A 111039-nucleotide genomic window follows, 5' to 3' on the forward strand; every position below is an offset into this window, starting at 1 on the left:
CGAAATTAAATAGAATAGAAGATTTAAAATCATCCGTTTGTGAACTACGTGAAAATATTGTGACACTGTGAAAAATGAATCGGAAATGGATAAAGTCGAAGATGAACTGTTGGATATCGACTCCAGAATTGAGCAATTAGAGGTAAGAATTAAACATCTCATTAAAAATTGTAAAATAAATAGTGATATGAATAATACTAAAGATAATAAACGATATTCTATTCAAATTGTATAAATTATCGTATACCTGAAGTGCCTATTCCTACATTTTCAGGCAATTATTTAGAATTTGCAACATTTAAAAGTCAATTTAATAGTATTATTGGATGCAACAATAATTTGTCAGATACTGAAAAATTACATTATCTTCGTGCTTCGCTTAAAAATGAAGCAAAACTTCTGGAAACAGAAGATGATACATTTTTGTCTTTATTCCAGGCATTGGAAGAAGGATATGAAAACAAACGAATTATTTTTGATATCCATATTCAATCAATTCTAGAAATCGAAAAATTGTTACAGTCACAAGATCATATACAAAATTATCGTCCAAGTTGCATTTATGAATCATTGCGTTTACATGTGTAAGAAAATACAGACGGTCAACCCTTAAATGGATTTGATTCAACTTTTGATATGGATATACAGGTGTCCCTAAATTCCTGGATCAAACTTTAAGGGTATGTGAAATACGTATAAAGAAGCCTTTTTTCTTCTGTTTTTTTTTTGGATAGAAATATGGGATCGAAAATGAAAAGTTTCGACGGAAGAAACAAGAAATGCTGATGAAATAAAGAAAGAGCTCTTTACTTACATAATATTTCAGTAAATGCACAAATGTGCCACCGCCAGCATCGATACAGACCTAGCAAGTAATTAGCGTATACTCTTTTGAAGATGTCAGGTGTTCCGTGAACAATTACAGCGGCGACTGAATGTTTTGCAATGAAGTTTTTATCAGCGTCATTGGCAACCTGGTAGACACAACATTTTCCCGCCTTGCTTGCACTTATACTTACTTGTTTCACTTACACTTTTCATTTCCAACACCATATTTCTATACAGTTTTTTTTTCTTTATATGTATTTTACTTACCCTTAAACTGACCCCCGGGGGATCACCTCGAAATGAGGATGAGATGCTTCCGATATGGTGATTGAATCTCTCCAACCTGGAGGGTTTGAAATGTCGGGAATCTAGCTCCTCCTATCGATGACGGGACTTATTTCCTTAGGGAAGGGTTGTACCGTGATGGCCCTTAGGACTTCACTACAGTTCCCGCCAGTGTTGCTGTTGCAGCGGTCTGGTCATTCAGTATTTATTATCCGTGTGCCTTTGGGCGGATCGGAGAGTCAGTGATATAACTTACCTATCCTTAAAGTTTGGCCCATGAATTCAGGAACACCCTGTATATTTTAGATATTAAACCGGTATACAAAATTTTATTTATCTCTTTATATTTTGTGTTATCGAATTCCTTTATATTCAAACAGCATTATTTCCTTTGAATGAATTTCATACAAAATTTCACGAAAATCTATAAATTTAGTTAAAATTCCATGTAACAAATTACTGTCTAGCTTAAAACGTGTTTGAATTATTGTGTCCACCGACAAATATAATTCCACAAATGTGTCTTTTGAACTCAGGGCAGACTTAAACGTGGAGATTCATCAAAATTTTGAGTTCGTTACAATGTTTTCTTTATACTAAAACACAACATACTAAATTAATGTATTTTATAATTACATTCAAGTTTACTTGTTAATTTTCAGATACACTCGATCAATGGAATTATTAACACCTGAGCTGCCACCTCCCTCTTCAGACTACACCATACCAGCCCAAGGACGTTTGGCCTTGATGGATTTAAGTGCAACAGACCCCCTTATACGACGGTTCTTCGGTGGAATCGGGTCTCGAACCTGAAACCCTACGGATCAAGAGCCGAGACCTTGCCTCCATGCCACCGCGGCCATATATTGTTTCTGGGTTCTCTTTATTATTTTTAACATACAGATTATTTTATACGTTAATGCGTATGATTCTCAATAACTTGTTCCTCATATTCAGAAACAGAGTTATTTAGGTTATTTATATGCCAGTTTTCAGCGAACGCGCGAGTGAATGCACTCTCACCACTTTCTTATCGGGCGGGGAAATAAAGCGATAGCAGGTCGTTCTTTATCACTCGCCATTATTAACAAAGAGATTTTGACGCTTCAACAAGTGCTTTTTTTATTTGCCATCAACTCGATAACGCCCTCCCCGCAAATGGAAATATTTTGTTCGGGGAAAATGCTTCCCTCCTCGGAGAATACGAGGTGTCGAATTTATCGCGCTTTTTAAGTGGGGGTGGTATCCGGATAAGATTAAAAATAAAAGGAAACGTTAAGACAGGGGGTGCAATAAAAATTACGGAGGAATTTTAATACGTTTATTCTGATTAATTTTCTGATGTTAACAAAGAAAACCCTGCTGAATTGATTCATCTCTCGCTCTGTTGATACACAGCAGGAATCCTAGTTATTTGAAATCTAAATGTTGTTGTGTGCATGGAATACAAGAAGTGAGGAAAGAAAGTCTCAGATATTGTCAAAGGTTTGGGTCCTGAAGCACCGCCAGCTTTGGTGCTTCAGGACTGTAAAGGATCTCCAGAAGTGGATCCATCAGCGGTAACCAGCCGAGCTTTAATGTATCTGCGGTAATAGATGGGCACTCGAAGATGTGTTGCGGTGTGAGCTGAGTTTCCGGGCAGTCCTTGCAGTAAATATAGATTCTTGAAAGGATCTTCATTCCCTTATAGTGATTTGTTCTTAATCTTGCCAGTGTAATTGTTACATTTCTAGGGAAATTAAAGTCAGTGATTAAAGGCTTCCTAGATGGCTGATATATAAGTCTGGCCACAGCGTTCGCATTTGCAAGTGTGATGATGGAGCTAGGATAGACAAGATTTCGTGCCTCTTTGGCCAAAGCATCCGTACACTCATGACCCTCGATATTTGAAATCTAATAAACAATTACGCATAACCGATTATACGAATCAAATTTTAGAAGTAAAATACTTTAAAATGTAAGAATTGAAAAATCTTAGTAAGAGCACGGTTCGCGATCTTGACTCATCTTTTCTCAATTATAAGCGGGTATTTTTAACAACTAAAATAGGATACAGGCATATTGTAGAGCCTGGTAAACAATTTCAGTGGAAGATCAGAACTTCAAGAATCCAAATTTTAGTAATCCGGATAGCAAGGAAGGAGAGGAAAAAAATCCAGAACAAAATCTTTTCAACCTCGGATTCTGACTAGGTAGGCAAAGCAGTTGCCTAGGACATTGTACCTAAAAGGGGGCAGATCTGTCGATTTAAAAATTATACCCTAGCTATCAAATAAAAAAAATTGTAACGCTAAGAATCATAAAATATTTGGATAATGTTGACACTTTAATTATAGTTGGTCAGACTGTTTTATTACAATATAAAAGTTCTTTGTTATATAAAGTACTTTGTATTGTCCCAATGAAACTAAAACTGCACTATGAATCGACTTTGTTATAAGGAAACTAAAATTATTATAGTTTTGTTATAACAAAACTAAAACTAAATAACTTTGTTATAACAGTATTTATAAACATTATAATGACTGATCTGTTTAAATAGTAATGCATATAAACATGGATGCCACACAATCATCAGTAGCAGATTGATGATCAATAATTAATTTATCTCAACATTTTTCATAAAGTTGCTAAAAAATTAAGCATTAGCACTTGGATTAAGTAAAAAATATGCTGAAATATGAAACTGAATTGACCAGTTTATTAAAAGAGGGGCCGCATAATGTACTCTACCTAGAGCTGTAAAAGTCCTAAATTCGTCATGAATATCCCCTCAGTCAAAACAAATGAAACCATCAGAACAACTTACTTTGACATATTTTCCGCAAGTATTACTTTGACTGATATTTTCAAGTATTAGTATTTAAATTCATTATATAAGTATATAAAATGTAAAGAATATTGCTTTAATAGCTTTCAGATTGATACGTTATAAGGACATTTAATTGCTCTTTTCCTCTAAAAAAAATACTTTTTCTTGTTCGTCTGTAATCCAACTATTTAGATTAGGTTTGGTCCGAAGTAGTCCGGAGAATTTAAGTTCTGCGAACCTTCATATATAATTTTATTTAGAGTATATATAATTTTATTTATTTATAATTCTGGCTGTCTGGAGCAGTAAAAGTTAAATAAAAATAAATACATTTTATCAAATTTAATAAAATAAAAAATTATCTGAAATAAAGCTTGAAGCGGCATTGACTCAAAATGCAGTGAAATGCATTGCGAAACTATGCTGGCCACTTTATTAGAAGTAGGCCTTCACAATGCACAAAATCTAGAATACTGAATAGACAATTGAACAGAATTCATTCATCTAACCATTAGAGTTTTTGAGTTACCGTACAATCAAATGATTGATGGATTGGGTCTAAAAAAAAGATAGATCTACAATTCTGGTGTTAAAACTATATGCTGAAGTGCATCTAGTTTATTTAAGAGATAACTAGTTTTGTTTAAAAGTTATTTGATTTAAATGCACAACAACTGTCAGACAGACACACTTTCTATTGATGGATATCGTTTAAAATTTGACTAAGATGTACAATTTTGAACTTAAGACAATATGAAAATTTCATTTTAACTGACTTATTCAGTTTTTGAGTTGTCATCTTCAGCGATAGATCAGCAGGCAAACATGTACGATTTTAAAAATAGTTTTTTCGGAGTTCGAGACGCTGGTCCCAACCATAGAAGACGATGGCCCTAACTTAATTCTCAAATTACTCTGGATGCTTAGTCAAGGGGATACTAAATCCTTTTTAATTACTTGCCTTTATAAAGTAATTTGAAAATATTGTTCCATAATTTTAGAATTATCTTGTATGCTATTACAAAATTCAATTTCCAAAATATTCAATTTAATTTAAAAAAAGACCATAGCTGGGTTTATATAATTTGATTTGGAATGCTTGATTTCCAAATGCAAAAATATTGCAAATGTTCTCTGAAAGAAATCATACATTCATCTTTTCTTGTCATTGCATTTGTTATTTTCAATGATAATGTAGCATCATGTTATAATTTATAAGGCTTCACCTATGTGCTACTCTGTTACAATTTCTACCTCATTTCCAGCCTTTTTACTCCTCTCTAAATTGAATTCAATTTTAAGAAGTAAGAGAGAAAGGTAATGCGACGACTGGGAATCATTATTTCCGGATCAAGGTTGAAAAATCTTCCCACGCGCTAAAACAACGCATACAAATTGGTGAATAATTTCGAAATTGAAACAGAAAAACATCATGCTAAAAGTGGAATCGCATATTTTTCTCATGCCTTGTCTTGAATAAAAAAAACTCTTCCTTTTCTTGCGTAAGTTATTTAACCACCTGTCTAGCGACATCATATTAGTAAGCCCTTTTCATTAATCATACATCTAGGGTTGTTGACCGTTAATCGCGATATCAAGTCATTGCGGGAATCTTACTTTTTGTTTGAATACATCCGACACTGTTTTCGCGTGTTTTGCCTAGCTATTTGCAGACGATTTAGAACTGAAATTGGAATCTTAATTGTTTATCTGTGTTTATCAAGCTGAAAAACTGAATGCTTGAGCAACATCGTCTGAAGCACGTAATCTGTTTGTTGATCTTGTAAATTTGAATTACAGTAATTGCGCAGTTCCTTTAAGAATGCTTATTTATCTAGAAATAAAGCATTTTTATTTGATAATGTTTTATAGACTGGCGTATTATCTGCAGATTGCGATGAGTAAAAATCATGTAAAGCGTTTTATAGGGTGAATAGTTAGATATACAATTATCAAATTTTACATGCAATTACTTTTTGAATAACGGGTTCTCACTAAGAAAGGAGATTTTAACATAATATTTGATTTTATAAATAACCCGTTAATAATTTCACACAATATTATTTCTCGAAAACCATTTTTACACAGCTTTTAATTTCAGTATACATACATAAATATGTATTTGTTTATAATAATTTTGTATCCTTATTTTAATAAATTTTATATTTTATAATAATATTTTTGTTTGCCTTAATTACTGCATTTACGCGTTTGGATACATTAAATAACTTTTGGTGCGCTCATTATCGCTGCTTTATAATTTTCATTAACTTTTCTTCTATTTATCTACCATCATTGACATACTGGAATCTGAAGAACTAATAAAAAAGCAGGTAAAAGAAATCTGAAAAGTTCAGATATTTCCATTAAACGAAAATTTTATATTAAAACGAAGATTGTGAAATAAAGACAATAAGGGAAAATTAACAATTAATAAAGACAAGCAATTTCAAAGAGCTTAGGCGCAGACGATTTTTAGTTAAATAATGAATTGTAAAAATTAATCCAGTTGCAAGAGAAAAATAAAGAAATCTATACAAAATTTGTTTTGAAAATAGCTCTAAAATGTCCTTATTATTCAAAACAATGTTATTCAAAAGACATTAGATTCTTTCCTTAATTCAATTTCTAAATTACTGAGTTAATTACTTTTAATTTATCGATTTACTTTTACAATTTTTTAGTTGGTTTTCAATTCTTTTAAAATTTATGTTTCAGGTATATAACTCAACAACAAAAAAATTAGCCGAAGGTTGCTAACAGATCTACTTAACCGCTCCGTTCATCATATTGGCGACAAATTCAAGGAGCACATAAACGTTGATTTCTCTTCCTGTGTTCCTTTCTCGTATACGTAGTATAGAGAAAGTATTGTAATAATAAAAAAAAAAAAAGTCGAATTCGTGATTTTGATTCTTTGATCCCCAGAGTTCGAAAAATATATTTTGGAAAATTATCAGGACCTCGTTCTAAAAGTAATCTACAGTGTCCTTATAAGCTAAAAACCCTGAAAATCCTATAATGCAACATAAATGGACTCTCAACTAAAGTTACTAGAGATATCTTGAACAAATTTTAGATATTTCAGATACCCATGATGTACAAGTTATAGCAATCAAGAAACGAAGTTAAAAATGACTTTAAACTTGAAAATTAAAGGATACAACATTTACCGACTTGACAGATTCACCGAGAGCAGAGGGGGGTCTGGCGTTTCTGCTCAGAGGCATTAACTATAAGGGCATTGATTTCGTAACTCCTAGTTCTGACCTTGAGATACAGGGTATCGTTGTCACCTAAAGAGGCAAACCATTTCATATCTATAATGTATACCACCCCCCTAATCAATCTCGACTACCTGAAAGCCTTTTGTAAAAATCAAATGTGACCATGGCCCCCAGACTGCTCTGGCTATACTAAAAAGTGGCCACCTTAAGTGTCTTTCCTTTGAAAGGGGTAGAAAAATCCATCCCACTTGTAAAAAATGCTGTGACCATTCAGCTTCACCGGATCACATTCTGGGTTGCATCGGACTTTCTGAGGGAGACTTAACATCCGATCCCCTTATTATTATAGATTTCTTTGAGGTCAACAACCTACTGGAGCAGATCTGATCTCTTGAGAATAAGCAACAACAACCGATATGTAGCCAAATTTGGCACCATATTTTGTGACAACAAGTGTATTTTTATGTCAAATTTTTGTTTCAATTGTTTGGGAAAAACAGGCCTAAAATATTAATTCGATTTCTGGATACTTTTAACCGCATGCCAGGGATTTATCGCCAAAACCCTCGCCAAGGATCAGACGGTAGATTCAGAAAATTGTTAAATTCACATCATAAATTAATATTTCATAACTATCATACACCAATGCCATACAAGGCATTCTCTGTGATAATACCTTTATCAGAGAGTTGAGAGACTGATAACGTTTGATCAACAGAAAGAAGATCAGAAGATCTTGGAAAAAGAACTTATAATAAGGGATATATAATATATGTGAACTTAATCAAAAAAAGAAAGAAAGAAACACGAGGGACTTACGCACTCATGATGTCTTTGATATTTATAGTTACAGTTATAGCAAATTTTGTTTGAAAAGAAAATGGATTTTATAATTTATACTCATTTTCAACATACCATGTGTAAACATTGGGGAAAGCATAATTGCTTCGTTCAACTTACGAAGATGCAAGCTCGCGTGTGTCTGAACGGAGCAACTAATTAGCGTTGAGAAAGGAAGTTTCGCTTTCATATCCTTCGGCTTATTTGACACTTAAGTGGTGATTCATCACAATGGTGTGATATTTTATTTTTCTTTCAACTTAAATTTTACACAAAGACTTTGTTTTAAAATAAAACCGAATATGTTACGTCGAAAGTCTACACAAAAACAAACAAACAACAAAAAAAAAACATCCATTTTTGTTTTATCCATTGCGGCAGACTTTGCATTAAATGAGAAAAAAGGGTGTTCACTACAGAAATAGTGGTAATAATGGTGGTAAAAATAGTGATATAATGTGCTTGTGTTGATAAAATGGTTGATAGAATAACACTGGCTTTGCGTTTTCCATTTAAGTTAAATTTTATATAAATTACCTTTTTTAATGTAAATTGAATATATTATTGCAGAAGCCAGTAAAAAATCTTAATAATTGATGTTTTATGCATTAATGAATCAGCTGGAATACAGGAATAATATGCGAATTTTACTACATGAATTATTTACAAAATAAAATAGTTATTTTGGTGAAATCTGTGACATTATTAACATAATTTAATCAGCAATGTTTAAATTTCTTTTAATTTAAATTCTTAACAAATTATCTATTTTAATATAAGCTAAATATATTATCGCAAAAACCGGTAAGGAAAAACCGATTCATTGAATACTTTATTTATTAGCGCAGGTTTTGTATTAGTTGCGGGAAGGGTATAGGAACAATATAAAAAGTTGACTACAGGATTATACAAAATAAAAAAGTTGTGTTGATTAAGGTGCACGTACACACATGAAACTTCGAAAATCATTCAAAGTATCGAATATTTTTTTTTATTGCTTCAAAATGTTTTCTGGTCCTTTAGCTTTCAAACGATACCAAGATGTTGTCAGTATTCGGAATATTTATCGAGTTATAATTATTTTTCTTGAGGTACTTTCACTAAAAACTCTAGTTTCGGTTTTTTTTTAAACTTATAATATGAAGAATGATATTTATCCACTATATTGCTTCATTCAAACAATCATAATTCTACACGAAATGAACCAAATACAAATATTTATATATCAAAATAATCTGTATGAAACAGTGGATGTTTTGTGCCACAATCAAAATTATATTTATAGAAATAAATTTTTATTAACTATTTAAAAGTTAAAATTCCAGAAAAAATCTCGCTTTTTCTATTCATCGTTGATGAAAAAATTGTTAAAAAAAACTATATATTTTTATAACTTGATGGAGGCAGACAACATGAAGATTCATATTAGGCATAATTTCAAAATAGAACTGTGTGTCTGTACAAATTAGAATTTAAGATATCATGTTTCAAAAAATATGCTAATTAGCTCATTTATTTAATCAATTATTTAATTAATTAATAATGAGTGTAACATTTTTTTTCTCTCTGAAACGAGTTTAAACATATATTAATGACCTACTGTGAAAAATCTGGATTTTTTAGTTAAAATTTTAAAAAAATCTTCTAGTGTGTACGTACACCTTAAAACGGTGACATTATTGGCATAATTTAATTCGCAATGTTTAACTTTCTTTCGACTTACATGTATAACAAATTACCATTTAATATAAGCTAAGTATATTATCGCATAATTCGGTAAACAACCCCGATTCATTGAGTACTTTATTTATTAGCGCAGGTTTTGAATCAGTTGAAAAGAAAAGATAATCGCATCAAAATTATTAAATAGGATAATGTGTCTGTGTTACTAAAGTCATTGATATTATTAACATAATTTAATTAGTATTTAATTTACTGAAGTCATTGATATTATTAACATAATTTAATTAGTATTTAATTTACTAAAGTCATTGATATTATTAACATAATTTAATTAGTATTTAATTTACTAAAGTCATTGATATTATTAACATAATTTAATTAGTATTTAATTTACTAAAGTCATTGATATTATTAACATAATTTAATTAGTATTTAATTTACTGAAGTCATTGATATTATTAACATAATTTAATTAGTATTTAATTTACTAAAGTCATTGATATTATTAACATAATTTAATTAGTATTTAATTTACTAAAGTCATTGATATTATTAACATAATTTAATTAGTATTTAATTTACTAAAGTCATTGATATTATTAACATAATTTAATTAGTATTTAATTTACTAAAGTCATTGATATTATTAACATAATTTAATTAGTATTTAATTTACTAAAGTCATTGATATTATTAACATAATTTAATTAGTATTTAATTAACTGAAGTCATTGATATTATTAACATAATTTAATTAGTATTTAATTTACTGAAGTCATTGATATTATTAACATAATTTAATTAGTATTTAATTTACTAAAGTCATTGATATTATTAACATAATTTAATTAGTATTTAATTTACTAAAGTCATTGATATTATTAACATAATTTAATTAGTATTTAATTTACTAAAGTCATTGATATTATTAACATAATTTAATTAGTATTTAATTTACTAAAGTCATTGATATTATTAACATAATTTAATTAGTATTTAATTAACTGAAGTCATTGATATTATTAACATAATTTAATTAGTATTTAATTTACTGAAGTCATTGATATTATTAACATAATTTAATTAGTATTTAATTTACTAAAGTCATTGATATTATTAACATAATTTAATTAGTATTTAATTTACTAAAGTCATTGATATTATTAACATAATTTAATTAGTATTTAATTTTTTTAAATTTAAATTTTAAATAAACTATTTTTTTCTTAAAATTAAACAGAGTATACCATCGCGGATGTCGACAAAAAAATCGTGTCAACTGATACATGATTCATCATTGCAGGTTTTTCATTAATTCAGAAATGTTGACACCAGAAATAACAGGATTCAAAAGATTCCTAGCTTCGCTTTGTGAGTGCGTCCTGCTTTGTTTATTACAAAAACAAAACAAGGGCAAAAAAAAAAAAAAAAAACGATTTACAAGATTTTATCTCGTATCATTCCTACCCTATACTTTAGCGTCTTCGAATTATTGTGATTTGCCTAATCGAATTAAGGTAAGGCAAGGTAATAAGTTCTAAAACAGACACCTAGAAGTTTCCTGCAAGGCACTCCTCAAGACTGCGGTTATTTTGCAATCTGTTTTCTCTGCTAATAATTTTTTAATTATATATAATAATAATTTGTGGCCGACCAACTAGAAATTAATCTTATTACTTCAAGGTAAAACACTTACTGATCAGCTAAAGGAGTATGGGAAGTGTTATGTATGTGTGAAGGTAAGAAAAAAGTGAGCAATAATTATTGTTCGGATATTAATATCAGTTGCGAGCTTCTATTCATTGTTATTTTAATAACTAGCTGCCTTTGGCGACCAGCTTGTTTGCCAGGAATATTTTTGTGAGAATGTATATAACAAAAAAAAAAAAAAAAATCTGTTTATTGTTACATGAGGAAAAAAAAAAAACGCAAATAAACAATTGTAAAGAAAATGCATAGAAATACAAGAAAATACATAAAAAAGAGCAATTTATCATAAAATAAATACATAATCATATTTGTATGTGTTTCATACAATAGTAAGTAAAACAATATACATCAATAAATTAAAAATATGAAAGTTAATTTTACGCTATCACTTCTCTTATGGCTTTTAAAATGTAATTATAACTATATGTTATCTGCTAAAATTTTAATTTTATAAAGTTTTGAAAATCTCTTTTCATAACAAAAAAGAAACGGTCCAGTGTCTGCTGGCATTTTACAGGCTGGATTTTGTTACCTAAAGCTATCAAATTTGACTGAAATATACTTTTGAACGATAGTAGTTTTAAAAAAATCTCATTTAGAATTAATTAAATGAAAAAAGAGATATTTTACAGTTTTTCCATGACAAGTTTTGTTAATAATATTGCATACAAGTGCCTTTTATACTAGTTAAAAAAATTAAAGGACTTATACAACGCGTGAACTTTTTAACATATTTATAAAAAGGCTTTTAAAAACTGTATAAAGAAATATTGTCCATGTAATTAAATTAAATTGACACATTTTGAAATGGTCTTCAGTCTCTCAAAATTCTTGTTGATATGGCGTAGCGAATATGGGTGTAAATTTCAGTTCTATTAACAATGATATCAATAATTTTATACAAAAATAGTATAGTATTATGAATATTTAAACATCATTTCAAACTATGAAAATTGTAAATTTTAGGCAAATTACTAAACTATAATTGAAAAATATGTTTGTTCCTTCAACATATTTACAATAATTGACAAAAGTAAATAAACACTCCTTCAATCCCAACCACCTGGCCTGGGATGGGAACCTGTATTTCGGAAATATTTTGTCATATTAAAACTTATGAGCTATAGATATATCATCAATGGTCCCCCTTCAACCCCATTTTCAAGAGACATCTCATTGTGCACCGTTTTTGGCAAAAAAAAAAAAAAAACCCTCCGCTTTTAATAATTGTACCGATTTTGCCAATTTTTATTTCATTTGAAAACATTTGATGTCTAGATCTGACATCAAAAGTCGCCCGTCATCTATTATCTTTTAAGTGTAATGGATATCGTAGAATGATACTTCGGTAGAACCTCAGCTTCAACAACTAGAGCGCTTTCACCAATTAATTTTGTCACTTAGTTAACATAGATAGCCAATCAGAATACTCTGTTTATGATGCTAATATAATTAAATATAAAACTCCCTAAGTTTTGTAGTGATAAGATATAGCTTCTTAAGGTTGTTTATTATAACCAATTTAATTCTATTAATACAATGGATGAACAGGTCATAACAAAAAGAAGCTCACTAAAAAAAGTAAACACAATAAAAAAAAGTAATACAATAATTTATTTTGCACATGATCAAAAATTTCTCTACTATTTCTATGGTGCAGATGTTAAATAATAGTGCAATACCTGTTTAAAAATTATTAGCCTTATCCATGACAAATCTAAGTTTTTAATACAAATTTTGAAATATTGATTGACTTAATTTCAGTTTTACTGAATTAGCATTTTCACCGAAGCTATCGTGTCATCCTTGTGGAATTATTTGGCGATTCATCTCTGGCATGCGTTAACAGTAGCCAAAAATAGAATTTGTGTTTTAGAGCCGCTTTTCCCAACTGGTTAAAACAAAAATTTGACACAAAACTTCACTTGTAATCACAAAATCCAGTACCAAATTTGAATATTTAAGTTATTGTGATTTTGAATGATCACCTTCACATGTTTCTGAAAGTACAAACCTACAAACGACCACCCCCTGGTTGGATCTGGCTCAAAATGTGACAAGTGTTTACACTGTAAATGTAAAATCTGTGTACCGAATTTTATGTATCTTGCTGTCTTTTTTTATATATGACTAGCCGCCTTTGGCGACCAGCCGGTTCGCCAATCTTAATGTTCGTTAAAATTTTAATAATTAAATATTTTATGCAATTCCAACTTTAATAGATTCTTCAGTAAAATATTTTAAAACTTCAAATTTTGATAGCCATATAATTCACTCATAATATTATAAAGGCCTTCAGTCATAACGTGATATGTATCTCTCTAATTTTCTGTTACCCCTCGTAGAATTTATGCTTTAAATTAAAGTGTAAAGGATTAATCTGCAATTAATATAATAATATTTTTTTACTGAAACAAAGCATTTTTTTTAATAATATGCTTACTGATAATAGAGTCACTGAGCGTTTAAACTTTATGGGCACTAAAGAATATCTTTCTTAATTTATGTAATATCTCAAGAATTTGTCAACAAAATTTTCTCAGATTCATCATGAATGGATCGATTCATTAACAATGTTTCATTTTAAATGCATCAAACACTAAGAAAATAAAATGAATCGTTTAAAATAATCGGTCGAAAACAGGTTTAAAAAAACTACTTAAAAAACGATGTACTTAAAACTATAAGCATATACAAAAAATATATAACTAACATAAATACAATTTACTTACAAAAGCATACAACTAACCTAAAAGTAATTTAAATCGTCCGTTGATAATGGTTGCCATGCCAACAATCAGAACACAGTGCGCATGCGTGAATTTTCTTCGCCTTTTACGGTAACGCAAATGCGTGAATTTTTCTACGCCAGTTGGGGTAACGCTATGCAGATTAGACATTTTTAATTTCCTTTATTCTGTGTTATTTTAATTCAAAAGTACTTCAGAATGAATCTGAAACATGGATTAATTAACAATGTTTAATTTTAAATGCATAAAACATTAGGAAAATAAACAGAATCGTTTGAAATAATCCGCCGAAAAATCTTAACCCTAGCCTCATTACTGTTGGGAGAAAAAAAGAACTAAAGCCTAAATCATTTGGCGTTGGGGAAAATGGAAGATTATTTTGGCGGAAAAGTTGGCGGTGGGGAAAATGGAAGATTTTTTTGGCGGGAAAGTTAGTTTTTAATTAATAATTAAAATTCTAATTAAAATTTCAAAAAAAGGGACCCCAGGTGCACATTCCCGACCTCTAAGGTATACATGTACCAAATTTGGTAGCTTTATGTCAAATGACCTGGCCTGTAGAGCGCCAACACACACACACACACACACACACACACACACACACACACACACACACACACACACACACACACACACACATTGAGCTTTATTATAAGTATAGATTATCGTGTTTATATTCGAAGAGCCGGATAGAGAAACTTTCTATGAATGGACTTTGCTCAAGACATTTTATAGACATATACAAATTTGGTGTAAAGACTGTATACCAAATGTCATCCGTCCGATTGACAACGGTTTTTAGTTATTTTTGTTCACAGGCTGACAGACATTTTCCAAACATGTATTTTCAGAAATCAAGAGAAGTCTAAAACGTGGGGATTCATCAAAATCCCGAGTCATCGGAACATCGATGTGCTACTGTCAGATATATCGATGTCTGATGATATTTTAGCCTTGATTTATCTATAATTTTTAATTTTTAACATTTTTTCTCTTTTTCATAGCAACAATGTTTTCATCTGTACTGAATGTTATCGCAAAGCGTTTGATGTAAATTTAGTAAGTAAAAGAACAATAACCATTATATTGTATAACGTAGTTAAAATATTATTTAAAAATTATTAAAATTTGAAATAAACATTATAGGGAACTTAATTTAATATCATTGAAATTTTAATCGGTGTAAAAATAGATTTTGTTCAATAATATCTTCTAAAATTATCGAGGGAAAATATTGCGATTTCGATTAATTTTTAAATGAATATCTAGAATCTATGTTTTGAAAAATCCCTTTTTAGAGAATATCTACAACCTAAGAAATAACTACATGCCTAATCGGGTGGTTCTGGCTTCAAAAGTCTGTTTTATAATACATTGCGAATGATTTTTTTATTTTTTCAATATGTATGTTGCAACTTGCGGATATTATGCCAGGCTTTTAAAAAAATCTGGTTTATTGTAAAAGAAAGAGAGAGAGAGAGAGATAGAGAGAAAAAAAAAGGCAGTCGAAGCGTCGCAACATCGTGAGTGATTTATAATAATCCAAGATTTTACACCTCTTTCTGTGATCTCACTATCTTTCTGGTCCCCAGAAAGCTCATAACCAGAAAGTTTTACGACGTTAAAACATCCTTTAATAGACATTTAGAGGCTCTTATTTCTAATAAAAAATTAGGGTTGCGGAGCATTACTTCCTGATTTTTGTGGCAATGCCATATATCACTTTCAGAGATCAATTCTAAGGGGGGGGAGAGGAGATAAACAGTGTCGCAAATTACTGAATAAAACATCTGCTTTTTTTTTTTTTTATCTTAATGCAGACGATTTTTTCTGATACAAACGAAATATTTCAGCCGATAACTTATATAGCATTTTTTTTTCTTTGGTTTAATACCAGACGATTTTCCCCCTGATATTTCAAAAGATAATGATTATACTCAAAGTGTTATAAAAATATATATAAAAATTTTTAAAAACTAAATTGTGATCACTAAGATATTTTCTACGTATTAAACTCATAAAGAAATATTTTATGTGTTCTAGAAAATGCTGTGAAGGAGGAAACGATTCCAACGTTTATAAAGTCAAACTACAGAGGTTTTTGAACTTCTTTGGAAATTTGACGGTATAAGGAAAACCACATATAATACAGCTGTTAGATTTCCGAAGTATTGAACAAATAGTGAGTTTATTATGATGGGGAAAAATGGATTAAAAAATTAAAAATAAAGAATTTATTATTTTAATTTTATAAATGAAAAAAAAAAGGCTTAGTAAAATAATTTTACTGAGAGTTCGATATATATTTTTCATGCGCTTTTTCCGGGATCAGTATTAAATCTCATTAATTCGGTTTCTCTGTTATTTACTCGTATACGTAATACAAAGAAAAAATAGTGGTCATCAAATAACTCGAATTTCGGATTTTGACTATAGAAGTTAGCACGATACGAGTTAGATACTTTTGAATTTGGCATATAACTTTATATCAGATTTTAGATAAACCCAATGATGGTTTGACTACCTACGTATTTTCATACACGCGAACGAGAAAAATCAAAAATATAAACTATACAAGATTTTAGAGCTAGATTTCTTTATTAAATTTGTAGATTTATCTAATTTTGAGCGAAATCCATGGTAGAATTTACTGACCATCCAAAAAGCTTAAAAAAAAACAAAATTAGGATATGAAATTTAATATGAAGTCATGAAAACAAGATAGTAGATTTCTTTCAAATTTCGATCCTAACATTTCAATTTTCTGTTGAACATTTTTTTTTTTAAATCATGGAAAATTCATAATTTAATCGCAAATATCTCAGCCAATTTTACAATTTACACTATGAAAGTTTTTTCTGTGTTTTTTTATGGAATAGAGTGTATTTTTCTAATTAGACTGTTTGGTCAATATCCATTATTTTTTTCAGTTATTTTTGTAACCTCTTTATTTTGTCGCTAGGGGCGCTACAATCATTCTCAATAAATTCTCCATTGTCATTTTGCTGTATATACAAGCTATTTCCCTGGTTGTGGCTGAAAGCTGAAATGCATTTTACCGACCACCCTGTATAATCGAATAAGCAAATATTTATACCAAGACGATCAAAGGACAATATCCATAATTATGTTTGAGATAGAAATTAACTATGTTGTGAACTATAAATTAGATAGCTGCACGCTTATCCACAATCATGCACCAAATTTGGTAATTAAATCGCCCTGTAGAGAGCGCTATATTAAAATTGGCTGCAAGTTAGGTACCTTCAATGGCTCACGGGAGCTGAAATTTCAGTTACGACTCTCATGAGGAACCAAATAACAAGGCTCGATTTCTTAAGACAATCGTATCTATATCTAAATATAGAATAAAAGGAACTCTCTTGAAAGCGTCTGTATGTTTGAAAGAGATAAACTCGAGAAATACTTAACTGATATTGGAGATATTTGTACTGTTTTGTATGGCCTTTATTGGGGAAGGTTTTAGTATATTGAAGTCATATCAAAATTAAAAAAAAGTTTTATAATTGCGACTTTAATTATTTTCCTACTACGAATCGAGCATGCCTAAAACAGCAATAGCTGTGATTTGCACTTATCTGCGCATGCGCAAATAGCAAGAGCTGTGGTATGCATATGCGATACATTTCTTTGTTTACGACTGATTTTAAACAGCGATTCAAAACTCCTTATGCCAAATAATAATAATAATAATAAAAATAATAAAGGAAATATAACTTTGGCTGTATCACATTAAATACCAAAACGCTTCATCTGTTGCGCGATAACGAAAATAAATTTGGAGCTAATTTTTCCTCTTGGATGTTATGCCAAGAGCAACGCTGTGCAGGGCACTACTGGTGTGTACATATATGAGCAAATCGAGCGTTATAAGTATAAGATATTGTACGATATCTACAAGATGTTGTTCGTTATTTTGAATACTGAGCATGAGCAAGATTACTCAGATATCGTAGCATTGTTGTTGAACATTTTGTGCTAATAGTAAAAACAGAGCACGTAAATTAAACGAAGAATCTCCGAAAAAGAAGAAAGGAAGAAAACAATTCCTTTTCGGTCATACCTAAAACTTTATGTTCTTATTTTAGATTAAAGTTTAGTCATTGATCTCAGTTGTTTTATCATCTCTTTAGCTATTATGAAGAAGTTATTTCCAATTTTATCTAATTCTGATTTTTTTTTTTAGATAAATATTAAAAGATTTTATTATGTTACGCATTATCCGAAGTTTTTTCTCTGAAAGAAATTCGACAGTAGAAAAATGTTATTTTTTGTTATTAAATCTTTTTATTTGACTGCTCGTTTATTTATTAATATTACTTTAATTTCTTGGTTCAAATTAGAGGGGTAAAAAATTCATGTCGACTAAATGAGAAATATGTAATTCACACTCTTGATTTACAAACTTGTTAATGGAACTAAGTAAACGTTACGAATTGAATCTGTAGAAGCACATATAATAATGCAGAACGGAAAAAATAATTCGAAAATTTAATATTACTTAAATAAATGATAATAACATTGTTTCATATTTTTAGATTTAAAATTAAATATTGCGAAAAAAGTGATAATTAGAAACAAGTTAATCAGTTTAATTAAACAATTACTTTCCTACATAAATTGTAATTATATAACAAACTGTAATATTTTTACATGATATATTATCTAGAAGACCTACTTATTATTCATAATACCGATGACGTTAATTAATGACACTGAAAGAAATCTTTACAGATCAAAGACCTTCTAGATATTGTAAATAAGGTGGCGCCATCTAGTAGCATGAATGGCAATTAGGCCGTTCTTAGACTTGCGATTAATAATTTGTGTTTTTTAAATTTTTTTCGATGCATTAACCAACTGATGCAATTTTTTTAGGTTCGAATTTAAAATTTTCATTAAACATTAAATCAAATCTAATTTTAAAAGATATCTTTATATCAAAGTAGCACAAAAGAAGCAGGATGGAGATAATACAGCAAATTTCGGTAATAATTTGCCTGGAGTGTTATTTTTTTTTTTTGTATGAATTTGGAATCATAATGTGAAATCTTATTTCTTATATAAAAAACTTTTCAAACTTTTTAAAAACTACCAAAATTTAGTTCTTTCAAATTGGTTATTATTTCAAATTTTGTTCTTTTATTGAAATGTAAGAAAGTTTTTAATAAACGTTTTGATACTATAAAATTCCTAATTCCTCAAAGAGTTAATTCTCCTGCTTTGTGGCTAATTCTTCAACAAGAAAACATGAAAATAAAACAAATCAATTGTTTCTTATATAAATTTTTTAATCATCTGCTTTTAAACTTTTCTTTTAGCATCTTCTATAAGTTCCTTTATGTGTTCTGACAATAGCTCTTCATTTGTATTCTTGTCTTTCAACAATAATCATAATTTGCTTTTTAATTATTGCGGGAAAAAAATGGCAAAATTTCGGTTGATGTCTCACTAATTGAAAAGTTGCTAGTATTCTATCTCATCTTTTCAATAATACAGTGGTTCGAAGTTATTTTTTGGATACTTGTATTTTTGAACTTACATAAAAAGAATATCATCTAGATATTAAAGATTTTACTTAAAAATATTTCCATCTAAACTTTCATTTGCTTCTAATAAAACCAATATATTGCATTAAAAACTGAATTCATTCCCTATTTTGAATATATACCGAAAAGGTGTTTAAAAAATCTCTTATGGGCACATGAAAGCTTTACTATCCCACACATAGTGTAGAAACAGATGATGAAGCAGTTCATGATCGAACAGAATTTTTGAATATACTTGATCTGGCCCGAGATACCATCGCACGCATTGCAATTGCAAATAGGCGTGCCAAATATCATGTTGCGAAATATCAACAAACATAGCTTTGCAGCGGTTGTTATTGTGTACACACACACACACACACACACACACACACACACACACACACACACACACACACACATACAACACACACTTGTTGAATTCACGCCAAAACCAATTTCAGCTAAAGGATATCCAAAAAAGTATTGAAATATTTGATTATTTGCACATTTTGTTTCCATTTATTGAATATCTTACATCTATCAGGCATTTATTTCATTTTGTCGTCAAAAATAAATTTGTTTTTCATGAAATACGAATTTGTATTTTGTTGACTTTCTAAAATGGCGAATACAATTTACTAAATAATTTAAAATATGTTTGTTCAAAGTAATTTTTGTGACAAAAGTATTTAGGATGTTGCGACAACAATTAAATTAACAAATGTTAAGAAAACCCCAAAAATGTTTGAATGGAGTAAAAAAGATGGTAAAGAATCTGTAACAGATGAATCATGCTCTGGAAGAATATCCACAATGTCTAATCATCAGCGTGTTGATTAGTTAATAAAAGTAAGCCTAATTATGGCAGCTTAACAATTAGAGGTACTATTGAATATGTGCCAATGTGGATAACGTCGGAAACAATAAAAACTGTGGAAGTATAACTCATGGATTTTGCTTTATCATAAAAGGTTTTCTCACAGTGTCATCATTATTAGGGAATTTTTTACAAACAAACTGTGGTGGTAACTTCATAAGCCAGATAACAACCTCCGGAAAGGGGTGCACGTTTTTGTCTAGTGACTTTGTTACTCGGCTATGAACCCTAACGTTGCGAGTTTGAATCTCAAACTTGCACAAAATCATCAAAAACGACTCCACAACCTCTGTATTCACCTGATATGCACCAAGTGCTTTTCTTTCTATTTTCTTTTTCTTATTTCCACGATTGAGATTATTTTTCATAGTTACAATTTCCATCCATTAATCCGATGAATTCAAGAATCCAGAAATTTTTTTACGAAGATTAAAGAGGTCACACAAAAATGTCTATAAGGCATTGGCGAAAAAAGTTCGCAAAAGTGCAGTATAGCCAGAGAAGATTACTTTAAAACAGTTCACTAAAATTTTATCAATTAAATGGATACCTTTTGGTTTATGCCAGTATTTCGGGTGCATTTTGATCACAACTGTATATTTATTAGAGAACATCGGCGTTAATGTTTTATCTGTGAAAATACCATCAGCTCGCGAGAAGCATTCTTGTTTCTCTGGCAAACATGAAATAATAATGCTTGAAGTGTCATGGTTACCAAAATTGGAAATAATTGAACAATTTCCTTTTGCACTTATTACTTTACTAGGATTTCAAAAAGATTGAAACAGGCATTAACTTTTTACTTTCTAGTATGAGTAGTATAAAAAAATACAATAATCTTCAAAATATTCAAATTCGAGATTTTGACGAATCTCCACATTTTAGACCATCCCTGAGCTCGAAAAACATATTTTTGAAAAATGTCTATCTGTCTATTATAAAGATAATTTTGAAAAGCTTTGAGCTAGATGAATGAAATTTGGTATACGGTCTTAATATCAAATTTGCAGATTTATGTCAAATTTTGAGCAAAATCAACCCAGAAGAAATCTGTCTATCCGGCTGTTCGAATATAATTTAGCAAGATAATACAAAATTCAGAGAGATATATAAATAAAATTCGATGAACACATCTAAAGTGTAGAATCCTTTCAAATTTTAAACCAAATCCATCAAGGGTTGATCGTCTATCGGTCTGTACTTTTAGATACTGCGATAATTCAAAAAAAAAAAAAAAAAAGTAATGACTTAAATATATTAAATTTGGAATGGGATCTTATGACTACAACCTTTGGCGTGAATTCACATTTTATTACTAAATATGTCGTGTGATCTTTGGCAACTTTTTTTGGCGCGATAATTCAAAAACGCAATGACTTAAATATATCAGAATTACTATTGGATTTTGTGACTACAAATGTTTTTAGTGTCAAATTTTTGTGCTTGTCAGCTGGGAAAAACTCGTGTAAAATACAAATTCGATTTTCGGATTCTATTTTCCGCATGCCAAGGATTACACGTTAGATTCAATAAAAAGGCTATATTCACACCAAAGGTCACAAGTTTGTAACTATTATATACCAATGCCATGCAAGGAGTTCCCTAGTGTAATACCTTAATTAGAGAGTATGCGAGGAAATTTTAAGGAGATTCCTCCCACTGGTTAACTAATGGAGATAAGTAGGAGCTTTAAAAGAATCAGAGGAATTTCAAATACTTCAGTTTTATTCAGATTGCTGGAATTTTATTCAGAATATATATATATATATTGTTACAAATCTGTAATTTTGCTTCCCAGCACGAATAGTGTCATCGTAAGAAAAACCGTTGTGCGATCTGTCCTATGCATGCTGAGCGGGTGCCGCGTGAATGACCTCAGAGCGTGGCGACAAATTTGGCGAGCATTTGGCGGCTTGTCGATGAATTTGGTGACTTTGGCGATAAAATGGATCATACTGGAAAGTTCGAGAAGTTTCACGATCCATCCAGTAGGGACCAAGATACACTCAGATACGCCCTGATTGGTCTGGAAGATTCTAGCCCCTCCTCCCGGAACTATAAAAGACAGGCACTCTGAAGCTGCAGGGAAATGGTGTGTGAGAGAGTTGGAGTCGCCAACAAGTAAAGATTTTGGAGGATTAGACAGCAAGCAAGCTGCTGAACTATAGTGATTAAATGTGCTGCGTTATTACTATTGATTGGCGGTATTTGTAGAGGAAAATCTTGTAACAATATATATATTTCCTTCTGAAAACGAAATAGCATATTCAGGAGAGGTTGGTTGTGATCTAGTCTGTAGTTTGCGTACAGAAAAAGGACTAAAACATCTCCTGTTTAATTTGGAACATTCTGCATTTTAGAAGCTGAATTTTCCCCTTTTGTGGTATTTATTATGGTTACTTTGTGTATACCAGCTTGCTGAAACTGGTTTAAATACAAGACACATAAAAAAGCAAGCTACAAAATAAAAAGAATATTTATTGTTGGTTGACATTAAATGCTGTGAACACATGCATACAAAGATATGAATATGTCTGGCTATCTTTTCCACTGAAAAAGAATAAGAAATTAATCACATTTTTGAATAATAAAAAAATGAATAAAATTTTTTAGATAGTTGAATTTGTATTATTATTTCTCATTTTTTTGTGAAATAATCGAAAAACTTATGATCATTTTCAAATCTTCTATAAAGAAACTAGTAGATGTCAATGTAGCGCATTTTATAATTAATAAGATCAGTTCTATTAATTTTGTTTGTCATACTATATTTGATGCCAAATTACATTAAACCAAAACGCAAGCAGAAAATTTCATATATTGCCAGCGAATTCTCAAACATTTTGGCTGGAAAATAATTTTTTCCATATCACTTAGATCTCAAATTCTTATTATTGCTTATTTTTACTTTTTAAAAAATGCTTTTAGAATTTATAGCTTTAAGATGCATTTTATCGTCATTCACAGTGAAAAAGTATTCACAGTAAATCGCCATTCACGGTCAAAATTCGATTTTTTTCTCCATTTTTCGATTTTTTCTCTTCATAATTTACACTTTCCCTCCCTTCTGTTAACAGGATATGTAGCATTTTTTGGTTTCCTGGTGAAGTCAAACACTCGGATATCGTCTGTTGCCCAGAAAAAAATACGATTGAATGTCAAAAAGATTCTTCTGTTGTAACTTCAGATAACCGTATGCTTAGCTTAGACATGCGATGTTTTGCATTTTGTACGACAGAAATTATTTAAACTTGTTTATCCATCTTTAAGACAATTATTTTACATTATGAGCATAGAATCTCTTTACCTACCATTAGTTTTCAATCATTAGTTTTTACTGATTTTTTTTTGTCTTAGTAGGCACTTCTTACTCTTGTTGCAATTCTATAGAAATTTGCCTTCCAGTACTTTGCCATGGATCTGGACATTACCAAGGCATGTAAATCTGCCTGCCAAAGACAAGATACAAAATGGCCCCTAACCTTAGTAGCACATAAATACTGTATAATACTGTAAGACGTTGATAAATATTTGCAATTTTGTATAATATTGCCGAATGTTGAATAATATCGTATAATATTGTACAATATTGTGTAACAGGCTGTGCTACCTAGGAATGTAAGGGAAGAAATAAAAACAAACAAAGAAACAAAACCCAACTTTTTGGGGAGGTGAGGGTTATAGTATTTATGATGACCTTCCCAGTAACCGCAATGGGTGAAACATCTTACCGTGAAGTAAATTTCATACCATATTTCGAAAGGAGAAGACTACATAAGTTGAAAATTTTGGGGAAAAATATTACTTTTATGCTTACGGAATCATTTACATAACATTGGTTATATTTTGAAGTACGCAAAATATATAAGATTCTTTAGTACATCTGACAAAAATACAAAGACAGATCAAAGCAACATAAAAAGCAGTTTTTGTAAATGGTAGGTATGTTTGGAAAGGGCACGTGAATGGATAGATGGCGCTATTTCACTCCTAACTGAAGGCGGTTTGCTCGCTGAATTTTATGTAATACGATGGAGATCAGCTCTGTTGAATGTCAAAAATTATCTTAGGTCCTCAATGGATTGAATGGACGTAGGTCGGTTCCAAAATCACCATTTTCATCGGATTTAACATGCACGTATTTCCCCCCCTTTCTTTTTCTGGAGCGTAGTAAGAGATGCGAAAGTCTCAATAAATCCGATTAAAACCCGGTGATCAGACTGTCAGCTGCATTTAAAAATGTGTGCTGCATGCCTAAAATTCTTCTAATGCCAATTAATTCAAATGAAATGCGAATATTGTATTTTTGGTGGTTCTGATTCTTCCGAACACTGAATGCTGAAAGCTCATTAAAAAGTTTTTTTTGTTCGATTGGAGTAAATCTGTTTTTCTCGCTTAACTGTTCATATCTTCTTTATTTTCTTACATCTACAAACGTCATTTTCGCACCCACTTTCCATAACAAAATATGCTTATTTCACGTCTCTTTCCTAGGTAGCAGAACCTGTTGCACAATATTGTGCGATACGATATTATTCAATATTCCACAATATTATACAATATTGCGAATATTGATAAATGTCTGACAATATTGTACAATAGGGATTTATATTTTTGTCAAATATTTTAGAGGCATTCTATATGTATTGTAATTTCGAAAAGAAACTTTATTCTCACCAAATGCGTATTCGAAGTGAAAGGAAATAATTATTCCGTCATTCAAAAGATAATTGATGTCAAAACTTCATTTCTTCTTCAGTAACAGGAGACCAAATATCAAAGAAAGCAATATGAGTACATAAAACATGATTGAAGTTTGGATAATCTGCCAAAATACTTGTTTATCTGCGGGAAAAAAACCTTTATATAGAAGACATGAAGTACAACAAATTTAATTAAATAATTCTTAAGTGCTTAATTTAAAAATGATGTACAATTTAACTATTGACAATGAACATAATGAGTATCCAATTTAATCATGTCTAAAAGTTAATTTCTAAACTGTTAAAGAGAGCATACAATTCCAATTAAAAAAATCGCGTATTTTTTAAGTGTTTAATTTAAAAACGAAGTATAACTTAACTAGCTACAATGGACATATTGAGTATCGACTCTGATCGTGCCTAAATGTTAATTTCTAACATTTCGTTCATAATCGTTTGGGAAATGTGTACAGTTTCAATTAAAAAAAATAAATTATAAAATGTTTAATTTAAAATGAAGTATAATTTAAATAGTGACAATGAATAGACTGTGTATTCACTATAATCTTGCCTAAAAATTAATTTATAAATTGATGGGGAAATTACAAATCGGAGAGAGCTAGATGTATAAAATTTGATACACAAATATAACATATGAAGTGTAGATATCTGTCAAATTTGAAACCAAACCTGATGAGGCATTGATCCTTGTCGGTACGTACTTTTGGAAGCATGTAAAGACGATAACGCAAAAACGCAATGACTTAAATACATGAAATTTGGTATGGGATTTTGTGATTACAGTTATAGTTCTGTGTCAAATTTTGGTTTCAATCCTTTGTAAATAATGCATGTAAAACCCCAAATTTGATTATCAGGTACCTATTACTAAATGCCAGCGATTAATCGCCAAAAAAAATCACCAGGGATCACACGATAGATTCAGCTAAAATGTTAATTCATGCCAATTTTCAATATTTCATAAATGTTATTTGCTCATGTCATGCAAGGTATTCGTGAGTCCTCAGTTTTATGTATAGGGGAAGGAATAACATATTTATTAAAGAATATGTGAACACATTTTGAAGATATCACTCTTGCTGATTTGCATTCAGATATTGTTAAAAAGGGCGTTCTTGTTTGTTTATGAGAGAATTGCGGCGCCTTATGAAAAGTCGTTCTGTGTATTGCAGTATGCAAAGAGTGAATACGTTGTCGCATTGCGAAACGCATTTCATTGATTTCATTCAACAAAGAACCCACCAAATAGATTTACATCTGGTGTGAGAATTTCCTAGATGGTAGTTGCCTATGCAAAGGAAAAAGAGCTTTATAGAAGATGGTTGCATATGCAAAGGAAAAAGAGATTCATAGAAGATGGTTGCAAACGTAAAGGAAAAAGTACTTGTCATCCTCACCCATTAAATAAAAATATTGGGAGCATCCGAATTGCTTTCGAACGTATCTCATAAGTAACCCAAAAGTAGAGGAAGCAAGGAGATTGGAATTTCAACTACCGAAATGGCATGTTCTTAAAATCTCTCCCTGCTACTTGTCAAGACCTACAAGATCAAACTGTCACAGTAATGAGTTCAATAATCAGGAACCAGTTACATCAGGAGAGTCAAGAAATGAACTTCTGTCTTTATGTCTGCCGCACACCCTATTAGCAAACAAATATTGTACAATATTGTAAGACATTGATCAATATTCGCAATATTGTAAAATATTGTAGAATACTGATTAATATCATATAATATTGCAGAATATTGTACACTATTGTGCAACAGGCTGTGCTACCTGCGCGACAAATTAAAAACTCATGTTCTCTATTTAGTGATATATGGTATGCGTTCCTGTGTATTATTGGTCATCAAATATTTATTGTCATTAGTAATAAATATTTTAAATCTGTTCCTTCGTTTTGAATAATCCTGCATATACGGTTGGATATACAAATCATATTACGAAACGATATACATGTCACTGTCTATTATAGATCAGTCTGAAGACAACAGAGTCACAATGAAGTCAATCGATATGATGGCAGAATCATATGATGATGTCAAATGTGCTTGATATATAATTGCACTTTATATATCAAGCACATTGGCGCTGGATCGTGGTATCATTTTCTATTTTGTTCTAGAAAAGTGCAAAATGGATTAAAAACAAAAGTATGCCGATCCATTTGACAAGTTTCGGAATACGTATTGATACCGTAGTGAGAGAAGGCAGAGAAATAGATTCACCCCAAAATAATTCAGGTTTTTCGTTGTTATATGTAAACCTTATATCATATACAAATGTAGGTGTCCATGCTACTGCTATCAAAAAATGCCGAAACTTAGCTTATTGTCAACAGCTGAAAATAGATAAAAAAAACTTGTTTGATTGGTGATTCATTCGAATTAACTATGTGCAAGTATACATTTTTATTATTCTTCATGCAATTCTTCATCAAAGGAAAACCAGGTATTTTGACACTAGGAAGACCTGTGAAACCGGCATCTCACAATGGCGGAGCACTCAAAATTTTGTCTTACAAATCTCTTTTTACCACACCCTTCAGTCCCGTCGTTATTGCTCTTCTTCAGAACCGGACTGTCGTTATTCCTTAAGTAAATTCTTTATCAGAGGAAAACAAGTAGACTGACAAGTAGTCTGACACGAAGAGGGCCTATGAATCGACATCTTACAATGACTAAGCACTCACGGTTTAGACTTGCAAGAGAATTAAAACCTCTTTTTACCACCCCCTTTCAATTCCTTTTGTTGTTTTTCTTCGGGATCGAGAATTGTTGTTCCATAAGCAAGCTAACTCTTCATCAGTGGAAAACCAAGTATTGTCTGGCAACGGTTTTTAAAACTCTCCGCGCGTTTGCGCATGCGTTAAGATGGTTTAATTCGTCAAAATAGGGGTGAGAGGAAAGATGAAAGAAGGGGATATTTATATTTAACTATAAAATAAACTCGGATTACTTGCAGACTGAATTAAAATAATACGGTCAGAAACGACATGATATTCACATACAAGTGAACAAAAAAAAAGTATCTAATAGGGCAAAAATCAAGGTCAAAGAATGACAAAGATTTCCGGATATATGCTCATTCTTCCTGGTCTCTTCCCTTAATGAGATAGAATCGTCAAAAGTGGTCGTCTCAGAATACTGAAATGAACAGTATATTGATGCCAAGAGGGTCTATGAACCGACATCTTATAGTGATGGACCTTCATAGTTTGGTTTCGAAATTTTGGATGTTTTTAATCATAATGGGTGAACATGCATTGACCCTATTTGAACTAGATGGGTCTTCATTTTTATATGTCAATCCGATGATACTCTTTGACTATATTGTAGTAAATGACATAATTTATTTACATTTGGTAAATACTAATACTTCCTGAACTTGTGATATAATGCAATGTTTTAACATAGCCGTACATCTCTTATACATTATCTGGAAACATTCTCTTTAATATACATTCTGAAGATATCCTTATAAAAAAGAAGTAGGGGAGGGAAATATTTCAAAACAGTTTTATTCTTACCTGATTTGGTTGGAATTCTGTCTTCGCACCGCAATCCAGTAAATCCGGCATCGCATCTGTATTACAAATATGAAAGACCGAATAAATAAGAAATTACAAAAAGTTCGAAATGATTTAAAATTATATTAGGGTAATTTGAAAAGTACGAATCTAAAAAGTACTATATCTCCAAATAACAAAAAGAGTATGTATGCAAATTTGTAAATGTTAATCTGCGAGTCAAATCTTTGACTTAGAACTGCCAACTTTGGCAAAAATGTACTCAGGGTAATAGTAATATATACTTCGATTTTTTTTTGAAATTTAAATGGAAAAATAAGCTAGATTTTGGCATTTTCCCGCTATTACTTTCAAAAATAATACTACTTATTTTTTTACTTCATATGGCATTACAGAAATTGTCTTTTTAAAGATATCAGTTTAACTGTCTTGCATTTCTCCCCTAAATTTTGATAATATTAACACATACACATGCACGCATTAAACTCTATTCATTGTGGCAATGGAATTTATACAATTTACCTTATTTTATCAACTATTTTATCACTTGATTTTCTTCTATTGTTGAAAGATTCTGCTCATTATCTTCACAGTTTGTATGAAGAATACCATATAAATTTAAAGTACCACAACAGACGGAGTACAGTTAAAGAATACATGACCCGGATTTTTACATATTTAATGGTACTATAATGTTGCAGGAATCGCAACTTTAGAAAGTTCATTTACGCTATAAAAAGAAGAGGTAAAAAGCTGCATGGCATTAATAACTATCACAAAAATATTTTGTTTAGGAGATCATAAGTAATCAGTTATCCACAAATGTTTGAACTGAAACATATATTCTCGGAACTAGATGATCGTCAGTGCAGTTAAGTGTGTAAAATATTTTTTAAACTGAAATAAATGGTGAATTTCGTTTAGACTTACAATAAAGTCTCACTTAACGAACACTTCTCAAAACGAGTGATTCGTATAACGAGCAAAAGAAAATGTTTAAAAAAAAATGATTCGCTTAACGAGCAAAAATAAAATGTTTAAGAAATGATTCGCTTAACGAGCAAAAATAAAATGTTTAAGAAATGATTCGCTTAACGAGCAAAAAAAAAAAAAAAAAAAAAAAATGTTTAAGAAATGATTCGCTTCACGAGCAAAACAAAATGTTTAAAAAAAAATGATTCGCTTAATTAGCAAAACAAAAAAACAAAATGTTAAAAAACGAAATGATTTGCTTAACGTGCAAAACAAAATGTTTAAAAAAATGATTCGCTAAACAAGCAAGCAAGCAAAAAAAAAAAAAAAAAAAAAAAAAATCGCTTTACGAGCAAAACAAAATGTTTAAAAAAAATGATTCGCTTAACGAGCAAAACAAAATGTTTAAAAAATGATTCGCTTCACGAGCAAAACAAAATGTGAAAAAAAAAATGATTTGCTTAACGTGCAAAACAAAATGTTTAAAAAAATGATTCGGTAAACGAGCAAAACAAAATGTTTAAAAAAATTATTCGTTTCACGAGCAAAAGAAAATGTTTAAAAAATGATTTGCTTAACGTGCGAAACAAAATGTTAAAAAAAATGATTCGCTAAACGAGCAAAAAAAAAAAAAAGAGTTTAAAAAATGATTCGTTTCACGAGCAAAAAAACAAAATGTTTAAAAAATGATTCGCTTAAACGAGAAAAACAAAATGTTAAAAAAAAAAAAATGATTCGCTTCACGAGCAAAATAAAATGCTTAAAAAAATGATTCGCTTAACTTAAAGTTTCTCAAAACAGGTCGATGACAAGTTTCAACAAGCCGATCCTGTTGTGACGTCACGAGAAGGATAGGCTTGCATCTACTTGTTTTGAGCACTTGCTTGAAGAGAATCCTTTTATCTACACGAAAGAAGTTTTGACCGGATAGCGTTGTCGAACTCTACTCCAATGGAGTCGAGGAAGTGCCCACGGAGCTTTAATCGAGAAGATTATGTCTTTGGCCAAGATTGTGCGGTTAAAGATAGATAAAAAATACATAGATTACCGCAGAACTTCCAGAGATGCATTCTATATCACAGAAAAAACAAACAAACTACGAAGTAAATTTGGCCAGGAGAAAATAGTAGACTCAAAAAAGTAACAAACTTTCAGTGAAATAAAGGAGACGTTGAAAGAACGGGAAATTATTGCATCGTACATTGAGAAGCCTTACCCTGATAAGGCAGTATAATGAATCTCTTTTTCGTTAATTTTAATGCATAGCTAACAACAAATGTCTTGAGACAACGTTCTCTTAAAAAATTAAACTATACATAATAAATAATAAACTGTATAATTATAAATTTGTTTGGGTATTTTTTTCTCAGAATGAAACGTATTTTCCTATTTTACGGGGATTATTATGGAAAAAATTCTTTCGCTTAACGAATATTTCGCATCATTAGTAAGATTCGGAAACGTTAAGTGAAATTTCATTGTATTAACACATCGATTTGAAGAATACAAAGGCTATTTTTGGGTTTGGCTATATAATTTTGAGCCGTGATGAGTCCCCTTTTGTTATCATTCTTGCATATTAAAATGAGGAGAGATATTTCGGAACTAGAATACTTTCTCTAACTTCCACACCACAGCACGGATAGATCATTTGACTTTTAGCATCGTATTTAATGTGAACTACATCATTATGCAATATGAAACTTTGATGAATAAGAAAAGTGGAAGGATCTCAAATCTGGAACTATTGGTGATGTAGACGCGACTTTGCCGCTAGCTTCTTCAGCAAAATATTTTTAAGCTTAAAATTTCGATAGATATTTAGTTCATAATACTTCAGAAGACTTACACACTTCTATTCGTTATATTATGCATTTTCTTATTTTATATAACTTCTCCTAAAATTCATTAAAAAAAATGGGTTCGCTTTGCTATTTCTAATCTTTTAAAAATGTAAAATCTAGCATTTTTTCTTCATATTATTTTGAATAAAAATTTAAACCTTTACAGATTCTTCTCAGAATAAAGTAAATATATCACTTGCTTTCCTAAGATCTGCATTGCTTGTATATAGAGAGATAACTTTTTTAATTTTAAACTTTGCTTTATTCCATCCTAGGAGGCATAAATTATGTACGCGCAAGACTCGACGAGGCACGTCAATCCACAGCAAACACAAGAGAATCCTTTACTCTCTTTTCGACACAAGCGCGAAAAGAGAGTAAAAGGCACGAAGAGAACGAGAAATATTTTCCCCGGTCATTAGATACTGTGATTCCGATAGGGATTTCTTTACAAGTATCGATTTAGGTAGGGGGAATTTAGGTATGTTTTAAAAGAATTCGATTAGATTGACAAATTTTTATCCCTTCATTTGGAGCGTGTGAACCGCTGATTTAAGCATTTTTTCAGAGCTTCTGTTGCATTAATTAAATAAAGAAAAGTTGAATGGAACCAGGAAATAAGAAAATGAAGTTAATATGGGTTAAACTAAGATAAATATTACTAAATTAATTAAATTTAAATTAGATTTTAAAATATCACTACACACACACACACACATATAACTGCTTCACATATTTTAAACATATTTTCACATATTTTAAAATATCACTACACACACACACACACACACACACACACACACACACACACACACACACACACACACACACACACACACACACACATATAACTGCTTCACATATTTTAAACATATTTTCACATATTTTAAAATATCACTACACACACACACACACACACACACACACATATATATATATAACTGCTTCAACGTTTTGCTGAAAAGAAGCTGCTTAATATTATTGAAAATGTTCTGGAGAGGGCTCGATGTGCCACCAAAAACTCCATTCAGTCAGAGGAAAAAATATGTAAAAGAAATTTTTAAAAAGATGTCAAACAGAATGTTTAATCGAGCGTGACAATAGTGTTACGAATCTGTGAGGCGACTTCCCAGCATATTCGGTTCCATAGGAGGTCCCAGAGCTTGGCGACCATTTGGCGACTTGGCGACGAATTTGGCGACTTTGGCACCAAAATAGAATATACCCGAAACATCGAGAATTTTCCCGATCCGTCCAGTAGGAACGGAGATACGCCTCGAACGTTCCTGATTGGTTGAGAGGCTTCTAGCCCCGCCTCCTGATGCCTATAAAAGGAAGCAATCCTGCCGCTGCCGGGCAGTGGTGAGTCGAGTGGTGAACCAGTGGTGAATTGAGAAGTCGGAAGCGACAGAGAAGAGTGGTCGTGGACCAGTGGAGTCGAAGAGTAGTCTGAAGCGACGGTGGAGAACTCGTCTTCCAGGGACTAGCGGAGCAGCGACGGAGTAGAGCTGCTGTGTATACTGTCGTATGCTGCTGCGTATACTGTTGTGTACTATTGTCTGCACGTGTCGGCTGAAGATAATTGTGTGCTGTATATAGTTGTCGTCTTTGTGCTGTCCTGTGTGTCTTCGTGTAAATAGACGTCGTTGTTTTATTTTCTACTGCCGCCTGGTGATTGAGCGTTCTTCACACCATATAACTTCCACTATCCAAACGAACCCCGAAAATTTCGTAACAATAGGTTTTGCCATTGCCAGGTAAGCAATCGCTATGTCTTACAGAAACAGATGACTGTATCTTCGGAATTATTATCTCACAAAAATTATTTTTTATTAACTTAAAATTCAAAAAATTAGAACTTTAATAACATTAGTTTATTTCTGTGCAATTTTTTTTCTTTATTTTTAATAATTTTTTTTTGAAATGCACATTTTATGATAATGTTTTAATGTTATAATGAAATTCAGATTCATTATTAAAATGTTCCATCCAGCGCTTTTTTTACTGTTAAAATTAAGATAAAAAATTGCTTTCTTTCGCACATTAATATCAAAAAAAGGATTTCCATTTTCATTTTTATTTCTTAGTATGTGCACTTTTGCTATATCAAAAAACAAGATGAAATTAAAAAAACGCATTCTCAATTAATTATATAACAGCCTAAAAGTCAATAACTGAGTGAATAAGTTGGTAGCCAAAGGCGGCTAGTAATGATAGTAATTCGGATTGTAAAAAAGAATCATTTTTAATAAGGATTTTTTTCAACAACTTTGGTGTTCTTTCAGAATTTCTATGTTTTTGTATTAATGTTCTTGATACGTTTGATATTCGTTTTGAATTCTAATACATCTTAGTATTCTTGTTGAAACATATGATTAAAATATTTTTTTAAAAACTAATTAAATACAGAAAAAAAATTACTATCCTTTAAAAAAATTAAATGTAGAAAAAAATACGGCAAAAAATTGGTATCATTAAATTTTTTTTTTTTTGAATTTTAAGAGGATATAAAGACCATTTTTTTGTGCTATAGAATTTTTGAAAGCAATCGTGGAAAGATACTAAATTTTGTTTATCTTTAATTATGATTCTAATTAAAATTTCAATAAAATCGCTTCGAGGTGCACATTCCCGCTTTCCAAACTATATGTGAGCCATGCTTGGTAGTTCTTGGTGAAACAGTCTAGTCTGTGAAGCGCTAATACATACACCTACAACCAAGCACACACATACATATTTATTTTTATTATAAATAAAGATTTGATGTCTTTTTTTAAAAAGAAATCTCAATATCCCAAAGAGAATTTCTTTTATAAATGATCTGATTTACAAAAATTCAGTTATAAAATGAATAGTAAACATATATAAGTCTATTAAAATAAGACCGCTTTAATGTTTAAATGTTTGACGGATTTGAAGTTTTATCTAAACGATATAACTAAAATTAAATATAGTCAATATCTTCAGAGAATCTGCTAGTCGCCAAAGGCGACTAGTTTATTATAATCGCATGTGAAGTGATCCATGGTATAAGATAGTTTTTTTTTTTTTTAACTAAGACTATTGTTGTTTATATTTTTCACAATCCTGTTTCATCTCGATTCCAAATACGATGAAGAGGAAATATGGCGTAATCTCAGCTGTAGGGTTTCTTCAAAGAAGGTGGCTGGCTGAAAGCCTTGACATAGCTGAAAACTGTAATCCTTCTCATTTTTTTGTTTTTGTTTTCTGATGAAGGATTTTGCATCTTGCGTTATTATGGATGCCTTCAACCATTCTTTCTTTTCCAGCTTCTTCTTTTGTTTTTTTCTTCGTTCCATTTGATTATATATTGTAACCGCATGTGAAGAATTATATTTCATTTGCTAACTCTTATACCACATTTCGAATTCCCTTCTTCGTTAATCTATATTTTTTCTTTGACATTTTTTTATATTCTTAACTTGTCATTGATCCCCCCGAATGGACACCTCGAAATGGGGATGAGATGCTTCCGATATGGTGGTAGGATCTCGCCTACCTGGAGGGTACACGAAAAGGTGGGGGTCTGGCTCCTTCTATCAATGACGGGACGTACTTCCTTAGGGAAGGGTTGTACCGTGGTCGGTGATGGCCCTTAGGACTCAACCACAGTTCCCACCAGTGTTGCTGTTCCGGTGGTCCTGTCATTCAGTATTTATTTATCCGTGTGCCTTCGGGCGGGTCAGAGAGTCAGTGATATGACTTACTTTGTCTTTGAAAATAATTTTCTAGTATCTTACTGAGCATTGTATGAGAATTTCCTTTTCCAAAACTCCTTAAAATGTCGAATTAATATTGTAAATTTAGCGTTAAACTACACGACTTTCTGATTCATACTAACCCCCTCCTCCCCTTTTTCAACTCTCAATGCTTCAATTCCTTTTTTTTTTTTCTAGCTCCAGGACAATCATTTTACATTTTTCTTTTACTCCAGTTTTTCTCCTTGGCACGGTATTATGAGTTATCTGAAAAAATGGTAATTAACGTCAAATACCCTTGATGGTGCTTACATGGTACAAAACATGGTTCTACATGGTAATTTTCACAGGTTCAGTTCGAGCTCATAAACAATTTATAGTTTCCAAACTAGGATATAGAGGAAAAATCTTTAAGTGATTATTGAAGTTCGTAAATAATAAATTATAGTTCTTCAAATTTTTTTTTTATTTTTTGCATAGAAAGACAATTCCACAACTACATTTTTAAAAAAAGAACTGAATGTTAAACAAAAACCAAATTTCTATTATAATAAATACGAGTGGGATTCGCTACATTATGGCACCAATACTGAAATAGGGAATAGGGATCCAAAGAACATTATGTAAAATCTAAAAAGTTTCCTCTATAAATAAATTATTAAATATATGTTTATGTTCTTAAACTAGAGCTTTTTTTATTTGTGTTATACCAAAAAGAAATGAAATTTTTAAAGCTACATACATTTAAAACACCAATTTCTTACCTGCACCTGTAATATTGTCCAAGTGTCTCGCATTTTCCATTTACACATACATCGTCGTTGCATATAACTAGGGAAAAAAACAACACATTATGATTTAAATAGAAATATCATAATCAATTTTTACTTTCTCGTAAACATAATATAGAAAAAAGGGGTGAATCCTAGCACAGCCCACCTCTTGGCGTCTTTTTAAATTCTCGCCAAATGAGTGCTGATAATATCGCCAATGTGGCAACCTAGACGGATTTTTTAATTTTTTTTAATTATATTTATTTTATTATTTTATTTTAATTATTATTTATTTATTATTTCATTTTATTTTTATTTGTTTATTTATTATATTTATTTTATTTTATTTATTATTATTTCTGGCCTTCAAATATCGTTTTTTAATTGAAAAATAATAATAATAACAAGTATTCAATTTGCAGTCAACTTGGCGAGATTTCAAATAAGTCGCCAAGAGGTGGGCCCACTAGAATTTTACCGAAAAAAGTATTGAAATCGTCAAAAAATTCGAACGCGAGATTTTGACGAATCTCTATATTTTAGACCCCCGGAGTTCAAAAACACATGTTTGGAAAATGTCCGTCCGTTTGTCAGTTTCTGCTAGTTAAGTAGCAAAATAAATTGGCAACGAAATTTTTTCTGTATTTATTTTATGCAATTATTTGATCCCCTGTTTTATTCATAATCTCAAGCATTTAATATGTTATAAAAATTTATGCACAGTATTTTGTTCTGTTCCTAATCATTTATCTCATCTGAGCTGAAGGTGAAAGTTTTCAGAGTCTAAGTGCTTCCAAAGACCTTCACGCATCGATTTTTGATTAATTGATGATGAAAATTTGCGAAATCGGTCCAGTTTATAGAAATTTATGAACATTTTGCTCTGTTACTAATCATTTATCTCAGTTCAGCTGAAGGTGAAATTTCTCAGAATCCAAGCGCTTCCAAAGACCTTCCATACATAGATTTTTGTTTAATTGATGATGGCGTATGTCCGCCATATACCAGATTCTCTTGTCTGGCCCATAAAAGGCAAGGTCGTAAAAAGTTATCTTTCATAGAAGCACTGAGAAGAAAAAGGGAATGAAAGCGAAACAGTGAGGAGAGATTTCGGAAGTTACACACACACACACACACACACACACACACACACACAAATAAATAAATAAATAATAAATAAAATATTTCTCAGTAATTTTTCAAGAATTTTTTATCTAAAAAGTCACTGTCTTTCTCAAAGTTTAAAGATTTTTCTACAGTTGATTAAAAATTTGTCATTATAGTTAATCTGTGTTTGATATATTTGTTGTGAAACTAAATCTGAGGAAGTTTTCACATTTAATGTATTCAAAAATTCCAAATTGCAGAATTTAGTGCAAAAAAATTCGGAATTTCGGATTTACTCGAACCGCAAGCTCTATTAAGTATTAAGGCATACTTCCCATTTAATTCTATGCAACTCTGACGTTTGACGCGGACTTTCCGAATTCCAAATGATTCCGTAAGGAACCATTCCATGAATTTGTTGACGAACGAAATTTTGGATAATAGCATGCAATATTGCAACAAATCCTACTTCATTTTTAACTTATCAAACGTTATACCAATTCAGGATAATCATATGAGTACGGCATTCATATTTGCTGCTGTGCTCGAGATACCGTCCAGTGCTCTCATCTTTGGCTGCAGTTTTCTTAAGCTCTGTCAACAAATGGAACACGTGCAGTATGATGTAACATTCCCCGTTTCCCAGTACTGATAAGACATTTACAGCCATCTGTCTCGTCGCTGTTTAATTACTAAACTCCTCGAAATAGCCAGATGGTGGATCTTTTCACCCGGGTGCTTTCGCATCTGTTCATTAGCGACTACAGTCAAAGACCACATGTGGGAATTCCTCTTCCAAGCGATATTGATAGTACCTTCAAAGAGAAAGGGGTGTCTAAGCATCTGGATGGTAAATGTTTCTCATTCTGAAAGGACTATGATAACTCCGTGTTCCAGAATAGTCAGTTATGAAAGGTGCATCACTAAAAGGACCTTCCTACAACCGACTGGCGCCGCTGAGGGAGCATATTGCTGAACCCCGAAAGAGAGCTCAAATGACCAATGTAAATTAAGAGGCGGAGATTGTCGCCGAAGTAAAGTGCGGAGATTTTTTTTAGGGAGAGGAGAAGAAATGAATTGCAGGCAGACTGTTGGACTACGCCCACGAGTTTGGAGTCCGAGAACTACCCCTGGAGTGGTCGTGTCGACGAACAACCTATTAGTTCTATGTGGTGTTGTTTCTCCGTATTGATGGAGAACTGAGTTTCAAGATAAACCTTCGACTTCGACTGTTGTGTCTCCTACTGCAAGTGTAAATAACTATTTATTTAACCAAAATTAGAACAAGTTGTTCTTTTGTATATATAGGGCTGTAATAAAGAATTGTCTGGAAATTCTGCTTCGTTATTTGATCAGTCTAGATCAAGACATTACAATGCGTTTCTTCACACCGGTACCGTAAAATGATACATCTCACCCCCTGAAACTCTTTTATTACATTAAGAAAACTATATCATTCACTGGAATAATGTCGATAATGATGACGATGCCGTGTCCGCGTTGCCACGGAAAGAGAGTGCAGTAGCTTCTGACGGTAAAGACCCCTGAGCATCCGAGGGCAGAAGTCTGACTTCTAGCTCATATGAAGATGACACTCACTTGCACAACCCCTTTTTACAGTGGGTGTCTTTCACACACCTCACAGATAGAACACGAGGTAAAGAACAACCATGCTCAACCAGGACTCAAACCGGGGATGCCCAGATCACGGGGAAGACGTTCTATCCCTACGCCAGAAGGTCGGCTGTTGCCTTATTATTTATATAATCTACATTAAAACGAATAAAATAATATTTATAAGCTTACTGTTTTCGCACAGCGCTCCAGAATAAGGGATTCTACAATGACAAAGGAAAGATGTCCCATAGAGTGTGCAGATTCCTCCGTTTTGGCAAGGATTTGTAGTGCAAGGATCTGCGAAAATTTTAAACACACATTAATGTCAAAGAGATCACTGATCAGCAGCATCAGCATATGTACTTTTCGTAAAAATATAAAACTTAAAGAGATTGAATCCTGTTGAAATTGAGGATTGAAATATGCAAGTCTTTGCAGGTGTCATAATTAATTTTCAACATTTCTACAAATACAGACTGTTGCAAATATTAAGGGAGAAGGAAAAGAAAATAAATAAATACCCGAAAAGGCCAACCAGATGAGATTCCAGGAAGTTAAATTTCGATAGCAAACAGAGAATATTAAACAGTTTACAAAGGTTGGGTCGACGGATATGTTGAATTTTCCTCAAGCATCTCTGTCGGTTGTGCAAATATCGCATTGATTTTCTAATCTGTGTGCTAATCAATGCGCCTCTGCTCTGTACATGTGGATCTATGAATGGTAAATAAGTGCTTGTTAAGAAATAGGGTTTATTCACAAATTGTTCACGAGTAAAATATTGCTAAAAGAGGATTTTTATTTCATCATTAGCTCGTCACTTCTCCGTCGTCATGTATTTTCTAGCCTATCAGTGGCATTTCTGGTTTTACATTTCTCTATAGAATGTGTGATCAGAACCTTTTGGCTAATTTTTATCTGCTAACCCTTACGATCCGATGATGAATTTTGAATCTCCCTATAGGCAATTTCTTTTTCTTTATACCATGGCTTCAATTCGTTCGTATTTTATACACCTATAAAAATGATGCATAAGCACTACTAATAAAAATAAATGTTTGTGTATGTGCGTATGTGTATTGCTGCTCTACAGGTCAAACTGTTTTACCTAAATCTTCCAAATTTGGCACGTATATACTTTAGAGGATGAGAATGTGGATCTCTGAGCGTTTTTATTTTTTGAGTTTTGATTTAGATATTAAATTAATTAAAAATTAAACTGACGTTTGGAGTTTTTCCAAGATAATTTCCACAACTATTATCACACAAAAAATGAATTTTACAGCTATTAAAATTTTTTTAAAAATGTCTTTCTAATGATACCAATTTAATAATCGTATGAATTTTTTCTGAATTTTTGCAGTTTTTTAAAACTAGGCGTCTTTGGCGACCAACTTGTTCCAGTATATATAGATATATAATATTATTTTATAATGTATATATATTATTTTATGTGAAGCAGGTTGCAGTTTTGAAGACAGTAAAAAGACTTTCGATTTCGTGACGTCGTTTTATTTCATTTTGGAGAAGCAGGCATATGCACAAGCGATGAGCACAACAGAACGGCACAGAAAGGGATGAGGAAAAAGCTTTTGGACATTTTATCCCTGGTCTTATATAACCAGAGAAATTGATAGGGAAAATATTTCTTCATAGTGCTAATATATAATGAGATTTCGATAGGGATTTTCGTTACACGCGCCGACAAGGTAGGGAAAACACAGGGAGGTTTTAAAAAAGTCAGCGGTATTTTGTCCCTTCACACGGAGTGTGGGAAAGTTAGGCTTTTAGCCGATTCAGCAATTTTACATAGCTTCTCTTGAATTAATTAAGTAGAGACAGTGAAATTGGATCACGAAATAAGAGAATATTTTAGAATAAAGTTACTATGGGCTAAATTAAGATAAAATCTTGGAAATTAATTAAATTGAAATGAAAGTTTAAAATATCATTATATATATATATATATATATATATATATATATATATATATATATATATATATATATATATATATATATATATATATATATATATATATATATATATATATATATATATATCTTTCATCGGTAGGAAAAGGACTTAGTAATGTGTCACATAATCCTACAATAAGAAGGAGATTTAAAAATCAATTAAAATTATACTTTACCGTATACTTTACAATATTTAAACCAGCGTCTTTGAAAAAAATAAAACGGCACATAAAACATTTTTGTGTTATAATTATTCTAGAAGATTCATATACAAAATAAACAGAGCATATTAAATAAATATAATATAATACACAATAATATATATACACAATAAACAGAGCATTAATTAAATAGCATTTTTACTTTGTCGGATATGTAGTATAGAAAAAGTATAGTAATTGTTAAAAAATTTGAACCGGAGATATTAATGAATCTCCACCTTTATAGACCCTGCTTAGTTCGAAAAACACATTTTTGGAAAACTTCCATCTATCTGTCTGTGATAACTCAAAAACACTTTGAGCTAGATTGTCGAAATTTGGTATATGGTCTTTACACTAAATTTGCAGATTTCTATTAAATTTGGAGTAAAACCTGTTCAGAGGAAGTTCGTCTGTCCGCCTATTCGAATATAAGTTAACACGATAACTACAAAACGAAGAGAGTTAGATAGATAAGATTCGGTACACAGTTTTAACATCTATAGTGTAGAGAACTGTCAAATTTTGAACTAAATCCGAGAATGAGTGATTTTTTATCAGTCTATACTTTCACAAGTATGTAAACGTGATAAGTTAAAAATGAAATTACTTAAATATATAAAAATAGGTGAGTGATTTTTTGACTACAGTTGTATCTCTGTGCTAAATTTTGGTTTCAACCGGCTGGAAAAAAAGTGTCTAAAATACATTTGATTTTTGAATACTATTTGCAGACTATCTGAGATTAATCGCCAAAAAAACTCGCCACGATTCACGCGATAGATTCAGTAAAAATGCTAAGTTAATGCCAAAAATTAATATTTCATAATTATGGTACGGAAGTGTCATGCAAGGCGCGCTCTGGAGTGACAATTTTATTAAAGAATATGCGAGAAAGTCTTGGTATCTTAAGTCTTGGCGAGAAAGTCTTAATCCAGCTGGTTCAAATATCTGACAAGTTCAGGGAATCATAAATATGAAGTTATATCTACCGATTTCACTGAAATTAAATACAGGGTGGTACAAAAAAAACTTCCCCTATATATGAAACCCTAGCGGCATATCCGCTCAACCAATCGAACCAAAATTTTAGACATGGTTGTTTGAAGGTATGCGCTGGAGATTGTGATGATTCTAAACAACGCAGAACTCACGGTTACGGTTACAGTGAGAGAATTTTGAAATTTTTGAATGGCAACACCCACTTTTTCCTTGCGAAAATTGATCCGCGTATTGAAAAACCACAAATAGCGTTGGAACGATTAGAGTGTGACGAAAATTGCCGCCGTAAAGCATATGCAAAGAAGAGCATTATAAAAGACTAATGACAACACAGAGAGGAAAGAGAAAAAAAGTTTTTATTGGAATGGAAAGGTTTGTTGAAGTTTTTATTGAAATGGTAATTACAGGTTTTCAACGTGTTCACCTTCGCAGGCGACAACGCATTGCATTCGGGAGATTGTGGACAACAATGCTAAACGTAACATGAAAGGAAGAATCTGCATAACTTTATGTGTTATCGCATCTTGCAATTCTGACACAGTTGCAGAATTCCGTTATTCCTGAATTGCAGCAACGAAATGTCATTAGGGACATTGTGTGGATGCAAGATGGGGCTCCTCCACACGTCGCCCAATGTGTTCGACACGTGCTGCAACAACACTTTGGTGATAGAGTCATCTCTAGTAACTTTGCAGTTTCGTGGCCACCACGATCCCCCGACTCCACTCCTATGGATTTCTGGTTCTGGGGTTATCTGAAATCTATGGTGTACACGCCTGGTCCATGAGATGTGTCAGAATTGCAAGATGTCATAACACGAGGAGTTATGCAGATTCCTCCTTTTATGTTACGTTCGGCATTGTTGTCCATAATCTCCCGAATGCAATGCGTTGTCGCCTGCGAAGGTGAACAGGTTGAAAACCTATAATTATAACTTTCCATTCCAATAAAAACTTTTTTTCTCTTTCCTCTCTGTGTTGTCATTATTCCTTTATAATGCTCTTCTTTGCATATGCTTTACGGCGGCAATTTTCGTCACACGTTAATCGTTCCAACGCCATTTGTGGTTTTTCAATACGCGGATCAATTTGCGCAAGGAAAAAGTGGGTGTTGCCATTCGAAAATTTCAAAATTCTCTCACTGTAACCGTAACCGTGAGTGCTGCGTTGTTTAGAATCATCACAATCTCCAGCGCATACCTTCAAACAACCATGTCTGAAATTTTGGTTCGATTGGTTGAGCGGATAGGCCGCTAGGGTTTCATATATAGGGGAAGTTTTTTTTGGACCACCCTGTATAACAAGTATTGCCGGCGAACCAGCTGGCCGTCGCAGTCTCCCTCATCGGAAAGAGGACACAGTAATGTTGCGTGACTTACACTAGCATACTAACACGGGCGATTTCAATATATACAATGCCGTCTATAATATTTAAACCAAAGTCTTTGAAAAGATAAGTATTTACACTTTAATCAGGTATATAAAATACATTTTTGAAATAATTATTTCAGAGGCTGCAAAATGAAGTGAAGTTAAAGTCGACAAGTACAGAAGTTTGACAGATATTTTGATTATTGAATTAAATGTTTGAAGAAATGAAATAATAAATAGCAGAAATATCATAGTTAACTAAAAATAGACCCCAAAATGGAAAATGTAAATAATTTCATGTCGAAAATATTTATTAATGTAAAAGTATTTTGTTGAGAATATCATTAAAACTTTATTTCACAAAAAAAAAAAAAAAAAAAAAATAGAAATAATTGATCCCGACGAACCAGCTGATCGCCAAAAGCGGCTAAAATATGTATATAAAGAAACAGAGTTAAAATTATTCATTACATAATGTATAATGTATTGGAAAATTTTCAGAATGCTATTTACTCTTAGTAAATGAATATCAATTAATGAAGATGCAAAACCTTTCTCGCAATTATTGCCGAAATATGGAGGCTTGCAGACACATTTGAATGAGTTACCCAACAACATGCATGATCCACCATTCTCACAAGGATTATCTGTGCACGGATCTACGAAGAGAAAATATTTGTTATAAAATGCATTCAAAATTGGAAAATTTTCAATTATAGATAAATTTTAATGAAATATATAAGATTAAAATCTTTTTATCTTAAAATGTAAATATCAATAAACGAGAATGCGGAACCTTTCTCGCAATTATTGCCGAAATACGGTGACTCGCAGACACATTTGAATGAGTTACCCAACAACATGCATGATCCACCATTCTCACAAGGATTATCTGTGCATGGATCTACGAAGAGAAAATATTTGTTATAAAATGCATTCAAAATTGGAAAATTTTCAATTATAGATAAATTTTGCTGAAATATATAAGATTAAAATCTTTTTATCTTAAAATGTAAATATCAATAAACGAGAATGCGGAACCTTTCTCGCAATTATTGCCGAAATATGGAGGCTTGCAGACACATTTGAATGAGTTACCCAACAACATGCATGATCCACCATTCTCACAAGGATTAGCTGTGCATGGATCTACGAAGAGAAAATATTTGTTATAAAATGCATTCAAAATTGGAAAATTTTTAATTATAGATAAATCTAAATGAAATATATAAGATTAAAATCTTTTTATCTTAAAATGTAAATATCAATAAACGAAAATGCGGAACCTTTCTCGCAATTATTGCCGAAATACGGTGACTCGCAGACACATTTGAATGAGTTACCCAACAACATGCATGATCCACCATTCTCACAAGGATTATCTGTGCATGGATCTACGAAGAGAAAATATTTGTTATAAAATGCATTCAAAATTGGAAAATTTTCAATTATAGATAAATCTTAATGAAATATATAAGATTAAAATCTTTTTATCTTAAAATGTAACTATCAATAAACGAATATGCGGTACCTTTCTCGCAATTGTTGCCGAAATACGGTGACTCGCAGACACATTTGAATGAGTTACCCAACAACATGCATGATCCACCATTCTCACAAGGATTATCTGTGCATGGATCTACGAAGAGAAAATATTTGTTATAAAATGCATTCAAAATTGGAAAATTTTCAATTATAGATAAATCTTAATGAAATATATAAGATTAAAATCTTTTTATCTTAAAATGTAACTATCAATAAACGAATATGCGGTACCTTTCTCGCAATTATTGCCGAAATACGGTGACTCGCAGACACATTTGAATGAGTTACCCAACAACATGCATGATCCACCATTCTCACAAGGATTATCTGTGCATGGATCTACGAAGAGAAAATATTTGTAATAAAATGCATCCAAAATTGGAAAATTTTCAATTATAGATAAATCTTAATGAAATATATAAGATTAAAATCTTTTTATCTTAAAATGTAACTATCAATAAACGAATATGCGGTACCTTTCTCGCAATTGTTGCCGAAATACGGTGACTCGCAGACACATTTGAATGAGTTACCCGTCAGGACACACAAACCTCCATTTTCACAAGGATGATCTGTACACGGATCTGTTAAAAAACACATTAGAATATTTACTTATATATCAAATATTATCTTATGAAATAGCTTTTTAATAAAGGAATGCACGTACCTTTCTCACAATCATTTTTAAGTAAAGAGTGTTGCAGTCATATTTAAAAAGAGTAATCTGACACTGTACATTTGTACTGTACATATACTTACAAGATTTATTTGAACAAGTACCAGTAAACAAAAAAAATCAACAAATTTCTCTTTTAGTTACAATATTTCAGACAAATATTGCACCATCGCTTTTATTAATAAGTATTGCATTTTATTAACAATTATTTTTAAATCATGTAATTTTTAATAAAAATATTAGTTTTAAATTATCATCATGTTAAAAATAAATTTGATTTCCGTCATACATTCACACCAAAAGGTAATTTACTAACACATTTTCAGCAATTAATGAAATTAGTTATGCACTATATTTAAAAAATTATCGTATACAGGGTGTCTCAAAAACCTTGACAGCGACTTTTATTCCTTAAATATTGATCATAGACGTATACTGTAAATTACAAAGTTGCGTAAAAGAAGGTGCAAAATGTTATGAAATCGATTAAAATTTTCAAGGGATTAAACCTTAAAAAATACAAAATTTAAATTTTTATACGGACCCTGTACAAAATAATTTTCAAATGAGTAAAATGTGCCCCATTCTCTAATAAGGACATGTACAAAATTTTAGAATTTTATCATGAAAACTCTCAAAGATATGTGAAAACAAAGTTGGTGAAGGGTCAATCACAAATTAAAATGCAAATATTTACAGCTTCAGTGCAGATGACGCGACGCAGGAATGCATCATTAGAGAATTAAATATGTTTCATATCTTTAGTTTTAAATACAAATTTTAAAATCTATGCTTCCTGAAAAATACTTTAAAATTTTATATCATGAATTACAGAATATAACTTTAAGATAGCACAGTCAATGAACATGTAAAAAAACTTACGTAATCTTTCATTTAAGTTATTATTTCTACAAATTTTTAATTCTTTTGAACCAGTAAACAGCAAAATAATTATTTATTTATACAATCATTCCTTTTTTTGTTAATTTGTGTACGACCCCTAAAACACGACCATTCGACGTGATTTTTTTCTTTTTGCGAGCTCATATCCAGGCATCAAAAAGTGGTTTAAGTCAGCATTTATGTAGTTTCATATGTTTGAGACATTTTGTGATAAATTGCTGAAATTTTGTACATGACATTATTAGAGGATAGAGCACATTTTACTCAGTGAGAATTTTTTTTTGTATGGGGTCCGTATAAAAATTTAAATTTTGTATTTTTTGAAGTTTAATCCCCTGAAATTTTTAATCAACTTCATAGCATTTTACACCTTTTTTTACGCAACTTTGCAATTTACAGTATATGTCTATGATCAATATTTAAGGAATAAAAGCCGCGGTCAAGGTTTTTGAGACACCCTGAAGAATTATATCAATGGTAGGAAAGTAAATTTTCATATTGCATTAAGTGCATTCTAAACTTTTATAGAATATATTTTAAGATCAATGAAAAGAGGAGATTTTTTTACTTTTTCGTATTCAGAGAAACTATAGCAATCGCCAAAAAATCTGAACTTGAAATTTTGACGAATCTACTCGTTTTAGACCTCCTTGAGGGCGGAAAAATGTCTGACTGTCTATGACAAAGATAACACAAAAACATACGTATATGGTCCTTATATCAAATTTTCAGCAAAATCAGCCCAGAGGAAGTCTGTTCGCCCTCCTGTTTGAATATAAATGAGCAAGATAACTACAAAACGAAGTATACAAACATAAATAAATGGCCACCATTACCATTTTCGCATCTGTCTCCAAAGAATGGATTTAGGCAGGTGCACTTAAAACTGTTTCCGTTGACAGTGCAGCTACCATTGTTCAGACAAGGACTCGATGAACAAGGATCTACATATAAAAGAGCGAAAGTGAATATTCCAATGAATATTTTACATAAAATAGAAAAATTGCTTTTCGATTTCCTACTGTTTTAATTTAAATTTTGTTCCTTATTCAAGAATTTGAAATTATTCTTTTCAGATTTCAATACAAAGATAGATAACTGGCGACCATTACCATTTTCGCATCTGTCTCCAAAGAATGGATTTAGGCAGGTGCACTTGAAACTGTTTCCGTTGACCGTACAACTACCATTGTTCAGACAAGGACTCGATGAACAAGGATCTACAGGTAAAAGAGCAATATTGAATATTCCAATAAATATTTTACATAAAATAGAAAAATTGCTTTTCGATTTCCTACTGTTTTAATTTAAATTTTGTCCCTAATTCAAGTATTTGAAATTATTCTTCTCAGATATCAATACAAAGATAAGTAACTGGAGACCATTACCATTTTCGCATCTGTCTCCAAAGAATGGATTTAGACAGGTGCACTTAAAACTGTTTCCGTTGACAGTACAGCTACCATCGTTGAGACAAGGACCCGATGAACAAGGATCTATCTACATGTAAAAGAGTGAAATTGAATATTCCAATAAATATCGATACATTGTATAAAATGAAGTCTCCTGAAAGCGTCTGTATGTTGAAACCCTAAAAACTCGAGAAATACTTAACTAATTTTTGAAATATTTGTACCATTTTGTAATGTATTTATTGGGGAAAGTTTTAGAGTTTTGAAGTTATATCAAAATGAAAAAAAGAGATTTATAACTGCGATTTTCCTACCACGATTCGTGCATGCGCAAAGCATCAGCATCTGTGCTTTTTCAATTACTGGCGAGCGAGTGGAAATATCAAACTTCGTATGTGCAAATAGCAAGATCTGTGGTATTCATATGCGATACACTTCATCGTTTACGTCTGATTTTAAACAGCGATTCACATCTCATTTTTCCAAAAAGAAGGAAATTCAACCTTGGCCGGAGCACATTAAATGCCAAAAGGTTTCGTTTCTTGCGCGATAATGAAAATATAGAGGAAAGAAATGTTAGGTTAACGAATATCAAAGAAAGAATTTCAACACTTTCTTCAAAGGACCTGAGCGAAGTAACTGCTTACCTTTAAATCGCATTGCAATTGAATTACAGAGACATAATGAATCTCGCCTGTCTGCCTGACAGAGAAAGACATTTAAATTTGAGACACAGGAGAAGAAGTGAAAGAACAAACGTTCCTGATATTTGGTCCGAAAAGGAGTACTCCGCTCTGATTTCGATCCATGTGTGGATTACAGAAATGATGCCTCGGTTTCAGTAGGAACAATGACTATAGTCTGTCCATATTGTTCAGCTTTAGGAACAACTTTGATATGCAGTCATTTTTGCCAAAAAATAATTATCGCCAAATTGTAGCGAAATGGCCGAATGTGGCTAGAATGGCAGCAATAGGGTAACGGTAGAAAAGTGACACCGAAAAATTGCCAATCTCGCAAGGCGCAAAATGGCTGTATATCAAAGAGTAGCCCAGCTTTAAAATGAAAAGATGAATAAAAAGGCATTGTTACAAGGGAAAATTGAAACCATTTTAACAGTCTAAATATGGAACAGCATTGATACAAGTCATTTTCAATCAAAAGTTTATCGCCAAATTTTTGAGAAATGGCTGAATGTCGCGCGAATGGCATAAATAGCGTTTCAAATCCAAAGGTTTCGAGGAACGCTGCAGCGAATTAACGGAAATATAGAAAAAAAAGTCAAAAAAGGCATTAAAATGAAATGCATGCAAAAAAATTTAAACGAAAATAATGATAGTAAGCAGAAGAAATATGTGCGGCAGGAAAAAATCAAGGAAAATAAAAAGGAAAGATCGAAATACAGTAGCATAGAGTAACATAAAAAAAATGGCGGTCATGTAACGCCAAAAAAAGAGCCACCGAAAGACTGCCTACCTCGCAAGGCGCCAAATGACTGTATATCAAACCTTAGCCCTAAAAATTTCTGAATATATGGCATAAAAAATTGTTTTGTAGTTATTTTTGATGATTTCTAAATATACTTTTGATCCCGCACGACATGTCATATCGGATGGAGGCCAGAATTAAATCTAAAGCTAATTTTTCATCTTAGAAGTTATGCCACAGGCAACGCTATGCGGATACAGCTAGTTTTACATAAAATAGAAAAATTGCTTTTCGATTTCCTCCTGTTTTGATTTATTATTGGTTGATAATTCAAGAATTCGAAATTATTATTCTCAAATATCGAATCAAAAATAACCAGCGAACATTACCATTTTCGCATCTGTCTCCAAAGAATGGATTTAGACAGGAGCACTTAAAACTGTTCCCGTTGACACTACAGCTACCATTGTTCAGACAAGGACTCGATGAACAAGGATCTACATTTAAAAAAGCAAAATTGAATATTCCAATAAATATTTTACATAAAATAGAAAAATTGCTTTTCGATTTCCACCTTCTTTAATTTAATAATTCTTCCTAATTCAAGAATTTGAAATTATTATTCTCAAATATCAAATCAAAAATAACCAGCGAACATTACCATTTTCGCATCTGTCTCCAAAGAATGGATTTAGACAGGAGCACTTAAAACTGTTCCCGTTGACACTACAGCTACCATTGTTCAGACAAGGACTCGATGAACAAGGATCTACATTTAAAAAAGCAAAATTGAATATTCCAATAAATATTTTACATAAAATAGAAAAATTGCTTTTCGATTTCCACCTTCTTTAATTTAATAATTCTTCCTCATTCAAGAATTTTAAATTATTATTCTCAAATATCAAATCAAAAATAACTGACGAACATTACCATTTTCACATCTGTCTCCAAAGAATGGATTTAGACAGGAGCACATAAAACTACTTTCGTTGATACTACAGCTACCATTGTTCAGACAAGGACTCGATGAACAAGAATCTACATTTAAAAAAGCAAAATTGAATTTTCCAATAAATATTTTACATAAAATAGAAAAATTGCTTTCCGATTTCCTGCTTTTTCAATTTAATATTTCTTCCTAATTCAAGAATTTGAAATTATTATTCTCAAATATCAAATCAAAAATAACCAGCGAACATTACCATTTTCGCATCTGTCTCCAAAGAATGGATTTAGACAGGAGCACTTAAAACTGTTCCCGTTGACACTACAGCTACCATTGTTCAGACAAGGACTCGATGAACAAGGATCTACATATAAAAACGCAAAATTGAATATTCCAATAAATATTTTACATAAAATAGAAAAATTGCTTTTCGATTTCCACCTTCTTTAATTTAATAATTCTTCCTCATTCAAGAATTTGAAATTATTATTCTCAAATATCAAATCAAAAATAACTGACGAACATTACCATTTTCACATCTGTCTCCAAAGAATGGATTTAGACAGGAGCACATAAAACTACTTTCGTTGATACTACAGCTACCATTGTTCAGACAAGGACTCGATGAACAAGGATCTACATTTAAAAAAGCAAAATTGAATATTCCAATAAATATTTTACATAAAATAGAAAAATTGCTTTTCGATTTCCACCTTCTTTAATTTAATAATTCTTCCTCATTCAAGAATTCAAAATTATTATTCTCAAATATTAAATCAAAAATAACTGTCGAACATTACCATTTTCGCATCTGTCTCCAAAGAATGGATTTAGACAGGAGCACTTAAAACTGTTCCCGTTGACACTACAGCTACCATTGTTCAGACAAGGACTCGATGAACAAGGATCTACATTTAAAAAAGCAAAATTGAATATTCCAATAAATATTTTACATAAAATAGAAAAATTGCTTTTCGATTTCCACCTTCTTTAATTTAATAATTCTTCCTAATTCAAGAATTTGAAATTATTATTCTCAAATATCAAATCAAAAATAACCAGCGAACATTACCATTTTCGCATCTGTCTCCAAAGAATGGATTTAGACAGGAGCACTTAAAACTGTTCCCGTTGACACTACAGCTACCATTGTTCAGACAAGGACTCGATGAACAAGGATCTACATTTAAAAAAGCAAAATTGAATATTCCAATAAATATTTTACATAAAATAGAAAAATTGCTTTTCGATTTCCACCTTCTTTAATTTAATAATTCTTCCTCATTCAAGAATTTTAAATTATTATTCTCAAATATCAAATCAAAAATAACTGACGAACATTACCATTTTCACATCTGTCTCCAAAGAATGGATTTAGACAGGAGCACATAAAACTACTTTCGTTGATACTACAGCTACCATTGTTCAGACAAGGACTCGATGAACAAGGATCTACATTTAAAAAAGCAAAATTGAATTTTCCAATAAATATTTTACATAAAATAGAAAAATTGCTTTTCGATTTCCACCTTCTTTAATTTAATAATTCTTCCTAATTCAAGAATTTGAAATTATTATTCTCAAATATCAAATCAAAAATAACAAGCGAACATTACCATTTTCGCATCTGTCTCCAAAGAATGGATTTAGACAGGAGCACTTAAAACTGTTCCCGTTGACACTACAGCTACCATTGTTCAGACAAGGACTCGATGAACAAGGATCTACATTTAAAAAAGCAAAATTGAATATTCCAATAAATATTTTGCATAAAATAGAAAAATACTTTTCGATTTCCACCTTATTTAACCTAATAATTCTTCCTAATTCAGGAATTTGAAATTATTATTCTCAAATATCAAATCAAAAATAACTGGCGAACATTACCATTTTCGCATCTGTCTCCAAAGAATGGATTTAGACAGGAGCACTTAAAACTGTTTCCGTTGACACTACAGCTACCATTGTTCAGACAAGGACTCGATGAACAAGGTTCTACATTTAAAAAAAGCAGAATTGAATATTCCAATAAATATTTTATACTAGCCGCCTTTGGCGACCAGCCGGTTCGCCAATCTTAATGTTCGTTAAAATTTTAATAATTAAATATTTTATTCAATTTCTACTTTAATAGCTTCTTCATCAAAATATTTTAAAACTTCAAATTTTGATTATCATATAATTCATTCATAATATTATAAAGGCCTTCAGTCATAACGTAATATGTATCTCTCTCATTTTCTGTTAGCACCCGTAGAATTTATGCTTTAAATTAAAGTGGAAAGAATTTATCTTCAATTAATATAATAATATTTTTTACTGAAACAAAGCATTTTTTTATAATCTGATTACTGAAAATAGAATCACTCAGCGTTTAAACTTTATGGGCACTAAAGAATATCTTTTTTAATTTATGTAATATCTCAAGAGTTGGTCAACAAAATTTTCTTAGATTCATTATGAGCTGATCGATTAATTAACAATGTTTAAATTTAAATGCATCAAACACTAAGAAAATAAAACGAATCGTTTAAAATAAACGGTCGAAAACAGGTTTAAAAAAACTACTTAAAAAACGATGTATTTAAAACTATAAGCATATACAAAAAATATATATAACTAACATAAATACAATTTAATTACAAAAGCATGCAACTAACCTAAAAATAATTTAAATCATTGAAAACAGGTTAAAAAAAACTACTTAAAAAACGATGTACTTAAAACTATAAGCATATACAAAAAATATATAACTAACATAAATACAATTTACTTACAAAAGCATGCAACTAACCCAAAAATAATTTAAATCATCCATTGATAACGTTGTCATGGCAACAATCAGAACAGAATGCGCATGCGTGAATTTTCTTCGCCGGTTACGTAACGCAAATACGTGATTTTTTCTACGCCAGTTGGGGTAACGCTATGCGGATTAGAAATTTTTAATTTCCTTTATTCTGTTTTATTTTAATTCAAAAGTACTTCAGAATGAATCTGAAAGATTGATTCATTAACAATGTTTAATTTTAAATGCATCAAACATTAAGAAAATAAACAGAACCGATTGAAATAATCCGCCGGAAAATTTTAACCCTAGCCTCATTACTGTTGGGAGAAAAAAAAACTGAAGCCTTTCTCGTTTGGCGCTGGGGATAATGGAAGATTTTTTTGGCGGAAAAGTTGGCGGTGGGGAAAATGGAAGATTTTTTGGTGGAAAAGTTAGTTTTTAATTAATAATTAAAATTCTAATTAAAAATTCGAAAAAAGAAACCCCAGGTGCACATTCTCAACCTCCAAGGTATACATGTACCAAATTTGGTAGCTGTATGTCAAACGGTCTGGCCTGTAGAGCGCCAACACACACACACACACACACATTGAGCTTTATTATAAGTATAGATTAAATAGAAAAATTGCTTTTCAATTTACTCCTTTTTTAATTTAATAATTCTTCCTAATTCAAGAATTTGAAATTATTATTCTCAAATATCAAATCAAAAATAACTGGCGAACATTACCATTTTCGCATCTGTCTCCAAAGAATGGATTTTGACAGGAGCACTTAAAACTTTTTCCGTTGACACTACAGCTACCATTGTTCAGACAAGGACTCGATGAACAAGGATCTAAATGTAAAAGAGCGAAATTGAATATTCCAATAAATATTTTACATAAAATAGAAAAATTGCTTTTCGATTTCCTGCTTTTTCAATGGGGTCAATTCATGTGACGTAAAAGTAACATGTCATGTACCTCTTGCGCATGGCATTTAAATTTCATCCGCACCACTTTCGTCGATCAGTCTGCCATTAACGTTCTCCGCCAAGTATGAAGCGGATTTTTTGTTTACATTTGAAGTTATAATTTTTGAGTCATTTTCTTTCCTCTTATTATGTGTTAAATGAGGAAATACTGGTGTGCTGATGGATGCTTTAATGCGAAACACAAGAATGACTATCATGATAAAATGCTTTCTTATTTTCCTTTCAACAATTCTGACTTGGGTTGATAGCTTTGGTATAGATTTTTTCAAGCCTTCGAAGTCGGTGATATGCTCCGATCATTTTGAAGAATTCATTCAGTGTGTGTCCGTTTATTAAATATAGCTGTTCCAGTAATTTGTTAGAAAAACATCGGTAAAAGAAATCGGTAAACGATTTGCCGTCAAAAACAATCAAACAAAATCGTGAGTGCATTTCTAATTTGCTTTATTCACATTTGATGAAATTTCTGATAATTTTGAATATGCTTAAAAGGTTTTTAAATGTTTACATGAATATTGTGTTACATTTTACCTGCAAAATCTTATCTAAATTTAATTGATGCAAGTCAACAAATTCCTGTTGCAAAAATAACAACTGCTATAATGATAAACTTAGGTGGAAGTGAATATTACTAGTTTTCTAATTACATTTGCAGATTTGTGATGGATTCAAAGTGAATTTATGTCAAACAACTTTTCTATTGTTAAAAATGAAATGTTAATAGTTTATTGTATTTAAACTTAAATTGACTGTTATCATAATATTCTGTTATAACACTGTGCACCTCAGTGATTTTTGTTTTAATAAAAAAAGGTCTTTTCATTGAAAATCAATTTCCATATCAGAATTTATTATATAATTTTTATTCCCAACTTCATTGCTACATGCATGTTTCACTTTTCTTCTTCTTTTTTTTTTTCTATTTCTTTAACATATCAAATTTAAATTATAAAATTCTATAAAAGCATAAAAGTTTTTCTTCCATCTCCTCTTTACATCCTATTTAACTTCTCTCTCTCTCTCTCTCTAAATATATATATTTATCAGGACCTTATTCTTGGTTATTAAATTTTCTGTATTGTATGTTTTTGTTTTATTTTATCATATTCATTCAGTGTAATTTTTATCAATGTAACTTTAGCATCAATGTAAAATTAGCATCAATGTAACTTTAGCATTTCATAAATGTTCTGCTTTAAAAGTATATTGTTCAACATAATGTTTTTATTGGTAAAAAAAAAATAAACTGTTGTTTAGTATCTAGGATGTTTCTGTTGAATAAAATTGATTTCATCATTTACATTAACATTCTTTATATTTTTTCTAAGTGTCTAGAAAAATAAATGTTGATAAATAGTAAATCGTTTTTTTGAAAAAGTGAGTACATTGAAACATCCATTTGATCATATTTTTTCAAATAATTATCATATATATTTTATATATATTTTTTTTGTAATGTGTAAATAAAAATTATGAAAATTTGATTCAGTTTGTTTTCCTTTAATGATTTCTACAAATTAAAATGAAATAACTGATTCATAAGTTGCATAGATTTAAAAAAAAGGTATCTATACCTTTTATATTTCATAATTTGAAAATGTAAACATAATTTATTCAATATATACAAATTTGAGTTTCATGTTCTTTCCTCTGAGCAAACTGAAAACATCAAAGTCTCAATATTAATAAAAATCATTACATAAGAAAAAAAAATGTAATAACTTTACTAGTAAGCTTTAAAATATTAACTTATCTAAGAGTAATAATTATTTTTAAAAAGAACTAAATTTATAAGATTCAACATTCAATAATATTTAAATAATATGTAAATAAAGAACATATGCAATTTTTCAAAAACACTGCCAAAGTCATTTGTCAAAATGTATCCTTTGATAAAAAAGGGGGGGAAAAGGATATGGGAAAGGAAAGAATAAAGCAGCACCAAACGAATTAAAAAGCGATGTTAATTATTTATGCAAAAACAATAATTCCATTGAAAATGCAAAGTAAAATTTTAATATAAGAAATAAAATTATATAACTACGAAAATTTGTAAAAAAATAATATATTTTTTAAAAAATCAGAAGTTTTTAATAATTGATAGGATAGCGTAACATTTACTAAACAATGGTTCAACCTTATTCAATCATCAACGTTATTGGCAGACATCCCGACATGCGCAGAACGGTTGAAAACTGAACAGAAACGGTTTGTTTGGTACTTGATACGTGACCGTGAATTGACCCCATTTAAAATTTCTTCCTAATTCAAGAATTTGAAATTATTATTCTCAAATATCAAATCAAAAATAACTGGCTAACCTTACCATTTTCGCATCTGTCTCCAAAGAATGGATTTAGACAGGAGCACTTAAAACTGTTTCCGTTGACACTACAGCTACCATTGTTCAGACAAGGACTCGATGAACAAGAATCTACATTTAAAAAAGCAAAATTGAATGTTCCAATAAAAATTTATATAAAATAGAAAAATTGCTTTTCAATTTCCTTTTTTTTTCAATTTAATATTTCTTCCTAATTCAAGAATTTGAAATTATTATTCTCAAATATCAAATCAAAAATAACTGGCAAACCTTACCATTTTCGCATCTGTCTCCAAAGAATGGATTTAGACAGGAGCACGTAAAACTGTTTCCGTTGACACTACAGCTACCATTGTTCAGACAAGGACTCGATAAACAAGGATCTAAATGTAAAAGAGCGAAATTGAATATTCCAATAAATTTTTTTACATAAAATAGAAAAATTGCTTTTCTATTTCCTCCTTTTTGAATTTAATATTTCTTCCTAATGCAAGAATTTGAAATTATTATTCTCAAATAACTAATCAAAAATAACTGGCGAACCTTACCATTTTCGCATCTGTCTCCAAAGAATGGATTTAGACAGGAGCAATTAAAACTGTTTCCGTTGACACTACAGCCACCATTGTTCAGACAAGGACTCGTTGAACAAGGATCTACATTTAAAAAAGCAAAATTGAATGTTCCAATAAGAATTTTTATAAAATAGAAAAATTGCTTTTCGATTTCCTGCTTTTTCAATTAAATATTTTTTCCTAATTCAAGAATTTGAAATTATTATTCTCAAATATCAAATCAAAAATAACTGGCAAACCTTACCATTTTCGCATCTGTCTCCAAAGAATGGATTTAGACAGGAGCACGTAAAACTGTTTCCGTTGACACTACAGCTACCATTATTCAGACAAGGACTCGATAAACAAGGATCTAAATGTAAAAGAGCGAAATTGAATATTCCAATAAATTTTTTTACATAAAATAGAAAAATTGCTTTTCTATTTCCTCCTTTTTGAATTTAATATTTCTTCCTAATGCAAGAATTTGAAATTATTATTCTCAAATAACTAATCAAAAATAACTGGCGAACCTTACCATTTTCGCATCTGTCTCCAAAGAATGGATTTAGACAGGAGCACTTAAAACTGTTTCCGTTGACACTACAGCCACCATTGTTCAGACAAGGACTCGTTGAACAAGGATCTACATTTAAAAAAGCAAAATTGAATGTTCCAATAAGAATTTTTATAAAATAGAAAAATTGCTTTTCGATTTCCTGCTTTTTCAATTAAATATTTTTTCCTAATTCAAGAATTTGAAATTATTATTCTCAAATATCAAATCAAAAATAACTGGCAAACCTTACCATTTTCGCATCTGTCTCCAAAGAATGGATTTAGACAGGAGCACGTAAAACTGTTTCCGTTGACACTACAGCTACCATTGTTCAGACAAGGACTCGATGAACAAGGATCTAAATGTAAAAGAGCGAAATTGAATATTCCAATAAATTTTTTTACATAAAATAAAAAAATTGCTTTTCTATTTCCTCCTTTTTGAATTTAATATTTCTTCCTAATGCAAGAATTTGAAATTATTATTCTCAAATAACTAATCAAAAATAACTGGCGAACCTTACCATTTTCGCATCTGTCTCCAAAGAATGGATTTAGACAGGAGCACTTAAAACTGTTTCCGTTGACACTACAGCCACCATTGTTCAGACAAGGACTCGTTGAACAAGGATCTACATTTAAAAAAGCAAAATTGAATGTTCCAATAAAAAATTTTATAAAATAGAAAAAATATCTTTTCGATTTCCTGCTTTTTCAATTTAATATTTCTTCCTAATTCAAGAATTTGAAATTATTATTCTCAAATATCAAATCAAAAATAACTGGCGAACCTTACCATTTTCGCATCTGTCTCCAAAGAATGGATTTAGACAGGAGCACTTAAAACTGTTTCCGTTGACACTACAGCTACCATTGTTCAGACAAGGACTCGTTGAACAAGGATCTACATTTAAAGAAGCAAAATTGAATGTTCCAATAAAAATTTTTATAAAATAGAAAAATTGCTTTTCGATTTCCTGCTTTTTCAATTAAATAATTCTTCCTAATTCAAGAATTTGAAATTATTATTCTCAAATATCAAATCAAAAATAACTGGCGAACCTTACCATTTTCGCATCTGTCTCCAAAGAATGGATTTAGACAGTAGCACTTAAAACTGTTTCCGTTGACACTACAGCTACCATTGTTCAGACAAGGACTCGATGAACAAGGATCTAAATGTAAAAGAGCGAAATTGAATATTCCAATAAATATTTTACATAAAATAGAAAAATTGCTTTTCTATTTCCTCCTTTTTGAATTTAATAATTCTTCTTAATTCAAGAATTTTAAATTATTATTCTGAAATATGAAATCAAAAATAACTGGCGAACATTACCATGTTCGCATCTGTCTGCAAAGAATGGATTTAAATAGATGCATATAAAACTTCTTCCGTTGGCAATAGAGCTACCATCGTTCAGTCATGATTTCATGATACCCATTTATTTTGATAAAAAGACAAATGGGTATCAAACCTATACGTAACCTCGTTTACTGCTCATTTTTCTTCTATTTTGTGTCTTTAGTTATATAATTGGAGAATTTCAAATCCCTATTTGCACCCTACTTCGCAAAATATAGGGTTGAATATTTTTTTATCTTGTAGAAAAGAAGAAACTTTAAAATAAATAGATATATTTTACAATATATATTGAATTTATGAATAACATAAGTATGTAAGGCCTTTATCTTCGACACATGTGTCTCCAAAGAAAGGACTCAATCAAAACCATTTAAAACTCTTTCCGCTTGCAACATAGTTGCCACCGCATAAGTGCGGATTTTAACAGCAAAGGTCTGTATAGAAGAAAATATTAAGAGAAGCTAAAATAAGTATAATATTTATTTATTCCTTTATTTTTTAGGACTTTAAAAAATTGAAAATTTTTTCATCGTTCAGACAAGGATTTGATGAACATGTGCCTGTTTAGAAGGAGAAAGTAAATGGATTTAAGTTAAGCATTTTAGAGTATATAAAAATAATTATTACCGCTAGAACCCGAGTATGGATACTTTTTTTTCAAACGAATAACAGCAGTAAATCGACCAAAAAGATCGATAAAACTATCATGTTAGTTTATTGATTATGTTCGCAAACGAAATGCAGTTAAGCTGAAAGTTTGACAATGGCATGCAGTTAATGCATAAGTTAATTATAGTTAATTACCTTGCAGTTATTAGAAACCTTTATTCTAAATAATTGATTTGAAATATATTTGATAATATTTGAAAATAATATTTAATACTAAATAATACTAAACTATTTATTAAACTAAATAATACTATAACTATTTAATACTAAATAATATTTGAAATATTTAGATGAGCAATAATAATTTCAAAACTAATTAAGAAAAGCAGACGATTTTTAATCCCTCAAATAAAAATGAAAAATCAAAGGGCAAATTCAAACTTTCTACCATAAAGCGTTTTTTTTTTTTTTTTTGTATTTAATCGAACGAACAATATATGCAAACGGTAGTTAATTTCTTCAAATGTATTTAAAATGCAGAGATAAACTTTCAGTTCTTGCTGATTAATACAAGTTTTTGGTACTTGCTTGTACACAAACTCTAAAAGCTTTTTTAAAAATTTAACTGTAACTTTTTCACTATTATTGAATAACCACCTTTGTCGCTATATACATCAATATTTATTGGGATGACAGCCTTTGTAGCTAAAAATCCCTAAATCCCCCTCATTCAAACAAACAAACAAATCATTATTTATATTCAAGTTTCAAGCTTTTTTTATTTCATTATATATATATATATATATATATATATATATATATATATATTTAATGAACTTAGTTATTCTAGAGCTTTTGTTAATTTGATGGTCTTCTGTTTTGATGTCTGTCGGTTTATTGTATTAAAAATATTCTAATAATAAAAGAAAAACTATTATATCTTTAATCCACGAATGGATACCTTTATTAACTGGATAACAGCGCCTAATTGTCAAGAAAGATCGCCAAATATATAATATTAGTCTATTGAATATGTTCGCCAAAGACATGTGATTAAACCTAAAGTTTGCAATGGCATGCAATCACAGGCGCCTCAATCTCAGGAGACACCCGAGCACAAGTCGAATTTGATTGGTTTGTCAGTGAATGATTGGTCAGTGAATTGAAAACCGCCAAATCCATTTTCCACCAATTTTACAGTAACCAATTTTTATCTGCAAAGCGGTAAGCATTGTTTCGTATTGCAAGGATAAGGAATAAACATGGAATTCAAAGGTGCGTTATGCGGCGCTGAAATTTATAAAAAATGCAGTTATTTTAAACGCATTTTATAAAAAAAACAATTTATAATATTTTCTTTTCAAAAATAGAAATAAGAGCTTCTCCCTGTGAAGTTATTGACTTAAATTCTGAATACATATGTTAAAATGGATCCAGTGAGAGTTTTTTAGATCTGCGCATTTCATTTTTATTGAAAAACAACATTTATAAACCTAATAAACCTATATAATAACAGTTCATAATATTTTCTTTTCAAATATAGAAATGAGAGCACACTTAGAAACATGTATCAGACCCTGATTTCTTCTATATCAGCTTTATTATAAAACAGATGTGAGTGTAAAATTTTAATCAACCGAATTACAAAACAAACTACCGCAGTAATGATATCTATTCCCAAATTAATTTTGCCAAAAGGAAAGATAAATAGCCAACAGAAGATTTTCCATGACGTATAGTTTGAAGTCATGTGATCGAACGAAGCAATCAGATTCGACTTGTGCTCGGGTGTCTCCTGAGATTGAGGCACCTGTCATGCAATCAATACACAAATACCGAAGAATATATATATTTTTAAAAACTGATGATAAATTTCCTTTCACTTCAATTAATAATTATAATCGAAATATTTAAATGCGCAACTGATAACATCTAATATTAATTAAGAAAATCAGACGATTTTTCCCTCCAATATAAATGAAAAATAAAACGATTAATTTTAACTTCTATCATGAAAAATTATTGTTTCCATTTATTTGAAAGAAGAATATTTGCAAACGATATTTAATTTCTTCAAATGTGCTTGAAATGAAGGAATAGACTTTCAATTCTTGTCGAATAATACAATCTTTTGGCATTTGTTAAAAACTTCAAAGTTTTTCAATTATATAAACTTTGTATAATTGAAAGATTTGTATATTAATTTTTATAATATTTGTATTTTTATATTATTTATTTTTCAATAAATACTCAATTATTCGGCATAAAGATAAACATTTTCTATATTTGCTTCAATTTGCAATGTTTCATTTTTTCCTTTATTGTATATGAAGTATAGAGATGGTACTGTAATCATAAAAAAATTCGAGAGTTGGGTGAATTTTTTTTTTGTTTTAGAACCTCCTAGAGGCCGAAAAATATATTTAAGGTTGACACTTTAGCACTTTAAGGTTAACAAATGAAATTTCATGTACGGTATTTTTACCAAATTTGTAGATTTCTATCAAATGTTGAGTAAAATCTATTTAGAAGTAGTCTGACGTGCATGTAAAATGCTACGATTCATAAACGCAATGACTTAAATCAAAGAAATTTGTTATATTGTCTTGTGACTACAGTTGCAGTTAAATTTTGGTGTGAATTGGTTTACGGTAAGGCGTCCAAAACACGTATTCTCAAAATAGATTCAGTAAAAATTGTAGATTCATGCCAAAAATCAGTACTTTCCAATTTTTATCAGATCAGTTTTCAGATCAGACAAATTTCATCACAATTTGTCAGTATTTATTATTAAGCTTTATTATAAGTATAGTTATAGATATCTATACATTTATCTATATCTACATCTATACTTATAGTAAAGCTCAATGTGTGTGTTGGCGCTCTACAGGCTAGACCATTTGACTTACAGTTACCAAATTTGGCACGTGTATACCTCGGAGGTCGAGATTGTGCACATCTGAGTTATTTTTTGAATTTTTAATTAGAATTTCAATTAATTAAAAATTAAGCGAAATTTCGGCGTTTTTAGCTATAACTTCCTAAAATATTACAGCACAAAATTGATTTTAGCATCATATTGAAGTTTAAAAAAATAATCTTTTCACTGATACTAATGTTTTAACCTATAAATTAAATTTCCATTATTAATGAATTTTTAAAAAAGAATTTAATTATATTTTTCATCATTTATTTTGCACAAAATAAAAATAAAATTTAAGCTGTACGGGCACATTATGTGTGCATTGTAAAAAATTGACTTTTATCAACGTGTTGCCATCAAATTGACAAAAGCAGAAATTAAAGAAATAGGTTAAATATTGTTGCAAATTAAAACAAGAAAAAGTTTAATTTTCAGCACGTGTCTATATAAAATGGAATAAATCTGAAATGCGATATTTTTTGAAAAAAGAAATGAATGCGAGGAAAAACTTTCTGTGGTTCTTAAAACAGCTGTATAATTAATTCTGTTTTATTTAAGGCATACATAGTTTACTATATACATTCTGATCTCTCAATCGAAGCTATTAAGAAGCGAACCATTATCATGAAATTCTTTCCTCGCATCCAATGTTAAATGTGTATATTTTTTCTTTTTTGTTCATGCTTTGCCCAGTTTTTTAGCCTCTTCGCATACTAAAAATAAAAATAAAAATATTTTGAATATTTTGGCAACTTATCAGTTGATAATTTAAAAAAAGACGCATCAATAAAGTGATAGAAAATTTTCTTTTTAGTGATTTTACTATGTGATTCAGAAAGGAATTTCTTCGATACGTGTAGACTGAGAAAAGGGAGTCTTAGGTATCTTTGAAAGAGTAAATATGCGTAGGGATATCTTTGAAGGGTAGGATATGTGAAGGGATTATGGATTTTAATCCTTTCACTCGGAGTGGGAGAGAGAAAGCAATAGTTATCAGTTTTCTTGAGCGCGTGTTAAAAGTAATTCAATAAAAAATTTTAGAAACATTTTAGAATGAAGTAACATGGACTAATTTATGAAAAAAATTTGAAAATTAATTTAAGATTTAAATTAGATTAAAAAATATAATTACATACATGTAAACAAATGTAATATAATAATGACCTTTTTTTCTGATTTTAAAGCAAGAGTAATCAAGAATATATATTTTTTTATTATTTTAAGTAATTAAATGAATACCTTCCAAACGTGGATCTGCTTCGGGCGGAAGGAGGTCGCATTCTTCACCAGTTCTAATTCGAATATCATCGAGGGCCATGAAGCCCTTTTTTGCTCCACCTGTTACACCTCTGAACACGACCTGTGAAGATTATACACTATTAAAAAATAATTATAAAGAATTCGTGCAATGGATTACTAATTTAAAATTGGCAGTCAGAGACTTGCAAGGCTGTTCAATTTCCATGTTTTCGTTCTAGAAAGAGCAGAAAGCTTTTAATATTTTGAAGCAGAACTTAGAAGATTCCTCAGATAAATATTTCCTTTCAAAAAAGGGTGTACTACAATTATTCTAAACCAGAAGCAAAAAGAAGCTCACCTCTTAAGTTACATTGTCTAAATTTTCATATGAGTTTCAACTGTACTCCTTTTCAGTTGTCAATTTTTTGTCTATTGCTGATGCGCTGTGACTAACCTTTCTTGGTCTAGAGTAACTCACCAAGTCAAAGCTCAAAGAAGAGTTTGTAACAGCTGCTGTTGGTCAAAGCAACCTTGGAGAACCTGGGTAGCCCTTGAAGGTAGGGATTAATTTGACTTCGGCACCCTTGTTTAAGGATAAGTTATCCTCCTGAAGAACTTTCAAGGAAAATCAGCCCTCATTTGTGTTTTGTTTTTTAAAAAAAATTCCTACAGGCGGTTACCGGATAATTATTTTATTAGCTATTTTTGATATGCTGTGACTAACTTTACTTGCTCTATAGTAACTAACCAAGTCACAGATCAAAGATTCGCGATAAAAGAGAGCTTGTAACAGCTGCTATTGATCAAAGCAACCTTGGAGCACCTGGATAGCCCTTGAAGGTAAGGATTAATTTGACTTCGGCACCCTTGTTTAAGGATAAGTTATCCTCCTGAAGAACTTTCAAGGAAAATCAGCCCTCATTTGTGTTTTGTTTTTAAAAAAAATTCCTACAGGCTGTTACCGGATAATTATTTTATTAATTATTTTTGATATGATGTCACTAACTTTACTTGGTCTAGCCTAACTAAGCAATAAGTCAAGGATTCATGATAAAGGAGAATTTGTATCGGCGACTATTGGTCATATCATAGCGGCTGTTATCGAATCATAGCAAGCATTATGTTGCTAAAGATCAGTCTTTGATTAAATGCTGTTCAAATAGACTGTGGATAAACTTACAATCTTCCAATAAAAGTTTCTTAGCCATGTTCAAATCCACTCGGACAATGACTATCGGAACCTATTATTATGTTATATTATATGTTTATTATATTTTATGTGAAATTATGGGCTTATATTCAACTAAAATAGTGTTATAAAATGTATTGCAGTAAAATGAATAATGGAAGGACCTAAAGAGAAATGAATATTTTAATAACTTTCCTCAAAATGGTATTGTAATAAAATTTAAATATCTTTAAAATGTTCCGGGTAACTTTATTTTTCAGAAAATTAAAATAAATTTGGTAATAAAAATTTCGGTTGAAAATTAAACGAAAATAGAGCATGTATTTCATATTTCGAATTCTTTTAGATAGTTAAAAGTGAATTTTAGTGCAGAAAAACATAAATTTCTTAGGAAAATTTATTGAGTGTGCATAAAAGTATTTCCAAAAAATAGCATTTAATTGAAATTACAAAATTATACATAGAAAAATGAATAAATTTATATTTATAATTGATTTGTTTTATTTACATTCGAAATAAATAAATATTGTGTAATAAAAAAAACACAAAAAAAAATTACAAATTTAGTCGTCTGGAACAACCTTTTAATTAAAAAAAAAAGGTTTTGTTTAAAGATTTTAAACAAATTTAACGTATTTATATTTTAATAAATCCGAATAAAAATTTTTATATCTCTAAGTGAATAAATCATAAAAGTGCTTAATAGAGTCCACCGTACCCTTAAATATTGCAACTAGACACATATTTTCTGTTACAAAGTTTTATTAAGTGAAGTAAGCAATTGTGTGCTAACACTTTGATTAATGCAGATGTTAAAAATAATATATATATATATATATATATATATATATATATATATATATATATATATATATATATATATTTGGCCAGGCTTGAAAAAATATACCTGTATTGGATTTTATTTTTAAAAAAATGCTATATCCATTTGCCTTTAATGAAAGAAATTCAATGTAGAATAGAGTTATATTCAATTATTCTAGGTTACTTTGTCGGAATTAACAACAATTCCCTAGTTTTCAAGAAAAGACTTTGGCTCTTTTGTACTCACCTGATTGTATAGTATGCTGGGTTTCATCACCACCATTCCTCTCTTCCACATATTACCCTGATCGTCAGACAATGACCACAAAGTTGTTTCTGTAATATTTTCTTCCCTCCTCAGAACCTGTTGAAAATATTCATAAAGAGTTCATATCAGAAAGTAACTCGTATATATTTATGAAACTATATTAATTCAGCCATATAATGTTATGAATCTGTTATGTCCCAGCAAGGTTTGCTCAATCACTGGAAAGGCCGTTTAACGATCAGCTCAGTTGGATGCTGATCTCATGGGTTGGCGACGAATTAGCGACCTTTTGGCGACAAAATAGATAATACTGGAAACTTCCAGAAATTTATTGATTGAGTCAATAGGAACCGAGATATGCGTGATTGTTCCAGAGTCTTCACTGCCCGGCTCCGGGAACTATAAAAGGCCGGCAGTCCGGGAACTATAAAAGTGGATCAGTCCAGCGAAGTGCAAGCGTGGAGTGCAGCTAAAATGATTGCTGAATTGAGCTGTGTGCCAAGTCTTGAGGTTTATTGTAGAAGCAACATCGAGTCGTGTGAGGATAGCCAGTCGTGTAGTAGTGAGTCGGCAGTTGGATACAACTAAAGCGAGGAGACAGTGGAGAATTGCAGGCGTCTGGAGAGACCGTGGAGTGATGCTACGAAGATTCTCTCCTCCTGCTGAATTCTGTCTGATCGCTTTGTGTGCTGTGGTTATTATTACTATCGATTACTACTTGTGGGTTACTGTTTGTTGTATTGTGCTGCTGTGTTCGTCTCGGCTGTATATTTGTTGTCTGCGTATTCTTGTCTTCGTGTTTAATAAAAGTCGTCGTTCGTTATAAAAGCCTGCTGATTGTTTTCACACCATATAACCATCACAAGCAAACCCAGTGATTTTACGGATTTAGTGGAATTGAAGTTCCGTAACAATATTCAACCCTTAAATTTTAGCTAAATAATAAAAATTAAAATAAATTGATCAATTGTTAAATACAAAAATGTTGAATGATAAATATTTTAATCAATTTTCGGAACTACAGCATGCATCTTAATTATTAAAAATAAATCTATCATTTGTTAAATACAAAAGTATTCGAATAATAAATATTTGAATTCATTTTTATAATTACAACATGTTCTATATTTAATTACTGTGAACTTAGATTTGGACAAAGTAATAAAAGCTCCATATTAAATTTTATAACGCAATTTCATTTAAATTCAATTACTTCATGTTTGTAAAAACAGAATACATATTTTTTTATTCATTTTCTGATGTACTATAGCGTTGAAAATTTTTATTGCTGTGCTTCTTTGTTAGAAGGCGATAATTTAATATTTTTAGAACATAATTATCAGTTGATCGATCCGCTTTAGTTAAATTTTGATTCCATATGAAGGGCGCTATCTAGTTAATTTAAGGAAATTGATAGAAATGCATGTATTATTTATCATAATGAGTTTGTTAATATTTTAAAGAGGAAAGCATTGCAAAGAATAAAAACATAAACAATTTCCAAAAATGCACTTTTATTAATGCAATTAGAAAGTAATTTTTGAAACAGGGATATGACAGTGAAAAGAAGATTATAAAAACTTCAAACACTTAAGTCTTTACTGCAAGAAGTCACAATAAAATTTGAAAAAAAAAAATAAAATCCGAAAACATTAATTTAAAATTTAAAATATCTATTGATAATAAAAATGAATGAAAGATTATCTCTCTCTTTATGGATATGTTTGTGCTCTACAAGACTAACCGTTTTCCTACAGCTGCCAAATTTGGCAAATATATATACTTTAGAGGATAAAAATGGGACCCACGATTTATTTTTTTTTTTGAAATTTTAATTTATTAAAAATTAAGTTAAATTTTCAGCAATGTCTTCCAAAAACCTAAAACCACAAAAACTATTATTACAAAGTTTAAAACAAAAAAAAAACTGTTTTTTAATGTTTCGGTTTTAAAATCATGTAAATTTTTAAAAAATAATGTATTTTTTAATTATGTATGACAGGGCCTTTGAATCCTGCTTGCTTTTGCCCGCCAATCTCGATGTTGTCCGAACTGTAAGCAATGTTCATCAGCTCCATTTAGAAAGTTTTTAAATTCCATTGGCCATTCGTTCAATGCTTAATCTTTCCATGATGAGAACATGTATTTTCCGCTTGGCAGCTTCATGATCAGATTTTCTTTTTAAATTGGCAGGTTCTCGTTTGGTCTTACTTCGAATTTTTAATTCTTCGAATATCGCCGGATGCCCCTTTTACTATTTAAAAAACAATGCAGGGTTAATACATGTATTGATTAGGTATTCAAAGATTGCTAGCCGAGAGACGAAAAATATTTATTACTCGAGAAAGATGCGAGTTTGCAAATTGTACAGACTAAGTCTATGGCAAAGGATACCGACGTGCTCTGATTAAGCCTTGGCGTCTTTTTGGCAATGTTTTGCCAAAAAAATATCATACCGAAATATATTTTTTATAAAAATAAATAAAATTTGTGAATCCCCCCCCCCTATTTTTTACGGTTAACATGTAATATTAATCTGGAGCACATATACAGCAAAAAAGATCAAATCCTGAAATCTAAATTCAGGAAATATGAAAATTACAACTTATTAAAATAATTTTTTGTGTATGTTTCTTCTAAATATTATTTGGATATAACTAAAAAAATTAGCTACGAAATCACATATTCCGTAAAGGCTTACATATTTATACGTTTTGGGCATTAAGTAATCATCTCCTCATATGTAGTTGATGGGAAAGTAACAAACGTTCAACAATAAGTTTCAATGAGTGCATAAATTATCTAATAAAGGCACGAAAATCATAGAAATCATAGAAAAATAAGAATTAATTAATTGATGCTTCATATGTTGAGTAATTACTTTCATTCAGTTTTTATACTTCTGTGCATAAACAACATTAGTTACTTGTATTACTAGTATTGTTAGCAATATTTATTATTATTAATAAGTATTAGCAGTATTACTAGTAATATTTTGAGAAAACAATTATATTAATACAAATTAGATCGTGTTGATATTCACTCGTATCTTCCATAAAACTAATGAAAGGTGCAAGGTTTGAGCCTAATAAGCGAGAACTACACTATTATGAGTTCAAAACATTGCCAAAAAGATGCCAAGGCTTAAACCAATCAGAGCACGTCGGTATCATTTGCCATAGACTTAGTCTGTACAATTTGCGAACTCGCGAGAAAGATAACCGGAAAACTATTCATTAGTGTTGCCACAAATAGTGTGTCTAATAGTAAAATTAACAAATAATATTGTTTTAAATTCATTTGTTGTTACTTTGGTGTTAATTAAAGCTTTACTTTTACTTTTCTTTTCTTTTTTGGCATTATTTCGCCATCAAATGCTATATAAATACTTATGATGGTGTACTAACAATTTTCATTCTCTAATCACTAACTTTGATTTCCCCAGAAATATAACAACTACACTGGCTAGATTAAGAACAAATCTCTATAAGGAAAGATCCTATAAGATCCTGCCTGATGACACAAGAACCTATATTTACTGCAAGAACTACCCGGAAACTCAGCTCGCACCAAAATACATCTTCGAGTTCTATTACCGCATATATCTTAAAGCTTGGTTGGTTACCGCTGATGGATCCACTTCAAGAGATTCTTTACAGACCTGAAACACCAAAGGTCCGGAGGCAATTGTCCTCCGGACCTTTGACAATAACTGAGACTTTCTTTCCTTACTTTTTGCATTTCCATGGACACGACAACAACAACAATTTTCATTAAACATTTGAAACAGTAGTAACAAAACGAACCTCAAATATAATGGGTCAGATGATTCGCTATATATCAATAACAAAGCTAATAAAACGCAATGTTTACATAACAATTTTTTATATAATAGATTCCGCATTATATAATAGATGTTGCTGTCTTGAAATCCAAATCGTTTTAATTGTTTCACTGAATATTTAATTGCATGGTTTCCTTTCATTGTTGAAAACTAAGTAAGAAGGATTCATTTTAATGTTTGTGTAGTTTACAAGACAAATAAAAAAGTGAAGTTAAAAAATCTCTAAATTTAGAAAACAGATGAATGGATATTTACTTTTTTAATAGCATTATTATGTTGCGGGGTGTCTCCTTTAGACAGGCTCATATACACAATGTAGAACTGAAGTAAGACAATCAAAACAACATAAATAATATTTAAATATTATATGCGGAATCAAATGTAACGCAGTATTTCCAGCGAAAGAGTTAATCATAAAAACCGATCAATATATGTAAATACGATTAAAAACTCTCATTTTCTTTGAACATTTCTCTCAATGATTCGTTGTTTTATGATCTTGCTTAGACTTTTATATTTTGAATGCAAAAATTGTTTTCAAAGTACAGCCCCCCTCCCCCCCCAAAAAAAAGGGAAGGCGAAAGGATGGTGTTTTTTTTTATTAATTCTTTATTTTATTCCTTTTAGCATATAATTTAGAAATTGAGAAGGTTCACTTAAATAAGGACATATGAGTATTCCTATTGTGTTCAAAATTGCGCCCAGTAGAAAAGCCGTAAGATCTGCATTGTGTCTGAAGGAATGTAAAAATTGAAAGATCTTGTGGTGGTAACCTTATAAGCCAGCTAACAACTTCCGGAGAAGAGTGTACACTTTTGTCTAGTGGCTATGTTACTCGGCTACGAACCCTAACGTTGCGAGTTCGAACCTCAACCCGCACATTGGTGACCATGGTTCTGAACAACCACATCCTTCATTAAGCTGTCGTGGCTCCATCTACCGGCAGCAACCACTCACACACGCTCGCCGTCGCCCGCCATAACACTTGGTGCGATAACAACGTTCGTCGCACAGGCGCCTCAATCTCAGGAGACACCCGAGCACAAGTCGAATCTGATTGGTTTGTCAGATCAGAGAATTGAAAACCGCCAAATTCTTTTCCCGCCAATTTTACAGTAACCAATTTTTATCTGTGAAGCGGTAAGCTTTGTTCCGTATTGCAAGGATAAGCAATAAACATGGAATTCAAATGCGCGTTATGCGGCGCTGAATTTTATAAAAAACGCAGTTATTTTAAATGCCTTTTATAAAAAAAAAACAGTTCATAATATTTTCTTTACAAATATAGAAATAAGAGCTTCTCCCTGTGAAGTTATTGCCTTAAGTTCCGAACACATATGTTAAAATGGATCCAGTGAGAGTTTTGTAGATCTGTGCATTTCATTTTTATTGAAAGACAACATTTATAAACCTAATAAACCTATATAATAACAGTTCATAATATTTTCTTTTCAAATATAGAAATGAGAGCACACTTAGAAACATGTAGCAGACCCTGATTTCTTCTATATCAGCTTTATTATAAATCAGATGTGAGTGTAAAATTGTAATCAACTGAATTACAAAACAAAATACTACAGTACTGATATCTATTCCTAAATTAATTTCGCCAAAGTACGCATCTAATGGCCAAAAGGAAAGATAAATAGCCAACAGAAGATTTTTCATGACGTATAGTTTGAAGTCATGTGATCGAACGAACCAATCAGATTGGACTTGTGCTCGGGTGTCTCCTGAGATTGAGGCGCCTTTGTTCGTCGCTCGTCATAACGCCTGGCGCGATAATCACGTTCGTCGCTGGCCATAACTGGCTCGATAAACTCTACCGACTCACTGGTGGGGGACTATTGTGGTGGTAACATTATAAGCCAGCTAACAACTTCCGGAGAAGAGTGTACACTTTTGTCTAGTGGCTTTGTTACTCGGCTATGAACCGTAACGTTGCGAGTTTGAACCTCAACCTGCACAATCTGATTAAAAAAACATTTTCATATTTGGTAACAATTTTATGTAAATAATGCCCAATTAACAAGAATTAGCTTTGTCTATTTCATTATAAAATACCTGAGATTGCAAAATTAATCCAAAAGATTTTGTCAATCATTGTGCCGTGTTAGTCACTAGCAATAAAATTTTGAAGATTTTATTCAATGAATAGTTTAATAATCTTCTAATGTGTTTTAATAAAAATTCTACTACTAATACGAGAGAAAGTCAAAAAGTAAAGGGACTTTTGCAATTCCTATTTTCAGGTTTAGAAACAATGCTAGTATCCAGAGCTGAATTAATGAAGTTGGCAAAACTTCTAAACAACGTGTCACTCTTATTCCCGCCTTAGTAGTTGGAGTGTAGCAAACCGTTCCATCACACCAAGCAGGAAATGAGGGCAATGATTCGCTTTTTGTTTGCGGAAGGTGTTAAAGCTGAGGAAATTATTCGTCCAATACCAGCTCAGCATGGTGACAGTTGCTTATCGCGGAGCAAGATTTACGAATGGATAGAGAACTTCAAACAGGGAAGAACTTCTTTATCTGACGACAGGCCATTGAACGTCAACCATTGTGGACAATTTGAAAGTCGAGAACTATTGTGATGTGTTGCGAATTAAATTGAAACGTGCAATCAGATCCAAACGTCGTGGAAATCTGAGAAAAGATGTCATCCTCCAGCAAGATAATGCTTGGCTATATTCTCCCAGTGGACGGCCGAAACAAAGAAGTTGGGATTCGAAGTGCTGGAACACCAACCATACAGTCTCCAGACCTGACTCAAAGTGATTTTTATATCTTTGGACTATAGAATCGAAGAAAGCAATTAAGGAGAAGAAGATGCAGAATTCGTTCAGAGAAAGTCTATCTGAATATAAGTTAATAGAATAACTACAAAATAAAGAGAGATAGATGGATACAATTTAATACACAAATTTACAATCTATGTCACCTGTCAAATTTTGAACCGAATTCAATAAAAGGACTGTATTTCCAGAAGCATGTAAATGCGATTACTGAAAAAGCGCAATGATTTAAACACCTCAAATTTGGCATGTAATTTTGAACTGCACTTGTAGTTCTGTGTTATAATTTGGTTTCAATTCGTTGGATAAAAACGCTTCTAACACATGAATTCACCTTATTAGAGAGTATAAGAGAAAGTTTTAAAGAGACTATTTCCACTGGATTATTTCAGCAAATAATATTTTAAATCTATGGATCAAATTGATTTTAAGGATGCGTCAAATATATCCACAGGACCTTGGAAACCTCCAAGTATAATACCCTCAAGTGTCTGAAACAGATTTTTTTTTGTTAAAATATTGATTAAGACAAGAAAGGGATCAAAAAAGCATGTTGTGTTTTACAAATGGTTCATAAAATTTTTTTTCAAACTGCAGCTTACAAAGAACTGATTAATGAATGGAGCTCAAGTTTGTATATGAAAATGTGAATTGTTCAGTACTTAATTGCATTTTAATAAATAAAATTTTTATCGCCTAATTTCTATCTTTATATTTATTTTTTCTATCTTTATATTATTTTATTTTTATCTAATTATTTCTATCTTTAATTATTTCTATTTTTATATTATTTCTATTTTTATAATTTCTATATATCTCGTAAAATACGAAAAAAGCTTTCAACATAGATTCACTCTATGTTAGCAGTGAAGGATCATTGTAGTGACACTTTCATTCCAGGCTTAAAGTTATTATTAAAAATTATATTGTTTAGAATCAGTATGGTACTTCAAGCGTTAATACAAAATTAGATGTTACGTTCGATTATTTTTAGAGTACACAGGAATTGATTAAGCGTTGCATTTACCTTTAAATTTCCCAGATCTTTTCCCGACATGTAGTAGAAAAATGTCAAACACATTTCCTTGTCGTTAGGCGGAAAAAATTCGCTCTCGAGATCTGCCTCGGATCCTGGGCTTTTATTCTTTGTGCTAAAAACTACGTAATTGCCTGAAATAGATACGATTTATATAACTTAAACTGCAGCTTAAGATGAGTTAAAAGATATCATTATCAAATGCACTAATACTTTTTGGGGATATTGTGAGTTCAGTATAAAACAATTATATAAATGACAACAATTTTTAACAAAACTGGAAAAAGAAGAAATTTAAAAGGAAATTTATAATGTTTACAAAGTTGGGAATATGCTCATTTTTTTCTGTGACGTGAAAAAATACACATTTTAGATTAAGAGTGAACAGCGATCTGCTGCATTTCTTCGGTACGAGGAGATTAAAAGTAATTGATACTTGTTGACTTGTTGAATGCTTTGTAAAAGGGAAGCTATGTTTCAGCAACATGACATTAGGTGAATCGGAAGATTGGAAGGCTATCGGTGGTTTAGATCCGGATCAAACACAGACTATTGCAGCACAAGCGTTAAGAGTTTCTCAAAGTGTGTTTTCCAGACTATGGAATCGGGTTTTGGAAACTGAAAGTGTTCACCTAAGACCAGGACAAGGTCATACGATACAAAATGCACATCGATATGTAACATGAACGGCCAGAAAAACCGCACGGTGAAAGCCACTTAATGGCAACAGCACCTTCAGAGCGCAAATGGTACCAGAGTTTCGACTCAAATTATTTGAAACCAACTCCGGAACGTGGGTTTGTATGCTCGCAGACCTATGGTTTGTATTTCTTTTACAGTGACGCAATGTTCTCCCCGCAGAAGATGGGCACAAGAACATCGAGATGAGTGGAGCAATATACTCTTCGCGTACGAGTCCCGTTTTATTGCACAACCTGACAATAGGTGGATTATCATATGGAGAGAACCTGGAACTCTGAATAATAATGCATTTGTGCATGAAAGTGTCCGATTTGGTGGAGGTGGAGGGATGATCTGGGCCGGTATTTGTATCATTTATATCAATGGCCGCACCCACCTGTCCATTATCAGAAATGGGGCACTATTGGCTCAGTGATATAGGAATGAGATCTTCAGACCTGTTGTGGTTCTTTACGGTGCCACAATCGAGGATGAATTCTTTCTCATGGATGATAATGCCATGCCACATCATGTTCAGCTGGTGGACAATTTTCTTTGCACGATGGAATTCTTCGAATGAATTGGCCAACATATTTCCCAGTTACAAACTCAATAGAGCAGATTTGGGGCATTCTGGGAAGAAAGGTTGCTCATCACCTCCAGAAACAATACAGAAGCTGGAAAGCTCTCTTCTACAGGTGTGGGAGAAAATACCCCAATCCTTATTGATAATCTCATTGAATCGATGCCTCGTAGATGTGCGACGTTGATTTCGGTCATGAGAAGCCGTACCTCTTATTAAAACTCATTTCTGTCCAAGAACTCACTTTTTTTGTTTGTCTGTATATCATGCACGAATTGTGCATTTTTTATTTTAACGCTAAATATCATCAATAAAATGTAATTATTCCTTTCCGTTTTCTTATACCGTACAGCATCTATACGTAATAAATTAGTCACGGAAACATTTTCATTCGCAGTTTATGTCCAAGCTCATAATAAATCCTAATTGTTCAGCAGTGTATTTTGATAGAATAAACCCATGCATTTCCTCTGAATATAATGTTAAAATATTGTCTATAAGTCAAGTTTATTTTAGTTAATTCGAAACCAATATAAAAGCAAAATTATTAAAATTAGAACTTTTATTTAAAAATTTTGTAAAAAAATTTGAAGGTAAAGGCAAAATTTGTAACAACATAAGGCACAGATAAAAAAAAGCCTTAATTAAATCGGAATAATTTATAATATAGTTTATAATATTTTAATAATACATTCATAATGCATTTTAATTTTTATATAATACTAGGGCGCTCCACCCCTTGCTCGTTTATGCTCGCCAATCCCCAAGAGCCGCTAATGCAGTTCCTCTCGGATCGCTTCGCTCGCTCGCCATCTACTAAACCACTTTAGTCTAGAAACAGATATATTTAGATTCAATTTATTCCAAAATATGATAAAACAATAAAAGAAATAAAAAATATAAAGCAAAAAATACAGTCGCAAAAATCACTGCATCAAAGCTCTTTGTAAACATAAATAATCTTTCATTTAAAGAACTATTTCCATCCCCAAAATAAAATAAAAATGTGCTTTTCTCACAATTTTTCAAATTTTGGAACTACACAATAGAAACAGAATTAAAAAAAAAAATAATATTTACAAAAAAAAAAAAAAAAAACATGCTTTTCTTACAATTTTTTAAATTTGGGAACTACACCATAGAAACAGAATTAAAATAATCATTATTTACAAAATATTTAGGAAAAGAGTGGCTTGAAGCGTGAACAATCAACGGCAGAAAGCAGAAAAAGACAAGTTAGGGAAGAGTATATGTCCTGAAATATGTTGACAATTAGAAACTGAAACCTGAAATCATGATAGATTTCTGACTTATTAAAATTGATAACCTTGTGAGAAATATTCAAAACTTTTTTGCCAACAAAATATTATATGTAGTCTGTTTTGAATGAAATGCTGTCCATAGAATTTAGAAATTAAAATTTTTACGCCAGTCAGAAATCATTTGTTTAACACTTCTTGGTATACACGATTTACAATTTTCCTATTTGGTGCTACAAGTCACAGAGTCAAAGGATTTAACACGAGAGAAGCCCACATATAGCTGTCCATGGCTAAAAACAGGATTATTTAGCATCAAACAAATTTTTTCAAAGGTTTGTCCAAGGAAAATGCATCAAAATGATTCTTTCTGGATGGTCCTGCAGGAACAGGAAAAATAGCAAATAGAACAAACATTTAACATTCTTCACCTGACCATAACCTGGTTTGTTATGACCATTGTATGCAGGAGAAACCATGTGGTATATCTGATCATGAATCCTATAGCAATATGGCCCTGTTTCAGGAGGAGGTTTAATTTGAGCTCCCAGGGGAGCAAAAACTAAAGCAGAATTATATTCTCTTATATGCTTCTGATAGTTTTTTCCTTCGATTGAATCACTGATCAGCAAGACTTTCAATATTTCCGGTGGATTTCCGGAGTCCTGACATAGTCCCACAACTACGCTCCTGTAGTTCAAAAACTTCGCTCCGTACACATAAACTTTTAATCCTACCTCGTTCATTACGACCGGATCTTCTTATGAACGGTTCTTGAGCATTTTCATTCGACCTGCATTTTCTTTTTCGACGATTTCGTTTTAAAATTGAAACGGCATGACTTAAACTCACCGTAAAAAATTTTGTCCGTTTTTTTTTTATTTGTTTTGTTTTTGTTTAAAAGATTTTTTAAACCGATGCAAGAGTAGCATTCGCTTGAAATCTTATCAAATCGCGTGTTGATGTTCCCGGGCGAGGGCGAGGTGTTGCCAAACGGCGATTAACAAACACGGTCTGATTTTGCGCCCACTTAAGTGTTTTATATTTATAGATGCGGATGTGAAATCAAATTTATAAGGAGTTTGTGATTCGAATAGAAAAATTCTAAGTAAATAGGAATTTTAATCAGATTTTTAATATATATTTAACTTTCAATGAACTTCTAAGAATATCTTTCGCACAATTGCATTATGTCTTATTTTTTTATAATATTTATTGCCTGATTTCCGATAGAAAAAATTACAATACGAATAGAAAATATACTATAGAATACTCTACATATATAGAGAATACTATAGAAAAAAAATAATGATGTTTAAAACATTTTTTATCTTTCTACTATTTATTCATTAATATATTTCATAATTTTTTCTTACAAACACTATGAAATTAGAATTTAATACCTCCAAAACTAGTTTCTAGAAGGCGTCACGTGTAAATATAATTTGTTAAATTAATGTATCAATTAATAATTAAAACCCTAAATTATTAAATACTTCGTTTTCATGGGGAACAATTAACTGTACAAAATTTCAAAATTGAGTACTTACAAACCTGATACACAGTGAAGTTAAGTGAAAGTGTTTAAAAATTGTTTTAAAAGATTATTTTTCATTTCTGAATTATATTTTTGAAAACACTCATTTCATTTCTAAATTGTTTTTAAAAAAAATCATTTCATTTCACAATTGTATTTTTTCTAATAAAATACGTCCAGTCTTGTGTCTTCTCTTTCCGTGAGTTATTTTTTAAAGATCTTAATTTATACAGAAACTTTACTGAAGCACAATATTTCAATTAACAGCGCAATAAATATTTTTTAAACGAAAAAATAAAAAAACCTAGAACGAACAATATATGAAATAATTGTTTATTTTGAAGCTATATGGTACGGTTATTATATTTAAGCTATTATATAGTGTCTGTTTATTAAAATTAATTAGTAATCATCTATTGAACATATTATAGTTAAAATAACTGTATAAATTATAATAATTAATACTATTTTATTTATTAAAATTACTGACAGTTTATTTGCAAAATCGTATATTATTTATAAAAGCTATGAAATAATAAAAATAAATCTCTGTTCCGTTTTTAGTTTGAAAATGAATTTTTTCTCTTGCTGTGCTAATTTTTAGATTCAATTTTTTTACATTTTTCATATTTTTGAAAATCTCATTTCTTTTCGGCCTTATCAGCTTTGAATCAGACCAGTTTCCTCTTATATGTAAACATCTTAACTGTACGAAATAATTCATTAAATCCATACCATTAGCAGTTTTAAGAGTATTATCGACGCTAGGACCAATTTCGCTGTTCGTTCCGGATCTTCCCATCTTACGAACCCAGTTATAGCGACTTAGACCGTCTTTCCAAGTGCACTTGTCTTCTTCGAAATCACAGAAGCCTGGAATGAGAATAAAATTAATAAATCAGATATTAGGTGATAAATAAAATATTTCCGCTTCAGTTTCAAAATATCTGGAAACCCAAACTTCGCTCGGCAGTATTTTAAAAAAAAAATCGTGTTTTTTCGTAAAAAACATTTGGATACCAATCAATACTGATTACATATGAATATGGGTCTGAATAGCATGGTTTGTAGGATGTTGGATTCGCCGGTGAGTTTGAACCCCGCCGGCCAAAGATTCCCCGTGTATGTGGTGGCTGGTGCACGCATAAATCTGTCGTGACCACAAAGTCCTCCATCTTGAGACAATACCACTGGGAGTACTGATTCAGAGGTGATAGTTCTCCGATTCAGATCTAAATTACGATCTGTGAGTGAAATGCATGAATGAAGTCCGCCCCGTGAAAAGGGCTATGACGCATGAGTAGCCAAGGCCGCCATCTTGGCCCTAGATGGTGCTACTGAAACTCGAGACACTAAAACTCGGCCTGAAATCGAACTCGAGCTTGTCAATGACAAGTGCCATAAGCAACAACAAATGAAAAAAATGAATACACTTACTTTCGAAACAATCTGCTATATCACACCATTCATTTTACAACTTATATATCAATACTTATATTTTTGAACTTACACTCAGTTTTACCTTGGTGAAATCCCGTACGAGTTGGCGCTATATGACATTATTAGAATAAGAGCAGATAGAAAAGGGCTCTAATAGTTAATTATAAAAAAGAATTGGGTGGAGGGTCGCTTTTTTTCTGGAAATACACCTACATAGATAAATTTAAAAAGCAAAAATATTGAATATAAATACATAAGTAAAAGAATAAGCAAAAAAACGAGCCTCAAACTGAGAATCCGCAGCGCACGCAGCTTTGATGTTGTTCTGACCATCGTGCCGTACTGCCCACACTTCGAAGTTGAATAAACTTATTCTAATAGTTACACCTATATAGGAAAACTTAAAAAGCAAAACATTATCTAAATATAAAATTTGATTCCAAGCCGTTAGAACCATTTCTGAGATACTCGTTATATATATATATATATATATATATATATATATATATATATATATATATATATATATATATATATATACATACACACACGCACAAGAATTGCTTGTTTAAAGATATAAAACAACATTCCTGTTCATTCATTCTGAATAAGATGCATGTGGTTATGTGAATATAAGAGAAATGTAGATTCCATGATCTCAGTAGCAACAAGAAAAAAAAATTCTACTTATTTTATTTAAAAATTCGGAATTTAAATTAATCTTAAGTCAAAATTATAAATAAAGGATGGTATTTTTTTTCTAAGAAACATATATTATGTGATGGAATACTAAAAAAAAAAAAACAGATTTAAAGCGCTAAATTTTCTTTTCATTTTTTTTAAAAAACTTTCTTGTATAAGAAAAGTATTGTAATTGTCAAAAAATTCGAACTCGAGATTCCACGTTTCAGACCTCCCTAATTTTTGGAAAATATCTATCTGTCCGCTTGTCTGTCTGTGACAAGGATAACTGAAAGATGCTTTGAGTTAAGCGAATGAAATTTGGTATACAGTCTTTACATCAAATTTGCAGATTTCCATGAAATTTTGAGCAAAATCTCTGAAGAGCAAGGCCGTCCATCCGGCTTTTCAAACGTAAATTAAGACGATAATTATAAAACGAAGACAGCTGGTTACTCCGTTTTATAGTTATCGTCTATAGCATAGACACCTGTCAAATTTCGAGCCAAATTCTACAAGAGGATGACCGTCAGTCGGTCAGTGCTTTCAGAAAAGTGTAAACGAGGTAATTAAAAAACGCAATGACTTAAGTATATCAAATTTGGTGTGTGATTTTTTTTCGTTACAATTGCAGTTTGGGATCAATTGTTGGTTTCATACGATTGAGAAAAACGAGTCTAAAACACAAATTACGTATTCGGATGATACTATTAACAGCAATCCAAGGATTAGAAAGCCAAAAAAAAACTCGCCAAGGATGACGCAGTAGATTCAATAATAAAAGGTGAATTGTCGCCAAAGTTTAATATTTCACAATTAATGAAATATTAAACTTTTACGCCAATGTCCTCCAAAGGATTTTCTGGAATAACATCTTTATAAGAGACTATGCGAGAAAGTTTTTGAGAGACCACACCCACTGGTTTCTCTCTATGAAAATAAGTATAAACCAGCGTGACTGACACCCCAACACTTTCTCGCATATTCTCTAATAAATTTGCCATGCTAGAGAACGTCTTGCATAACAGTGGCTTATGGCTTACAATTGTTACGAAATTTTAACTTCTGGCATGAATTTAGGATTTTTTCTGAATGTAACGTGTCATCTTTGGTTAACTATTTGGTGATTAATCCTCGGCATGAGGTTAATAGTTTCTGAAAATTGACTTAGCTGTTTTAGACATGTTTTTTTCAATTGATTGAAACAAAGATTTGACACAAAACTGCAACTTGAAGCCACAAAATACCATACCAAATTTGTATTATCGCATTTACGGGTTTCTGAACGTACAGACCGACAGATGGTCATCCTCTTGTTGAATTCGGTTCAAAATGTGAGAGCTATAGACATCTATGCTATAGATGTTAAATCTGTGTACCGAATTTTATCTATCTAGCTTTCTTCATTTTGTAGTTATCGTTCATTCATATTCGAACAGCCGGGCAGATGGACTTCATCTGAAGAAATTTCACACAAAATTTGATGGAGATCTGCAAATTTGGTGTAAAGACCGTACACCAAATTTCAATCGTCTAGCTCAAAGCCTTTTTTTTTTTTTTTTGTTATCTTTGTCACAGACAGATAGAGGGACATTTTCTAAAAATGTGTTTTTCAAAATTCTAGGTCTAAACAGTGAAAATTTGTCGAAATCTCAAATTTACTATACTTTCTCTTTGTCACTTATACAGAAAATCAAAAGGTTAATATTTCGTAATTATTGTACGCAGATGTCAAGTAAGGCGTTCTCTGGGATAAGTCTTTATTACAGCGTATGCGAGAAAGTTTGGAGAGACCACTCCTACTTTTTTCTCCTTATTATTTTATGGAAATGAGTATAAAAAATATACTTACCGGCTTCCGGACAATTTCCTGTTACAAGTTGTATGTCATCAATTGCGAGTAAAACTTCTGATTGACTGTCTATGCCAGAAACAAACTCAAACTAAAAAAAAAAAAAATGCTAGTTTAGTTCGCGTTTAACAGAAAAAGATGAATGTCTTATCAAAGTATAAAAAATATTTCTTGGTTTTTCTACCGATTTCTTTAGATAATTTTATTAGACAAAACTCAATTTTTTTTTTATAAAATTGCAAATAGTTGTAAGTCAACCATCTCACTCTCTGACCCGCCACGAAAAAACACGGATTTAAACCATAAAACTGAATGACCGGACCGCCGCAACAGCAACACTGGCAGGAACTGTGGTTGAGTCTTAAGGACCATCACCGGCCACGGTACAACCCTTCCCGAAGGAAGTACTTCCCGTCATCGATGGGAGGAGTCAGATCCCCCACCTCTTTGTGTATCCTCCAGGGTGGCGAGATCCAACCACCATGCCGGAAGCATTTCATCCTCATTTCGAGGTGACCCCCGGGGGTCTGGAAATGGTTGTAAATTAAAAGAACCATTTTTTTTATAGAAATATCTTGTTTGCGTTTCGTAAATTTTTGTAAATCACTTTTTTAACTACTCAAGAGGTTACACTGAGCATTTTTACTTTCTCACATATAAAGCATAGAAAAAAAAATATCGTAATCGCCAAAAAATTCGAACACGAGATTTTGACGAATCTTCACGTTTTCAACCTAAATGTTTCCTAAAAACACATTTTTCGGAAATGTCTATCTGCCCATCCGTCTATCTGTGACACGAATAACTCATAGACAATTTGAGCTAGACGGATGAAATTTAGTATACGGTTTTTATACCAAATTTGTTGAATTCTATCAAATTTTCAGCAAAATATTCTCAAAGGAAGTCTATCTGTCCAGGCTGTTCGAATATAAGTTAACACGATGGCTACAAAACGAAGAAAGCTAGATAGATAAAATTCGGTATCCAGGTTTAACATCTTTAGTATAGAAGAATACCAAATTTTGAGTCAAATCTAACGAGGGGATCCTCATCTGTCGGTCTGTACTTTTAGAAATATGTCGACACTATAATTTAAAAGAGCATTGACTTAAATGTATCAAATTTGGTATGGGATTTTGTGTCTACAAATGTTGTTCTGCTTCAATTTTTTGTTTCAATTATTTTGGAAAAAGGCGTCTAAAGCACAAATTCGATTTTTAGTCACTATTAATGGTATACCAAGGATTAATCCCCCAAAAGTCGCCAAGGATCACAAAAATACGCCAATGGTTATTATTTTCTATCTATTATATGTCAATCCCATGCAAAGTGCTCACTGGGATAGCACCTTTATTAGAGAGTACGCTGGGAAGTTTTGAGCAGACCTCTCCTGCTGCTTCGTTTCTTCATTAAAACTTTTCCCTACGCTTTGTTACATTTTAGTTAACACAACCACCTGAGAAACAAACATATGGCGATAAATTTTTTTAATTACAGCGTTTACAAAAGCAAAATTCGAGAAGCTTCGAAACTGAATGAAACAAATTAATTAAAATGAAATGAAATAATAAAGAATTAAGTTTAATTGCTTTTGCCTGACGTAATTGTTTTACCTGGAAATCGTCTGGTATGTCTGCTTTAACTTCTGCGCGCGTCCACTGCTTGTGATTTGTAATATTTTTCGCTTTCGTTATGAGCCATTTTCCTGCAAAATACATGTTGCAAAGATTATAAGAAATACAAAAGTTTAAGTATTCTATATTTAAATATGTTATTGCCCTAGATAAGAGATGCTAAAAGATCTCTTATCTATTCGTCTTTTTTCATGTAAACATCGCAATTATCAGATTAAACGAAGTTATTAGCAATCTTTATGCATGCATGTTAAAGAAATTCATAATTAAAGAAGTAACATTGTTACTTAGAGAACTTTCGTAGCAAATTTTATTCAAAAGAAATGCTACGTTATACCTTGCATTTTATGCATATTTCCAGAGCTGGATTATGAAAAAGGCAAAGTAGGCATTTCCTAGGGCACTCCACAATTTTTGTAGACCCAAAACTTTTTTTTGCTGTATTTTCTGGTTTCATTTAACTATGAAGGTTTAGTTTCTTTAGTTAAGTTATATTTACCTTCCGATTTAAAGCAACACTAAGGCTATTTCGGGGTGTACCTCATAATTCACAATCCCTGTCAGATGACGAGAACGACACCTGAGCTGGCATCCCCCTTCCCACGAAGTTTCTTTTTAATAATATTTGTTACGGCTTAATTTTCTTATTTTATTCCTTTTGAACGCGTTTAAAAAGATACTTACAAAATATATTTTGTTTTTGTTATTTACTAGTTTTTAATTTTTAATAGTTTTCACAGCTCATTATATTAAATATTATGCAACAGTGCCAATTAATTTTCCTGAATTCGCAAAAAGATGGAGCCCCTGCCAGCAATTCAGAACTTAATTTAAATTGATATCTCAACTGATAATTAAATTCCGAAAATATCTAAATATTGTACTGACATCAGAAATATGTAACAGTATAGAAATTTAGAACTTTTATACTTCAAGAACTGAGTGAGAAAATCGATTTCAAAATTTTATCAATACAAACATAAAGCCAATAAAAATACATAAACGCATGCAGAAATAAATTAACAGCCAAATCAATCATATATATATAGCTGTATACTCAATAAATACGTACGTCCATTTGTAGAGTTCGGAAAATTAATGAAAGCTTGTAAGTAAGCTTCTTTGACTCCTCCCGAAAGCCAACCTGTTGTTCCCTCACCATCGATGTAGTAGTAAAAATGCAGGCAGTTTTGAACCGTTTTTGGTTTCTTGTACACAGAACTACTTAGCATGGCTGTCTGCATGGAGGAAATGAGCCGCCACAGTGAACCACTGGCACCAACGTACCAGTAGCCTCCTGAAGGAAGGAAAAGGAGTATTTCAGTATAAGCAATCGCAAAAGGTCTAAATGATGCATTTTTAGGTTCCTTTACTTTTCTTCTAGAAACGTGCGGATCGACTTAAGAAAAATGTGCATTGATGAAAAACTTATACAATTTCTGAAAAAGACACAATTAGTTTTTTTTAGGATTTGTAGCTAACTTCAGTGACGTAGTGGCAGGAAACGAGGGAGGGGTTATACACATTATGAGTACCAATCTAAAATGTTGCCATGGTGACAAAACATTAGCGTATTCATGTTAATTTTTTAAGAGCAAATATCGTAAAAGGGTAATAAAATAATACCATCTCCGATTACCACTTACACTTCAAAACCCATTACAATACACTCCCGAGTATCCGGTTTGTGATTATCCGGCCTATATTTCTTTTGTCGTAATTAATTGAAGAAGGCAAGGCTTGCATTGGCAACATTGCCAAGACATTGGAAGTGGAACTTTTATGCGATCCTCTTAAGTGTCATGTGCAAAATACAAGCTGTGACAGGAAAAGAGCAGCGTTCTGCTCGTTATTCGTTGTTTCGTCAGAGTGTCACGGTCCTCAATTGTTGCCGCTGTTTCTGATTATAACTTAACAACACTTACAATATTCTTAAATTGTTCTCGTGGTATGCTTAATATTTTTTTAAGTGTCCACAACGTAGATTTAAAAATGGGTGATAACTGGAAAAAAGTGAAAGTGACCATGGAAGGAAAAATTACGCGCTTTACAGTGATTAGACTCTGACGTAACAAAACAAAAACCGGCAATTACTTCTATGATTCACCGGACCGTGTTTACATTCTACTTGGCTTGAGATAAATGGAGGGTTTAGTATTCAATAAGTTGCATAAAAATACATATTATAGCAGTGAGTTTTAGTATAAAAATTTTGTCTTCTGGTATTGGTGGACAAAGAAATGAGCTTATAGAACTCCGGTCAATGTGGCTTTTTTGTCATCCGACCTACTCTTCCGTCACATTAGGCCGGATATTCGAGAGTGTACTGTATTTATGACTGGAGGGTGAAAAGATCATATAATGCCTGATCTATAATGATTACCTATGATCATATAATGATCATAGGTAATCGCGCTTACGTGCATACGAAAGTACAAATTGACAGGCTGTCTGCCATTAAACAGATTTGATTCAAATTTTGATAAAATTTGATCTATATTTTAGATTCTAAATGTATGCTGAATTTCATTTACATAACTCTATGAGATTTGTAATCCAATTGTACTCGAACAGCTGTACAAATAGATTTTCTGCGGATGGATTTCATTCAAAATTTGATAGATATCAACAAATAGGGTTGTAAATTTATATACCAAATTTTATTTGTCTAGCTCAAATCGTTTTTGAGTTATTGTGGTCATACAGATAGACAGACACCCATAAAGCCAAAAAAATACGTTTTTTGGACTAGAAAAGGTTTGAAACGTGGAGATTAATCAAAATCTCGAATTTGAATTCTTTGACGGTTACAATACTTTCCTTATACTTCGTATTCGATAATGTTCTTGTTAAATTTATTAGAAAGAAAACAAAAACAATGGAAGCACTCAAATTAAATTATTTAAATTATAAATTATTATTATTATTATTATTATTATTATTATTATTATTATTATTATTATTATTATTATTATTATTATTATTATTATTATTATTATTATTATTATTATTATTTCATTTCATCATTTTCTATCATTTAGTGACAAACTGCCGGTGTCCTGGGATAGGGGTAGCGCTTCTTCTCCATGACCTGGGCGTCATGGGTTCGAGTCCCGATTCGGGCATGGTTGTTCTTCATCTGTTCTATCTGTGAGATGTGTGAATGCCCCCCCCTCCTGTAAAAAGGGATTGCGTAAGCGAATGTGGTGCGTGAGTAGCTAAGACGTACTCTTGGCCCTTGTTGCAGCTGCTAAAACAAGAGACGCTCCCTTGGCTTAAAATCGCTGGTTTCGTCAGCGAGCTTGTCCATAGCAAAGTGCCATTATAAACAACAACAGTGATAAACTATTACATACCGAAAGAGGTTCCAAGTGTATGATCATTCTCTGGTTGTTTTTTGAAATAGGTGGTTGCATGTTTTAGCGTTTTCCACTCCCACCTCAATGAGCTTATCTTGCTAGCAGAGTAACCACAGTCGTAGTCATCAAAAGTGCACAGTTGAGTAACGTCACCTAAAAAACATAATGTTAACAAACAATATTATTGAATTTTTGAAATATCATGAATATAGTTTTGAGTGAAATGCAGTTATAAAAAATCTATGAAATGAAAATTAAATTTGAGAAAAAAAATGCGATTATTGACAAGCAGTTGAGTTATACAAGGGGTGTTCAAATGAAAAGGTATGAAACGACATTGTGGATATGAATAAAGACTTTATTCAAAGTATACACCATTGGCCTGAGTACATCGATCCCATTGATTAACGAACCGAAGGATTCCTTTTACCAAAAATCCTGTGGCCGTGACAAGACCCAGTCCTTCACAGCGTCCTTTAGTTCACTGTCCAAGGTCCGCTACTTGTTGAATTCCTCGAGAACAGAACCATTAACTTTGATGTGTACTGTGAGACACTCGGAAGACTACGCAGGTCCATCAAGAACAAAAGACCGGGGCTACTCACGGAGGGTGCGGTTCTACTCCATGATAACGCACCTCCACACGTCTCCAGGATCAATACACTCGGAACTGCCCAAGTTCAAGTGGGAGCAACTCGTCCATCCGCCCTACAGCCCGGACATATCGCCCTGTGATTTTCATGTGTTTGGTCCCCTGAAAAAAACATCTGAAAGGGAAGCGCTTCAACTCGGACGGCGAACCGACGGACGCTGTGAAGGACTGGGTCTCGTCACGGTTACAGGAATTCTGAGAACAAGGAATCCTTCGGCTCGTTAATCAATGGGATCGTTGTACTCAGGCCTATGGTGTATACTTTGAATAAAGTCTTCATTTTTACCCACAGTGTCGTTTCGTACCTTTTCATTTGAACACCCCTTGTACTTACAGATTAGAGTAAGTATGAATTAGATCCATATAGCAATCGAAATGCATGTAACGTATCCATTTTATTTATTTGTATCAGAAAAGGTAGACATAGTTAATGAACTCTTGATACAATAAGAACAAACTACTTTTGTGTTTCCCCTAGATGAGATGAATCTATCAGAATATGTCGATGAACGAATTCTCTAGTTCGATTATCTAGCTATTTAATGTGTTGTTGTTACTGTGACCTATGGCACTTTACAAGCCCGCTGACAGTTATCTGCCAGCGATTTAAGCCGAGTGAGAGTCTCTTGCTTTTTTAATAGCGCAAACTAGAGCGAAGAGTACGACTTAGCTACTTCATGCGTCACATTCGTTTGCACAGCCCTTTTTTACAGGGGGCACATTCACACACCTCACAGATAGAACACAGAAGAAGAACAACCATGCGCGAATCGGGACGTCCAGATCACGGGGAAGACGCGCTATCCCTACGCCAAGACGCTGGCAACTATTTTATAAACGTCGAAAATAACAATTCGTTTTTGCAGCTGAAGTGCAGCTAAAAAAATCTATGAAATGAAAATGGGATTTGAGAAAAGAAAGAAAATGGCGATTGTTGATAAGATATTAATATATATCACACAAATATATTAACTTCTTTTCAATTTATAAAAAAATTATTGCATTTTGATAAGATGAGGAGTATGTATATTTATATCATAGAGAAATTAACTGGTTATAATTAATAAGTTTATAGTTAAAAAGGTTTTTTTTTTTTTTTTTTTTTTTTTTTTTTTGTCAAGAATGAGTTTAAAATGTATAAATAATTACTAAACAGTATTCCTAATGCTAGCCATTCTCACTTAACGTTGGCTTAACTAAATATCATTTAGAATGCTTTCAAGCATTTATTTAGGGCAAATATTTTAGATTATTTTCCTTACTTTCTCATATATGTAATAAAGAGAAAGCATAGTAATAGTCAAAATATTCGAACTCGAGAATTTGAAAGAATCTACCCGTTTTATACCTCTCTAAGTTTGAAAAACACATTTTTGGAAAATCTCATATCTGTGATAAAGTCAACTCAGAAATAATTTGAGCTAGACAGTTGAAATTTGGTTGCCGATCTTTTCACCAAATCTGCAGATTTCTATCAAATTTTGAGTAAAATTAGTTCAGAGAAAGTTCGTCTGTTCGACTGTTCGAATATAAGTTAACACAATAATTACAAAACAAAGAGAGCTGGAAACAGAGGTGGCGGTAGAGATTTACCGACGGGGGGGGGCAAGCCAAATCCGACAGGGGGGCAAGCACAATATCTCTAATTTGGCTTCAAAATAACTCATAATAATTAATTTTACATTTAATTAAAGAAAATAAAGTGTTATTTAATTCTTTTTTATTCAGACGCTGATTTTCATTTTTTCAGATGCTGATTCAGATTTTTTTTCATTGTTAAAACTTTATAAAGGTATTTGTAAAAAAAAACAGGTTCTCAGTTTCTTTTACTAACCATTAAAAAATTGTCAATATTTGAGTCTATTTTTTTATGAGACTCTTATTTAATTTCTTTGCGATCTAATCTTAGAAAAAATATAGTCATATTTCATTCTAGATTGTAGTATATAGATAGAAACACAGATTGTTCTAGAATGACGTGTCATGCTAAATGGACAAATGCAAACTCTTACTATTTTATATGAGAAGCTATATAAAATGAATGTTGAAACAAAAAGTTTTATAAAAGTAACTGTTTTAGAAATCCAGAATAATAAATTAAAAATATACGATGTTTTGTTAAAAACCAATTTTTCTGCTTAGTCCCCTACATAAAATATTTGTTAAGTAAGAATTGCAACAATGAGCACGAATTAAGGTGGGTTTCGAATCCGAGGAAAATAAATGCGCTTACTCAACAAAAATTTACTATAGTTCGGACACGAACAATATAGAATGAAGAAAAGATAGAATATGTTGTTTTTTAAGAAGGCAGGAGAAAATATTTTGAAATATATGTACAAACTTACTATTTTATATAAGATACGAAAAATATTCTTATGAAAAATGGACTGCTTAAACGTTAGATCCCCCTTTTATTTATTTTTCTATATATATTTAGGCTTAAAAAAAACAATGCATTTTATTTTTTAAAAATTAGATCTTGAACATGAATTTATTTATCTTCATTTTTATTTATGTACTTTCTGACTATTCAATGTACTATAAAGTACTTTCTTAATTCGAAGTTATTACAAGCTAATATTCCTACCAAAAGGTGAGTTTTATCCCCTCAGTTGCATGCATAGGCTTTTTTTAACCCCTTCATATACAATGGCGAGTCTAACTCGTGTATGGAATTATTTGATTTTTAATTTTAAATATGCAATTAAGTGAAAGTATTAAGTAATTTAAAATGCTAAAATCACTTGAAAACGCATCATTACCTCCAATGCTCATATATTTTTCTGGAGATTAAGATAACGATAATTGTCCCAAATAATATCTGCCATCTAATTAGGAAATTAAGTAAATTTGTATATCAAGGGATTAATGTGTTATTTATGAATATTCTAAGAATAACTATTTTAATCATCTTTTTATTAAGACATCTTCATTCAAAGCCTATTAAAAATTTAGGAGCATCTGAAATTATATACTTTTTGCTGATAATAGTAAGTGAAAGAAAAGTATATATAAATGATACGTTCTCCGATTACATAGTCATAATATTGAATGCAGAGTCTTAAGCATTTAGGTAGTAATTTATTTTTAAAAAATTAGTGCATACTTGAATAAACTCTTTTAGTGTAGCTAAAAAGCTACCATACCAAAAATATTTTTTTTTGTCGTCAACTGCAGTCGGTAATATTTCTTTAGTATAATAATTGTAGCCTGATAAATTAGATTGCAAAAGAAAACAGATATTTTATTGTTAAATAGATTTAATTTACAATTCTACTATTTACTTACTCCGTTTATTTATAAGAATTCACATAACTTGGTTACAGCAAAATAACTCTTCTTAGCATGTATACTCACAAGAGGGTCAAAAGAAAACAGTGTTTTTTTTTGTTTTTGTTTTTTAAAAATTTAGTTTAACCATTAACTAGATTTTAGTCAGGCAATTCTCATAGTGAAATGAATAAAATAAATTTATCAATTCGTTACCGAGGAAGTAACAATTATAGGAATAAGATGATGATTCATTTTAGAACTTGGATTTGAATTATGAATTATGGAAAACAACTCTATGGTTCTATTCATGAATAATATAAAAGCTTCAATTTCTTTAATAATTCCACTGGCAGACAATCGAAGTGTCCGATGAAAACATTTTTTTTTTTTTTTACAGTGTATGATAAAATTTTAGCCGAAGGATAAAGATTAGTCGGAAAAAATGTGACGGCGTATTCATTTGTCAGATTATTGACTATTCTGCTAAACATAGTATAAATTATATGCTGAATGAACATTACAACATTTAAATAAAATGTCTGAGAATTTGGACTCGTCGACATCCCTTAGCATTGAATTCTTAGTCAACCGATCAAAATTTTTTGACAAAATGCGACATATCTTATGTTTTATATACATGTCGTCTTGTCGGTTATATTGCCAAAAGTAGTGCAAATGAAAAGCTTGATGAACGACATTTGAATCAAATGTCTGAAAATTTGTGGATATAGTCTTCGACATTCATCATATTTAGTTCATAGTCGGCCGCCCAGAAGTTATCGGCAGAATGCGGTATCTTATTCACTTGTCGGATATATTGCCAAATCTAATGCAAATTATAAGCTAAGTGAACAACATTTCAATCAAAAGTCTTAAAATCTGCAGATTTAACATCTTCGGCACTCACCGCATTGAGTTTAGTTGACCGACCAAAAACTGCTAGCAAAATGTGAATACCACCTTGTCATTATCTTATTCAAGTGTTACCTTGTCGGTTATATTGCCAAAAGTAGTACAAATTATAGCTTAATGAAAGACATTTGAATCAAATGTCTGAAAATCTGCGAACTTAACGTCTTCGAAATCCATTGCATGCAGTTCTTAGTTTGGTCTATCAAAAATAGTCCTCAAAATACGGCATATTATTGACCTACCCCCAATCGATTTTACCAAGTACAGCCAAAGCACTTGAACCATTACTTAGATATTTCGATTGTTTATAATATATTAACTTTAAGATGGATTTTAAATAATCATATTCGATAATGCTCAACTCTCTACAACCATTATGAAATGGTGAACACTTTTGCCGACGAAACTCTGCATTTCTCGCCGACGGGGGGGCAAGAGGCTGCCGACAGGGGGGCAATTGCCCCCCTGCTACAGCCGCCTCTGGCTGGAAAGATATTATTCGATACATAAATTTAACATCTATTGTGTAGACACCTGTCAAATTTTGTACCAAACTCAACGCCGGGTTGTCTGTCTGTCGTTCAGTACTTTCAGAAACATGTAAAAGCGATAATTCAAAATCACAATGACTTAAATTTGGTATGGGGTTTTGTGACTACAAGTGCAGTTTTGCGTCTATTTCTTCTTTCAATCGATTGGGAAAAACGAATCTAAAGCATAAATTCAATTTTCGGTTATTATTTATCACATGCCAGGAATTAATCGCCAAATAACTCGCCAAGGATGATGCTGTAGATTCATAAAAAATGCTTAATTCTTGCTGAAAGTTAATATTTCGTAACTATTGTACGCTAATGCCATGTAAAGCATTTTCCTGTCACGACAAATTTATTAGAGTGTGTGCAATAAAAATTTGGGAAGTTACAATGGCTTCCGCTGGTTTTCTGAGGAATTCTTATACGAATCATAGATGATCTTTTAGAAGTTTACAAAAGAAATGTGCTAAATTTGGAAACAATCGTGGTCACATTATTAATGTAGTCGATAGATTTGCACAAATTAAAAAAAACAATTGACGAAATGGAAGAATCATAAAAAGTCTTACTCTTTGTATCTCTGCATTTCCCTAGTGTTAGTTCTATGTCATCTAAAGCTATATCACCTAGTACGGAGGATGCTATGTTATGCTTTGCCGTGAAAACAATCTGCAAGGAAAGAAAATTCATTGAAATATTAATTTTCATTTACCATCTCAACTTCTTCATAAACATGGGAGTAAGCAAAATCATCTGAATTTTCTGAAATTTTAGTTTAAATGTTTGCTTGCAGCAAAATATGCACTTCACCAAATTAAAATATTCATACATCTATTAATCCATAATTATTAAATTACATGCTGATATTTCCGAAGATATCTGAATGATTTCTAGAGGGGTATGATGAAGAGGGAGAAAAGAATAAATTGCAAATTTTCCATTCAGTATAAACTGATGTACTACGTATCTATTAATTTAGAAACTAACTTAAGTCAACATTAATCATCCTGAGAATAACAATACAGAGTGATTATTAAAAAAAACTATTCCATATACGAGACCGTGACTATAATACCTTCTTCTTGTTCTTGCGTACAGCCGACCACCACGCCACCACTGAACGTAGCAGTATCGACAGGATTTGTTGTGGCCGACTGCTATCTTGAGCATTGTCCATCCTTGCATTGACCGATTTGTCAAACTGAGATTCTCCTCGAGGTAATTGGCCACAAAGTGGTCAATTACTGTCCTTCTCTTTTATCTACAAACTCTCAAATAGTTGGTAAAAAACTGACAATTTTCGACATCATGTCCTTCAGAGTTTTAAGATTACCTGGTACCATCAGTACTGTACTTAAGTCATTATTTATAATTTTCAGATTTTTTCTTAACTCCGAGATTTCAATACATTCCTTTAAATAGTGGTAAACAGTACCGATTCCTCCACAAATGCATTTATTGTCCTGCATTCTTCCAAATCTTCGGAAATATGCAGGAAATCTCCCATGTCCGGATATAATTTGAATTATCAGTGGATGGTATCTTCTTATTTTTATTTCTGGATTAGGAATAAAATCGAAAGTTACTCTTCCGTTTTTGGACATATACCATCTGTCAAACCATTGCATCTTTATTTCTTCTCTTAATTCCCATTTTAAGACACCATTTGATTTGGGGACAACCATATCAACACCCTCTTTCTGTGCCGCCAACTTTGCATATTGATCCGCCTTTTCATTACCATATATCCCAATATGGGCCTTAACCCAATTCAATATCCACTTGTTAGTTTTTACACTTTTTATCTTTTCTTTTATCGTCCATATTTCCTTATTACAATTGTGAGACGCGTGACTATAATACCGTTCGCAGGAATGGAATAAAATTGTGATTCAAGGTATTTTGAGAATACCCTCAAGAATCATAGGAAAAACAACAGTTAAACTCTATCAGTTACATTACAGTGACAAAATTTCAACATTTTCAAACGGCAATACCATCATTTTTTTCCACATTGGAATGTGCAAAAAACAGCAAATAGCGTTTCGAACGGTATCTATAGCATGAAAATTACGAACACTAGATAGACTAAGAAAAAAAAAAGAGATAAACAACTTGGGTGTGTCTATCAGAGGCGTGAAGTTCAGCAGATTCCTTTAGACATGGCACGTGCTTTGATTCTAGGTACCATCTGCAGCGTGCAAAGTGCTGTCATGGTTGAAGTAGGTCAAGCAGAAAATTTGTGAATCACATTAAGGTGCTTTTTTTTGTTATTTCTCTGCTGTTATTAGTTATTTTCTCTTCTTAGTAGGGATGACGAATATTTTCAGAGCGGTTATTACGTAACCAATATCAAAAAGTCACAAATACAAGTGATCAATACTTCTCAAAGAGGGGTGTGATTCAAATCCTTGATACGATCTTACTGATGATATTTCGATTATAGGTTTTGGATCACGATAGAAACTAACAATCGATACGATATCACTGAAATTTGTCGGAGCGGTGACGATACGATTTGTCCAATGGAAGCTCTCGAAAGAAATCTGTGATTGGATTGAAAAGTGAACGGACCGGTTATTGGAATTATCGTATCGTATCATTGAATTGTATATCACTGAAATTTATCGGAGCGGTGATTTCACCGGAAAGTGCGAAGTCACCGCTTCACTTTACGGGAGTGACCGATATTCGTATTTGATGATGCACTATTCCATACAGATCATTTTTAATTGCTCTGACATGATTGACTTTGATTCCATGTACTCTGTTTACTGATGGCGCCATCTATTGGTAGAATATAGGACTAAAGTAAACATTTTAAAGAAATGACATAAACTTTTAACTCATCTTTTCCAGAAAATGGTTCACTCTAATAAATAAATTAAATAAATAGTTTTGAGAAGAAAAATAAATTTAAGAAGTAAGCTGAAACAGATAAATAAATTCAATCACACGTTACTTAAATTAGTAAATTAAGTATTAATTACAATTAATAAATTTTATATTTAATATTAAGTAATAATTTTTAATTAATAATATGATTAAAATAACAGATATTTGGAACGCATATTTAAAAATAACAATAGCAATATTATTTGTTATTCAAAAAATCGTGGATTATGCATCTCTACTTCTTAGTCTGTCTAGTGCTGGTGATTTTCATGCTACAGGTATCGTTCGAAAGCTAAATATTTTTTGTTTTGTTTGTTTGCTATGGAGAACACATTACAGTAAAAAAAATAGTGTTGCCATTTTAAACTTTTGAAATTTTGTCACTGTAACTGTTACAGTTGAACTGTTTATATATATATATATATATATATATATATATATATATATATATATATATATATATATATATATATATATATATATATATATAAACAGAATTTTGTTCCGTTCCTGTGAAAGGAACAAAGAGGAAATAATTACGGTCTCACATATCGGGATATTTTTTTATAATCATTCTGTATGTCTATATAAGACTTTGGCTAGACCTGTTGGCCTCTTCAGGAGTGAATGCTAGACGTTTAACAAAACAAAACAAAACAAAACATCTGTTGATTTTTGAAAGAAAAATCTTATGGATGATGTTTGGGCAAAAAAAAACAGAATAATTCGTATAGAATTGTATGAAATGCATAAAAATTATTACAATGCCTGACATTCAGAAAATAGTAAAAGCATCTCATATTAGGTGTTTGGGTCATATGTCTTGATATAATGCTGTATTCCCAACTAAAGAAAAAAAAAAGCTTTTTTAAGAACAGAGGGAAGCAGTGAAGAGAAAGGCAGCTTACCAGATGGTTGGCTAGAAAGTTACGAAAAGGATCTGAAATCCCGTTCCCATTGCCCATATGCGCCATGAGTCCGGCGCATTCTGCCCTCTTTCCTCTCATTTTTGGTTTCCCAGGGTTTTTTTTTTTATGTCTGTTCATTTTACTAAAAGTTTTCAGGGATCTCATGACCGATGTCCATAGGCGAGAGTGGTCCTACAGTGGGCCAGATATGGCCTTATCCGTATTGGCAACTGGTCATGGGAACAGAGCTTAAAGTATTTAGGAATCAACTGCTGGAAGGATAGGATGAGGAAAGACATGGAGACACAGCCTTGGTTTGCAGCAGATTGTAGTACTTGAGAAGAAAATGATAAAGTGATGTATCCAAAGTAGAATTTCCTAGTTATATTTCTTGAAGTGGAATTTTTATAACGACGTTTATAAGATCAGAAGCAAGGGTAATGTAAATCGCATTGAACTGTTAAAGAAAATTCGAAGATGGGTAGCATATTATTTTAATGTCATTGCATACCTGGAAGCTGATCGGAAAACGATGTTTAGATCAATAAAATTACAAAAATCCTCGAGACACTCACAAAGAGAGATATATAAAAGATAATCTACAAACACAAGTTGCCATAAAACAGAAGTTGAAACATTAATTTAAATGAAACACGGACTGTTTTTGTACATTTAGTTTATAGAACATCATCATTATTGTGTTAATGTTTTCCCCTTAAGCACTGTTTTTACATTGAATCTGCGCAATTTAGATAAAGTAATCATGTGTTCAGATTTCAGTCTCCATTCAAACTAAATCAGTAAAATATTTACTTATAAAAGAAAATCAAATGGTAAATTATTGCTAAGTTACTCAGTGACTACATACATATTCGAAAAGTATTTAACCTTACATTGTGTTTTATTTTTTTTCAATTTTTTTAAACAATTACCATCTGTCTTCGGGGACCAGTTGTTCGTACGCTATATTTAATATCACAACAATAATTCAATAATATTTAATAATTTGGATGATTATATCTTAAAGCGTTAAAACTATTTTGAAATATACTTGCTTAACAAGGAGAGTTCTGTCTGTGTTGTTGTTTCTTATGGCATTTGCCATGGACAAGCCCGCTATGACGAAGACAGCGATTTAAGCCGGTGTGAGAGGTGGGAAGCGTCTCTTGTTTTTTTGGAAGCGCCAACTAGGGCCAAGAGTACGACTTTGCCACTCTCGCATCACTCATTCGCTTGCACAACCCCTTTTTACAGGAGAGCACATTCACACATGGAACAACGGAAGAAAAACCATGCCCAAACCGAGACTCGAACCCAGGACGCCCTGATCACGGGGCAGAAGCGCTACCCCTATGCCAGGACGCCGACGTTCTGACCGTTTAGTTATGCATGTAAAATGGTGAGAATGATGGCGAAATCAGACTGACTCCTGAGGCTGGAAGCTGTGACAAGGTATTATCTTTCTATATCAAAAATCGAAGGAAAAGGCGGACCATTGGTGCCTTACCAAAACCTCGTGATCATTCAAATGAAATTAAAAGTAGCGAATCCTTCACAATGAGTGAAGTTGAATTGACTGTTTCTAATTGTCCCTGATAAGAATGCATAATGATATGACTTTATTTTTTAGATTTGGCTAAACTTTGATATACAGTCATTTGGTGCCTTGCGAGGTTGGTAATTTTACGGTGGCGCTTTTGCTACCGTTATGCTATCGCTGCCGTTCGCGCCACAATTGACCATTTCGCTAAAATTTTGCGATAAACTATTTGTTTGGCGACAATGACTGTATATCAAAGATGTTCCTTAGCTTTTCCATTAGAAATGAAAAGTAATGGGGACCAGGTGAAAAATGAGATAGCTAAAAGCTATAAGTTTTCATAAGGAAAAAAATGACAAAATAGGAATAATGACTAGATTGCGGAACTCCTCCGTAGTTGAGCTCTGTACAATGAAATAGTCTTTCGAAATTTCTTTCAAATATAGGAAATAGCGTGGGCTGGAATATGCAATGATGGCATATCTAGGTTTAATTTAGTTATATTAAAGTCCCGATTTAATGCAACGCTAGGGCTATTTTAGGAGGGACCTCGTAATTTTGAACTGCTGTCAGATGATGAGGACGGCGCCTGAATTGGAACCTTTTCTCCAAACTTCCACACTACATCAATGAATGGATTTTTGGCCCCGACGGATTTAACGTGCACCAGACCCGCTTACACGACGGTTCTTCGGTGGAATCGGGTCTCGAACTTGAAACCCTCTGGTTCCGAAGCCAAGACCTTACCAACAGCCCACTGCGGCCCTCGACGCATCTGGGAGTCATAAGCTCCATTATAAATAATAAAGGGAAAATAATATAACAAACTTTCTGATTTTCTTTATTTCCTTGAATTGAATGGATAAATTTAAATTTAAAAAAATATTTAAACTCATTTATACATGTTATCATTTGTATAGCAATATTTTAAAAATATAGTTTTAATATTATAAAAAAAAGAGTAAAAGGGGGGAAATGAAATGTAAGTTTTTAAATGTTTTTCCAAAATGTAAGTAGGGAAACTATATACTTCTCTGTGCAATGTAAACTTAATATCCAGATTTTTATAAACCTTATTAACTTACCCTGTAGCCTTTCAGGTTCATGGTGCCCGATTCCGAAGCGGTAAAAAATGCCTCTTTCCATCTGTCTCCTTGCGTCCGCGTCCGGTAGAAGTACTTCTTGGTGTCAGATGCTTGATGGACACTCTGAGTTGAGACAGTTAGAGAACCGATGTCCGCACCGTACATGTGATAGAAGAATCGAACGCAATAGTCCTTTCTTATGGCCACTGTTTCGAGTGAAACCACGTTCGTCTTGGCCGCACTCACGTTTACAAAGAGATAGGTGCCATTTGCTGCAAGGAAATTGATTTACATTCGTTATTTAAATCAGATTGTGGACTTTATTAGATACTTTTGGGAATTATTCAATCAGAGTTATGAGATTTTTCATGCATATGTATTAAAATATAAATAAGTCATTCTTTTAAAACATTTTAAAATGAAATATATTAAAAACTTTAAAAGACACATAATTTTTAAAAATTTCAAAATATTCCAAGCGTCATAGTTTTTAATTTTTCTGCTATTTTTTTCTTATTATCCAATGTACATGTATTTAGAGCAAAACAATGTATAATTTTATAATTCCAATTAAATGCAAATTTTTTTATAAATATTTTTATGCACACTTACTGAATTTTCATATGCATTTTATGTTTCTCTGAACTAAAATTCACCTTTAGCGAGCTAAAAAAGCTCGAAACATTAAATCCATACCACATTTTCTTTTAATGTTTGACCGAAATCTTTATTATCAATTTCATTTAATTTCTTCAAAAATTAAAACACCTGGAATATTTCAAAGATATTTAAATCTAATTAAAGTAAGGATGTACATTTTTTCCTCTTAATCCTTCAAACATTTATTTTATAGAACAATAAATTTTATGACACTATTTTAGTTGAATATAAACATATGTTTTGATGATGAAATGATAAAGAGAAAATCGCACATTTTCGTCCATTTTTGATTATTTCAAAGTCCACTGTCCTTTTAAAGAGAAACCATAACCATAACTAGCTACTCCAAGCCGTCACAAAAGCACAAATAACACTTACAGGAATTAAGGTTGAGTCCTAAGGGCCATCACCGGCCACGGTACAACCCTTCCCTGAGGAAATACGTCCTGTTATCGGTAGGGGGTAGCCGACCCCCTCCATTTCTTTACCCACCTGAGTGGCGAGGACCAACCACCATACTGGAAGCTTCTCATCTCATATCACCCCCGGGGAGCACTTCGAAATGAGTATGAGTAGCTTCCGGTATGGTGGTTGGTCCTCGCCATCCTAGAGGGTACACGAAAAGGTGAGGATCTGGCTCCTTCCAGCGATGAACAGGAAGAACTTCCTCAGGGAAGGGTTGTACTGTAGCCGATGATGGCTTTTAGGACTCGACCCAGTTCTCGCCAGTGTTGCTGTTCCTTGGGTTCGGTCATTGAATTATTTTATCAGCGTGCCTTTGGGCGGGTCGGAGAATCAGTGATATGACTTCTCATCTCATATCTGAGGTGCCGCCAGGTAGGAGTTATTTAAAGAGAAAAATAATTGTGTTGAATCAGATTCTACACTTTTGATTTTTGAATATATTGAAATAAATTATCAGTTCTTTACTGGTTGAGCTTAAAACGATTCACTGTTATTACTGAGAGCGACATTTTAAAATGACAGCATGAAAAAGCTAAGGAGTGCGTCATTATATCCAGTTATGAGCGCATTAACTCAAAAATGAAACGAGTTAAAAAAATAAAGTTTGCTACATTTTTTTTTGGATTAAAATTATTATTTTGAATGAAGTTTTGGATAAAATCGTCTAAAAGAAATATATCTTATCACCTGAATCTATGTGAACATAATAAATTTTTAAAAAAAAAATCTAGATAAAGAAACTTTTGTAAGGTTTAATCATCTGACTTGTTATATCTGCGTCAAATTTTGAAATTTCAGTTCTATTAGAAGATAGTCGGTCTATTTGCTTTTAAGTATGTCTATTCTTAGAAATTAAAACGTGATTATTCATAAGTGCAGCATATTAGAAATGTTAAATTCAGTTTGTAGTCAAGACACCTAAACTGTTCTTTATCGAATTTTAGAATCGATCGGTCGAAGAGATGAGACTTAGATGATATACTGAATCATATGCCCTAACCGTTGAAATTTAACAGAAGCATATCTCCGTAGCATATGATAAGACGTGAAAAGAAACCACTCAATAAAACAAAAGGGGAAAAAAGAATATTGTAAAGAACAAGAAGAATTTGCTGATAGTTCTCTTTTGTCGCTGTTTGTCCTTCCGGTGCGTATTCCCGATCGTCTCCACCAATGTGCGGCCATTTTTGAATCGGTTAAACCACTCCTTCACTTTTGTTACTTAAATAGTATCGTATCCAAACACTTGCTGGATCTTAAGAATTGTTTCGCTTTGAGTATTACTAAACGTTTGACAATTTGATGCAGTATCTTTGCTCAATTCGTTCAGTCATCTTGAGAGAAATCAAAAATTCAATGAACACTTATAACAGCAACTTACTCAGCGGCCAGCACGCAGCAACTGATACACTCGAGCATGGAGAAAAAAAATCCAAACATGCGCATTGTCTTCTTCCACTGTACACAGTGGTGCCCCTCTATCATCATTACCTTACGCAGGAAAATTCAAGGTTGGATGCTCTTTAGATTGTCCTTGTATTTTTGTATGTATCTAGATAATTTTAATCACTTTAATCTACAGAATATCTACTAGTTGAAATACCCAACGTCGTAAAAAATGGAATGCCCGTGTTTTTTTCTTATTAAAAAACTTACATCTTAGTTAATTAACAGAAAAAATGTCATTAAAATCTTTCTTGCATCGAATGCGAAAAAGGATGTGTTTAATATCAGTACTCAAATGTATTCCAGCCTGACCGCAAAGAAATACTTTTTAAATAATTTATTTGTAATGCAAAAGTTTATATAACACAGTAAACAAAATTTTTTTCTCTCGTCTTCTATTTTATTTTTAATCACTAAACTTTAGAATTCTTTAAAACCCAATTAAAAACATTTCAAAAATTATTTTTAAATAAGACAAAAACATAAAAGAATAAAATAGTTCAAACTCACACCGTTACCTAGAAGCAACGAAACATATATATAATTTTCTTAATTTCAAAATCGTCTGCATCCAATCAATTATTTTTTGCAAACTTGAAGAATTAAATATAGTGACAAATTTTTACAGAAATAAAACTGGTAGTTAAAAAAGCTCAATTTTGAATCTTAAGGTGATATAAAAAGTATTTCATGCGAAAATAACTTGATTCAAAGTTACTACTGAAAAATGATCAATATGTCGGTTCATTTCTAATAAATTGAATATTTAATAAATGATATATTTTGAAAGTTGATTATTTTTTTTCTCTTTTCTTAACACTAGAACTACTGATGTTAAATATATACATAGTTTTACCACGCACGTCAAATTGACGGGTTTTTTATCATCATGGCTTTTATCGTAACTTTTGGCTTAGTTTATGCAAATAAAAGAATATAATTTAACAAAAACAACATTTAATATAATAATTCATTAATTAATTATAAAAAAATTCGAGAAAAACCGTTTGTATTTGCATATATAGGATATTTAGTTAGAGCTTTTAATTATAAACTGAATCATAATCGCAATAAAATAGATTCCATTATAACGGCTGCCGAACACTTTGGATCAATCAATATAATTTCATATAAAGAAATGTAATTCAAATTCTGTGGCTGAAAGCGATGTAAAATTAATGTAAATATGCGTTGATGTCCATCATCGCATAGATGATCCATAAAATATATAAACTTTGAAATTTCAAAAGCAGTCATTTTGACGGTTCTTGGTATAAACAGGTATAGGTGATACTGATTATGTAAGTTAAAAGGGCTAAGTGGAAATTGAATAGTGGAATAGTAGTAATTGTTCTTATATTTCATCGCCATAAAGTTCTAGAACAGTACAAAAATTATATCAAAATTTTGAAGCATGAAATTTGAAAACTGTCAAAATGACGGTCCTGGCTGTTCTATTAAATAATAAAGTTGTAAAGCTTTGAATTTCTCCCAGTTGTTTAAAAAAAGATATGGAAAATACCTTGACTTTTAATTATATTAAGATTTAGTCTATTGATCCAGTCGGAGTACTTACCTTCTTTCAGCTCTCTTGCATTTAGCACATGCATATAGCTTTTATCTTTAATTTGATTATTTTAACTGTTATATCTATTTCTATATAACACCCGTTGCCAGCTGTTATAGTGGAAAACTTCCAATGGGTTTTATCTGGTTAATGTAGCTGTTAATTCCTATTTGTTTCTTAACAGTTTCAAAGACTTATTAATATGATAGAAGTTAAATTCAACAAAAGCTAGTAAAACACTGATCAAGTCTGCTAAAACGTTGAGAATTACTTAACTGAATGCAATGATATATTGTGAAACATTGCTGGTACTTATTTTAATAGCCTGCTTGGTAGAGCGTTGGATTCGCATCCCTTAAGTTGCGAGTTCGAACCCCGCCGGCCGAAGATTCCCCGCGTGCTTGGTGGCTGAAGCGCGTATAAATGTGTCGTTGTCACAAAAGTCCTCCATGTCGAGAGTAATAACACTGGGGGTACTGGATCAGGGGTGATCGTTCTCTGATTCAGGCCTAAATTACGATCTGTGAATGAAGTCCGCCCCGTAAAAAGGGTTGTGACGTGTGTGTAGCTAAAGTCGTTCTCTTGGCCCTAGATGGCGCTACTATAGAAACAAGAGGCGCTCCCCCTCAGGCTTAAATGGCTGTCTTCGAACAGCGGGCTTGTCCATGGCAAGTGCCATAAGAAACAACAACACAAATTATATTATACTACTTGTGACATTTTGCAACCACTGGTATATAAGGGATATTGATTATATTTAATTTCATTTAAATCATTTAGAAATAATTTCATGCCCATGATTTTCTCAAAGCCGTGTTATTTTAATCGTCTTTCATGTTTTTTTTCGTTGTGTAAGTGGATCTTTTCAACTGAGACTAGTCATTTGATAGTCCATAGATCTATTAAAAACGTAAATGTTCTGTTTATCTATTTTCTAAATTTTACGGCATCGTAATTACACTTTTTTAATCATCTTGTAAAATGCACAGATATTAAAAAACATCTTTTTCTTCTTTAGTTTTCAATAATGGGAGAAAATCAAGCAAAGAAAAGTTTGACGAAACAATAATAACGTTTTGAATTTTTAGTGCAACAATTGTTGGAGGTTACATAAAATAACATTTAAAAAAATACCAAAATTCATGAAAAATTTACACAATTTAAATTGGTATCATTACAAAAAGACATACTAATTGGACTTTTTGGCTTATTCGCTTTATTTTTCGAGTTATTTTTTGCAACCATCTTAAGGCAGTAACTTGTCTCAATAAATTCAGCATAATTACTTTGTGTTAGGTACATGTTACTTCCTTGGCTATACAAGATGCCGTCTGGAATTTACAGGCAAAAGCAGACTTTACCGATTATCCTGGATATAATTTATTTATGGCATTTCAAAAAGAAAAAATAAATAAAGAAAAAATAAAGATTACCGGTTCCAGTCGTGTGATCTACTGATGGACCGGTATCAGCCGCATTTAGCTTTCCCTTTCCGATTCTCCAGTTTTCCTTGTTATTTTTTACATTTGATAGAAACAAACATAGGCCGTTTTCGAAATTGCAAATGTATTTTTTGGTTTGGGCTACAAAAAAATAAATAAATAAGATAAAAAATATACTTAACTTAAATGCATTTCTAGAACTATCTAGAAGCCGTATACATTTCTTAAATTTTGGAAAAGTATAAAATTAATTATTATGCTATAATATTTTCTGAAATTATCGCAAAAAAACTCCAACATTCAGCTTAATTTTTAAATAATTAAAATTTCAAAAAAAAAAAATTGTTCCAAAATTTTCACGTTTTATGTGACAGATTTGGTAGAAAATCGAATCATATATTTCGGTAGGAAGCAGTAATTGAGTTTTTTATTTGATATATATCAATTTCTGTTCCTTTTCATATTTACTAACCTCATTAGAGACATAAACCTTCATTTTCTGTCAACAGAACAAAAAAAAACCCCTCGGAGTTTATTGTTCTATTGGTAAAGCACCCTGCATTTCACATTTTAATTTCTATAAAATTTAACTTCTATTATCCAATGAATAAGAAGAAATACAAAAGTAGAGTAGTTTCAAACAGAAAAGATATTTATATGAGATAACACATTGAATAAGAAGGAAATACATGCTTTTTGAAACATTTTTTTAATTAATCCTTGATTAATTTATTAATTTATTTTAATTTTTTAAAATTATTTTTAATTATTTTAATTTTTAATTTATTTTATTTTTATTTTAATGTGAAAAGTTTATCTTTTTTTTCTTTCTTCTGAACTTTTTATGTGCCTAAGGGGTTTCCCGCCATTTACACCATTATTAGTTGATTTCTTTGAAAAGTGTAAAAACCAGGTAATATATTTTTTTTATCATTTTTTTTTTTTTTTTACTTTCTCGTATACATAGTATGGAAAATATTTAAAAAAGAAATTCGAACTTGTGATTTTGACGAATCTCCGGATTTCAGACCTCTCTGAGTTCGAAAAACACATTTTTGGAAAATGTCAGTATGTCTGTCTATCTGTCTCTTACAAAGATAACTCAAAAACAATTTGAACTAAATGGATGTAATTTAGTATATAATTTTTACACCAATTTGCAGATTTCTATCAAATTTTGAACAAAATCCATTCAAAAGAAGTCTGTCTGTTCGGCTGTTCGTATAAAAGTTAACACGATAATAAAATTCGGTATGCAGATTTAATATCTTTAGTATAGACACTTATCAAATTTTGAGTTAAATCCAACTTTGTTTCACCATCTATCGGTCTGTATTTTCAGAACCATGTAAACACGATAACTCAAAAACGCAGAAATTTAAATATCAAATTTGGTGTGGGATTTTATGACTACAAGTGCAGGTTTATGTCACATTTATGTTTTTATCACAAGAGAAAAACGTATCTGAAACATTAATAAGATTTTCGGATTCTATTAACCGCACGCAAGAACTAATCATCAAAAAATTCGCCAATGATTACCCCGATAGATTCAGTCAAAATGCTAAATTCACGCCAAAGGTTAATATTTCGTAACTATTGTACGCCAATACCGCGCAAGGTGTTCTCTGGGATAATACCTTTATTTGAGAGAATGCCAGGAAGTTTTGCGGAGACCAATTACGCTAGTTTGGAAATATTGATAAAACTGAAGCCATGATTATTTAAATATTAAAAATAATAAAGTACAGAATTTTTTTGAACTTCAAATTAAAGTTTGAATAAATGATAATTTGCAATAAAATGGCTAAAGATCTGGAAAGTGTCGTACCACTATCATCATCACTCAAACAACATCGTTATCATCACTATCATATTTGAAGGTCTCTACAACTAACTATAATTTAAAAATTTTCTCATATCAAAATGTTTTAATATTCAGCTTCAATCTAATAATAAGTAAGCATAAAATAATAAATGAACGAAGTTATTAGCTGTGTAATATTCCTAATAATTACTAAATTATTCGATGAATCATTCGAATAATATGATTAATTTTTATATACGTTTTATTGAATAACAATTATTAAAGCCAATGAATTTTCATAAACTAGATTTTTACCTGTAGCATAATATCCATTGAAAACCAAAATCAAAGAACATATTTTAAGGAAACTCATGGCGATGCTTCGTGGACTGTTGAAATGATCTCCACTGACTTATGCCATGAGCAAATAAAATAGACTTTAACAAAAGAACTCTCAACTTTTTTTAAATATCTGCCGTGGAAGATAAATATAAGTGTGAGGCTCAAGATGTTGATAAAATATACTGTTTAGCCTCCAAGTTGAGATAGCAGCCAAACGAAAAGAAAAACGGAATTTCAGTTAAGTGATAGTTCTCCAAATAGATAACACACCCGATTAACTGCACATCTCTAGGTAGATTATTTTAACCTTATCTGCAGAACGAAAGGAGTGATAGAAGAGATCATATGGGCATTAAACACCATAGCAACTTATTTCTAACCGTTTATGAGTTATGGATAATAGATGAAAAATGTATTACATCTGAAAACACTCGATTTTGCTAAGCTTCTGAAAGATCTATACACAAAAACATATTTAAAAATAGCAAAAACTTTTTTAAAAAAATTATAAAATGGCACTTTTTATTTTAATGTTTTGAATTAATTAATATTTGAGCTACAAGCAATGTATAAATTGAAACTATCATCAAAGAAAGTAATTGGAAAAATCGTAAATAACCTTTAAGCTATCAGTAAAATCTATTCAATTCCGACAATTTAAATTTTCTTTTGAGAGTACGTTGAGTTGAATTTAACCCCATCCTCCACACACACACTCTTCTTATTTTTCATATTACAGGAGAACCCTGTGAGAATCCTAACTCACTTATTGAAACTTTGCTTTGGCAGTACCAGGTTTGTACATTTTTTTGCTCTTCATTTACGGTTGTAATTCGAATAGGGTAAATCCATGTTTCATCAAGGGTCACATTACATTTCCAGATACTTGCCGGTTGTAGCGGCGCCCAAAAATCGCCAAGAAAAAATTTCGTCAATTCAGGGATTCCATTTGGCAGCATATGATTCGTACGTGATTTGATCAATATTTATGCACATAGTTATTATACATATTTATGCACTCGTGTATATTTTTATAATTTGGCGAATTTTTTTTTTCTTTTCTTGACGGTTTTTTTTATAACTGTTATAACCGACGAGTACCTATTTCCAGCTATTTCCTGTTAAATAGCTTTCATACAGGGTCCTGTGTTGAGCCACATGCCTCGCCAAAAAACAGATGAACAATATGTTTTGTAACTTTTTTTAATTGGTTTATTACTTTCTACGAAGTATAGAGAAAGTATTGTAATCGTCAAAAAATTCGAACTCGAGATTTTGTGGAATCTACATGTTTTAGAGCTCCCTGAGTTCGGGAAAATAAATTTTTGAAAAATGTCTATCTCTCTCTGTGTCTGTGCAAACGTAACTCAAAACCGGTTTAAGTGAGACGGATGAAATTCCAAAGGTTAATGTTTGGGACGCCTATAGACCAAATTTGTGTATATCTATCAAATTTTGAGAAAATTCCGTTCAGAAGAGTTTTTTCTGTCCGGCTTCGAAGTCAACACAATGAATACAAAACGAAGAAAGCTAAAATGTTAAAATTCTGTACATTGATTTAATACCTATAGTCTAAAATACTGTCAGATTTTGATCCAAATCCAACAAGGAGTTTACCGTTTGTAGTGGATTGGTATGAGCGAGAATAGAACATGTGACCTCATGGTTCGCAGCCGAGTAACAAGACCGCAATACAAAAGCAATTACCCGTATAACGTTGCTGTTAACTGGCTTATAAGCTTTCACTACAGACTCTCCCTCCAGTGAGTCGGAGGTGAGACGAACGATATGGCTGTTGAGTGGTGATGTATTAGCTGTTGATTCAAATGCGCCTGTACCCATTTGAGCATTTGAGTAGCACCAAGCGTTATGGCGAGCGTGTGTGGGTGAGTGGTTGCTGATGCTTATACTGATGCTGATGCTGCATCAAGTGAGTCTGACGACTGTGGTTGCTGCGTCAAGTTGAGTAACTCGGGTACCGGAAGTTGTAGGTATTGATATGTATTTTCAGAAACATCTAAAGAAATAACTCAGAAACGTGTACATTTAAATATCTCAAATTTCGTATGGAATTTTCCGACCATAGACCATATTTCTGTTAAATTTTTGTTTTAATTTGTTAGTAAAAATGTCTCTAGAACATAAATTTGATTTTAGAATATTATTAATCATCTGCCGGTGATTAATCGTTAAAAACCTCGCCAAAGATGTAATTAAAAATGTGAAACCGTAAAAAGTAAAAATGCTAAATCCCCGCCAAAAGTTAACATGTAGTAACCACTGTGCGCCAACGAAAACGTGCTTTGGGATAACACCTTTATTATAAAATACGCGAGAAAGTTTTGGAAAGATCACTCCTTCTGGCTATTTTAGTTTTTATCATTATCATTTGTATTTCAAGACGTTAGAAATGACACCTGTGTCGGCAAGTTTTCTTTCTTTATCAATGATTTCACTTTAGAAATATTTGAAACAGCACATACCTTTTTCGGATATTCGTTTGGAATCTTCTTTCTTCATAAAAGTAATGATTGACAGTTTTTTTTTCCCGATTAATAATGTTTATTATTTTGCATTTAGAAATTTTAACACTTTTCCTTTCATAAAGTTTTGAATTATAGAATAAAAATATTTTTCTTCAGAAAGTGCAAAAACCTATTCGTCAATCATCAGCTTATTTACATGCGCCATGTTGAAAGAAAAACAAATTTAAAAATAACAGACGATATTTTTCATTTCAAATAATAAACTGTCACCATAAATTTTTATTCCAAAACATTTATTTAAAAAATTTTCTTTATCGAAATCATTTTTAAAATGTGCAAAGACCCTTTATTAATGCATAATTTTAAATATACTATATGCATTCAATAAACTGTATAGTGAAACTTTTAAGCTTAAAGCGATGATTATTTAAATCCTTGAAGGTTTTTCCCCCTTTTTCCTTGATCCCAAATTACTTAGGAAAACATATGATATATCTTACTGCTTACTGTTAGCTTGAATTCCATATAAATATTATGAAATGTTAATCTTCGCTTTTAGTAATTTTACTTGCTTTCATTTCACTTAATTTGTTTCATGCTGTTAAAAATGCAATCTTGCAATAAATTTTTAATTAAATTTCTAATACGCTATAGTTCTGAAATTTTGTTAGATGTTATGTTAGAAAGGGCAACGTATTCGTTTAATATTTACGGATGAATTATTAGCTACGTTCAGTTCTGATTTTATATACAGGGCATCATTTGATAATGAATTTTAAAAATATTAATCCAAGATTCCATGATAATATTGCATGATATTGTAATATTGCATTATATTGATAATGTAATATTGCATTATAAAATTTGTTAAAGACGAAAAATATAAAAAAAACAATGAAAACAAGTTTTTATTAATGTACTGCTGAAAAGTCGAAAATAATCTTTTGTTATAAAAAAATATGCATGTCAAAAAAAAAAAAAAAACAGTTTTAAAACAAGTTTTTATTAATATACTAAAAAGTAGAAAATAATTTTTTGTGATAAAAAATCTGGATATCAAAGCAAAACAACAAAGCATGGCGACCTGAAAATAATACAAGAAGAAAATGAAACAAAGATGAATAACAGAATAAAGAAATTTCTTAAACACTCTTAAAGAGTTACAAATATTTATAAATATGAATAAAATTCTAATTTTTTAGAACATTTCTATCAGTGTCTCGCTTATTTCTGAACTAACAGACGAATATTTCCTGCCTGAAATAAGTAAATAAATGAATACACAGATTTTAGATTTGAAATCGAAATTTTATTTTAATAAGTGGACAAGGGAAATTTCGATTACTGCAAAGAAATCTATCGCTTCCTTCGATGGTTTCAGAATATCGAAGTTGGAGTTTTCTCAACGTTCTACCAAAAGTTCAGAAGTCTGATGATTATTTTGTGTTTTGAAACCAATTATACCAGCATCAGAGTTGCCATTCACAATTTTAAAACTTCTTTCAGAAATGCAGAAATCAGATGCCAGTCTTGAATATTCAGACGGCCCTCACATGGCTTGATGAAGTAAGGTCCATGAAACATCGAAAAAACAGAAGTCATAGTCATTAAGTTTCAATATTTAGGTATACAAGTCACAATCTGGGATAGCTTCAAAAGACTTTATAAAGTCATCATCAGAGTAGTAACGTCGCAATACAAGCAGGCATCTCGATCTCTAATACTAAATGTGTGTATGTGTGAGAGAGTGAGTGTGTGGTGATCCATCAGGTCCATCATAGGATAAATATTACCAAATTTGGCACAAATATGCTTTGCAGAGTTAGAAACTTGTTTCTCGCTGTGATTTTCTTAAAATTAAATTTTAAAAAAGTATCTTATATACCATGTATACTAATATAAATGTATTAAGAGGTGAGTTAAATCATTCCTTTGCTCATCCAGGCCTCTCACTCAAAAATGATGTGGTTAATTCTGCCTATTTTTGACCTACAAAAACTTCCTTAATTCTTTCTAGAAAAAATATTTCTAATAATTTTTTAAAACGCCATGCCTTGTAAAAATTTCTGATAACCTATAAGTTTTCTTTTGTTCTATTTGAATTTATTTAATAAAAATAATCCCTTGACATTCCTTTTTTTTTTTTTTTTAGAATTATTCCACCTCTCTTGCCTTCAACATATAGCCTTTCACTTAGGGTCTTTGTTTTTTAGAGCTGAAAAAGAATTTCAGGTTTCTCTCTGTTATTTGCTCCACCAATTGTCTCATTCCAACGTAGATGGAAACGTAGACAACAACAAGATAGGAACGACAACAGACAACAACGTTGTCTGGAAATGATAGTGTACGTACGCTACATGGCTCAAGGATCTCCATTATGAAT

General features: G+C 31.4%; 2 protein-coding genes across 2 annotated transcripts; both read right to left on the minus strand.

Annotated features, from left to right (window-relative positions):
- Positions 1-25176: 25176 nt before the first annotated feature.
- LOC129975324 (fibropellin-1-like) lies at positions 25177-49546 on the minus strand. Its single transcript, XM_056088387.1, has 15 exons — positions 49523-49546; positions 47916-48027; positions 47640-47747; positions 47364-47471; positions 45425-45532; positions 45180-45287; positions 44935-45042; positions 44690-44797; positions 44445-44552; positions 44200-44307; positions 43955-44062; positions 39045-39152; positions 36123-36189; positions 28824-28879; positions 25177-25412 (listed from the first exon to the last, which is right to left on the minus strand). The coding sequence occupies exons 1-15, from the start codon at positions 49544-49546 to the stop codon at positions 25312-25314; spliced, it is 1440 nt and encodes a 479-aa protein (XP_055944362.1). The 3' UTR covers positions 25177-25311.
- Positions 49547-56490: 6944 nt separating this feature from the next.
- On the minus strand, positions 56491-106228 carry LOC129975325 (MAM and LDL-receptor class A domain-containing protein 1-like). Its single transcript, XM_056088388.1, has 19 exons — positions 106144-106228; positions 104013-104162; positions 98442-98713; positions 92583-92682; positions 86635-86790; positions 84351-84575; positions 83258-83349; positions 81642-81732; positions 78404-78541; positions 73600-73742; positions 65914-66030; positions 63656-63776; positions 58586-58693; positions 58315-58422; positions 58043-58150; positions 57499-57606; positions 56955-57062; positions 56677-56789; positions 56491-56517 (listed from the first exon to the last, which is right to left on the minus strand). Exons 1-19 carry the CDS (start codon positions 106199-106201, stop codon positions 56491-56493), a joined length of 2343 nt encoding a protein of 780 aa, XP_055944363.1. The 5' UTR covers positions 106202-106228.
- Between the last annotated feature and the right edge of the window lie 4811 nt (positions 106229-111039).

This window comes from Argiope bruennichi, chromosome 7 (genome assembly GCF_947563725.1).
Source record: "Argiope bruennichi chromosome 7, qqArgBrue1.1, whole genome shotgun sequence".
In the NCBI taxonomy this organism is placed as follows: domain Eukaryota; kingdom Metazoa; phylum Arthropoda; class Arachnida; order Araneae; family Araneidae; genus Argiope; species Argiope bruennichi.

What these genes read in the sequence shown, in the direction of transcription:
- LOC129975324 (XM_056088387.1), bottom strand. Translation starts at nt 49,546, where the DNA reads ATGACATGTCGTGCGGGATCAAAA. An exon ending in CGGCAATAATTGCGAGAAAG is followed by an intron (nt 45,043 to 45,179) that starts GTACCGCATATT and finishes TTCTCTTCGTAG; the next exon opens with ATCCATGCACAGATAATCCT. An exon ending in CGGCAACAATTGCGAGAAAG is followed by an intron (nt 44,798 to 44,934) that starts GTACCGCATATT and finishes TTCTCTTCGTAG; the next exon opens with ATCCATGCACAGATAATCCT.
- LOC129975325 (XM_056088388.1), bottom strand. Translation starts at nt 106,201, where the DNA reads ATGAGTTTCCTTAAAATATGTTCTTTGATTTTGGTTTTCAATGGATAT. An exon ending in TCCGAACTCTACAAATGGAC is followed by an intron (nt 83,350 to 84,350) that starts GTACGTATTTAT and finishes TGTATTTTGCAG; the next exon opens with GAAAATGGCTCATAACGAAA. An exon ending in AGCAGATCCACGTTTGGAAG is followed by an intron (nt 58,694 to 63,655) that starts GTATTCATTTAA and finishes TTTTACATTTAG; the next exon opens with ATCCTTGTTCATCGAGTCCT.